This window comes from Salvelinus namaycush, chromosome 41 (genome assembly GCF_016432855.1).
Source record: "Salvelinus namaycush isolate Seneca chromosome 41, SaNama_1.0, whole genome shotgun sequence".
Classification (NCBI taxonomy): Eukaryota; Metazoa; Chordata; class Actinopteri; order Salmoniformes; family Salmonidae; genus Salvelinus; species Salvelinus namaycush.
The window spans coordinates 13208325-13352503 of NC_052347.1; the positions used below are offsets into that span (position 1 = coordinate 13208325).

At 43.1% G+C, this 144179-nt stretch overlaps 1 protein-coding gene across 1 annotated transcript; it reads right to left on the reverse strand.

Moving 5' to 3' along the window:
* Positions 1-28798: 28798 nt before the first annotated feature.
* On the reverse strand, positions 28799-119018 carry LOC120034526 (alpha-1,6-mannosylglycoprotein 6-beta-N-acetylglucosaminyltransferase B-like). Its single transcript, XM_038981118.1, has 18 exons — positions 118543-119018; positions 116775-116887; positions 100841-100988; positions 98241-98350; positions 75416-75489; positions 74920-75087; positions 73710-73874; positions 67199-67368; positions 54483-54614; positions 45752-45885; positions 42952-43082; positions 42140-42145; positions 40712-40867; positions 40467-40613; positions 40160-40276; positions 35723-35797; positions 30066-30334; positions 28799-29763 (listed from the first exon to the last, which is right to left on the reverse strand). The coding sequence occupies exons 1-18, from the start codon at positions 118608-118610 to the stop codon at positions 29565-29567; spliced, it is 2382 nt and encodes a 793-aa protein (XP_038837046.1). The 5' UTR covers positions 118611-119018; the 3' UTR covers positions 28799-29564.
* Between the last annotated feature and the right edge of the window lie 25161 nt (positions 119019-144179).

Here is a 144179-nt window from a genome sequence, read left to right on the forward strand (position 1 = left end):
AAAATTGTTCAATTCACACACTTATCAAGAGAACATCCCTGGTCATCCCTACTGCCTCTGATCTGGCAGACTCACTAAACACAAATCATTTTGAATTGTCATCCAACTCAGAATTCCAAGTTGGAATTTCTGGCCTCTTTCTAGAGCCCACAAAAAGGACCGCCACGCCATCTTCCTGTTCAGGTGAGCACAGCACAACAAGGTGAGTCCAAAATATATTGTATGCTGCTGCATAAATTAAGGAATATGCCAAGGAGAAAGTAATACTAAGTGTATGTTGTGTAGTAAGCTGTTAGTAGCTCATGTGTTCCACCCTAATAATTTGATCCCTTCCCTCCCTCATAACCTACCCTGATGTTCTGACTTGATGGTGCACATGTAGCCTGTTTTAGAGAAATGTAATCATTGAATATTGTAAGAACCTTCATTGTCTGCTTATATGCCCCCTTTATTTATCCCACGGTTCTGACTTGGTAAGTGCTATTGCCACATAAACCAGTTCTTATCTCTGCAGCTGTGTTCTTCCCATAATCTATGCCAAGTTAAGAAGGAAAGAAAATAAAGAAAATAAACCTAACAAAATACAAAATATCACTTTTGGGTCAATCGTCAGTGATATCAACGAAAACTATTGTTACTCTTTAGAGAAAGACAGTACAGAGGTCTTCATAGTCTAGGTACCTTAACTAAGCATACAGATACAGTAAAGATGCCTCTAGCAGTTCTCAATGAACAAGGTTCTCAATGGACATAGCCAGTAAGTGAATGTATTGTCATGAAACAATTGAATTAATAACTGAAGAAAATATTAAATAATAATATAGGTTACATGTTTTGTGACTGGTCGAAAGGTAGATACTAGGGTTTAGTATTGTATTTTGTGTACTGTAGGCTGTCCAATAGGTTTCCATTGACCCAGCAACAAAACAACATTGCGATATAGGATAATTTTTCTAAAGATCGACAACATTTTTATCCGTTCGACAGGGGTGGATTTTTCTTTTGTTGAACTTTCTTTATTGCGAAAAATTATGATGGAAACTGTGTTTTTCAAATAAATGATGATTGTGAATCATTTTGAAGGTACGCGAGGCACGTGGTGATCATGTAACTGTAAGATCCCCTCCACATGTAATTATAAATGCCTACTGCTTGCAAATTAATTTACAACTATAAGAATTGTGTTTCTTTGCAGGACAAGGATTGTCCTGACTTTCAATAATGCCTGAAGTGCTTCGTCTTGTTTTACTGGTTGGCTGGCAAGTTTCTCCATCCAATTATTTCTGATCTTCAGGAGTGCACCTTGGCATGGACCATGGCGATATGCTGGCACATGAGAATTATTAGAATATAACAAATATTAGTCAATTATTGCATTCTATCCATGGTGGTTTTCGCAGGCTACCTGAGCAGTGGCGATTTTTATGTACATCTTGGTGGGGGAAAAAATACACTGCTCAAAAAAATAAAGGGAACACTTAAACAACACAATGTAACTCCAAGTCAATCACACTTCTGTGAAATCAAACTGTCCACTTAGGAAGCAACACTGATTGACAATAAATTTCACATGCTGTTGTGCAAATGGAATAGACAACAGGTGGAAATTATAGGCAATTAGCAAGACACCCCCAATAAAGGAGTGGTTCTGCAGGTGGTGACCACAGACCACTTCTCAGTTCCTATGCTTCCTGGCTGATGTTTTGGTCACTTTTGAATGCTGGCGGTGCTTTCACTCTAGTGGTAGCATAAGACGGAGTCTACAACCCACACAAGTGGCTCAGGTAGTGCAGCTCATCCAGGATGGCACATCAATGCGAGCTGTGGCAAGAAGGTTTGCTGTGTCTGTCAGCGTAGTGTCCAGAGCATGGAGGCGCTACCAGGAAACAGGCCAGTACATCAGGAGACGTGGAGGAGGCCGTAGGAGGGCAACAACCCAGCAGCAGGACCGCTACCTCCGCCTTTGTGCAAGGAGGAGCAGGTGGAGCACTGCCAGAGCCCTGCAAAATGACCTCCAGCAGGCCACAAATGTGCATGTGTCTGCTCAAACGGTCAGAAACAGACTCCATGAGGGTGGTATGAGGGCCCGACGTCCACAGGTGGGGGTTGTGCTTACAGCCCAACACCGTGCAGGACGTTTGGCATTTGCCAGAGAACACCAAGATTGGCAAATTCGCCACTGGCGCCCTGTGCTCTTCATAGATGAAAGCAGGTTCACACGCACATGTGACAGACGTGACAGAGTCTGGAGACGCCGTGGAGAACGTTCTGCTGCCTGCAACATCCTCCAGCATGACCGGTTTGGCGGTGGGTCAGTCTGGGATGGCATTTCTTTGGGGGGCCGCACAGCCCTCCATGTGCTCGCCAGAGGTAGCCTGACTGCCATTAGGTACCGAGATGAGATCCTCAGACCCCTTGTGAGACCATATGCTGGTGCGGTTGGCCCTGGGTTCCTCCTAATGCAAGACAATGCTAGACCTCATGTGGCTGGAGTGTGTCAGCAGTTCCTGCAAGAGGAAGGCATTGATGCTATGGACTGGCCCGCCCGTTCCCCAGACCTGAATCCAATTGAGCACGTCTGGGACATCATGTCTCGCTCCATCCACCAACGCCACGTTGCACCACAGACTGTCCAGGAGTTGGCGGATGCTTTAGTCCAGGTCTGGGAGGAGATCCCTCAGCAGACCATCCGCCACCTCATCAGGAGCATGCCCAGGCGTTGTAGGGAGGTCATACAGGCACGTGGAGGCCACACACACTACTGAGCCTCATTTTGACTTGTTTTAAGGACATTACATCAAAGTTGGATCAGCCTGTAGTGTGGTTTTCCACTTTAATTTTGAGTGTGACTCCAAATCCAGACCTCCATGGGTTGATAAATTTGATTTACATTGATCATTTTTGTGTGATTTTGTTGTCAGCACATTCAACTATGTAAAGAAAAAAGTATTTAATAAGAATATTTCATTCATTCAGATCTAGGATGTGTTATTTTAGTGTTCCCTTTATTTTTTTGAGCAGTGTATATATGTTTTGATGCATGCCATTACAGCCACTACACAACACAGCACTAAACAATACATTAATTGCACTATAACGGTGACAAACGGTGCCCACAAAGTGTTAGGGCCTACATAAGTTCCAACAGCAGTCCCAACACATTACCACTGCTACACCTGGCTATCAGCGGAGCCATGTCTGGCAGCGAAACAGTTCATTCAGCCTAATTTACTGCCTTTTAAAAAAACATACAGTGGCAAGAAAAAGTATGTGAACCCTTTGGAATTACCTGGATTTCTGCATAAATTGGTCATCAAATTTGATCTGATCTTAATCTAAGTCACAATAGACAAACATAAACTAATAAATCATTTTATTTTTCTTGTCTATATTGAATACATAATTTAAACATTCACAGTGTAGGTTGGGAAAAGTATGTGAACCCCTAGGCTAATGACTTCTCCAAAAGCTAATTGGAGTCAGGAGTCGGCTAACCTGGAGTCCAATCAATGAGACGAGATTGGAGATGTTGGTTAGAGCTGCCTTGCCCTATAAAAAACACACAAAATTTGAGTTTGCTATTCACAAGAAGCATTGCCTGATGTGAACCATGCCTCGAACAAAATAGATTTCAGAAGACCTAAGATTAAGAATTGTTGACTTGCATAAAGCTGGAAAGGGTTACAAAAGTATCTCTAAGAGCCTTGATGTTCATCAGTCCACGGTAAGACAAATTCTCTATAAATGGAGAAAGTTCATCACTGTTGCTACTCTCCCTAGAAGTGGCCATCCTGCAAAGATGACTGCAAGAGCACAGCCCAGAATGCTCAATGAGGTTAAGAAGAATCCTCGAGTGTCAGTTAAAGACTTACAGAAATCTCTGGAACATGGTAACATCTCTGTTGATGAGTCTATGACACGTAAAACACTAAACAAGAATGGTGTTCTTTGGAGGATACCACGGAAGAAGCCACTGCTGTCCAAAAAAAACATTGCTGCACGTCTGAAGTTTGCAAAAGTGCAAGGAACAACACTGTGTGTGGAGAAAAAAAGGGAAAGCACATCAACCTCATCCCAACATCATGGTTTGGGGCTGCTTTGCTGCCCCAGGGCCTGGACAGCTTGCTATTATTGTTGGAAAAATGATTTCCCAAGTTAATCAAGACATTTTGCAGGAGAATGTTAGGCTATCTGTCCACCAATTGAAGCTCAACAGAAGTTGACCCAAAACACAGAGGTAAATCAACAACAGATTGGCTTCAACAGAAGAAAATATGCCTTCTGGAGTGGTCCAGTCAGAGTCCTGACCTCAACCCGATTGAGATGCTGTGGCATGACCTCAAGAGAGCAGTTCACACCAGACATCCCAAGAATATTGCTGAACTGAAACAATTTTGTAAAGAGGAATGGTCCAAAATTCCTCCTGACCATTGTGAAGGTCTGATCTGCAACTACAGAAAATGTTTGGTTGAGATTATTGGGTTCACATACTTTTTCCACCTTGCACTGTGAATGTTTACACGGTGTGTTCAATAATGAACGGCAAATAGCCTAGTGGTAAGAGTGTTGGACTTATAACCGAAAGGTTGCTAGATAAAATACTCCGAATTGGCAAGGTAAAAAATCTGTCGTTCCGGCCCTGAACAAGGCAGTTAACCCACTGTTCCTAGGCCGTCATTGAAAATAAGAATATGTTCTTAACTGACTTGCCTAGTAAAATAAAAAAGACATATAATTGTTTATGTTATTAGTTTAAGCAGACTCTTTGTCTAATGTTGTGACCTAGATGAAGATCAGATCAAATTTTAGGACCAATTTATGCAGAAATCCAGGTATTTCCAAAGGGTTCACATACTTTTTTGATTAAGATATGAATGAGCGAGCTATGACGGACGTAGTCAATAACTATTTGTTCAGCACTTTTGAAATGTACAGTTTATATCTCTTAGTGAGGGTAGAGAGAAATACACTTAAAACCTCTGATTTCTGTGTCTTTTCTTTTGCCAAATACACTGACTTAACAGCCTCAAAGATGACATAGGTCAATAGTTCATTGCATACCATTCATTTTGAGATGATCAGGGTTCCTCGTCCATAAATTATCTACCAATGATATCCCGCCTAGCAACCAACCTTATCCAATAATTTGTAAATGAAATAAAAGCCTGGCACAGTTAACCTCTCAGCCTACCAGCCCCGTATACAAGAGCAGAGCTGCAGATCCCAGCACCTTTTCACCATGTTAGTGCTCCACTGTTTCTTCTGTCTCCTGAGCCTTGCTGTAGGTGTTCTGTCTGGCCAGGATGGAAAGCTTTTCCAGGGCTCCTGCTCCATGGGCTGGCACAGCTCTAATGGCCGTTGCTTCAAGTACATTGCCATGCGTGTTGACTGGGCCATTGCAGAGTCACACTGAGTATCTCAGAAAGCTAACCTGGCCTCTGTTCACCACCTGGATAAACACTACATTATAAACAACCTGATCAAGAGCTACGACCCTGCTGAGAGTCCCACCTGGATCGGACTGAGTGACACCCACAAGTGTGTCACTCAGAGAACACTGAACTCTCTGAGTTCTCTGACACTCAGAGAACACTGAAGACTGTGTTCTCACTAACTGGCCCGGTGGAATGCAATGGAATGATCTCACCTGTTCCAACCTGTTTGCCTTTGTCTGTGCCAAGTGACTCAACTAGATGGTCACAGTAGTGGAGGATACTCAGTCAGACTGTGTCTGAAATCTGCTTTGATTTTCAATAATAAACCCCTTTTATTGAACAAATGTTATTTGTGTTGTTTGTCACAATAATGTCTTGAATTATATAACCCATTGTTTAAAATAGTCCTCATCATCACATTGCACTCAGTTGTAAAATGAGAGCTCACCAAAAATGTACATTGTTTTTTTATGGCTATAGTGGCAGCTGTCTTAACTGTGTGTGTCTGGACATCCTTTGCCTCAGCCTGGCTGTGGCCTTGGTTCTGGCTCTAGCCCTGGCCCTGGTTCTGGTTAGTAGTATGGCTCTTAAGGCAGCATCTGCAGAGGGATTCAAAGCTGCTGGATCAAAGATGTTCTGGCAGAAGCAAAAAAATAATTTGCATAGAGCAGGGGCAGGAAGGGGGAATGGAGTTAAGACAGTTAGACTTGAGCTGACTGGAAGAGAGTTTCTAAGTGTATAATGCCATCTTGTGCCACTTTGCCCTCCCAAAGATCTTCTAGACAGAAAGAGACTGCATCATAACATAACACTGTTTTGGCATTGAGGGGCTTTTATCTGATAACACAACCCCTAGTTTTAGATCAATTGAGTAAAATTATGCCATCTTTGGCATCAGTTAAGAATGCTTTAAAATACAAATGGCCAAAACAAAGGCAGAATATTACTTCTCGCCCAGCTAGCACATAACGTTCTGAGAAGCATATGTTTCTTAGCGCTTGGTGAGAGCGTGTTTGTCCTATGGTTCTTTTGCATACAATCTTCCCACAACTTTCTGGGAATGGTGAAGGAAAGTTGTGTGGCTTTGGAACATTCTCAGCACATTTAAAGAACTTGACAAAAAAAGGTTATTTTCTTGGTATTTCATTACTTTAACAGAACGTTTCCTAAAAGTTCAAAGATGGTTACATTTAATTTCAATTTGGAAATGGTCTAGGAAGTTTGTCCAACTAGAATGTTCTAAAATAGTTCAGAGAACATTAAGGAATAATGTTCTTCTGTGGAAGTTTCAGTACTTCAGCATAACGTTTCCTCATGGTTCTATTTAAAGTCATATTCTCAAATTGTTCCTTGAACGTTAAGAAAACTTTCCATAAAAACCACAAACCACTTTTGTAACGTTCTAAGAATGTTATTTATAAAGATACACATTCCATTCTTCTCAGCATCAACAAAACTCTATCCTTTATCTTGTTAAGTGTGTTCAGGTTTGTTGGCTGCGCCCACTAATTGGCCACACCTGATCCTAATGAGTGCTTGATTCCTTTGAAATGGGGTCTGCTTGAATAGACTAAAATGAACAACTTTGTGTGAGTTAAAAAACAAACATATAATGCTAGTTCCATCCTGGAGGCACAGTGGACTAATTCCATGGATAGAGATCAGAATATTATAGGTTCGAATCTACAATAAAAAAATAAACATTTGTTTATTTATTTTGCATGATTAATGCCTAAGCAAATTCATTTCCATGTGTCCTATCTGTGCTTGGAGGTTAATCCAAACTAAGCTAGGAGTTTTAATAAAAGTCTTATTGAAACATGTTCTCAGAAAGTAATTGAATTACCTTCAAGTAACCTATCATTTCTGTTCTCAGCACAAATAAAACCTCTCAGGAAAACTTTCAGGGAACCACAGTAAAATATTCTCACAAACTCCCTGCAACCTAAAAATGTACATTCCCAGAACAGGTGAAATTTTCACTTCCGTTCTCAGAACGTTTAAAAAAACGTTCCGTTTTACTGGTCAGGAACCATATGGCTTCGTTCCAGAACTAAAACTCAAATGTACGTTCCCACAACTTCCAAGAAAGCAAATGTTCTAGCTGGGGCAATATGCCATGGTTTTCAGGAGGATCCTGGTTGGGTTTGTCTGTTGACAAATCTCCCTTTAACATACTGCACAAAATAAATTAATGGAGGTTTATTAACAGCTGGGACAACAGAGGAAATTGCAACAATGTATTTCACAGTCCTGTTTCAGACTCTATTGACCTGGTACTTAGTCACAAAATCACGTGGTACAGTAACAGTTTGTACATTCAGTTATTTACCAAAAGATACAGAGGGCTATTTTCTCCATGAATCCCAAAGAAACCGAAAGGTAATTATAATAATCATAATTTTGACCTAGTCATTTCAAAGAAAATTCCAGGTAAATGGCAGACTGTATATAAAACACCAATGCATAAATGTTATTTTTAAACACCACTGAAATGCACAGCTGGAGCCTGTAATGTGCTGGCCATGCCAATATTTGAAGTATGCTTCCGCATTTTTATGCTATTACTCCCACAACTGCTGTTGCTTGTCAACACGGATAATGATCACTAAAAGACGACAGTCTGAGTAAACATTAAAGCTCTATATCTCTAGAAATGTCATTAAGGTAGCCACAGCACCAAGAGATGTATTCACTTTCTCCAGCCTTCCTGTATTAACCCTTTCATTGCACACAAATGGGTATAGCCCCCATCCCTTGTTCTCTTTTATGTCGGGGTTACTGTTTCCTATCCCCATTTTGAAAGCATCTCAGTGAGCATCTCTGTAGACAGTCCTGTCCAAAGGAAGGTTCCAGACCTGCAGTATTACACTCAGCTCCTCTCTCCTCTCTAACCTGACCTTATCATCCTCATTACAGACACATTATCTCTCCTGTCTGATTAGCTGTAATTCTGCAATTGGCTCTAATTGAATGTTGTCCTCCCCTGTACGCCGCCTCCAGATCTCACACACATCCAGAGCGTCACATCTCTCTCTCTTACACACATTGTGTATTGTATTGTGTAGTTTCTGTTGTCACCATCTTTGTCTGTATCTTTGTTCCGTGTAATTTTCCCTCATCTTTACCATTGCCAACAGAGAGATCATGAACATCTAGGCAATAGCAACCTTAACAAGTGATGTTCATGTCCTGGGTGACACCATCCTGTTTCATCTCCCTTATTCTAGTCTTTAAGTTCCCCTTTTTAATTAGCAGCAGTGAGTCAGTGTGGTAGATAAGGCTTTCCCCTGGTGATTCAGTGTCACCATTGTGCTTTCTTTCAGCTCAGTATAGTTCTCTGTGTTTCTCCTATAGTAGTTTTGGGGAAGATACCCTAAGGGAAGTCAGTTTAAATTATAACTGAAGCCCTCTCAGAAAACGAAAAATACAAAAGGCTTTGAAGGAATTTAACTCACTTCGGAACCAACAGTAAACTTGTTCCAAAAGCCTCACACTGTGGAATGGATCATTCAAAATCCAATTAAAATACCCCCTCACTCACTCTCAACAAACAGCCCAGGAAATCCCCTTATAGAAGAGAATGTGTGTGTGTGTGTGTGTGTGTGTGTGTGTGTGTGTGTGTGTGTGTGTGTGTGTGTGTGTGTGTGTGTGTGTGTGTGTGTGTGTGTGTGTGTGTGTGTGTGTGTGTGTGTGTGTGTGTGTGTGTGTGTGAAGATGAAAAGTACTATTGGCATCAGAGTGAGAGAAGTGTGCCCGAGGCTGAACTGACTCAGGATGATAGCCAGTTGATCTGTATCAATAGCTAATTAAAACAATTCCCGATAGACAGACACACAAACACAAAGTCTAAAATGTTTTTGTCTCATTACAATCCCTTTAATTGTAGAGAGCTCTTTGTCTCAGTATGAAGCTGGAGTCTGTTTGTGTGGAGTGATTGACAGCTCGGTGTAGAAGGCACGGATCTAGTAATTACTTTGGAGAGATTGGGGGTTCTGGTTTGATTGCTTGCCTTGCTTTTAAATTATGTTCAGTCTTCAATCTGGTAATTAACTAGTGCCGCCCTCCCCTTATTTGTTCTGCAGAAACAGCTTCTTCTTCATAGATGTGATTTCTTATCTGAGGTCTTTTTTAGTTCAAATATGAGGGAATTACTATTTAGTGCCAATAGTACTGTAGGTTAAAGCTATGTCCAAGAGCATTTAGAATAATATTTTTACAGTAGTGCGCACTGATGAACTCATAATTGAGGAAAGGCTATCTGATCATAGTAGGTAAAGGTTACACCCAATGCAAATACCCATGAAGAAGAGCGAGATTCTAATGAAAGCAATTTCAGCTGTAATAATGAACACTATACAGTATGTAGGGGCTAGCGCGTCATGAAAATTACACTTCAGTGTGTGTGTGCAGTAAAGTTCAAGATATATGAAGGAATGAGCAGAAGCAATTTATCAGTCCCTTAAACCCGGTCAGCATTTTTCTATGAGTGAGAGGACTGAGAGTTGGGGCTAATCTCTCCATTCAGCAGCTGGTTTGATGGAAGGGAAAGCAGCCTGACCAAACACCAATAGCATGGCTGTCTGTCCTCCATGTCCCCTGTGAGACAGACAGCACACCATAGGTGATCAACTGGTTGATTGACCCAGGGTTAGTTTATTGTACAGTGACTGTAGTTAATCTACAGTCCACTAGAGGTCCTTACACCATAGTCAATTTAGGACTCCCAGACAGGTACTTTGTCAATGACAAAAAAAAACTGCATAGTTACCATCTGGGAGATTTGCTCAGCCACACACACACACTCACACACTCCCAGCAAGCTGGTAAACAAAACTATGATTCTTTCAGACTGGCAGCAGCAGTGTTCAAAGTAATGCACGATGCCAGAGACAGAGGCAGATTGTAGCCTAAGAATTATCTTGTCTGGGTGCAGGAGGTTCAATCTCTCAAGGAATAGTTTTAATGATCTATTATCATTACTATCATTATTATCAAATATATGGTGAAAATGTGTGAAATTGTGGGAGTAATAATTAAATCATTTATCCATTTCATTGTATTCCCATTGTGAATTCATGCAACATATCTTGACAAGCTACAGTATGTAATTTGACTACATCAGTGCATTTGTTATGATAAATTAATATAAAGTACAGTAATTTGTTAAATGACAAGTATGTGTGAAAGTGAAACCATTGTTGAAATACAATAAAAGACTGAGATAATGGAAAATCGAATGAGTTGAGAACTCAAGGGAGGCCTGCATGGTGGAGAAGATGGCGGACAAGGATAAAAGGATGAAAGTGGAACATATTATGAATAAATATGGAGTGGGGATTGCACAAGCCTTCTGGAAGATCTGGTAAAGGAGAAGATAGCGGATAAGGAAAAAAGTGGAATATGTTTTGAGGGAATATGGAATGGAGGATCGCACAGAACTTTTAGAAAAGCTAGAGAAGGAAAGTGAATGTGACGAGTGAGGGTGAATTAATTGTAGTGGCAGGTGCAGTGATGACCTCCGAGAAGGGAAGCGGGCTGAAGGGAAGGTTGGCTTCAAGTGCAAAAAAGTAGGATACCTGCTCTAGTAGCTCAGAGATGGAACCTGAAGAGAGTATGGAGGTAGTATATGCGGTGAGGCCCGCCGAGTTTGGGCCTCATCCCGAAGATGAAAAGGATGATTCTGGCCCAGTGGGAGTGAGATTTGTGGGTCCTTGCGTTTTGGCTGATCCATATTGGGTGGAGAAGAGGTTGGGGACTGTTGAGTGGTGAGTGTAACTCGGGAGTGGACTAGTGATGATTTATTGTGTTTCTTCAGTCCAGAGGGAGCGGGCGCTCCGGATCACGTGATTAGGGAAAATAAATGTGTCTTGGTGTGCTCTTTGGAACACTGCTCCAACTGCTCTTAAACGCAAGTCAAACTAAATGCATGCTATTCAACCGATCACTGCCCGCACCTGCTCGCCCGTCCATCACTACTCTGGACGGCTCTGACTTAGAATACGTGGACCACTACAAATACCTAGGTGTCTGGTTAGATTGTAAACTCTCCTTCCAGACTTAAGCATCTCCAATCCAAAATTAAATCTAGAATCGGCTTCCTATTTCGCAACAAAGCATCCTTCACTCATGCTGCCAAACATACCCTCGTAAAACTGACCATCCTACCGATCCTCGACTTCGGTGATGTCATCTATAAAATAGCCTCCAACACTCTACTCAACAAACTGGATGCAGTCTATCACAGTGCCATCCGTTCTGTCACCAAAGCACCATACACTACCCACCTTTGCGACCTGTACGCTCTCGTTGGTTGGCCCTCGCTTCATACTCGTCGCCAAACCCACTGGCTACAGGTTATCTACAACTCTCTGCTAGGTAAAGCCCCGCCTTATCTCAGCTCACTGGTCACCATAGCAGCACCCACTCGTAGCACGCGCTCTAGCAGGTATATCTCACTGGTCACCCCCAAAGCCAATTCCTCCTTTGGTCGTCTTTCCTTCCAGTTCTCTGCTGCCAATGACTGGAACGAACTGCAAAAATCTCTGAAGCTGGAGACTCATATTTCCCTCACTAGCTTTAAGCACCAGCTGTCAGAGCAGCTCACAGATCACTGCACCTGTACATAGCCCATCTGCAAACAGCCCATCTATCTACCTACCTCATCCCCATACTGTATTTATTTATTTATCTTGCTCCTTTGCACCCCAGTATCTCTACTTGCACATTCATCTTCTGCACATCTACCATTCCAGTGTTTAATTGCTATATTGTAATTACTTTACCACCATGGCCTATTTATTGCCTTAACTCCCTTATCTTACCTCATTTGCACTCACTGTATATAGACTTTTTGTTTTCTTTGTTCTACTGTATTATTGACTGTATGTTTTGTTTCTTCCATGTGTAACTCTGTGTTGTTGTATGTGTTGAACTGCTTTGCTTTATCTTGGCCAGGTCGCAGTTGCAAATGAGAACTTGTTCTCAACTAGCCTACCTGGTTATATAAAGGTGAAATAATAAATAAATAAAAAACGGCGCCATTGAAAGGAGTAATATTGGGGTGGCATTAAGTGTTGAGGAGGATCAGTTGAAATGTAAGAAATTCTTGGTATCTGTGATACCGGCCGTTTGGTGCGACACAGATCCGATGGAGAGTGTGTGAAGAAGACATTGTCTGTCCTGCTGAGTTTTGATGTAGAGTCTTTGCCCAACAATGTCATGTACGTTATCCCGTGAGAGCATTGTTCAAAAAATACTACAGTGTTTTAGGTGTCAAGTTCATGGGCATGTTGCAGCAGTGTGTAGGAGGGAGATTCCTAGATGTGAGAAGTGTGCAGGAGGGCATGAGACGAAGGAATGTGTAGTATTGGTGGAGAAAGTTGTGTGTGTTAGCTGTGGGGGTGCCCATGGGGCTGGACATTGGAGGTGCTTGGTGAGAGAAAGGCAGGCTGAGTTTGCCATAGTTAGAGTTGTACAGAAAGTGTCATATGCCGAAGCAGTGAAGAGAGTGGTAGAGGAAGATGGGTACATGGTGAGGGATACTTAGAGGATTCCTGTGAGTAGGCAGAGACCAAGCAAGAGAGATGGGAAGAATATGTGCTTCAGTAAGGTGGGCTTTTTAGCATTCATAGCCATGGTGGTCAATTGTAATGCAGAAATGGATCAGAAGTCACAGACAATAGAGGTTGTGGTGGAAGAGAAGTACTTGGAATTGTGAGGATTTACTGCAGAATAGTTGCAGGGGGTTTTCAATGGTAGTGTTCTGTCCTCTCAGACCGTTGGTCTCAAGTAGGATTAGAGGGTTAAATAGTGGAATAGGGTGGTGGTTTTTTAGATAGGGCTGGTAGTTGGCAGGGCAATTTTCCTTTTCCCCAATTTTGTATTACCGAATCAAGAATTGAATGTAGGTAGGCCGTGAATGGCCTCACACACCAGTACAGTAGGTGGCGGTGTATGCACCTAAAAGTTGGATGCGATCCGCCAACCAAATCCTAAAGAAGAAATCGAACGAGAGATAGCAGATCTTGCTCTGTTTTAAGATTTGACACACTACATTTATCAGAGAGTGCATTTTTAGAGACAGGTGGGACTTTTTCTGCAAAAAGTACAGATTGTCTCAGCAAATATTCTTTCCAAAAACCAATCTTTAGGATTTTTGCGGAGATTTAAGACAAACACAAAAAAGGCAAACACATGCCATTCTGGTGCACATCCAAGCACTATCCACCCCCAGGTTTTTGTTTTTTGGCAACGGCACTTTCCAGTTGGAACTTGCCGATAGGCATCTCACAGCCTTCGATGAGCCAATGTTTAGGATGCAAACATCAGCAAAGGGAACAGTAACACATACAATTTTCATACACCATCGCACAACAGGTTGGTCAAGAGGGGTTTCTTTGCCATGATGCCATGGGTTCCCAAATACGAACAGAGCAATAGACGGCACCCACACCCAAAACAGAAATACCATCCCAAAACGGTTTCAACTATGTGAACAGAAAAGGTTTCCACGTTTTATGCGCAGGTGATGCGATGTGTAAAATACACTGCTGAATGTGGTGGCAAAGTGGCCCAACTAGTTCTGCAGAACAGCAATGTTGGCCTAAACGCCTACAGGAGGGAGCTGTTGAGGATGGATGGCTTATTGGTGAGTGTTGCCTTCTCATTAAAAGTGTATTTAACAGTCTGCCAAAAGACCAGAGAGAGAGAGATGAGCTCACTCCGTGTCTGTCAGCTCGGCTTTCTCATCACCAGGACATTAATACACTGGGCACCTGAGAGGAGACAGAGAAGAGTCACGTATTGTGACCTTTTCTCAAACAGCGGCTCAAAGACCTCAGTGCCTTTTATAATGGGCCACTCTAGTCTGCTCACCTAGATATCTACAGTAATGGAGAGCCTAGAATATTTAGCCATACTCACCATATTATTCCATTCAATATTTTAGTCTGCATAGTAACCCAATGTAACATGCCGGACCACAGGTAGTCATAAAGAAACAGGCATTGACCATAGCTAGATAGGCTTTCAGATATAAGTGTTTATCAAGTGTTTATCTGTGCTGGCTCTAATTAGCAGGCCCTGACAACCTGGGTGACAGCTGTTTCTGCTGCAGCTAAGGCAGCCTTAACCAGAGCAAATGAGATCAATTAGGCCTGATCAAAGCAGGAGATTACAGCTGTTTGTGAGACGGGCCTGAGTCATGCCATCCTGATTCATTATACAGCCTGCCTCTGCTCTGCCACCCAGGCACAGACGTCCATCATTCAGGCCCTCTACGTCAGCGCAGACAGGGAACGGGTGAAGCATAACATTAACTGTTTTGTTTGTTTTTCAAGTTATTGTGCACTTATTCCCTTTGGGAATAGTTTTTTAGAGTAACCTTATTTACAAACTTGGTGGTGTGGTTTTATATATTTTAATTGTTGGTTATTTCTGGGGCTTTGCTTGGCTTGCTTAAGTGACAATAGCAGATCAAAAACCGTCCACTGGGAATAATTGTGTGATACCAAGCGGCAATATTAATTTTTCTTGGGGCGAAAAGGTGAATTGAATAGAGAGAAAGACAGAGCGAAACAGAGGTGTGTTGCAATGAGGAGAGAGACAATCCATAATCACACGGCTCTCTATGTCTCCCCGGGAGATCCATCCTTAGTGAGATTGCTGCAGTCACTTCTAAAGCTTGGCCATCTCATTTGGAGAGATCAAAGGGGATCAGACACTATCAGAGGCTGGCGGAAGTATCTCCATAATCAGAGCAGATGACTGTGACTACTGATCATTTTTGCTGTGGCTTCAGTCTACAGGAACACTATCATTGTACTGAGGTTCTATCGAGTTCTGGATCAATCCACTACATGCTGAAAATCAAGGATAAATATATGCCGAGCATTTAATTAATCATTTATTAAGGTAAGAGCAGAGAAAAACCTTCCCCCACTCCTAGCTAGCTTCCTTTAACTCTCATAGTTCAGGGGCAGCACGGAGACTGAATGGGACTTTTTTGTTTCACTCTCTCTCTCCTCTCTCTCTTCCCTTTCTCTGAATTGGACCCACAGCTGTGCCCTGTTCCCTGTGGCTGCACCATGTAAAGTGGGAGATACTAGAGTTCTCTTCTGCTGCGTTGCTGTGTCTGAGGATGGCTCTGGGGATATGCCTGCCAGTATGTAGTACAGCATATCCCTTCTCTCTCTCACACACACACCGACTCCCCCTCTCACTCCATCAATCCACAGCATGCTAAATAACTCATGAGAACAAGTGGGTTGGAAACAAGCTGGCTCTGAAATTCACACAGGCTTTGATCTCTACCAAGACTACATCAAGGATCTAATTGGATGGATTTCATTTATGCCATTCTGTGAATCCCGTTTGAGGCTTCTTTCCTTCATATATTCTGGATTTGGATCAGAAAAGATCACTCACCCTGTGCTGTTTTCCTTTGAATGTGAAAGTTATATTGCTTGAAAGGGTTTCATGAGATCATTGTTGGGTATTGAGAGTGTATTTCTGACCGGTCAGTTCAAGACAACCTGGTGTGCTGCCAATGGATCAGTGGTGCTGAGACTGTGAATAAGTCCAGAGCAATAGCAAATACCCACTGGGCACAGACGTCAATTCAATGTCTATTCCACGTTGGTTCAACATCATTTCATTGAAATGATGTGGAAACAACGTTGATTCAACCAGTGTGTACCCAATGGGTAGGAGTGTCTTCAGTTTACCTCTCTCCTGTTCTCTCCCTCACTTATTCAATCTACCTTTCTTCCACTATTCTAAACTCAGCGCACGTCCTCTCACTGTCAACTGCGTTCAAATTCGACCATCACCCCTGGTGAGATAAAACCGCGACTTGTCAGTGAAGAGCACTTTTTGCCAGTCCTGTCTGGTCCAGCAACGGTGGGTTTGTGCCCATAGGCGACATTGTTGCCGGTGATGTCTGGTGAGGACCTGCCTTACAACAAGCCTACAAGCCCTCAGTCCAGCCTCTATCAGCCTATTGCGGACAGTCTGAGCACTGATGGAGGGATTGTGCGTTCCTGGAGTAACTCGGGCAGTTGTTGTTGCCATCCTGTACCTGTCCCGCAGGTGTGATGTTCAGATGTACCGATCCTGTGCAGGTGTTGTTACACGTGGTCTGCCACTGTGAGGATGATCAGCTGTCCGTCCTGTCTCCCTGTAGCGCTGTCTTAGGCTTCTCACAGTACGGACATTGCAATTTATTGCCCTGGCCACATCTGCAGTTCTCATGCCTCCTTGCAGCATGCCTAAGGCACGTTCACACAGATGAGCAGGGAACCTGGGCATCTTTCTTCTGCTGTTTTTCAGAGTCAGTAGAAAGGCCTCTTAAGTGTCCTAAGTCATACTAAGTCATATTAAGGTCATACTGTGACCTTAATTGCCTACCGTCTGTAAGCTGTTAGTGTCTTAACGACCATTCTACAGGTGCATGTTCATTAATTTGTTTATGGTTCATTGAACAAGCATGGGAAACAGTTTTTAAACCCTTTACAATGAAGATCTGTGAAGTTATTTGGATTTTTGCGAATTATCTTTGAAAGACAGGGTCCTGAAAAAGGGACGTTTCTTTTTTTCCTGAGTTTATTTTCCCCATCTAAGTGACTATTTTACTCTCTTTTAATCCCTCACTCTTGAATTCTGTCCCGTTATATGCCATTATTTTCATTCAGCCTCACGTGTCCCTCTTACTGTGTTCCCCTATTCTTTCTCTGCTTGTTTTCCCTTAGCGCTCTCCTTCTTATCTCCTTTCCCATCAATACAAGTGGGCTCAGACAGTTTGGCAGGCCACTCAGACACCAGGATCATGTGAAGGGAATGTCTGGGGGATTAGAAACCTCTTCTCTATCTACCTGTGTCTTCTCGCTCTCTTGTTCTCTCTCTCTGCTCCACCTCTCCAGACAGCCAACAGTCACCCTGCCACTCACCTTTCCTAAAAGCCAAACCACAGATGCTCTTCAGTCCTTCAGCAGCACCTGATTTACCACTGAGAGTGGCTATACCGTCTGTGTGTCATGCTGCTAGATCCCAGTCTATAAACTCTGTAATTGTGTGACCTTTGCAGTGACAGAGTGTCTGCCAGAACAGTGACAGATGCAGCATGAATAGACTGGTCCTGGATCTGCCAGCTGGCCCGAGCTGCACAGACTCACCTGCTGATGGGTATGTCTTCAGTCCTCAGCTCCTCTCCACTGTCGGTTAGCACACACCTTTACGGCTTGAACTCTAGCTATCATTCCACACACCTTTACGGCTTGAGCTCTAGCTATCATTCCACACACCTTTACGGCTTGAGCTCTAGCTATCATTCCACACACCTTTACGGCTTGAGCTCTAGCTATCATTCCACACACCTTTACGGCTTGAGCTCTAGCTATCATTCCACACACCTTTTACGGCTTGAGCTCTAGCTATCATTCCACACACCTTTTACGGCTTGAGCTCTAGCTATCGTTCCACACACAACTACTTTGGGTGGGTAGCATGTGTACAGGATGGCATGCACCACTGAGCTTGCTTGATCGGATAGCATGTACCATAGTATGCGTCAGTGACCAGGCTGAGTGACATCAACCATAGATGACAACAGAAGAGGAGTGAAAGGGCATTTTGAGTGAGTGGGCTGATATTTGACGGCATTTTCCTGGAGAGCCTATTTCCTCAGATCTGTGGAAGACTTTGCTGCCTGTCTGACTTTGGAAAATATGAATGTGTAAATATAATACATAGAGCCCAGAGAGAGGTATCCAAAATGAGAATGATTGGTGAATATCCCCTTCCAGATTAGTTTTAGCCCATCATTTCAGGCCAAGTGAACTTTAACAGTAGTTGTGATTTGAACATCTCTGCACTCGCTACCGAGTCAAACGCCTTGGATATGACCCTGAGCAGGGAAGCAATTAAGTCAGCCAGGATGGAGACTGCATTAGCCAATGTGATTACCACTTTACATATGAAAATAACTCCCATCCGTAGAGGTGAACTGCCCGAGCGTCCAGCGGGGTGACTGACAGATTGCTAATGAGGTGAAGACTCAGAGAGGCAGAGACACGGTCGGGTCCAAACCCAACCTTCCTCTTTTCGGATGCCTCTGGGCAGACTCAGCACCAGTGGCCCAGATCTGGATGATACTACCCAGCTAGCACATTTGATTCCTTGGAAGTTGTGGAAAAGTATGTTTTTGGTTTCATGTTGGTTCTGGGAACAAAGCCATATGTTTCTGACCAGTAAAACTGAACGTTTTTTTATATTCTGAGAACGGAAGTGATCATTTCGGCTGTTCTAGGAACATTTATTTTTAAGTTGCTGGGAGGTTCTGAGAATGTTTTACTCTGGTTTCTTAAGTTTCTTCTGGGAGGTTTATTAACGGAAATTAATGGAAATTATAGATTATTTGGAGGTTCATGAATAACTTTCAATAACACAACTATCTTATTTCCTTATGCATTAATAATGCAAACATTTATTTTTTTGACACGGCATCAGTGAAATTCAAACCTATAATCATCTGTCCTCTATCCATGGAATTAGTCCACTGCACCACCAGGATGTAGCTAGAATGCCATATTTTGTTGCATACAAAGCTGTTCCTTTTAGTCATTAAAACAGACCCCATTTCAAAGGGAAACAAGCATTCATTAAGATCAGGTGTGGCCAATTAGTGGGCGAGGCCAACCAACCTGAACACACTTAACAAAATAGAGGATAGAGAGAGTTTTGTTGATGCTGAAAATGTTATTTACAAATATATACATTCCAATCATAGAACGTTCTCTGAACGTTACTAACATTTTATTGAGGTTTTTATGGAACGTTTTCTTAACATTCTTGGAACAATTTGAGAACATGACTTTGGAGTTGGACCAGTTGGAGAATGTTTCTAGAACATTACCAGAATTGAAATGAAATGTAACCATGTTTGAACCTTTAGGAAACGTTCTCTTAAAGTAATGAAATACCAAGAAAATAATATATTTTTGTTAAGTTCCTTAAATGTGCTGAGAATGTTCCAAAGCCAAGCAACTATCCTGCACCATTCCCAAAAAGTTGTTGGGAGGTTGTATGCAAAATAACCATAGGACAAGCATGCTCTCACCAAGCTCTAAGAAACATATGGTTCTCAGAACGTTATATGCTAGCTGAGTATAGTCTAGAGCTGGTTCCCCCCTGTTTAGACTGCTCTCTCTCTCTACCTACCTGCCTGCCATGTGTCTTGCCTCTGGCCCAATTCAAATTGGACTAGCTTCCCTCAGAGAGACAGGGCAGGCTTATCATGCATGCACAGCACTGTCTGTGTGTCTAAGGGAGGTGCAGGAAGGTTTGAGTCAGGAAGTACAGACGTATACAGGGATTGTGTCTGCATGCTCTGGGTCCTGCACTTTTATACATGCAATTAATGTTTTGGTGAGAATCACATTACTGTATACGTTATGTACATATGTGGGTGTGCATGAATATGCAATATCCTAATTTGCATTTTGGGTATTTTTCTACACACTGACTTTTAATGAGCTCTGCCCCCCCCCACAAAATACCAAATTTGGTTCATCAAGACCGGACCGAATCTGAATCAATCATATATTTCACAAGTTTGGACATCAAAGTACAGCACTGTAGAGCTTAGTAGAGGACAGCACAGCACAAAACAGAGTTGAGTTAAGTTTAATTCAGTACATTATAGTGTACTCAACTCTAGTGTTCTCTACTGTGTACCTTACTGAAATCTACTCTATTCTACTCTACTAAATTCTACTCTACTGTGCTGACCTCTACTGTACTGAACTGTAAGCTACTTCTCTTTACTCTGCTGCACTGTACTGAACTATACTCTACTTTACTGTACTGTTACCGATTTGGTAACGGATTTTAGAGTTTGAAGTGGTTAATAATTGCTAAACAAAATTGATATCAGTACAAACACTAACTAATTGATAGATCTACCTTTACTTGTTACTTCTGTGAACGTTCATTATCCCCCCTCATGAGGGAGAGAAATTTGAAAATATCTTAAAGATGTGAGTTTTTGGTAAAGGAATATCAAGGCACAAGGCAACGTTTCTTAAGCATACAGAAGGCAGAAACATGTATTTAAAATGTAATATAAGTGTTGATATTAGTTGGCAGGGGTACATACTCAAACATTATTGTGTTGGATGTATTTCTAATACCTTTTTAAGACTTTTTCTGGTAGATTTTTCCATCTGTTTGACCAGAAATCAAAGGATTTGCTTATTCCAATTTTTTTGCATGGAAAATGGTTGAAAAATGTATATATACCTTATTTTCCAAAAAATATAGACTCTTAGCTTTCATTTGACACACACACACACACACACACACACGCTGTATATATATATATATTTTTTTGCCTTATTTTTCCAGGTAAGTTGACTGAGAACACATTCTCATTTACAGCAACGACCTGTGGAATAGTTACAGGGAAGGGGGGAGGGGGTGAGTGAATGAGCCAATTGGAAGCTGGGGATGATTAGGTCGTCATGATGGTATGAGGGCCAGGACATCGGGGTCAACACGCCTACTCTTGGATAAGTGCCATGGGATCTTTAGTGATCACAGAGAGTCAGGACACCCGTTTAACGGCCCATCCGAAAGACTGAACCCTACACAGGGCAATATCCCCAATCACTGCCCTGGGGGATTGGGATATTTGTTGGGAGGACCAGAGGAAAGAGTGCCGCCTACTGGCCCTCCAACACCACTTCCAGCAGCATCTGGTCACGCAATTAGGGACCGACCAGGACCAACCATGCTTAGCTCCAGAGGCAAGCCAGCATTGGGATGCAGGGTGGTGTGCTGCTGGCATATGAACTTCACATGTTGGTGTTGGGTCTTTTTACATGGAAATTACCAGCAGCAAACCATAGCATTGCATTAATCAAAAGGGAAGGCTGCTGGTAGGGGACATGAGCAAGCAGCTTTAACCCCACTGTCACGCAAAGAAAAGCACCACAGAAACCAGAGAGAGGAGAAGAGAGTGGGAGGCCTGGCCAGCAGTTTAGATAAAGGTGATCCTAGCCTGTGATCTGTCTCTGTGGGGAAGGTGGCCTCCCTCACTTTGAACCATGCCGTTTCATGGCCACTGTATGGGCTAATTCACTGATGGAGAAAACACATCAACTGGTTGACCGGTGGCTGTCCACTCTACTTTATACTGAGCTTACATATTGTTCCTTACCTACAGGGCAGCCAGTACACTATGTTCTGTATCTCTTTTCATTTCTTTTATATTTCGTACTGAAAGCCTTGGATTAATGGTGACATCCGTGCTACAGTATGCTAAAGGTTATGATTATTATTGATTACTATCACCATTATGTATTATCCTGTTACTAGTCACTTTCTACACCTGTTCACATGTACATAACTATCTCAATTGCTCCAGTCCCCCTGCACATTGTAATAATGGTACTGGCACTGACCTGTATATAACTTCCATTCTCCTGTTTTTTTCCTTCTCTTATTTCTTGATCTATATTATTACTGTATTGTTGGAAAGAGCTGCAAGTAAGCATTTCACTGTGCTGTTATACACCTGCTGTATTCTGTGCGTGTGACAATACAACTTTGAAACTGAAGGCTAGAACTATTGTTTTTTAAGGACGGGACACGGACGCATACAAGAAGTCCTGCTACAACCTCGGTCAAGCCATCAACTTCTGAGCTTCTGAGTTGACCTCTATATATTTTTCTTATGCACACTCACATTCCAACACGCATACAAACTCACTCTAACATTTGCTCTCACACACATAATATGCACATACATTTACACTGACTTTACACACGCCCACTCACATGCCAAGAGAATGCTACCTGCCCTAATGCATAGGGCTAACTCTAAAGTTTGGTGGAGGAGGAATAATGGTCTGGGGCTGTTTTTCATGGTTCGGGCTAGGCTCCTCCTACTATTGAAGGGAAATCTTAACGCTACACCATACAATGACATTCTATACGATTCTGTACTTTTAACTTTGTGGAAACAGTTTGGGGAAGGCCCTTTCCTGTTTCAGCATCACAATGCCCCCGTGCACAAAGCGAGGACCATACAGAAATGGTTTGTCGAGATTGGTCTGTGGAAGAACTTGACTGGCCTGCACAGAGCCCTGACCTCAATCCCATTGAACACCTTTGGGATGAACTGGAACGCCGACTGCGGGCCTAATCACCCAACATCAGTATCCGACTTCACTAATGCTCTTGTGGCTGAATGGAAGCAAGTCCACACAGCAATGTTCCAACATCTAGTGGAAAGCCTTCCCAGAAGAGTGGAGACTGTTGTATCAGCAAAGGTGGGACCAACTCCATATTAATGTCCATAATTTTGGAAGGAGATATTTGACGAGCAGGTGTCCACATAATTTTGGTCATGTAGTGTATCTACCTCTATCACTCCAGTATCCCTGCACATTGTAAATATGGTACTGGAACTGACCCTGTATATGGTCTGCTTACTTACTTTATTGTGTTGTTTTTATTTCTTATTTTTATTTCTTGTGTTTTTGTTCTACCTTGTTATTTTTAGTATTACATTGTTATTGATTACTGCATTGTTGGGGTTAGAGCTAGCAAGAAAGGCATTTGACTTGTGCATGTGACATTGAAACTTGAAAAACACAGCAAAAGGACAATACTGGAACAAAATGGAATCCTACTACAACGGCTCCGACGCTCGTCAGATGTGGCAAGGCTTGCAGACTATTACAGATTACAAAGGAAGACCCACCCGTGAGTTGCCCAATGATGCCTCCCTCTCAGACGAGCTAAATGCCTTCTCTGCTCGTTTAGAGGTAAACAACATGAGCCATGCATGAGGGTTCCCACTGTTCCGGGCGACTATGCCATCTAGCGCTCTATGGCTCAGGTGAGTAAGACTTTTAGAAGGGTTAACATTTGCAAGGCCAGGGACCAGACGCAATACCAGGGCATGTGCTCAGAGCATCCACGCCTCCATCCACATCGACAGGGCTGTAGACATATCTTAGTTAACATGGTCCGTACACACCCACACAGTCGTGAAGAGGGCACAACAGCACCGTTTCTCCCTGCAGAGGCTGAAAAGATTTGTCATCGGCCATCAGATCCCCAAGAGGATTTACAGCTGCACCATCGCAAGGCTCTATAGAGAGTGGAGCGGACGGCCCAGTTCATCACTGGGGCCGAGCTCCCTGCCATCCAGGACCTTTATACCAGGCAGTGTCTGAGGAAGGCCCATAAAATTGCAAAAGACTTCAGCCACCCAAGCCATGGACTGTTCTCTCTGCTACCATCTGGCATGCAAGCAGTAGCATAGCATGTTCCGAGACAGCTTCTGTCTCCAAGCAATAAGACTGCTGAACATCCGGACTATCTGCACAGACTCTATGCGCACACTCACACAATAGCTGTGCAGCAACGCTCCCCATCCAACCTGACAGAGCTTGAGAGGATCTGCAGAGAAGAATATGAGAAACTCCCCAAATACAGGTGTGCCAAGCTTGTAGCGTCATACCCAAGAAGGCTCGAGACTGTAATCGCTGCCAAAGTTGCTTCAGCAAAGTACTAAAGGGTCTCTATACTTATGTAGATGTGATATTTCAGTTTGTCTCATTATAAATTTGCAAACAATTCTATAAACCTGTTTTTGCTTTGTCATTATGGGGTATTGTGTGTAGATTGATGAGGGGGAAAAAACAATTGAATCCATTTTAGAATAAGGCTGAACCTTAAAAAAAGTCGAGGGGTCTGAATACTTTCCGAATGCACTGTACAGTGGCAAGAAAAAGCATGTGAACCCTTTGGAAGTACCTTGATTTCTGCATAAATTGGTCAGCAAATTTGATCTGATCTTCATCTAGGTCACAACAATAGACAACCCTAGTGTGCTTAAACTAATAACACACAAATTATTGTATTTTTCTTGACTATATTGAATACATCATTTAAACATTCACAGTGTAGGTTGGAAAAAGTATGTGAACCCCTAGGCTAATGACTTCTCCAAAAGATAATTGGAGTCAGCTAACCTTGAGTCCAATCAATGAGACGAGATTGGAGATGTTGGTTAGAGCTGACTTGCCCTATAAAAAACACTCACAGAATTTGAGTTTGCTATTCACAAGAAGCATTACCTGACGTGAACCATGCCTCAAACAAAGAGACTTCAGAAGACCTAAGATTAAAAATTGTTGACTTGCATAAAGCTGGAAAGGGTTACTGTTAGGAATTTTGTTGATAATATTTAAAACAATTTCTAGATTTAGATAAAGCTACAACTAATTGAACTCTGCACGCCTGGTGAAAAGAGATTTGTGCTGTGGGTTATAAAGTAAACAGAAAGGGTCGTTAAACTATGGTTGAACTGACCCAACTTAGCCCTGAGATGTTTAGATAAGGCTGTGGGTAACTTTTTAGGTCTTCCATTATCTTGAGTTGTCTGCTGAAGTGGTAATAAATTATAGTGAGCCTTCAGGAGGATAGATTATATTGTGTGTCATGTGTGTGCGCTGGGAAGTTGGAATTAACTTTTGAACCTATTTTATATAGGCCAGGACGAGGAGATTTATTCTGTAACCTATGACGTCATATCTTGTATATAAACTGTTGGTTATGGTCAAATGGTAGCGTTCTCCGAGAATAAATACTATTATCTAATTTTAATAAGACTGTATCCTGTCTATTTTATGTTAATAAGTATCTTACAAATTCGTATAAATAGACAGATTGATTTTAATTAATGAGTACATTAGAGGAATTATTTAATTCCACTAACAGTTACAAAAGTATCTCTAAAAGCCTTGATGTTCATCAGTCCACAGTAAGACAAATTCTCTATGATTGGAGAAAGTTCAGCACTGTTGCTACTCTCCCCAGGAGTGGCCGTCCTGCAAAGATGACTGCAAGAGCACAGCCCAGAATGCTCAATGAGGTTAAGAAGAATCCTAGTGTCAGTTAAAGACTTACAGAAATCTCTGGAACATGCTAACATCTCTGTTGACGAGTCTACGATACGTAAAACCCTAAACAAGAATGGTGTTCACGGTGGACACCACGGAAGAAGCCCCTGCTGTCCAAAAAAACATTGCTGCACGTCTGAAGTTTACAAAAGTGCACCTGGATGTTCCACAACACTACTGGAAAAATATTCTGTGGACAGACGAAACTACAGTTGAGTTGTTTGGAAGGAACACAACATCATGTGTGGAGAAGCTCAATGGAAGTTGGGTGATGCAACAGGATAACGACCCAAAACACAGAAGTAAATCAACAACAGAATGGCTTCAACAGAAGAAAATATGCTTTCTGGAGTGGTCCAGTCCTGACCTCAACCCGATTGAGATGCTGTGGCATGACCTCAAGAGAGCAGTTCACACCAGACATCCCAAGAATTTTGCTGAACTGAAACAGTTTTGTGAAGAGGAATGATCCAAAATTCCTCCTGACCGTTGTGCAGGTCTGATCCGCAACTACAGAAAACTTTTGGTTGAGATTATTGCTGCCAAACGAGGGTCAACCAGTTATTAAATCCAAGGGTTCACATACTCTTTCCACCCTGCACTGTGAATGTTTACACGGTATGTTTTTGTGTGTTATTAGTTTAAGCAGACTGTGTTTGTCTATTGTTGTGACCTAAATGAAGATCAGATAAATTTTTAAGACCAATTTATGCAGAAATCCAGGTATTTCCAAAGGGCTCATATACTTTTTCTTGCCACTGTATGAAGTTTCATTCTTGTGTGTTTAATTTCTCATGTGTTTTTATTTTCTGTATTGTTGAGGAAGAGCTTGTAAGCATTTCACTGTGAGGTCTACCTGTTGTATTCAGAGCATGTGACAAATACAATTTGATTTGATAAGACCTGTACAGTAAGCTGAAGGAGAGAGTTAGGTGAGCCAGAACTACTGCATGGCATTTAAATGACCCTTTCTACGTTTGGTTCTTGACCATGACAGTTGAACACTCTCCAGAAAACAACACACTTATAAAATCAGAAAGCCTCTTGAGAGTCAAGATGCTCCAACCTGTGCTGTTGGCTTTCTACAGTCTAATCCTCTTATCTCAAGACCAGCAGAGATGCACTGAGGCTTATGAGATAATAATACATTATAGACCTCTCTGCTGCTTCAGTCCACTTTCACCTCACAAAGTCACAGTTAGACCGCTGCTTAACGCATGGTGGAGTTACACCAGCTGGGGAATGTGAACTGGCTATTACCTGCAGCATTAGAGAAACATCTATGGTCTGTAATAGAGTTATGTCATTGGCAAAGGTAGTGTGAGGGGATGGGGTTTTTCTTTCAGTAAATGCCATGGGATCTTTAGTGACTACAGAGTCAGGACCTCAGATTAACATCTCAATCAAAAGGACGGTTGGGCGAAGGGAGAGCCTCCCGACAGGGCGCAGACGTCAGTCAGTCTAGTTTTGATTTACATTTGGTTGAATTGTCAACTAACATGAATTCAAAGTGAACTCAACAAAAAATATCACCATGTCATTGAATTTAGGTTCAAAGTTAGTTGGAACAGGAAAAGCTCATCGGCTCCCTCACCCCATTCCCATCTCTCTCCTCCTCCTTGCCATCCTTCAGTTCTCACTCCTGTGCCTGTGCTTTTTCAAGCTGAAGTTCAACTTGAGTTCACAGACAGGAAAATTATGATTAGAATGGTCTTAAATGTGTCTCTCCATTAAACTCAGGTGACAATGGAGTATAAGCACCTTCATTAAGCTGGCAAATTCCAATCATCTTCTCTCTACATATCTCATTAAAACTTCTCTTATCTTGGCTAAGAGTGTTCAGCATTTCTGGAGCAGCTATGATGAGACTGTCTTTCACGTCACCTCAGCCATTTTGTGCATGTCAGGCTAGTGTGGTAGAAAAAGTTGGCGGATTAATTCTGGCACTACAAAATGATGTTGTCATTAAATCCCATATCCCCTCACCTAAATCATGTAACAAAAACATAATGTACAATACGCCACACCAATAGTCAACAAAGCACTGTACTGTAGTTGTGATTCAAGTCAGTAGTAGATATATCTACTGGACAAAACATTAAAGGAAGAAAGACCTAATTTGAAAAAGTTTCTCATTGCAGATTGAAATGCACTTCAGAATGAGACGCCTGTTTGAAGTTGGAGCTTGCAGGTTTGCCTGTAGACATCCTCTCTCTCTTCAGGCATGAAGGTAGGTTCATCTTTCTAATTTCTACCATCTCTATTTTCCCCCTGCAGAGTTTGCGAGGCTCTCTGTTACCTCCAGAGAGGAGTGATACACAACCTGGTAATGGCATCTTAATCAGGACAACCACAGGAGGGAGAAGACCGTGGGAGGACCAACAGGAGTTTGGAACTAAAACTTTGTTTAGTCATCAGCACAGATTGTCTGATGTGTTGGTTAATGTCATTCTCTGAAATGATAGAATCAGTCATGTGTTTCAGAGTGTCTTCCATGTGTTTTATGAAAGAGTAATCTACTTGTGGAAGAATCGTAAAATTCACATCAGATGTTGTAGAAATGTCTCCGTCAGTTTCCTTCACTAAATCCATATTGGTGCCTCTATATCAAAATATATGTAAATGAGTACATTATTGGCAGCCTCAACAAGTAAATGATGACGTTCATTTTACACCCAGGTCAGGGAATGGGAAATGCTGATGAGGGCTATTAACCCTGTTGATTGCAAAGGGATAATTGAATGATTGTCTACAGTATATAGGCTTTCTCAACATCTACCTCCAGCTCAATCTCCCTCATGGACCAGCTCCCCTGCAAACTCACTTTACTGGGTCTCATCATGGTATTGGGGTATGGCAACTGTGGAGTATAAGTTTGTGTTTGACGGTTACTTCAGTAAATCATTGGTGTCTACAAGACAAAATCCTGAAGTCGGACAGACCAAGATAGCAAAGAACTGTAGAGCTGCTGGTTGTGGTGAGATGATTGAGAGGTGGGATCTATTGCATCTAGAGCCATGGATAAGCCAACACTACTCTCCGTCCCAACAGAACTCACTCTGAGATCTGCACCATCTAAATGCAGCCTTCCACCCACTCTGGCAACCTACTCACGAATTGTCTGTGGGTATTTAGGCACCACTCCATGAACTAAATGAGTCCAAGCCAACAGTGCCTGCAGAGAAATCACCAACTCTGAAAGAAGTCATTAGAACATTCTCTTCCATTTGGCTTTGTGAAATTGACCAAAAAAGATGGATGACAGCTTTACACTCAATTGCTTTTCTAAATCTACAGACTCATGCATGTCTCAAGACGTAACCTGACTCTTAAACTTGTTTTAGAGGTGAAGAGTTGTACCAGAGAAGAGTTGTACCAGAATGTTTCAATTGTCTTTTTTATTAATCAACACTTGTATGTACAAATATACTAATGTATGAGACATGGAAAATATTACATCTATTAGTGCATCTACTGTACAAATATCCCAACTGCATTATGATCAAAGTATTTCACAGAACATTACATTCCATACAGTATCTGCATGTCACTTGAAGCAATGCAGATATTAGCAACTATAGCATTGCAATACAATTATCAGGGATATCATTTTGAATCCCCTCATTTCTGTGTTCCTCATAACTCCATCCCCCTAACATTCCTGTTGTTGGACCCAATGTAGTCCATAAAGACTATTGTAAAACTTTCACCTTATAGCAGCGTCATCACTTTAGCAGGGTACAGTACAATCATGCATTTCCCTGAGATGCATTATGTCAGCCACACGTCTTGTTTGGCAGCCATTTTGTGGGTTTGGCGACTGGGTATTCTAGTAATTTCAGAATTGCCACACTGAGCACTCAGCACTGAGCCTCCGATCAGAGCAGCAGGTAGGGAGTCTCCTTTGTCTCACTTTAACATGATCCAGTTCCGTGAAGCATTCCACCCTGTGCTATAATGATACCAGCAGTGATCTTTTGTACAGCTGCTCCTCTACCCCATGGCGACCGACCCTACTGGTTCCTCTGTGTCACCCACAGTGACCTCCAGCAGGGCCATCCTCCTCAGTGTCCCTCCCACCTATAGAAAGGGCCCCTGGGATGGCCAAGGCTGAGGGAGGGGTGGCAGGTCATCTTCCCCCAGGTGCTGGTCACAGTCATAAGCAGTCCCTGCACAGCGCCACCTGGCCCTTACGGTAGTCCCTGCAGGGACAGAGGCGGTGGTACTTGGTGTTGGCCCCGGCACAGCTGAACAGCAGAGGGTCTTTCTGGAGGCCACACTCACTATTCTCCACTGAGAAGGCTGGGAAGATGTGGTTGATCTCAGCCTCCACCCCCTCACACTGCACCTCCAGCCTGGGCGGAGACACCAGAGAGACATTTCTTTATATATCATTATTCATATTAAGTCATGTGATTTACATTATAATCAATGTTTAAAAAAAGGCTTCATAAATGGCTATCAATATCATTACACCAAAGCACATTGGGTAGTGCATTAGAGTGAGGGAGGATATTCAGAAGAATTTAAGATGCTCATATTCATTGTTTGTTTCCTCAGTGATCGTGCTGTATAACAGAATCTGATAAATGTTAAATTACAAGATGTAATGTTGTGTAACAGATGGTGGTGAAGGGAGGCAGCAGCAGCAGCTCACCCGCTGAAGGCCTCTTTGATATTGATGAAGCGGTAGAAGGCGGGCTCACAGATCAGGCCTGCGCTCTGGCACGCATCTATACATGACTGGCCCTCCAGGGAGGCCAGCAGCCTCAGGGCGCTAAGCGGGGGCCAGGAGGGGGGAGTGATGTTGGAGGCCCAGGCCAGGGCACTGGAGTTGGGCAGCAGGACAAAGGGGCTGGGGGGGCTGCCTGGCCAACTGCTGGAGGCATTTGCTGAGGGAAATGGAGCTTCGGGTGCACAGAATTCCTGCCGAGTACAATACAACAGAATAACTACACAATCTGGCTATTCAGCATTACATTCATCAGTCAATTCTACTGTAGCCTACATTCAGCATTGAAGCAGCAGGTAGCCTAGTGGTTAGAGTGTTGAGCCAGTAACCAAAAGGTCGTAACCAAAATACCCAAGCCGACAAGGTGAAAAATCTGTCGGTGCACAAGTAAAATAATAGTGAAGACATTAAAACCAGGAAATAACACATATGGAATCATGCAGTAAACAAATCAAAATATATTTTATATTTGAGATTCTTCAAAGTAGCCACCCTTTGCCTTGACAGCTTCGAACACTATTGGCATTCTCTCAACCAGCTCATGAGGTAGTCACCTGGAATACATTTCAATTAACAGGTGTGCCTTGTTAATTTATGGAATTTCTTTCCTTCTTAATGCGTTTGAGTCAATCAGTTGTGTTGTGACAAGGTAGGAGTGGTATACAAAAGATAGCCCTATTTGGTAAAGGACCAAGTCCATATTATGGCAAGAACAGCTCAAATAAGCAAAGAGAAACGACAGTCCATTATTACTTTAAGACATGAAGGTCAGTCAATACGTAAAATTAATAACTTTTAAAGTTTCTTCAAGTGCAGTCGCAAAAAACATAAAGCGCTATGATAAAACTGGCTCTCATGAGGACTGCCACAGGAAAGGAAGACCCAGAGTTACCTCTGCTGCAGAGGATAAGTTCCTTAGAGTTAACTGCACCTCAGATTGCAGCCCAAATAAATGCTTCAGCGTTCAAGTAACAGACACATCAACATCAACTGTTCAGAGGAGACTGCGTGAATCAGGCCATTGTCGAATTGCTGCAAAGAAACGACTACCAAAGGACACCAATAAGAAAAAGCGGCTTGCTTTGGCCAAGAAACACGAGCAATGGACATTAGACTGGTGCAAATCTGGCCTTTGGTCTGATGAGTCCAAATTTGCGATTTTTGTTTCCAGCCACCATGTCTTTGTGAGGCACAGAGTAGGTGAACGGATGATCTCTGCATGTTTGGTTCCCACCGTGAAGCATGGAGGAGGAGGTGTGATGGTGCTTTGCTGGTGACACTGTCTGTGATTTATTTTGAATTCAAGGCACACTTAACCTGCATGGCTACCATAGCATTCTGCAGCGATATGCCATCCCATCTGGTTTGCGTTGAGGGGGACTATCATTTGTTTTTCAACAGGACAATGACCCAAGACACCTCCAGGCGGTGTAAGGGCTGTTTGACTAAGGTGAGTGATGGAGTGCTGCGTCAGATGACCTGGCTTCCACAATCACCCAACCTCAACCCAATTGGGATGAGTTGGACAACAAAGTGAAAGAAAAGTAGCCAACAAGTTCTCAGCTTATGTGAGAACTCCTTCAAGACTGTTGGAAAAGCATTCCAGGTGAACTTGGTTGAGAGAATGCCAAGAGTATGCAAAGCTGTCATCAAGAATCTAAAATCTAAAATCTATTTGATTTGATTAACACTTTTTGGTTTACTACGTGATTCCATATATGTTATTTCATTATTTTCTACATTGTAAAAACTAAGAAAAACCCATGAATGAGTAGGTGTGTCAGAACTTTGACTGGTACTGTATATATACACACATACCGGTATACATCATTTTGATAGCAGGACACTGTAAAGTCCATTATCCCTCTGAAGAGTATGAATCCTAAGCAACCTGCCAACACATAGTTTGAAGAACAACATAGCTACTGTAGTAGGTCGAAGCTGTGTGCTGGAAACCCTAGGTAGGGCATGGGTGAAATAGGCAATGTGGTGCTCATGGGAATTTCCTTTATTTTTTCAGCATCAGACCAATGCCTATTCTCAATTAAAACCTTGTTTTTAAATTCCAAGGTTTTTACACTGGAAGGTGATTATGCAACATTATTATACAACATAATTAAGCAATAAGGCCCGGGGGGGTGTGGTACATGGCCAATATACAGTGGGGCAAAAAAGTATTTAGTCAGCCACCAATTGTGCAAGTTCTCCCACTTAAAAATAATTTTCATCATAGGTACACTTCAACCATGACAGACAAAATGAGAAAAAATTATCCAGAAAATCACATTGTAGGATTTTTTATGAATTTATTTGCAAATAAGTATTTGGTCACCTACAAACAAGCAAGATTTCTGGCTCTCACAGACCTGTAACTTCTTCTTTAAGAGGCTCCTCTGTCCTCCACTCGTTACCTGTATTAATGGCACCTGTTTGAACTTGTTATCAGTATAAAAGACACCTGTCCACAACCTCAAACAGTCACACTCCAAACTCCACTATGGCCAAGACCAAAGAGCTGTCAAAGGACACCAGAAACAAAATTGTAGACCTGCACCAGGCTGGGAAGACTGAATCTGCAATAGGTAAGCAGCTTGGTTTGAAGAAATCAACTGTGGGAGCAATTATTAGGAAATGGAAGACATACAAGACCACTGATAATCTCCCTCGATCTGGGGCTCCACGCAAGATCTCACCCCGTGGGGTCAAAATGATCACAAGAACGGTGAGCAAAAATCCCAGAACCACACGGGGGGACCTAGTGAATGACCTGCAGAGAGCTGGGACCAAAGTAACAAAGCCTACCATCAGTAACACACTACGCCGCCAGGGACTCAAATCCTGCAGTGCCAGACGTGTCCCCCTGCTTAAGCCAGTACATGTCCAGGCCCGTCTGAAGTTTGCTAGAGAGCATTTGGATGATCCAGAAGAAGATTGGGAGAATGTCATATGGTCAGATGAAACCAAAATAGAACTTTTTGGTAAAAACTCAACTCGTCATGTTTGGAGGACAAAGAATGCTGAGTTGCATCCAAAGAACACCATACCTACTGTGAAGCATGGGGGTGGAAACATCATGCTTTGGGGCTGTTTTTCTGCAAAGGGACCAGGACGACTGATCCGTGTAAAGGAAAGAATGAATGGGGCCATGTATCGTGAGATTTTGAGTGAAAACCTCCTTCCATCAGCAAGGACATTGAAGATGAAACGTGGCTGGGTCTTTCAGCATGACAATGATCCCAAATACACCACCCGGGCAACGAAGGAGTGGCTTCGTAAGAAGCATTTCAAGGTCCTGGAGTGGCCTAGCCAGTCTCCAGATCTCAACCCCATAGAAAATCTTTGGAAGGAGTTGAAAGTCTGTGTTGCCCAGCAACAGCCCCAAAACATCACTGCTCTAGAGGAGATCTGCATGGAGGAATGGGCCAAAATACCAGCAACAGTGTGTGAAAACCTTGTGAAGACTTACAGAAAACGTTTGACCTCTGTCATTGCCAATATAACAAAGTATTGAAAGTATTGAGAAACTTTTGTTATTGACCAAATACTTATTTTCCACCATAATTTGCAAATAAATTCATAAAAAATCCTACAATGTGATTTTCTGGATTTTTCTTCTCATTTTGTCTGTCATAGTTGAAGTGTACCTATGATGAAAATTACAGGCCTCTCATCTTTTTAAGTGGGAGAACTTGCACAATTGGTGGCTGACTAAATACTTTTTTGCCCCACTGTACCACGGCTAAGGGCTGTTCAACATCTCAACCACTATTTGTATCAGTTTGAATCATTTTCAATGGGTGCTTTTAGTTTGAAGGTGAACCGCAAATTCCACTATTGTGGCTAGCTTCACACAGGTGCGCGCGACAGAGTTGAAAAATATCCAACACATGGCAGAGTTGTTAGTTTGGCACTGTGTAAGAGTGTACTGGAATGTATTATGGATATTAAACTGATAGGAGTTTCTCCGATGCTAGCAAGCATGCATTTGCACCGCTTACATATTCTTTCAGAAATGCTACAAAAAGGTAGCATCTTTGGCACTTAACGGACAGAAATGAGCACGTGAGAGGATAAATTATAAATTGACAAAAAACTGTTACACCTACACATTCAGTCAATCTGGCATTTTTAAAATCCCGATGGCCGCTTTAGTCTCGTTTTAATCGACGTCTAGAATTTTAGCTAGGTAGGCACAAGAAATACTCTGCTATGTGGTTCTCAGTAACGGCTCATGACAAGAGGCAGGGAGTGTGTTGAGTACCTCCAATCAAGTTGATTTGCGAATTTTCATTGAGATTGGTGTCATATTGGCTTAGATATGATGGGAGGAAGATTTGAATTTAACACTGAAGTATCGTCATGTCTATAATACAGTTATACCACCAATAATCAAATGAGTTTCAGGCAGGAATCAACCCTGGGAGAGCACCTCCTCCAGTCGGGCCTATTCATAAGGAACAGGTAATAATATTTCTGCGACATCTTCCTCTGACCCCCAGCCCGGTTTATTAAACAGGCTCCCAGCGCCCTGCTGCAATAACCAGGCCTCCTCCACTCCACCACACCACGGCCCCCCAGCCCTGGGCTACTGCTCAACAGGAAAACAGGGCGAGCTGTCACCCACCTCATCCGGAGTCTGTGTGTGTGTGTTTGTGTGTGTGTGTCATGAGAAAGCAGTATAAAAATTCTAAATAAAGAATCCGTGAGGATCATGGGGGTCAGTGCTGCCCACGGAGGAGGATAGAAGGGTTGTCGCTGATTGGGAGTCTGGGCTCGTACATGCCAGGCGGGCAGTCTCAGTCAGTCACAGCCCACTGAGCACACAACTCTGTGTGTGATGGACAGATGGGGGAGTGGATCAGAGCTGGGCATAGGCCACCCTATTTCCCCTTTTCTCCCACTGCCACGGCCTTAACCAGACTGGCAGACAGGCCCCTCTGTGCACCGCACAAATCATCTCAGCATGATGAACGTACTGGAGCATGACAATGTGTGTAATTGTGCAAAGAAATATTAAAAGGCTTTTAGTGTGTGTGTGGTTGTGTGCGTGGACGTGTTTAACTATACTTGTGGGAAGCAGAAGCCCCCACAAGAATAGTAAATGAACAAACCTTTGACCAACTGGGGACATTATGTTAGTCCCCACAAGGTCAAATGCTATTTCTAGGTGGTTTAGGGTTAAGTTTAGAATTAGTGTTAGGATTAGAATTAGGTCCAGGGTTAGTTTTAGGGTTAGGGAAAAGAAGATTTTCAATGGACTGAATTGTGTGTCCCCACAAGGTTAGTTAAACAGGACTGTGTGTGTGTGTGTGTGTGTGTGTGTGTGTGTGTGTGTGTGTGTGTGTGTGTGTGTGTGTGTGTGTGTGTGTGTGTGTGTGTGTGTGTGTGTGTGTGTGTGTGTGTGTGTGTGTGTGTGTGTGTGTGTGTGTGTGTGTGTGTGTGTGTGTGTGTGTGTAAATTAGCTCTTTTATATGTATACAGTACCGTGTGACTTCATCTTGCCTGTGCATAAATAAATGTGGATGAGGTTGGCTGCACCATCTCCAGGGTAATGAAGGCCAGTGTATGCAACACAAACCCACCTGGTTCTGGATGTAAGCATGCACTCTCTCCAGCATCCCCTCACAGGTGTACTCATAGGGCAGATATGGCTCCACCTGCAGAAAGGAAATCATACACCGTCACACACCATCGGCCTCAGACCTCCACCAACACCACAGCTATAATAGTACTGCAACGGTTTACCGTTAATCAAAGCTGACATATTCATTAAGGTAATTGTGAACGGCTTCATTATGAGCTGCTTCATATTATAATCAATGACCTCCTACATCACAGGTGACAGCCTTTGACTTGATTTCATTACTCTATTAACATTGACTACATCAATATGACAAACAATGGATTAAGCTGACAATCGATCACAGGTTATGTACGAGCTGCTAAACCGAATGTGTGAATCTTTTTAACAACTCACTGGAGGATGTGATGACCATCCCACTTTTGACCTTTACCAGATCATGTGAAAACTTTCTCCAGAGCTGGCATATTTCATAGAGTTACAGGTTAGAACGTATGTTACATACACAACAGATGCTGTGACACTGCGGTGAAAACAGCACAGAGAAGGCATTTCTTTTCAATGCAGCAGTAAACACACGTTAGTCATCAGTGTGAAAGGATGAAGTCTGCAGGCCAATGCTTTCTATTTTGCTGTTATCCAAAGCCTATTTGGGTTAGATTACATAAATAATTATGATACATGTTGGAGTGGGAAATGTTCAATCAGTGTGATGGTACTGTAGTCCCATTCCACATCACCTAACCTAAGATGTCTGTGCCATTTAAAAGAGATCTCATTGTTTACCATCAGGCCTCTCAGAGGCACTTGGGCTTTTAAACTGATAAATGGTTCCTTTTAGCATTCACTTCCTTTTAGCGCTCACTTACTTGTTTATTTCATCTGAGTTTAATGAAATGTATCTGGCACCTCATCAGCTATTCCAGAATGCAATTTGCCTTTTGGGCATCTTTATATAATGGAATGAAAAGGAACAGGAAAATAACTGCTCTCCATGGAGTCTGAATTGAATTCAGCTTTAGAATACATGTACATCTCTAAACCAACAGCATCTCCTGCATACATACTCATCATATCTGACCAGTATACCTGATTACAATATCACCAGTGGTGTAAAGTACTTAAGTAAAAATACTAGAAAGTACTACTTAAGTCGTTTTTTGTGGAGTATCTGTACTTTAATTTACTATTTATATTTGACAACTTTTACTTCACTACTTTCCTAAAGAAAATAATGTACTTTTTACTCCATACATTTTCCCTGACACCCAGAAGTACGAGTTACATTTCGAATGCTTAGCAGGTCAGAAAGATTTGCCAATTCACACACTTATCATGAGAACAACCCTGGTTATCCCTACTGCTTCTGCCTCACTAAACACAAATGCTTTGTTAATGAATTATTTCTAAGTGTTGAGGTGTGCCCCTGGCTATCTGTAAAATAATAAAACAAGAAAATCATGCCATCTGGTTTGCTTAACATAAGGAATGTGAAATGATTTATAAGTATAATTAAAACCAAATCCTTTTAGACTTTTACTGGGTGAATTTCACTTTTACTATAGTCATTTTCTATGAAATTATCTTTACTTTTACTCAAGTATGACAATTGGGTTCCTTTTACACCAGTGAATATCACAGGGATTAGTATTGTTGTTCACCCACATTGGATCAAAGAGGGGACATGTTTTTCTTCACCTTCAGTGTGTACTGTATAGTACAGTGCATTTGGAAAGTATACAGACCCCTTGACTTTTTCCTCATCGTGTTACAGCCTTATTCTAAAATGTATTACATTGATTTTCCCCTAATCAATCTAAACACAATACCCCATAATGACAAATCAAAAACAGATTTTTAGACATGTTTGCAAATGTATAAACATTTTTGGGAAATATTACATTTACATAAGTATTCAGACCCTTTTTTACTCAGTACTTTGTTGAAGCACCTTTGGCAGTGATTACAGCCTTCAGTCTTCTTGGGTATGACGCTACAAGCTTGGCACACCTGTATTTGGGGAGTTTCTCCCATTCTTCTCTGCAAATCCTCTCAAGCTCTGTCAGGTTGGATGGGGAGCATCGCTGCACAGCTATTTTCAGGTCTCTCCAGAGATGTTTGATCGGGTTCATGTCCGGTCTCTGGCTGGGCCACTCAAGGACATTCAGACACTTGTCCCGAAGCCACTCCTGCGTTGTCTTGGCTGTGTGCTTAGGGTTGTTGTACTGTTGGAAGGTGAACCTTCGCCCCCAGTCTGAGGTCCTGAGCGCTCTGGAGCAGGTTTTCATCAAGGATCTCTCTGTACTTTTCTCCGTTCATCTTTCCCTCGATCCTGACTAGTCTCCCAGTCCCTGCTGCTGAAAAACATCCCCACATCATGATGCTGCCACCACAATGCTTCACCGTAGGGATGGTGCCAGGTTTCCTCCAGACGTGACGTTTGGAATTCAGGCCAAATAGTTCTATCTTGGTTTCATCAGACCAGATAATCTTGTTTCTCATGGTCTGAGAGTCCTTTAGGTGCCTTTTGGCAAACTCTAAGCGGGCTGTCATGTGCCTTTTACTGAGGAGTGGCTTCCGTCTGGCCACTCTACCGCAAAGGCCTGATTGGTGGAGCGCTCCAGAGATGGTTGACCACTGTGTTCTTGGGGACCTTCAATGCTACATAATTTTTTTGGTATCCTTCCCCAGATCTGTGCCTCGACACAATCCTGTCTCGGAGCTCTACGGACAATTCCTTCGACCTCATGGCTTGATTTTTGCTCTGACTTGCACTGTCAACTGTGGGACCTTACTATATATTAACAGGTTTGTGCCTTTCCAAATCATGTCCAATCAATTTAATTTGCCACAGGTGGACTCCAATCAAGTTGTAGAAACATCTCAAGGATGATCAATGGAAACAGGATGCACCTGAGCTCAATTTCGAGTCTCATAGCAAAGGGTCTGAATACTTATGTGATATGTTTTTATTTGTAATAAACTTGCTAACATAAAAACCTGTTTTCACTTTGTCATTATGGGGTATTGTGTGTAGATTGATGAGGAAACTAATTTATTTTATCATTTTCGAATAAGGCTGTAATGTAACAAAATGTGGAAAAAGTCAAGGGGTCAAGGGGCCTCCCGAGTGGTGCAAAGGTCTAAAGCACTGCATCGCAGTGCTTGCGGCATCACTACAGACCCGGGTTCGATCCTAGCCTGTATCACAACCAGCCGTGAACGGGAGTCCCATAGGGCGGCGCACAATTGTCCCAGCGTCATCCAGGTTAGGGGAGGGGTTTGGCCGGGGGGAGCTTTACATTTACATTTACATTTAAGTCATTTAGCAGACGCTCTTATCCAGAGCGACTTACAAATTGGTGCATTCACCTTACTTTGCACATTGCATTGCACTTTGCACAGTCATCAGTTGAACGGTGTTTCCTCCAACACATTGGTGTGGCTGGCGTCCGGGTTAAGTGGGCGGGTGTTAAGGAGCGTGGTTTGGCAGGTCATGATTCGCCTCTCCCGAGCTCGTTGAGGAGTTGCAGCGATGAGACAAGATCGTAATGGGATATGACGAAAAAAGTGGGCTAAAAAAAATTCTATTACAAAAATTTAAAAATCAAGGGGTCTGAATGCACTGTATATCAACATAATGAGAAGTGCTTGTGTCCTGTATTATTTAGTTGTTTTGTTTTCCTCCTGCCCCTCTCCTCCACTCCTACCCATTACATGCACGTGTTCTACCACAGCATTTCATCAAGTGGATGCTCCGTTTTGGTTCCCTCGGCAGCAAGTCTGGGCTATATTTAACCTGCCATTATTCCCCGCGTGTTGGGGGATCGATTGGCCGTACCTTGCATGTTGGCCTGGCGACAGATTGAGCACAGCATGATAGATTAATATCATCTCCAGTAGACAATGGTTAGTGCCTGGAGAAGACAGTATGGGCCCTCTGGAAGACTGCCATACTAACCCAGGTGTCTGCTGCCCAGTTTACCTACTAAGCAACTCCATCTCTGAGGCAATTAGGACTAAAGTCCTTGGAAGGAGCCAGCTATGCAGTTTGCAGTTACACTGGATCCTGTGATTAACAGCTCAATTAGCAATGTGAGAGAGAAGTGGGTCACAACTGGAAATACAGTCTGTGGGAGAGGAGATTATATACCTACACGGCACCATTAATCATATGAGTAGGTAATGTTAACACTCAAGACTTTCTTTAACATGAGATGCAGTGAAGATAATACATCTGAAAGGTCATTTGTCTCTGAACAGCCACGCTTATCCCTGTGAAATCATGTGGTCCTCTGTAGCCAGGATAGTGGGTTTGATTCCCGGGACCATCCATACTTAAAATGTATGCACACATGACTGTAAGTCGCTTTGGATAAAAGCGTCTGCTAAATGGCATATATTAATTTATCATCTCAAGTGAAATTAGCATACTAACCTTGGTCCTCATGATGTCACGTATGGCAGACTCAAACTCTTGGGAGTTGTTGAAATCCACCGTGATGACATGTGGCCTGCCTATATACTGCTCAGCATAGGGATGCTGTGAGGAGACCTGATGGAGGAATTAACACAATACTATATCAGTCAATACAGTCTCCATCCAGACAATACATGGACACAGCCACGAGCAGAGAAGCACACGAGTCAGGTTGAGGCCTACCTTGCACTAATTCACTGACTAACATTCATTTTCTCGACAGTATGGAGACAGTCCACTGACACCACAGAGACAACCCGCTCACCTGTCTGGAAGTGGGCTTCCCTCTGAAGAACTCATGGTTGAGGGAACTGTGGGACGGCTTAAACTTGGGCTGCAGGAAGATGCAGCCGTTGGCTATGGCCTCTAAAGGGGCTGGCCCTTCGTATGGGAAGCCAAACCCAATGAAGAGCTTGTTTGAGAGAGGAAAAGAAAAAGATGAACCAAACTGCTGCTGTTTACTGGCAACTTGAAGTATATTATATAAGAAGGTATTGAAACCCTCCATACCTTGGCCTTTCTGAGCAGCTGTTGCAGCTCTTGTTGGGGCAGCAGGCCGTGGTTTTTGACAAAAGCAGGCACCTCTGGAGGGCGCTGTGTCTCATAATAGACAGTCCCATGGATATCCATGTAGCGGTGCAGAATGGCCAGGAACCTTTCCTTACCCTATGGGTCAATGGAACAAATGGTTAGGACAGACTGGCCACACAGACTGGCCACACTATCTATCCACCCCAAATATGCAGAATGTTACTCCTTTTTTTAACCAATTCTGTATGAGTTCAAAGTTCTTCTCAAACATAAAGTTATGTTCAGTGTGTTGGTTGCAGGCATAACCAAGACAGGGGCAAACATGTTATTCATGACATTGGCTGTCAGCCTCTTCCACTTAGAGATTCCTCCATATTATCTGTGTCACCCTCCTGGGACTGAAGAGCAAAGGAGAATGTGCTCAACCTAAGAAGACTACAGTAGCATGGAGGTCATCTCTCAGAAGAGTTAAAACCCCTTGACTGATAGGCCTCTCACCCTGGAGAGCTTCTGATTGTTGCAGGGCAGTGTGGACAGAAGCCTGTATGACTGACTGTTACTAGGATTAGTGGGGTGGCTACTGTAGCCTCTGGTGCATACAGACTGGCATAGCCAATTAGAGGGGTGATCTGATTTCCTACACCAAGCAACAGCAGCACCAGGGCAAATGACACGATAATGGCCATAGAGTGTGAAGAGTAAGCATGGGTTTCACCTTGGCTACAGCAGCACACCGCTCACTGATCATAGAGATGTATTGGGTAAGCATGATTTACATATAGTGGTGAGAATGTTGTATTGCTTCAAATCTTCAGTGGCATACTTAGCCTAACATAAAACATTTGTACTGAACACAATATAAATAAATATGTATGAGCTCTCCCTCTGTAGACTAAGAACCCTTCCAGTTGTAAATAGAACCACTGATGTCAGTGTCTCCATATAAAAGAGCACACAAAGTAAAACTATCATTAGTAGAGAGCTGACATTCTGAGTATTGATTAAAACTCCACCTTTTGTATTGTCCTAAACCTGTTATAGGGCAGCAGTTTATTGATCTGACAGGGGGATGACAGATGCAGATAGACCAGGATGAACGCAAACCTCAGGCCTTTTTATAAAAACTCCAGTATCTTTATGGTAGATAAAGATGATTCACCTGAAACGTCTTTCTGTGTCTGAAGAGCTAAAGCTGCTGACTCATTCCAAAATCATTGTAGTTAACTGTCTGGCACATGTAATGGAACATTAACGCATTCATTGTGCATGAACAGTATCAATCTCTATAAAAGGAATCTGCAGAGAAACCAAACACCAGGGACAGTCCGTACTACGGCTCAATGTAAAACAACGTTTCAGAGGGTGTTCAAAACGTCAATCATTGACAGGAAGTGCAGGTATACTTACTTGGAGCTGGAGATGATCCATCAACATGACATGAGAGCAGAATAGGAGGAAACCATGTGGGAAGGAGAAAAGAAAAGAGTGAGTGAGTGGGAGAGATAAAATGATAGTCATTTTGTCTCCTTGTAGACATACAGCTGTAGTACAACACATAGCTGACAAGCATGAGAACCGGAGAGCTGAGGATGATGCCAGAAGCAGTGAGGGGTAGTCAGTGTCGAGGGAGAGCCAGACACAGATGGCATTCATACTCATAAATATTATACCTCGCACGCCGTACCTCAAACTGTTCATAGTGAGGGGGAATTCAATAAGCATAGAGAATGAGAGAATAAATGCAGCTGATTCAACCACGGGGAGGCGGCCAGACACATCAATAAGTGATGCCTTTTTCCTGTAGCTTGGAGGGAGAATTTACGCTAAACAAAAACAATTGCCACTTCCACAACACTCACACCTCCCTGGGCGTACATACATATACCTAGCGGATTGAAGTGTCATGCTTGGCAGATAGGAGAGAATAACTTAGGCATGTTTTAGCTTGTCGCTGGTAGTGGGGTGCACTCCATTTAACACATCATGACAGAATACACTGCAGCGTATAACAGACTGCTGACTGTTGTGTAAATATGTTGAGACGCCACCTCAACTGGACATCTTAGTAGGGAAAAAGTCATTTGTTTGTTGATATCTTGTAAACAGGAGCAGGTGATACGCCCATTGGGGTGTCAGTCAACTCTCAGCAATATGGTTTTCTTTCCTTGATTTGTGACATTAGTGGTGTAGAAATGGAACATTAATATCCATATGATCACCTTCCACATGCTGGCCTCTTTGCCGTACACCACTGCCATGCTGTCCACCTTGTTCCTCTGGATGCTCAGCCTCTCTGTGTCGTTCAGCTCCTCAGCCACAAAACCCATGAAGGAGTTGTCTGGAGTGTGTGCTGTGAGGGACAAACATAGCAAAGGGTCACGCTCAATATCTCAAAGTCAATGTAACGACGTGCTCTGAGAGTCGGGAAGCAAGTTCAGGGAGTGAGTGTTTTAATAAAATAAACGGAACATAATACAAAACAAGAAACACTAACAGCACACATACATGAAATAGAAACAATGACGCCTGGGGAAGGAACCAAAGGGAGTGATATAAAGTTGAAGTCGGAAGTTTACATAAACTTAGGTTGGAGTCATAAAATTCGTTTTTCAACCACTCCACAAATTTCTTGTTAACAAACTATAGTTTTGGCAAGTCAGTTAGGACATCTACTTTGTGCATGACACAAGTAATTCTTCCAACAATTGCTTACAGACACATTATTTCACTTATAATTCATTGTATCACAATTCCACTGGGTCAGAAGTTTACATACACTAAGTTGACTGTGCCTTTAAACAGCTTGGAAAATTCCATAAAATTATGTCATGGCTTTAGAAGCTTCTGATAGGCTAATTGACATCATTTGAGTCAATAGGAGGTGTACCTGTGGATGTATATCAAGGCCTACCTTCAAACTCAGTGCCTCTTTGCTTGACATCATGGGACAATCAAAAGAAATCAGCCCCAAAAAATTGTAGACCTCCACAAGTCTGGTTCATCCTCGGGAGCAATTTCCAAACGCCTGAAGGTACCACGTTCATCTGTGCAAACAATTGTACACAAGTATAAACACCATGGGACGACGCAGCAGTCATACCGCTCAGGAAGGAGACGCGTTCTGTCTCCTAGAGATGAACGTACTTTATTGCGATAAGTGCAAATCAATCCCAGAAAAACAGCAAAGGACCGTGTGAAGATGCTGGAGGAAACAGGTACAAAAGTATCTATATCCACACTAAAACGAGTCCTAAATCGACATTACCTGAAGGCCGCTCAGCAAGGAAGAAGCCACTGCTCCAAAACCGCCATTAAAAAGCCAGACTATGGTTTGCAACTGCACATGGGGACAAAGATCATACCTTTTGGAGAAATGTCCTCTGGTCTGATGAAACAAAAATAGAACTGTTTGGCCATAATGACCATCGTTATGTTTGGAGGAAAAAGAGGGACGCTTGCAAGCCGAAGAACACCATCCCAACCGTGAAGCACAGGGGTGGCAGCATCAATGTCGTGGGGGTGCTTTGCTGCAGGAGGGACTGGTGCACTTCACAAAATAGATGGCATCATGAGGAAGTAAAATTATGTGGATATATTAAAGCAACATCTCAAGACATCAGTCAGGAAGTTAAAGCTTGGTCGCAAATGGGTCTTCCAAATGGACAATGACCCCAAGCATACTTCCAAAGTTGTGGCAAAATGGCTTAAGGACAACAAAGTCAAGGTATTGGAGTGGCCATCACAAAGCCCTGACCTCAATCCTATAGAAAATGTGTGGACAGAACTGAAAAAGCGTACGCGAGCAAGGAGGCCTACAAACCTGACTCAGTTACACCAGCTCTGTCAGGAGGAATGGGCCAAAATTCACCCAACTTATTGTGGGAAGTTTGTGGAAGGCTACCTGAAACGTTTGACCCAAGTTAAACAATTTAAAGGCAATGCTACCAAATACTAATTGAGTGTATGTAAACTTCTGACCCACTGGGAATGTGCTGAAATAAATCACTCTACTATTATTCTGACATTTCACATTCTTTAAATAAAGTTGTGATCCTAACTGACCTAAGACAGGGATTTTTTTAGGATTAAATGTCAGGAATTGTGAAAAAACTGAGTTTAAATGTATTTGGCTAAGGTGTATGTAAACTTCCAACTTCAACTGTATATAGGGCAGGTAATCAAGGAAGTGATGGAGTCCAGGTGAGTCTGAAGACCCGCAGGTGCGCGTAAGGATGGTGACAGGTGTGCGCCATAACGAGCAGCCTGGTGCCCTAGAGGCCGGAAAGGGTGCACACGTGACAGTCAAACACTAAACTAAATATTGACATTCAGTTTCAGATGAGAGTTAGCAGCATGTTGAGTAAGTTGTAGGAATAAAGAGACAGTGGTTAAAGGAATAGATTGGGCGAGCTGGGACTACATCACCTAAGAGAAGGACAGTGGTCACTCCATAAACCAGGAAACAAAGCAAGGCCTGAGTATTCCCAGTACACATGAAAAACAAAAAACCATGAGAATCATATATTCATAACGTGTTCCTATTTCAAACCCAATATGAGTGTGGCTTGCAATTACAATGTGTATTTCCAAAACAGCAGTACTTCCACAGAAGCTATGCACACTGAGTTAATTGGAAGAGCACAAACACAGCTGAAGTCTCCTCTCCTTCCACTGATCCCAGCTGGATGTCTGAGCTCTGCGTGCGTGCCAGTGAGAGCCTATGGTGCTAAGTTCTAGTGTCTAGCTCTAGGCATCTGTTTGGCCACAACTGCTGTTACCCTCCCAGGCTCCTCCTCGTCTCTCTGCCCCTGAGCTTCCACTGTGAGAGGCCAGAGGCCTACCTACACAAGCGCCCCACAACATGTGCCCACACACACTCCATAAGCCAAACCTCCACTAAAATCCATATTACCCTTTCACACTTTCTCTCTTTCTGAGGTTGATACCTGATAAACAAGCGCAACCCCATTCCCCTCACATTAAGTGTCAGAAGAGAGATTATGCTCAGAGTTCACTCACGGAACATGGTCATGTACTGCCTGCAGTTGAGGTTCCAGTAGCCCCAGTTGGTCCTGTAGCCGTGCAAGGTGGCGTAGTCCTCATGGTTGTATGCCGGCTCTGTGCCAAATGTGTCAATCACACGGATGTGGCACCTGAGAGACAGAGGAAAGAGATGGGAGAATGAATGGGTTCTGTATGTCAAAATAGCGGAACATAGATAGACATTGCCTCCTGTTGCGATGATAGAATATTTATCTGGTAAAAGCCCATGTCTAACAAGCAGTGGTATGGGAACCAAGCCCAGGAGACTTGAACCGTAAAGCAGTCAAAGGTGATGGATGTCACCGTGCCTCTCCTCTCCCTCAGTGTGCTGGGCTCAGCCTGCCCTCCAGGTGGGGGGAAATTGACTTTAAATCACACGCTGCTAGGCCACTACACACCACAGGGGAGATAAATGGAGAGCTCTTACTCACAGCAATGTAACCACGTCTAGACACCGCAAGGATACCTCCCTTCTTTGGTGGGTCTCTGACATTGCTGGGGCATAATGTGTGAGGGGCTTCTTCCTAATAGTCAGAAAAGGCTTCCTTTCCTTGTGTATGACCACTTACTGTACCTGACAGGATTGAATAAGAGAGAGAGACATTTTGACAGGAGCACTACTAACATATACTACTTTGATTGTATCCTTTTAGTAGCAACGGTCATCGAAATTGTTAAAAGGTTTTAAAAATAATTATAATAAAATGCAACAGTTGGACATTTACAGTGGAAGCTGCTGAGGAGAGGAGGGCTCATAATAATGGCTGGAACAGAGCAAATGGAATGGCATCAAACACTTTGGAAACCGCTCCAGCCATTACCACGTGGTCATCCTCCCTTATTAAGGTGCCACCAACCTCCTGTGTTGGACAATGGATGAAGATACTCCAAACTTTTAACATTTTTATAATCCATCAGATATTGACTGAATTATAGCACATAATTTTTACGGACAAATAATGAATCGAGTTCAGGGATTTTGGTGGGAATTCAGGTTTTCAATTTACTTTTATACATTTCTTACAATGTACTCATATTTTGAGTTAAATAAAGAAACATATGTGCCTATTTGTATATATATACACTGAACAAAAATATAAACGCAACATGCAACAATTTCAAAGATTTGACTGGGTTACGGTTCATATAAAGAAATCAGTCAATAGAAATAAATTCATTAGGCCCTAATCTATGGATTTCACATGACTGGGAATACAGATATGCATCTGTTGGTCAAATATACCTTAAAAAAGGTAGGGGTGTAGATCAGAAAACCACCATTTGCCTCATGCAGCGTGACACATCTCCTTCACATAGAGTTGATCAGGCTGTTGATTGTGGCCTGTGGAATGTTGTCCCACTCCTCTTCAATGGCTGGGGGAAGTTGCTGGATATTGGCGGGAACTGGAACACGCTGTTGTACACGTTGATCCAGAGCATCCCAAACTGGCTCAATGGGTGACATGTCTGGTGAGTATGCAGACCATGGAAGAACTGGGACATTTTCCAGAAAATGTGTAAAGATCCTTGTGACATGGGGCTGTGCATTATCATGCTGAAACATGAGAGGTGGATGAATGGCATGACAATGGGCCTCAGGATCTCGTCATGGTATCTCTGTCCATTCAAATCGCTATCAATAAAATGCAATTGTGTTCTTTGTACGTAGCTTATGCCTGCCCATACTATAACCCCACCGCCACCATGTTCACCTCTGTTCACAATGTTATCAGCAAACCGCTCGCCCTCATAACGCCATACACGTGGTCTGCGGTTGTGAGGCTGGTTGGATGTTCTGCCAAATTCTCAAAAATTACGTTGGAGGCGGCTTATGGTAGATAAATTAACATAAAAATGTATCTGGCAACAGCTCTGGTGGGTAGTCAGCATGCCAATTGCACTGTCCCTCAAAACTTGAGACACCTATGGCATTGTGTTGTGTGACAAAACTGCACATTTTAGAGTGGCCTTTTATTGTCCCTAGCACAAGTTGCACCTGTGTAATGATCATGATATTTTATCAGCTTCTTAATATACCATACCTGTCAGGTGGATGGAGTATATTTGCAATGGAGAAATGCTAACAAACAGGGATTTAACAAATGTCTGCAAAACATTTCAGAGAAATAAGCTTTTTGTGCGTATGGAAAATGTATGGGATCTTTTATTTCAGCTCATGAAACATTTGACCAACACTTTGCATGTCGTGTTTATATTTTTCTTCAGTGTATGAATACATTAACATAAAGGTGAGGAACAGGGCTGCAACCACCAAACACCTGCTCTGTCTACCCTACCTGCTCTGCCTACCCTACCTGCACTCACCTGCTCTGTCTACCCTACCTGCACTCACCTGCTCTGTCTACCCTACCTGCTCTGTCGACCCTACCTGCTCTGTCTACCCTACCTGCTCTGTCTACCCTACCTGCTCTGTCTACCCTACCTGCTCTGTCGACCCTACCTGCTCTGTCGACCCTACCTGCTCTGTCGACCCTACCTGCTCTGTCTACCCTACCTGCTCTGTCTACCCTACCTGCACTCACCTGCTCTGTCTACCCTACCTGCTCTGTCTACCCTACCTGCTCTGTCTACCCTACCTGCTCTGCCTACCCTACCTGCACTCACCTGCTCTGTCTACCCTACCTGCACTCACCTGCGCTGTCTAGACTGCCTCATTAATAACGGTTGTCACATTCTCTTGCATAATTCAATAAGTGTGTCAATAGCAGGATACCCTCGGATAAAAGGGTATCAACACAATTACATCTATCTAAACATACTTTACATTGTTTGCGAGATCAGACATAATATCACTATAATCCGAGTTCATTTTTGGAAATTGCTTTCATTTCAGAGCATCTAATTTGTAAACATTAAACTGTATTAAATTATAACTTTTTTCAATTCCACAAAAAAATGTACACCCATCAAAATGAAGTTATCTTCTCTCTCTTGTGATGTAAGTGTCGAGACGAAACGTTCAATTCCAGACGAAGCTTTAGTGTTCTTCTCGACTCAACAGCCAATGTATCCCATTGAGCCCATTTCAACCATTACCGGGGTGTGTTTGACATGTCTTTACAAACATTTCCGTTGTCGTAACGTAACGTTAACGGGGAAAAAATTACAGGTGCAAGCAAGAGTATGAAGAGTCACAAAAAGCAATCAGTCCACGGAGATTTAAGTGACAAGTGGATTTTGCACCCATCAAACACAGGAAATAGATGGCTGAAATAAACAGATCCTCAGGTGGGTGGGGCATGTGCTTCGCTACTTTAGATTAGATGAAAAAAAAGAAAATAGGAAGGATAGGGAAAGGAAGAATAGGGAAAGAAAGAGGAAGGACAAGGAAGAGGAAGGACAGGGAAAGGAAAAGTACAGGTAGGGAAAGGAAGAGGACGGATAGGGAAAGGAAGAGGACGGATAGGGAAAGGAACAGGATGGATAGGGAAAGGAAGAGGACGGATAGGGAAAGGAACAGGACGAATAGGGAAATGAAGAGGAAGGATAGGGAAAGGATGAGGACAGATAGGAAAAGGAAGCGGAAGGATAGGGAAAGGAAGAGGAAGGATAAGGAAAGGATAGGGAAAGGAAGAGGAAGGATAGGGAAAGGTTGAGGAAGGATAGGGAAAGAAAGAGGAAGGACAAGGAAAGGAAGAGGATGGATAGGGAAAGAAAGAGGAAGGACAAGGAAAGGAAGAGGACGGACAAGGAAAGGAAGAGGACGGATAGGGAAAGAAAGAGGAAGGACAAGGAAAGGAAGAGGAAGGACAAGGAAAGGAAGAGGAAGGATATGGAAAGGAAGAGGACATATAGGAAAAGGAAGAGGAAGGATAGGAAAAGGAAGAGGAAGGATAGGGAAATGATGAGGACAGATATGAAAAGGAAGAGGAAGGATATGGAAAGGAAGAGGAAGGACAGGGAAAGGAAGAGGAAGGACAGGGAAAGGAAGAGGACGGACAGGGAAAGAAAGAGGAAGGACAAGGAAAGGAAGAGGAAGGATAGGGAAAGGAAGGATAGGGAAAGGAAGGATAGGGAAAGGAAAAGGAAGGATAGGGAAAGGAAAAGGAAGGATAGGGAAAGGAAGAGGAAGCATAGGGTAAGGAAGAGGACGGATAGGGTAAGGAAGAGGACGGATAGGAAAAGGAAGAGGACGGATAGGGAAAGGAAGAGGACGGATAGGGAAAGGAAGAGGAAGGATAGGGAAAGGAAGAGGAAGGATAGGGAATGGAAGAGGAAGGATAGGGAATGGAAGAGGAAGGATAGGGAATGGAAGAGGAAGGATAGGGAAAGGAAGAGGGAGGATAGGGAAAGGAAGAGGGAGGATAGGAAAAGGAAGAGGGAGGATAGGAAAAGGAAGAGGAAGGATAGGAAAAGGAAGAGGAAGGATAGGGAAAGGAAGAGGAAGGATAGGGAAAGGAAGAGGAAGGATAGGGAAAGGAAGAGGAAGGATAGGGAAAGGAAGAGGAAGGATAGGGAAAGGAAGAGGAAGGAGTGGGAAAGGAAGAGGAAGGAGTGGGAAAGGAAGAGGAAGGAGTGGGAAAGGAAGAGGAAGGAGTGGGAAAGGAAGAGGAAGGAGTGGGAAAGGAAGAGGAAGGAGTGGGAAAGGAAGAGGAAGGATAGGGAAAGGAAGAGGAAGGAGTGGGAAAGGAAGAGGGAGGATAGGATAAGTAAGAGGAAGGATAGGGAAAGGAAGAGGAAGGATAGGGAAAGGAAGAGGAAGGATAGGGAAAGGAAGAGGAAGGATAGGGAAAGGAAGAATACTGAGAGGGTGAGTCGAGCATGGAGCATTGTTTTATCTCCCAGCTTCATCAGCTCTGCATATCCAGACTGAAGGAATCAAGGGATCTTATCAGATCTGGTTGATTTATCAGTGTCCTGCATCTCTAAGCAGTATGGGGGCCTGCAGAGGAAATTAAAGTATTAGCCTGCCAGATTGGGACAGTTGATACATATCGGCTAATCAAATGACCTTGGATTGACGCCGATGGGAATCCATGGTGAATTATTTCAGCAGCATGTACTGCCTGGGCCGGGACTGAGGGTCTCGTAAAAGAGTCTTATAGGACCTCAAAGTAATCGCACCGTCGGATTTCTCCTGTGTCATCTATTCAAACATAATTCCATTGCTGCACAGATATCTGCCTGTAATGCAAATGATCCATGAGGCAAACAATCATATTGGCATCTGGTCAGTCATCTTCATTAGGAGCTTCATTGTGTGATCGCAAACAATAGTGTGTGCACTACAAATATTGTGCTGTGTTTGCATGTCTCTATCACAGGAGGCTGCTGAGGGGAGAACGGCTCATAATAATGGCCGGGAAAAGGAGCAGATGGAAAGGCATCATACACCTGCTAACCATGTGTTTGATGTATTTGATACCATTCACTCATTCCGCTCCAGTCATTACCACGAGCCCGTCCTCCACAGTTAAGGTGCCACCAACTTGCGTGCATGCGTGCGTGTATAGAGGGATTTGCTCTGTATCGATGCTGTAACCACAAAGTTTGATCTTGCAGGCTAGCCACTTAGCTAGCAAGTTAGCAAACCAAATGCATAGCTGGAGCCCTGAGCTGGAGAAAATGTATTTGGCTCATCTTAGATAGTTAAAGGTAGACAGTGAAATTATGTTGCCACGAGCAGCATCGCAGATATTGCGATAAGCGAGATGCACGACTTCGCTTTCACACAGTCACACAAAGCATCTGTGCATGTGCACAGGTTCGCCTCACACTTTTGTCATGTGGTAGCCACGGGACAAAAACAGAGGAGAAGTTGAGACTCACGCTTCAAAGCTCTTAGTTGTCGTGGAAATTGACCACTATGCTGTATTCTTTCTGCATCTATGACATATTAATGTCTACCTTTAACTTAGCACCCCCCCTCCCGAACTTTAGGGTGCACATGCAAGTGTGCTGATGTTTGAGTGCATGCATGTGTATAATGAGCTAAATGGGGATTGTGGAACAGGAAATTGAATATGCAGCTAGGGACAAAACAGACTGGAACACTACTCCACAGTAGAGGTCGACCGATTATGATTTTTCTACACCGATACCGATTATTGGAGGACCAAAAAAGCCGATACCGATTAATCGTCCGATTTTATTTATTTATTTGTAATAATGACAATTACAACAATAATGAATGAACACTTATTTTAACTTAATATAATACATCAAAAAAATCAATTTAGCCACAAATAAATAATGAAACATGTTCAATTTGGTTTAAATAATGCAAAAACAAAGTGTTGGAGAAGAAAGTAAAAGTGCAATATGTGCCATGTAAGAAAGCTAATGTTTAAGTTCCTTGCTCAGAACATGAGCACATATGAAAGCTGGTAGTTCCTTTTAACATGAGTCTTCAATATTCCCAGGTAAGAAGTTTTAGGTTGTAGTTATAGGAATATTTCTCTCTATACCATTTGTATTTCATTAACCTTTGACTATTGGATGTTCTTATAGGCACTTTAGTATTGCCAGTGTTCCATCCCTCTCCTCGCTCCTACCTGGGCTCGAACCAGGAACACAACGACAACAGCCACCCTCGAAGCAGCGTTACCCATGCAGAGCAAAGGGAATAACTACTCCAAGTCTCAGAGCAAGTGACGTTTGAAACGCTATTAGCGCGCACCCCGCTAACTAGCTAGCCATTTCACATCGGTTACACCAGCCTAATCTCGGGAGTTGATAGGCTTGAAGCACAGCGAAGAGCTTCTGGCAAAAAAGGAAAGTGCTGTTTGAATGAATGCTTACGAGCCTGCTGCTGCCTACCACCACTCAGACTGCTCTATCAAATCATAGACTTAGTTATAACATAATAACACACAGAAATACAAGCCTTAGGTCATTAATATGGTCGAATCCGGAAACTATCATCTCGAAAACAAGACGTTTATTCTTTCAGTGAAATACGGAACCGTTCCCGTATTTTATCTAACAGGTGGCATTCATAGGTCTAAATATTCCTGCTACATTGCACAACCTTCAATGTTATGACATAATTACGTAAAATTCTGGCAAATTAGGTGGCCCAAACTGTTGCATATACACTGACTCTGCGTGCAATGAACGCAAGAGAAGTGACACAATTTCACCTGGTTAATATTGCCTGCTAACCTGGATTTCTTTTAGCTAAATATGCAGGTTTAAAAATGTATACTTCTGTATATTGATTTTAAGAAAGGCATTGATGTTTATGGTTAGGTACACATTGGAGCAATGATATGCACCGCATCGATTATATGCAACGCAGGACACGCTAGATAAACTAGTAATATCATCAACCATGTGTAGTGATTATGATTGATTGATTGATTGTTTTTTATAAGATAAGTTTAATGCTAGCTAGCAACTTACCTTGGCTTTTACTGCATTCGCGTAACAGGCGGGCTCCTCGTGGAGTGCAATGTAATCAGGTGGTTAGAGGGTTGGACTAGTTAACTAAGGTTGCAAGATTGAATCCCCCGAGCTGCCAACGTAAAAATCTGTCGTTCTGCCCCTGAACGAGGCAGTTAACCCACCGTTCCTAGGCCGTCATTGAAAATAAGAATGTGTTCTTAACTGACTTGCCACGGCCAAATCGGTGTCCAAAAATACCGATTTACGATTGTTATGAAAACTTGAAATCGGCCCTAATTAATCGGCCAATCCGATTAATCGGTCGACCTCTACTCTACAGTATAACGTAATATAACAGAACAGATTTATCACACCCTAGACATATTAGTTTCTCTCCAACCAAGAAATGGAAACATTATCATTTTCACAATCCTATCACTTAAAATTGTCCTGCAATAACTAGGACCAATAATTACATGTTTTATTTGCTTAGTCGACACTTTGCGGGCCTCCGGCAACTTCCTGTATATTGCAAAGTTCAAAATATATACAGAGAATTCAGGGGATTTAAGCGATGCCATTTCTCCACTGTGTTACTTAGCATTTCTATCAGTCAATCTGAGACTCATTATTTACCCAATTGATCGCTGTGTGGGCTGCTCTCATGCAGATTCCCCCTGGAAGCGCTATGGTGACTCACAGGGGACCAACCAGCTGACCAAATACCAGCCAATAAGGGCAGCAGGCCAATAAACCAATGATTAACCAGCACAACAGAAATGCCAGCAACAAAGAAACAGACAGTTAAACTCACATCCTGGACAGGTCTGTTCCTCCTCCAGAAGGGAAGAGAGAAATCCATATCCTGATATGGTGCATAGTACATTCCATGCCTACACACAGTAAGCACACACACACACAAACACACATACAGTTGCGGTCAAATATTTTAGCACCCTTGCACGATTCACTATTTCTTTAAAAATAAGTAGACATTTAAAAAACCTTTGGTGTTCACACATGTATTTATTTGATTTATAACTGCACAGGACCAAGAAAGAAAAAAATATAAACTGAAATTGAGATTTTTCTCTTCAAGTAAAAAAAAAAAAATGGCCTAGACTAAATTATAAAAAATTCTAAATAATTTTGTTGGAGGCAAGTGATTCTCGTTTTTGTGTAATCTATCTCACCTGTGGTAAGTTGCAGGTGCCTACAGGGTAAAAACAAAATGCCATTCAACCAGTTTTGAAAAGAGGAAACAGGACATTCTGCTCCATTGCACTGCATTGTAAAGTGCAAGGGTGCCAATATATTTGACCGCAACTGTATAGAAAAACATATATAAAAACCCACTGACTTGTGCTTCCTCAGCGAGAGACCCATGTGCTGCCTCATCTGCTGCAGGCCATGGTAGTCCGTGTAGATGAGGTCAAAGGGCAGAGGTCCTGTCAGGGGGCAGCTTCCTCTTCCAGGGGGGACCCCAAGAAACCTGCACACACAGGGCACACAGAGAAGCTCGGCTTAGATACAGCAAACACGTCACAACACAACTTCATCACTGTATATACAGTACCAGTCAAAGGTTTGGACACACCTACTCATTCAAGGGTTTTTCTTTATTTTTACTATTTTCAACATTGTAGTATAATAGTGAAGACATCACAACTATGAAATAACACATGTAGTAACCAAAAATGTTTTAAACAAATCAAAATATATTTTATATTGAGGTCCTTCAAAGTAGCCACCCTTGGCCTTGATGACAGCTTTGCACACTCTTGGCATGTGTTATTTCATAGGTTTGATGTCTTCACATTTATTCTACAATGTAGAAAATAGTAAAAAAAAAAAAAAAAAAAAAAAAAACTTGAATAAGTAGGTGTATCCAGACTTTTGACTGGTAATGTATATCCACTGTCAATATGAATGTATATTAACAATCGACACGGAGAATAACAACAGACTTGGAAAATAAATACATTATAGGGAACTGGACAATGTGTAGTAAGACTGTATATCCACACAATGAAGGGAACAAGACACAGTAAAATCAGCTAAAATACTATGTTGCTGTAAAAAGCAGCTAAAATACTATGTTGCTGTAAAAAGCAGCTAAAATACTATGTTGCTGTAAAAAGCAGCTAAAATACTATGTTGCTGTAAAAAGCAGCTAAAATACTATGTTGCTGTAAAAAGCAGCTAAAATACTATGTTGCTGTAAAAAGCAGCTGACATACTCTGTTCCTGTAAAAAGCAGCTAAAATACTATGTTGCTGTAAAAAGCAGCTAAAATACTATGTTGCTGTGAAAAGCAGCTGACATACTCTGTTCCTGTAAAAAGGCAGCTGACATACTCTGTTCCTGTAAAAAGGCAGCTGACATACTATGTTGCTGTAAAAAGCTGAAATGGCTTAAGCGGGGTAATTCTAATGCTCTGAAATGGCCTGGATGTTTCCATAAATGTTGTGTGCCATCTCCCAAGTGGTGTGTGTGAGAGAGAGAGATGGGGAGCCCCAGCCGTCAGAGCTCCCAGCTCTAGTCACATCAACTAGATGTGTCTGGTGTAAGGGCAATGATACCAGAAGTCTGATAGGTGGAGGTGCAGAAATGGGTCAGAGAATGTTCCTAATTCAGCCACTGCTTTGCAACTCGCTCTATGTGCAATTAGTAGGGAAATGAAAGAAAAGGTGTATGTGTTGCCGTGAGCAATAAAACAAGCAATGCATCTCAGCTCACCTCAAGAGGCCTAAGCTTTTTAAACTTTCCGCACTAAAAACGGTATCGTCATGAAAACAATCATTTGCTTGCCAAAATGCAAACAAACACATTTTAATTTATTTCCCTTTGTAAACAATTCTCTACACCAGCCACCTGGCCCTGAAAACACCTGCAGTCTTTGTAAAATGGCCAAAGGTATTGTAAATAAATGTTTCAAAACAGAGGGTGGACCCTGCCTGTTATTCACATATTCTGATGTCTGTCACAACAATATTACCTGCCTCTCTCATATGAGTGACTCACTCTCAATAACCATTGATGTTGTTGATTATTTAGCCATATCAGTGACCCACAATCACCTCAGAGAGATAACGGATAGGCAGGCAGTATGTATAGGGATATCTAAACACTTGATTTACCATCTCATTGCTGTCCGTAATGCATGGCTGAGTAGGGAGAAGCTTCCATATGACACCCTGTGGAAGAGGTAGTGAGGCATTGGAATGAAAATGACAGCTATCTGCCTCCTATCCAGACTTTTATCTCTCTGGCTGTCAGAAATGCACACAGTTCTGCAGCTACCACTTATGCTAATGACCGTAACACCAAGAATTGGAGTCCAGGAAATTGGCCACTCGTTACAATTTCCAGAAATAGCAGGGGGAAAACAATGACAGAGTCTTGGTGTTCTCTGACTGACTGTGAAACAGTCTAAGTTTTGCTATTCAGCTAAGGAGACACAAATCAAACACCACACACACTGACATTAGTCCAGCATACAAGGTAAACATGTAAATTGCAGGCCTTGATTAATTCCTCCGGATTCCACTTTACAGAGTGGCTAGATTTCTAATGTTGGAGTGTTCCTCAGATGCAGTGAGATTGCACTAGTCAGCAGCCAGAGTAATTGCTTCCCTTTGCCAGAGCCAAACTTTCAGGAGGCTGTCAGACACAAAATGGCCCCTGCAATCAAACGGTTTTCAGCTGAATTATGTCTGCCTCTAAATTATAAGATTTTTTTGTGATTGCACAGCAGACGGGAATATTGTCAACACATTGCCTTTTTAAAGGGAGATGGACAGCCTCTGTGGGAGAGGAAATGTAATTGCAGGGGGAGACAGGGAGAGCAGTTCTCTAAATGACATGGTATAAGCAGAGGTAGAGATAATGATAGCTTAAAGATGAGATGTTATCCACCTCAAAATTCAATGTAACTTATTTTTATACTATCAAACTAGTTGAGTTTGTTGAATAGTTGAATATTTCTCACAGCTGTTCTAACGGGGCTTTGCGATAACAGCAGAAAGGCTTAGACTGCTACTGTATAAATAGTGTGAAGAAACAGACACAAACAGTCAACACACACACACACACACACCTGCAAATAAAAGCTATCGATTTTGCTTTTGTTTGCTCAACTGATTTAGTCGGAATTGCAAACGGGTGGAAACAGGCACGGTAGAATGTTTCTGCAGTAGATTTGATAACGAGCAGAGTCTTTGTCAGCCGTCACTGCTTTAAACTAGAGCTTCATCAGTCAATTGTATTAAGGCTTACAAAAACAAAAAAGGGGTCTTCACTCAAGAGTGGATTCAATTCTCTTTGCCTGCACCTCACTCAAGAATACATAGCACTAGTCAAGCCACTTGTATGGAGGTATGCCTGTGTGTGCATCCAAACAGCACCCAAACACAAGCCTTGTACACTTCACCTGACTGAAATTAATCTGATTGCAGTGTGGGCCTGCATAGTAACCCAAAGACCTACAGTAAAATCATACCCTGTGTCTGGCATTCAAATAACTCAACTTGGACAGTTTGCATTTTTGTCGGGTAGTGTCATGTTTTACTATTGGAAATGAACACGTCAGGTTTATTTCAAGCATGACTGCTCCTAAATGGGGTGATTTGCCCCCACTGTGGTCTACTGTGGCAAACTTCCACTCCCAAAATGGCATTGGCATGCCTCACCCTTCTCTGTGTGTGTGTGTGTGTGTGTGTGTATAGAGGGATTTGCTCTGTATTTTATTAAGGACAGATACACTGTAGCAAAGTCAGCATGGTCAATCTAATACACCCCCACAAGGGAAGTGAAGGAGCTGCGAGACATTCCCTCACCTTGAAAAGCTAGAGAAGTAATTTAACCTCACCATGGCTCAAGCAGTGGCATACCTACCTTCCCTGGGGGCAACAGTAGATTTAACAATATACAGCTTTCTATTCTATTTTCTATTATGACACATGTAGTGTATCTGACAGCAACACACTGTTCTAAATACTGTGGCTTCACCTGTGTATAGTGCCTTGTGTCATGTACAAATCTTCCCTGCGTGAAAAAGTTCCCAATCGTTCTGATTGTGACGTCATGTTGTAAAATTCCGTACAGCGTGAAAATGTTCCCAGTTTAAGAATTAAAAGGCTGAGCTCGTTCAGATGTCTCTCTAACACACCCATGACACCTTGCAGCAGTTCAGACAGGTGGAACTCATCTAACCCACTGAAAAGTGGCATTTATAACCTTGAATATCACATTTAATTTAATTGTATTAGTCACATGCTTCGTAAACAAACAGGTGTGGACAACAGTGAAACGCTTACCTTCCCAACAACGCAGAAAGAAAATAGTGAAATAATAGAAAAGTAAAACACGTAATAAAAAAATACACAATGAGTGACAACTTGGCTATATACACAGTACCAGTACCGAGTCGATGTGCAGGGGTACGAGGTAATTGAGGTAGATATTTAAATAGAACTAGGAATAAAAAACAGACAAACAGTAGCAGAAGCATATGTGATAAGTCAAAGTTCAATGCAGATAGTTAAATAGTTAACCAGATTGCTACCCAGACTAACTATTTAGTAGTCTTATGGCTTGGGGGTAGAAGCTATTCAGGGTCCTGTTATTTCCAAACTTGGTGCATTACCACAGCTTGCAGTACGGTAGCAGAGAGAACAGTCTATGACTTGTTTTGAGTCTTTGGTAATTTTTAGGGCTTTCCACTGACACCGCCTGGTATAGTGGTCCTGGATGGCAGCTAGCTCGGGTCCAGTGATGTACTGGCCTGTAAGCACTACCCTCTGTAGCGCCTTATAGTCGGGTGCCAAGCAGTTGCAATACCAAGTGGTGATGCAGCCAGTCAAGATGCTCTCAATGGTGCAGCTCTAGAACTTTCTAAGGATCTGAGGACCCATGCCAAATCTTTTCAGCCTCCTGGGGGGGAAGAGGTATTGTCGTGCCCTCATCACGACTGGGTTGGTGTGTGTGAACCAGGATACATCCATAGCTATGTGGACACCGAGGAACTTGAAGTTCTCCCCTACAAGCCCCGTTGATGTGAATGGGGGCATGCACGGCCCTCCACTTCCTGTAGTCAACAATAAGCTGCTTTGTCTTGCTGACATTGAGGGAGAGGTTGTTCTCCTGGCACCACACTGCCAAGTCTCTGACCTCCTCCCTATAGGTTCTCATCATTGTCAGTGATCAGGCCTACCACCGTTGTGTCACCAAAAACATAATGATGGTGTTGGAGTCGTGTGCAGCCACACAGTCGTGGGTGAACAGGGAGTACAGGAGTGGACTAAGCATGCATCCCTGAGGGGCCCCCGTGTTGAGGGTCAGCGTGGTGGATGTGTTGTTGCTTACCCTCACCGCCTGGGGAGGCCTGTCAGGAAGTCCAGGATCCAGTTGCAGAGAGAGGTGTTCAATCCCATGGTCCTTAGCAATGAGCTTGGAGGGCACTTTGGTCTTGAATGCTAAGCTGTAGTCAATGAACAGCATTCTCACATAGGTGTTCCTCTTGCACAGGTGTGAAAGGGCAGTGTGGAGTGCAATAGAGATTCCGTCATCTGTGGATCTGTTGGGGCGTTATGCAAATTAGAGTAGATCCAAGGTGTCTGGGATGATGGTGTTGATGTGAGCCATGACCAGCCAAGCATTTCATGGCTACAGATGTGAGTGCTAAGGGCGATAGTCATTTAGACAGGTTACCTTGGGGTTCTTGGGCACAGGTATGGTGGTGCTTGAAACATGTATGTATTACAGACTGGGTCAGAGAGTGTCAGTGAAAATGTCAGTGAAGACACTTGCCAACTGGTCAGCACCTGCTCTGAGTATGCATCCTGGTAATCCATTTGGCCCTGCGGCCTTGTGAATGTTAACCTGTTTAAAAGGTCTTACTCACATTGGCTACGGAGAGAGTGATCACACAGTCGTCCGGAACAGCTGGTGCTCTCATGCATGGTTCAGTGTTACTTGCCTCGAAGCAAGCATAGGCATTTAGCTCGTCTGGTAGGCTCGTGTCACAGAGCAGCGGGCTGGGTTTCCCTTTGTACTCCGTTATAGTTTGCAAGCCCTGCCACATCCGACAAGCATCAGAGCCTATTTGATCTGTTGTATTGACGCATTTCCTGTTTGATGGTTCATCGGAGTCCGGATTAGTGTCCTGTTCCTTGAAAGCGGCAGCTCTAGCTTTTAGCTCATTGTGGATATTGCCTTTAATCCCTCTTCTGGTTGGGATATGTCTACGTAGATATGGTCACTGTGGGGACGTCGTTGTGCACTTATTAATGAAACCGGTGACTGATGTGGTAAACTTCTCAATGCCATCGGATAAATCCCGGAACATATTCTAGTCTGTGCTAGCAAAACAGTCCTGTAGCTTAGCAGCCGCTTCACCGACCACTTCCGTATTGAGCGCATCACTGGTACTTCCTGTTTGAGTTTTTATTTAAAGCATGAATCAGGAGGATTGATTTATGGTCAGATTAGCCAAATGGGGGGGGGGGGGGGGGGGGGAGCTTTGTATGTGTTTCTGTGTGTGGAGTAAAGGTGATGTAGAGTTTTTTTGCCTCTAGTTGCACAAGTGACATGCTGGTAGAAATGAGGTAAGAGGGATTTCAGTTTTCCTGCATTAAAATCACTGGCCACTAGGAGCACTGCTTCTGGATGAGCATTGTCTTGTTTGCTTATGGCCCTATACAGCTTGTTAAGTGTGGTCTTAATGCCAGCATTGGTTTGATGTGGTAAATAGACAGCTACGAAAAATATAGGTGAAAACTCTTGCTAAATAGAGTTTACAGCTTATCATGAGGTATTCTTACTCAGGCGAGCAGAATCCTTAATATTGCAGATCGCCAACTGTTGTTAACGAAGAGACACGCGCCTCCCGCTTTGAGCTTACCCAACACTGCCGTTCTGTCCTGCCGATGCCTAGAAAAAACAGCTAGATGTATATTGTCCATGTCCTAGTTCAGCCACAACTCAGAGAACGACCGTATATTACAGTTCTTCAGGTCCCGTTGATAGTATAGTCTCGAACGGAACTCATCCAGTTTGTTCTCCAATAGAACAGAGGTACTGTATTTATTAGAACGTATAAAACAATGATTTAAGGGATAGATCAGATAAAATATGTGGTGTGATAATGTGAGAACAAATGTTTAATAATTACAAAGTGCATTATGTGACTCCATGAGGCAGTATTGAACACAAATGCACTAAATCTGCTGTGTTCAGAGCTTTAATTGGATATATGCAAATCCCTGCAAACTTGGAGAGAACAGGGGGATTACATTTGCAGTTATGGAGCTGAAATTGAGCAGCAGTTGAATAAAAAGCAACACATGCACGCACGTGCACACGAACAAACACACACACACACCGAGTCTGACGCACACACTAGAGGAAAGACATCTGGGGCGGACTGTCCTGCTGTGAGTTCGGCAGGAGTGGGAGAGAGTAGGTGAAGAAAGGAGGAGGGAGGGAGAGAGAAGGAGCGGAAGAAGAGAGGAGGGAGGATGGATTGGCACCCCATAAGAAAAGAACCAGCTACATGCACCAGGCCATCTTGGTGTATCCCACTGAGTGGACTGGCCACCTGCACCGTGCTGCCAGATATCAGAGAGAGAACCTTATACTGTAGCTGAGCAGAAGTCTATCTCACAGAGAGGAGGAAGTCAGACGGTGAGGAGAATTGGCCGTGGCAGATGCCGTGCCACATTCACAGGAAGGAGGCCGGGGTGGGGCCATGGGGTGCAGAGGGCTCAGTGTGGAAGAAAAGAAACGGGCAGAGAGAGGGTAGTGGCAGAGGGTAGCGGAGACCTGCTTGGCAGAGCAGAGCCAGGCATAGTAATGAGCCAGTTGAGAGAGTTGGGCATAAGAGACTGAGACGCTGCCTCCGTCTACAACAAAAGCACAGCTTCCTCTTAATGTGGAACACCCACTTGTTATGCTATTTCCGCACTTTTATTCACTGATTGCTTATTGTTCGTGTTGAATGTCGATCGCCCACTTTTTGGCTCTGTACAGTCAGTCCTGTGAGTCAAAACCTCAATGTGGAGAAGATTGAGTGGAGCTAGCAGACACCTCTGCAGCTACTGTGAACTGTGTTTGGGATCTCCTGCTCCATGTCTACTGCAGGATATATACAGTATATAACGGGTGTTCATATTTGGTCCTATTTTTCAAAATACAGGGTGTGTCCAATTAAATGTCACAATGTTCAAGTGGAACAAATCAAAGAGCAATGTTACAATGTAAACTCAACAAAAAAAAGAAATGTCCTCTCACTGTCAACTGCGTTCATTTTCAGCAAACGTAACATGTGTAAATATTTTTATGAACATAACAAGATTCAACAACTGAGACATAAACTGAACAAGTTCTACAGACATGTGACTACCAGAAATGGTAAAATGTGTCCCTGAACAAAGGGGGGGTCAAAATCAAAAGTAACAGTCAGTATCTGGTGTGGACACCAGCTGCATTAAGTACTGCTGTGCATCTCCTCCTCATGGACTGCACCAGATTTGCCAGTTCTTGCTGTGAGATGTTACCCCACTCTTCCACCAAGGCACCTGCAAGTTCCCAGACATTTCTGGGGGGAATGGCCCTAGCCCTCACCCTCCGATCCAACATGTCCCAGACGTGCTCAATGGGATTGAGATCCGGGCTCTTTGCTGGCCATGGTAGAACACTGATATTCCTGTCTTGCAGGAAATCACGTACAGGACGAGCAGTATGGCTGGTGGCATTGTCATGCTGGAGGGTCATGACAGGATGAGCCTGCAGGAAGAGTACCACATGAGGGAGGAGGATATCTTCCCTGTAACGCACATCGTTGAGATTGCCTGAAATGACAACAAGCTCAGTCTGATGATGCTGTGACACACCACTCCAGACCATGACGGACCCTCCACCTCCAAATCAATCCCGCTCCAGAGTACAGGCCTCGGTGTAATGCCTCCTTGCAGCATGCCTAAGGCGCGTTCACGCAGATGAGCAGGGACCATGGGCATCTTTCTTTTGGTGTTTTTCAGAGTCAGTAGAAAGGCCTCTTTAGTGTCCTATGTTTTCATAACTGTGACCTTATTTGCCTACCGTCTGTATGCTGTTAGTGTCTTAACGACCGTTCCACAGGTGCATGTTGATTAATTCTTTATGGTTCATTGAACAAGCATGGGAAACAGTGTTTAAACCCTTTACAATTAATATCTGTGAAGTTATTTGGATTTATACGAATTATCTTTGAAAGACAGGGTCCTGAAAAAGGGACGTTTCTTTTTTTGCCGAGTTTACAATACAGCATATAGTAGAGGAAACTAGCAGCGATTGCAATATCTTGCATCCATATGTTGTTTACTGTAGCGACTCAAACTGGATGAAAACTGACATGCAACACTGTCAAAAACGCACCATGCAGTCCTTTGGTCTCAATCTCATTTAGGCATCACGCTACGACTCTTGGATGAAGTTGAATCCCTCTCGCTACAGCTAAATCATGTCACATGATTCTATCATGTTATCGTGCCGTGACCCAAATGCTTTGATCACTGCAAGCGATAAAAATCTGCTCTCAACTCTGATTCTGTAAAAGTGCTGCGCACTGCTACATATTGTAAACACACAGCAGTCTATTTTTAACAGGGCTGCTTTAGTTTAGCTTTTCAAAGCCGAGAAACAAAAGCACATCGTTGGAAAGGCTGGAGGGTGAGAGAGCGCAGTAGCACTTGCAGGCACACACAGCAGCCCCCATTCTGGAAGCCTAATGGGGGCCTAAATCAGCCTAAAAGGGTGATTTGATAGGGGTAAAACGACAGGGAGAGTTATGTTTCTTAGTGCCTCCTTCCCATACACATAGTGGCTGTGCTCTTGTCAATGCTATCTCTGATTCCAGATCAGTTTGAACCCACTCGTTATTTATTGCACGGTTCTATGATGCTTCTGACTGGACTCGTGCTGAGGGTTCAAATGATGGATGTTCCTCATATTGTGGAATCACCCCCTCCCTCTCTCTCCTACTGGTCTCAGAGGGTGGAGGACAGAGTCTGTGTGGGTGGAGACATACAGAGCTGCTGTAGCAGGGGAGTTCCCAGTATTCTCCTGGCCCTGTCGTCACTGCAGAGCCAACCAGCCAGCTCTGTCAGGCTGTTATCCCCTCCCTCTCTCCTCTCTCCTCCTCAGGTGTTGATAAGCCATGCTCTGGTGCTGGCTAATTACTCACGTCGCACAGGGAGGAACAGGGGGGAGATCCCCTAGAGGAAGTGACAGCTGTCTGAAACTGCTCGGCTAACCGCCGCCGTGCACCTTTTAGCACATGTGATGCTGTTCCCGACAAATATGATGTCACAACCACTGAGGCTCCCCCTTCAATTGACAGAGACTGGAGCCTCATCACTTCCTCCCATCCCCACTCTCAGCCTAGTGACTCATCTGCCCGTCAAGGCAACACAGCAGAGGAAGAGGGTGACCAATAATGGGATGCTTCCATTTTTTAAATGTTAGTCATTTAGCAGACGCTCTTATCCAGAGTGACTTACAGTGGTGAGGGCATACAGTATATTTTCAGACTTTTTTTCTCCATACTGTGACATAGAAAAACACACTGCACCGTCCCCAACTACTACCACAACTTGACCAACCGCAACAGAATAATGGGCTTACATTAATCATGAACATTTACAGATGAAACAGTCCTTGGAGAATGTCTTTACAAGCTGTTTTTCTGTGCGAAGGCGGACTTGATGAATCTGGATGCATGCAGAGGAGCGTCCTCCTCTCTGTCCAAAATATCACTAAAAATATACCAAAGTAGCTTAGTTAAGCATCTGCAAGCGATGTGAGCCAGAAGCTTATACCGAGAAAAAGACTCTCAGCTAAAGTAGCAAGTGGAACGGAGACGTCTGAATAAAAAAAGATTGTATGAAAAAAAGAGAGCCCGAGGACTAGTCCATAAAGCTGGCAGGGGAAGTGACAAATGAGAAATAATTACAACCACTCAAGCAAACTGCTTGGTTTCATCCAAACCACCAGGTACTGTAGCTACTACTAATCTATATCTAACTTCGAGTGTTAGTAGCTACAGTACCTGGTGGTTTGGATGAAACCAAGCAACCCATGATCTGCAAAACAACAATATCAACCATCGTCCTCTCATAACAGCCGCTGCAGACCATGGGATATTAGGATGACATGTTTCCCAGGCTGAGTGGGGGAGATAGGAGGATGAAATCTAAATAGATACAACCCCGGGGGAATCTGTGGGAACGCAACCCATATAGCAATCTGTCAACTTAATAGTGAGTGAGTGAGTGAGTGAGTGAGTGAGTGAGTGAGTGAGTGAGTGAGTGAGTGAGTGAGTGAGAGAGAGAGAGAGAGAGGGGGGGGGGGGGGTAGAGATGGAGAGAAATGTCCGATTTTCCTATTCATTAATGGTCCTGGAAAGGAATTTATTGGACATTCAGCATCTCTTTTATTGGCCAATTTGAGAAGATGGGATCATAAAAAGAGTGGGAAATGTACTGCGGCTCTTTTCTCTGTGAGAAAAAGGGGGAAATGGTCTGTCTGATAAATCCAATAGGCTCCAATTTCAACCTTCTATTATATTTTCTCTAAGGCTGCACATTCCATTTCCTGACAAATAGAGAGCTGCATGGGCCTTACAGTAGACCATCACATATACCAATAAACAAACACACTAGAACACATGAACACACACACACACACACACACACACACACACACACACACACACACACACACACACACACACACACACACACACACACACACACACACACACACACACACACAGAGCTATTTCAACCTTTGGAAACAGAGCCTAACTTGGCTTTAGCACAGCTCCAATTTGTTTCTGATTGACAATTACTGTCAGCCTCATGCGGTTTCATCAACATTCACAAGACACTTTCCCTGTGGTGACTGAATGCAGTAATTCAATACTCCATGACACCAATTAGTGAGGTAAATAATAGCGTGGGCAGAAGAGGCAGAATCCCATCCGCTCTCACTGATCTCCAGTCTACCCTTATCAAAGCCGCTTTCTTCAAAACTCCAATTTGAGATCACAGGGAAGCTCTAAGTCATCAGTGCAGCTCTAACTCTGACGCTTCCCCACAGTGAGGAATATGTGTTCAATAACAGAAGCCACACCATATGCTGCTGCCTGTCCAATTTCTCTCAGCCTCACGTCTGCACTGGCAGGAATCGACAATATCCGATATCTCCACTCCAACTTAAACACTGCAATTTTGACCAGGCCGGGTGAAACTGGGAAAGGGTAAAAGATAAAAGGAGAGGAAAGGACTGGGTCCTCCAAGACGTTTATGGCATTTGCTCCCAGATTGAACCATCTGCTCTCTTAACTCCAGCAGTCACACCTGGCCGATTTGAAAATCAATAGCGTTATCTTTTCAGATGGATAAATAAAGCCTTGGTTAGACCGGATGTTGCTCTGTGGCCCAGCCAGCCACTGCTATCTGTCTGGGGTCAGTGAGCTGGGAGAGGAACACATAAACGCTGTCTGTCTGGCTGGAACTCCAGTCCACAGGGAGACAGGAGGCTTATCAGGGTGAGACCAAATGTAACAAACACACTGTGTGGGAATGAACCCTGAGATTGGCTGCCTTATACATGGTTACACATCACCTAAAAAGGTAAGACGGTATAAATAGAGATGTGTTTATAAGATATGTATGACATGAGTGCCAGAGAAATAAGCTTGTTTGTTCATCCAAATGTGTGTGCAAAAAACATCTCAAAGTGGGAAAAATATCATGATGTCACAACAAGTCACATGACTCTCAATGAATATATGTCACAGGACTAGAGCATTCATGAGGGGATTAAGAATTGACAGAACAGTTAGAATGGCCACAGTACTGTTCTCCCTGGAGCTATCCATGGTGCTGAAAAAGTCCTCTCTCATGCATGACTTTATATACTCTGAGCCAGAGGAAGAAGTTATAACCACTAGACTCAGTCTGAATACTGTGATAGGTCCCATCCTTACATATAGATATAGACATAGATAGAACATGACATCATCTGACTCACCCCTGCAGCTCCTTGAGCGAGACAGAGATCTTGAGGTTGTGTCCCAGGACGTGCAGGGCTGTGAGGATGTCGGCCCACTGGACCATCTCCCCCAGAGGACCTCCCTTCAGGACCTTGGGGCTGAACACGTCCCCTGACTCCTCTGTCAGGAAGCCTACGTGCACCAGGATCTGAGGAAAAAACAGAGGTTTGAGGGGTTGGAAGCATAGGATTGAACCGTTTCCAGTCTCATTCTGATGAGCTCCCAACTAATAGGACTGATCCATGGTTCTTATCCATAGCTATCTCTATTAGCTTCATTCATGTCTGTACATCTCAGATCACCTCAAACCACTGGTCTTGGAATAGAGATGAATGGAGATAAGAGAGATGAATTGCAACAAACTGAATATTTATGCTAAAAGACAGGAAGAGTAGTAATGCAAGCCATGAAACATTCGTTCCCAAGCAAATCTTGGAAAACACAATTTCTGAATCTGGAATCTGAATAGTGATTGACCTGAAGATAATTAATATGCCTAATGGTACAAGACTGTTTTAATTGCTGATGGGAGAGGATGGGACTTCCAGCTTGTTAACTGTGTAATGAAATCAGACTGTGTGATTTCTCAGCAGATGGCAGCCTTTAATTCTTCCCCAGTTACTTTTGACTCACAAAAGTTTCTCATCTTACTTCTAAAGAGTAAAGTAACTAACCACTCTGGGGTTCGTGCTCAAAACTAGTTTTACCATTCTCACTAAAGACGGGAGAAAACGAAGGACACAGTGAAGGCAGCCAACATAGACCCATTGAATATTGCACAATGCAGGGAAATTGCTAGAGGACAAGATGACTGCACAGTGCACACAATACAAAGAGGGAAATCGATGACAATCAATTGCGATTTATTGCTCTGCTTTCGTTAAGAGTGGACGCAACATATGTCATCACAAATGCCTCGCCATGACCAGGCAGACGTACCTCAACAGGCCCCCTGCATCTATGATGCCAGTGAATCCTCATGTCACTGCAGTGCCAGGGTACTCATGCCAGCCACACAATACTTGTCACATCACCATAAACTACATGAAATAATTCATTTTCAAATGACTACAAAAGGAATTGGAAGTTTATAAAAGTGTTCTACAGCAATTTTGCCTTTATTAAAGTACAGTTTAGTGCAATGTAGAGAGAAAAAGACAGAAAAATCAAGGTTGCAGACAGAGAGGAGAGAGACAGGTGGGGTAGACGGCTGCTGTCTAGTTCCACTCCTCCGTGAAGTCTCCCTTCAATGAGTCTATTTCCATCGGCAGATTATCGTTCTCTCATCTGCGTTTTCACAGCAGCACAGCAGTTCCTCCTCGTCTGTTTTCTAAACACTGTTCTGTCAGAGCCGCTGCAGCCAAGCCCAGAGGGGCCAGTTAATGGACAGTAACTATTACTGTTGAACACACCGTTAAAAAAGAACAAAGAGACTCTTCTTTTTGGAGGCTGATCAAGGAACAGGCTAGGGAAGGATGCTGTGTGTTGACAACGCTGGTGCTGGCTTATCCAAGCTAATAGTTCTCTAAAGAGAGACTGATGAAAAGAAGAATCCTATTTATATACGTTCTGAAAGCATCTCTTGGCCAAAGACCAGACGGGCCTGCTTTCCCAAAGCAAAGCAAACACCTATCAATCACTGTGTCTCATGTTCACTCAGGCTTTTGAAGTTTTGAGCCTCTTTTTAACTAGAGAAGGATTAAAGGAGTGGGGTTTGCACAAAGAGAATGCTCGGAGTGGTAAACTCAAAGAATACTGCAGTCAATCTATACCTTTCCCAGCCTTGGTTTTGTGAATAATTCAAGCTTCAAGTTTTTAACGCCGTGTGCACAAGTACAGTGAAATGCCTTTCTTGCAGCTCCAAATCCAACAATGTAGTAATCAATATCAATGTAGCACTAAAAATAACAAGGTAGAACAGAAACCCATGAGAAATAGAAATAGGAAGAACACAGTTTATAAAGGGTCAGTTCCAATACCATATTTCCGATGTGCAGGGATACAGGAGTGATACAGGTAGATATAGAGGTAAGGTGACTAGACATCAGGATGATAGACAGAGTAGCAGCAGCGCAAATTATGATTGTATGTAAGTGTGTGTGCTTGTTGTGTGTGTGTTGGAGTATCCGTGTGCGCGAGTGTGTAGAGTCCTGAGTGTGTGCATAGGTGTCAGTCTTGATGCCCCGGTACCGCTTGCCGTGCAGAAGCAGAGAGAACAGTCTATGGCTTGGGTGGCTGGAGTCTTTAAATGATATTCCGAGCCTTCTTTTCATACTGCCTGATATAGAGGTTCTGGATGGCAGGGAGCTCGGCCACAGTGATGTACTGGGCTATCCGAATCACCCTCTGTAGCGCCATGGCATAGAGGGCGGTGCTGTTTCCATACCACCTTACCTCTGATGCAGCTAGTCAAGATGCTCTCAATGGTGCAGCTGTAGAATGTTTTGAGGATCTATCATGAGGGCCCATGCCAAACCTTTTCAACCTCCTCCCTTCTCTCAGCACATATCCAAGCTGCAGGCTAAGGTTAAATCTAGACTTGGTTTCCTCTATCGTTATCGCTCCTCTTTCACCCCAGCTGCCAAACTAACCCTGATTCAGATGACCATGCCACCCATGCTAGATTACGGAGATGTAATTTATAGATCGGCAGGTAAGGGTGTTCGAGCGGCTAGATGTTCTTCGGCCATCAGATTTGCCACCAATGCTCCTTATAGGACACATCACTGCACTCTATACTCCTCTGTAAACTGCTCATCTCTGTATACCTGTCGCAAGACCCACTGGTTGAAGCTTATTTATAAAACCCTGTTAGACCTCAGTCCCCCCTATCTGAGATACCTACTGCAACCCTCATCCTCCACATACAACACCCGTTCTGCCAGTCACATTCTGTTAAAGGTCCCCAAAGCACACACATCCCTGGGTCGCTCTTCTTTTCAGTTCGCTGCAGCTAGCGACTGGAAAGAGCTGCAACAAACACTCAAACTGGACAGTTTTATCTCAATCTCTACATTCAAAGACTCAATCATGGACACTCTTACTGACACTTGTGGCTGCTTTGTCTTCTATGCCTAACACATTTTGTGCTGCTACTATGTTGTGCTGCTGCAATGTTGTTGCTATGTTGTGTTGTCATGTGTTTTTTAACCTTTATTTAACTAGGCAAGTCAGTTAAGAAAAAAATCTTATTTACAATGACAGTCTACCGGGGAACAGTGGGTTAACTACCTTGTTCAGGGGCAGAACAACATATTTTTACCTTGTCAGCTCGGGGATTTGATCCAGCAACCTTTTGGGTACTGGCCCAACGCTCTAACCACTAGGCCACCTGCCTCCCCTGCTGTGTTGTTACCATGTTGTTACCATGTTGTGTTGTCATGTTGTGTTGTCACCATGTTGTGTTGCTACCATGTTGTGTTGCTACCATGTGTTGTCATGTCGTGTTGCTACCATGTGTTGTCATGTTGTGTTGTCACCATGTTGTGTTGTTGTGTTACCATGTTGTGTTGTGTTGTTACCATGTTGTGTTGTCATGTTGTGTTGTCACCATATTGTGTTGTGTTGTGTTGTTACCATGTTGTGTTGTGTTGTTACCATGTTGTGTTGTCATGTTGTGTTGTCACCATGTTGTGTTGTTGTGTTACCATGTTGTGTTGTGTTGTTACCATGTTGTGTTGTCATGTTGTGTTGTCACCATATTGTGTTGTGTTGTTACCATGTTGTGTTGTGTTGTCACCATGTTGTGTTGTGTTGTCACCATGTTGTGTTGTTGTGTTACCATGTTGTGTTGTCACCATGTTGTGTTGTCACCATGTTGTGTTGTCACCATGTTGTGTTGTTACCATGTTGTGTTGTCATGTTGTGTTGTTACCATGTTGTGTTGTTACCATGTTGTGTTGTCATGTTGTCATGTTGTGTTGTTACCATGTTGTGTTGTCATGTGTTGTTACCATGTTGTGTTGTCATGTGTTGCTACCATGTTGTGTTGTCATGTTCTGTTGCTGCCATGTTGTGTTGCTGCCATGTTGTGTTGTCTTAGGTTTCTCTTTATGTAGTGTTGTGGTGTCTCTCTTGTCATGATGTGTGTTTTGTCCCCGCAGGAGGCCTTTTGCCTCTTGGTAATCCGTCATTGTAAATAAGAATTTGTTCTTAATTGACTTGCCTAGTTAAATAAAGATTCAATAAAAATATGTAAATAAAAGGTGAAAGAGGCAATGTTGCCTCTCGACCCGCTCCACTGCAGCCCCATCGATGTTGATCAGCTCCTTGGTCTTACTGTCGTTGAGGGAGAGATTGTTGTCCCGGCACCACACTGCCAGGTCACTGACCTCCTCCCTGTAATCTGTCTCATCGTCGCCAGTGATCAGGCCTACCAGCGTTGTGTCGTCAGCAAACTTGATGATGGTGTTGGAGTCGTGCATGGCCACGCAGTCGTGGGTGAACAGGTAGTACAGGAGGGGACTAAGCACACACCCGTGTGGGGCCCCATGTTGACGGTCAGCATGGCAGAGGTGATGTTGCCTACCCTCAACACCTGGGGGCGGCCCGTCAGGAAGTTCAGGATCCAGGGGCAGAGGGAGGTGTTCAGTCCCAGGGTCCTTAGCTTGGTGACAAACTTTTAGTGGACAATGTTGAACGCTGAGCTGTAGTCAGTGAACAGCATTCTCACATAGGTGTGGAGTGCAATTGAGATTAAGTTGTCTTTGGATCTGTTGGGGCAGTATGCAAATTGGGGTGGGTCTAGGGTGTCTGGGATGATGGAGTTGATGTGTGCCATAACTAGCCTTTCAAAGCACTTCAGGGCGGTAGTCACTATGGCTTGAAGCTTTAGAGTTCTTGGGAACAGGAACGATGATAGTGAATATGTCTGCCAGCTGATCTGCGCATGCTCTGAGAACATGCCCTTGAATACTGTCTGGCCCCGCGTCCTTAAGAGTGTTGACCTGATTAAAGATCTTACTCACGTTGGCCTCGGAGAGCGAGAATACCCAGTTGTCTGGGTTGGTGGGGGCCCTCACGCATGAAACGGTGTTGTTACGGTGGAAGCGTGCATAAAATGCATTGAGTTCGTCTGGAAGAGAGGCATCGTTGGACAGAGCACGTCTTCCTTTGTTATCCGTAATGGACTGTAGCCCCGGGTGTCGGAGCCTGTATAGTATTATTCCACCTTATACCTTATTGTCCTTTTGATATTTTGCGTAGCGGGACTTCTTGTACTTGTTCCTTTCCTCAGCCGTAGCCTCAGGGTTGTAGCCGTAGCCTCTGCGATAGCCCTGTGTGATAGTCCTGTGTCCCCTATCCTTTCTCTTAGCGCCAACCTCAGTGTTAATCCAGGGCTTTTGTTTGGGGAAGCAGCGACCCTTCACTATGGGGACAACATCGCCGATACAATTCCTTATGAAGCCGGTGACGGAGGTGGTTATTCACGTCACTGTGAAAGTAAAATCAGCACAGCTACTGTTTAATCCATCTAGTGCACTGCAGACAAGCACAGGTACTGTTTAATCCATCTAGTGCACTGCAGACAAGCACAGGTACTGTTTAATCCATCTAGTGCACTGCAGACAAGCACAGGTACTGTTTAATCCATCTAGTGCACTGCAGACAAGCACAGGTACTGTTTAATCCATCTAGTGCACTGCAGACAAGCACAGGTACTGTTTAATCCATCTAGTGCACTTCAGACAAGCACAGGTACTGTTTAATCCATCTAGTGCACTGCAGACAAGCACAGGTACTGTTTAATCCATCTAGTGCACTACAGACAAGCACAGGTACTGTTTAATCCATCTAGTGCACTGCAGACAAGCACAGGTACTGTTTAATCCATCTAGTGCACTGCAGACAAGCACAGGTACTGTTTAATCCATCTAGTGCACTGCAGACAAGCACAGGCATGTAAACACACATGCCAATATTATTCTGAGGTTGATTTATAACCGTTTATGACATTACGAAAAGGTTTTCAACACAAAGGACAGGCTTGGGGAGATTCTACAGTCATTGTCATTTCATCAGTGATGGTAAAGCAGTGTTCCTGTATTCAGGCTCCTCCACCACTCTTTGAAAATGTCCCTGTAAATGTTAGGCTGATTAAAGAGCACTAAAGACAATACATCCCAGGCCTGCTCTCCTGATAACGGCTGGTCAGTCTCCTCCTTACAAATCTACTTCTCTCTGCCATTCACAGTAACACCACTCACAGCAAATGGGTCCGTAATCGCTAGTGGAGAAAAATGTCACCACTGTAATGTTCATGAAGGCCACCTCGTCTTGATCCATCTTTTGACAACCTTCCATCTTTTTGTCAGTGTATGTGCCTATTGTTTCGGGAATCAAATATAGCAAACCAAAATGGGCACCTACCTGTACAGCATATTACTGGCCTGCACTGTCATGGGAAGAGATATGAGTGAACTGTCAACCTTTTGACTCATAGCAGAGACACAGAAACTCTCTCTCCCTCCACAGTCACCGCACACTCACCCTCTTCTGCTCCCTCCATTGACTCCTCAGACTGTCATGTAGCCTGCGTGCAGCCGAGGCCCACTGTGCAGCCAGCCTGCGCATCCTTCTCTTCATGAAACTCAGAGACTCCTTCCCCGTTCCCACCTGCTCCAGGAGGGCCCCGATGTCTGACCGGAATGCCGCCTGGAGGACAGGAAAAGGATCATCTACATTTTTTTTCTCCCCTTACTATGTTAATCACTTTGAGCACCTAGAAAAAGCTATATAAGTCCAATACATTAAACAATTAATTAATACATTAAACACCTCCCCAAGCCTGTACAAAACAGCCACATGGTAACCACCAATATCCAGCAGCCCTACTTGGAGTTGAGTGGAGATGGGTGTTATATGAGTACAGCTCTCCATGTCATACCCATTCCCCCTGGAGGCAGGGCTCTCAGATAGTGTTGCCTGAGGGACTCCTGCCTCATGCTCATAAACAGGCTGCCTTCATTTCACTCCGCATGTTTCCCAGCCCTTTTTAATCGCTGGATCACAGCGCAATCCGAGCAGCCAAGTGCTAATCAATGTTGTAACTGCATAAGGGAGCACAGAGGACTTATAAAAATGGCACACATAGACAGTCACACAAACCTCTCTGTCTCTCTCTCACACACACAGTGGGGACACACAGTCCCTCTTTCCTTCCACACACATGCTCTTGCTTATGCACACATACAAAATCAATATGAGAGGCATTACTTTCGCACTACAAGTTAATTATTGTTTGGAAAGCAACTTGTAGGTGCTTCTGTGAACGCAGAGGAACACCTGAGAGAAGTCACAGGATTAGTCCAGCTGGATCCAGGCAGGCAATTAGAATCCATGATTAAGCTGCACAGATCATTCAAATGAGCAGCCGACCCATTGGTGTGTAGTGTACAGCGCTCCGGGGAGCAGCAAGGGGGCTGTAACTAGAACACCTGGCCCTGGTGGACCCATAAATAACTGGAATGCTGCTCTCACAAGAAAAACAGCAACAGCCATGATTCAAGGCAGAGGGAGAATAGACTGTCTGTGAGTGACTGTATATCCACACTCCCCTCCCAGGAGACTGTGTGGCAGTCGGATACAGGGAAATTAGAGTGGAGATGAAATACAAAGACTAGAATCATAGACACAAACTCTGTACACACACACATAGTAGCAGCCCTGTAAACAGCCCATGCCAACCCAGCTATCCCACCTGTCTCTTGGGGAAAGGTTTGTGCGTGGGTGTGGAGGTCTGGTTCCTCCAGGTCAGAGGGGGGCAGAACCACTCCACCTCACTCAGGTAGATGAGGAAGGAACAGTCGGAGCCGTCCACCCCATAGAAGGCATAGCAGGGGTCTGAGGTCCAGCGGGCACGCATCCACTGAGGGAAAAGGTCAAGGCAGACTCAAGTAATAATAAATATATACAGTATCTCTATGGATCAAAGGAGGTCAAAGGAGGTCAAATGTCAGTGTAGAAATGAATGTATTATAGCTAAGGAACCCATGAAATCTAACTTGGACTTGGTCAAGGTCCTTTCATTGATCTGAACACAGCACTAGACATTGATCCTTGTGAAACAAGGCAGGGTTGATTGAAGCTGATCGTAAAGCTGGAGTTGGAGGGTAATGAACAGTCCAAGAGCAAAAGGACATAGGGACTGTGGGATCAGGAAAACCACTGTGAAATTGTATGACATGCAGACTTACATCCACCTTGCTGGGGCAGTCTGGGTAGTGAGGGTCTTTGGGCACCTCACACTGTCCTGTTGTGCCATCCTTACCTGTGGGACAAAAACACATGTATTAACAACAAACACCTCCCTATGGGCAGAATCCTTAAAATACCTGCTCATAACTTTGCTATTCAGCCCTATGGAGCAGTTGAGGCAGAAACCAGACAAGCTTTTCAACAGGTCATGCCTAAAAGGGAGCATATCTTGGCTTTAGCACTAGTCTCTTAAATTAGAGCAGAACTCTCCTGGCCATGGGGGTAGAACAGAGTGTTAGACAGACTGTTGGGTTAGTTAACTCTACTGGCCATGGGGGTAGAACAGAGTGTTAGACAGACTGTTGGGTTAGTTAACTCTACTGGCCATGGGGGTAGAACAGAGTGTTAGACAGACTGTTGGGTTAGTTAACTCTACTGGCCATGGGGATAGAACAGAGTGTTAGACAGACTGTTGGGTTAGTTAACTCTACTGGCCATGGGGATAGAACAGAGTGTTAGACAGGCTGTTGGGTTAGTTAACTCTACTGGCCATGGGGGTAGAACAGAGTGTTAGACAGACTGTTGGGTTAGTTAACTCTACTGGCCATGGGGATAGAACAGAGTGTTAGACAGACTGTTGGGTTAGTTAACTCTACTGGTCATGGGGGTAGAACAGAGCATTAGACAGACTGTTGGGTTAGTTAACTCTACTGGCCATGGGGATAGAACAGAGTGTTAGACAGACTGTTGGGTTAGTTAACTCTACTGGCCATGGGGATAGAACAGAGTGTTAGACAGACTGTTGGGTTAGTTAACTCTACTGGCCATGGGGATAGAACAGAGTGTTAGACAGGCTGTTGGGTTAGTTAACTCTACTGGCCATGGGGATAGAACAGAGTGTTAGACAGGCTGTTGGGTTAGTTAACTCTAGTGGCCATGGGGGTAGAACAGAGTGTTAGACAGACTGTTGGGTTAGTTAACTCTACTGGCCATGGGGATAGAACAGAGTGTTAGACAGACTGTTGGGTTAGTTAACTCTACTGGCCATGGGGATAGAACAGAGCGTTAGACAGACTGTTGGGTTAGTTAACTCTACTGGTCATGGGGATAGAACAGAGTGTTAGACAGACTGTTGGGTTAGTTAACTCTACTGGCCATGGGGGTAGAACAGAGCATTAGACAGACTGTTGGGTTAGTTAACTCTACTGGCCATGGGGGTAGAACAGAGTGTTAGACAGACTGTTGGGTTAGTTAACTCTACTGGCCATGGGGATAAAACAGAGTGTTAGACAGACTGTTGGGTTAGTTAACTCTAGTGGCCATGGGGATAGAACAGAGTGTTAGACAGACTGTTGGGTTAGTTAACTCTACTGGCCATGGGGATAGAACAGAGTGTTAGACAGACTGTTGGGTTAGTTAACTCTACTGGCCATGGGGATAGAACAGTGTTAGACAGACTGTTGGGTTAGTTAACTCTACTGGCCATGGGGATAGAACAGTGTTAGACAGACTGTTGGGTTAGTTAACTCTACTGGCCATGGGGATAGAACAGAGCATTAGACAGACTGTTGGGTTAGTTAACTCTACTGGCCATGGGGATAGAACAGTGTTAGACAGACTGTTGGGTTAGTTAACTCTACTGGCCATGGGGATAGAACAGTGTTAGACAGACTGTTGGGTTAGTTAACTCTAGTGGCCATGGGGATAGCACAGAGCATTAGACAGACTGTTGGGTTAGTTAACTCTACTGGCCATGGGGATAGAACAGAGCATTAGACAGACTGTTGGGTTAGTTAACTCTACTGGTCATGGGGATAGAACAGAGTGTTAGACAGACTGTTGGGTTAGTTAACTCTACTGGCCATGGGGATAAAACAGAGTGTTAGACAGACTGTTGGGTTAGTTAACTCTAGTGGCCATGGGGATAGAACAGAGTGTTAGACAGGCTGTTGGGTTAGTTAACTCTACTGGCCATGGGGGTAGAACAGAGTGTTAGACAGACTGTTGGGTTAGTTAACTCTACTGGCCATGGGGATAAAACAGAGTGTTAGACAGACTGTTGGGTTAGTTAACTCTAGTGGCCATGGGGGTAGAACAGTGTTAGACAGACTGTTGGGTTAGTTAACTCTACTGGCCATGGGGATAGAACAGAGTGTTAGACAGGCTGTTGGGTTAGTTAACTCTACTGGCCATGGGGATAGAACAGAGCATTAGACAGACTGTTGGGTTAGTTAACTCTACTGGCCATGGGGATAGAACAGAGCATTAGACAGACTGTTGGGTTAGTTAACTCTACTGGCCATGGGGATAGAACAGAGTGTTAGACAGACTGTTGGGTTAGTTAACTCTACTGGCCATGGGGGTAGAACAGAGTGTTAGACAGGCTGTTGGGTTAGTTAACTCTACTGGTCATGGGGATAGAACAGAGCGTTAGACAGACTGTTGGGTTAGTTAACTCTACTGGCCATGGGGATAGAACAGAGCGTTAGACAGGCTGTTGGGTTAGTTAACTCTACTGGCCATGGGGGTAGAACAGAGTGTTAGACAGACTGTTGGGTTAGTTAACTCTACTGGCCATGGGGATAGAACAGAGTGTTAGACAGACTGTTGGGTTAGTTAACTCTAGTGGCCATGGGGATAAAACAGAGTGTTAGACAGGCTGTTGGGTTAGTTATTTCTACTGGCCATGGGGATAGAACAGAGCATTAGACAGACTGTTGGGTTAGTTAACTCTAGTGGCCATGGGGGTAGAACAGTGTTAGACAGACTGTTGGGTTAGTTAACTCTACAGGCCATGGGGATAGAACAGAGTGTTAGACAGGCTGTTGGGTTAGTTAACTCTACTGGCCATGGGGATAGAACAGAGCATTAGACAGACTGTTGGGTTAGTTAACTCTACTGGCCATGGGGATAGAACAGAGCATTAGACAGACTGTTGGGTTAGTTAACTCTACTGGCCATGGGGATAGAACAGAGTGTTAGACAGACTGTTGGGTTAGTTAACTCTACTGGCCATGGGGGTAGAACAGAGTGTTAGACAGGCTGTTGGGTTAGTTAACTCTACTGGTCATGGGGATAGAACAGAGCGTTAGACAGACTGTTGGGTTAGTTAACTCTACTGGCCATGGGGATAGAACAGAGCGTTAGACAGGCTGTTGGGTTAGTTAACTCTACTGGCCATGGGGGTAGAACAGAGTGTTAGACAGACTGTTGGGTTAGTTAACTCTACTGGCCATGGGGATAGAACAGAGTGTTAGACAGACTGTTGGGTTAGTTAACTCTAGTGGCCATGGGGATAAAACAGAGTGTTAGACAGACTGTTGGGTTAGTTAACTCTACTGGCCATGGGGATAGAACAGAGTGTTAGACAGACTGTTGGGTTAGTTAACTCTACTGGCCATGGGGATAGAACAGAGCATTAGACAGACTGTTGGGTTAGTTAACTCTAGTGGCCATGGGGATAGAACAGAGTGTTAGACAGACTGTTGGGTTAGTTAACTCTACTGGCCATGGGGATAGAACAGAGTGTTAGACAGACTGTTGGGTTAGTTAACTCTACTGGCCATGGGGATAGAACAGTGTTAGACAGACTGTTGGGTTAGTTAACTCTACTGGCCATGGGGATAGAACAGAGCATTAGACAGACTGTTGGGTTAGTTAACTCTACTGGCCATGGGGATAGAACAGTGTTAGACAGACTGTTGGGTTAGTTAACTCTACTGGCCATGGGGATAGAACAGTGTTAGACAGACTGTTGGGTTAGTTAACTCTACTGGCCATGGGGATAAAACAGAGTGTTAGACAGACTGTTGGGTTAGTTAACTCTACTGGCCATGGGGATAGAACAGAGCCTTAGACAGACTGTTGGGTTAGTTAACTCTACTGGCCATGGGGATAGAACAGAGCGTTAGACAGACTGTTGGGTTAGTTAACTCTACTGGCCATGGGGATAGAACAGAGCGTTAGACAGACTGTTGGGTTAGTTAACTCTACTGGTCATGGGGATAGAACAGAGCATTAGACAGACTGTTGGGTTAGTTAACTCTACTGGTCATGGGGGTAGAACAGAGCGTTAGACAGGCTGTTGGGTTAGTTAACTCTACTGGTCATGGGGGTAGAACAGAGCGTTAGACAGACTGTTGGGTTAGTTAACTCTACTGGCCATGGGGGTAGAACAGAGTGTTAGACAGACTGTTGGGTTAGTTAACTCTACTGGCCATGGGGGTAGAACAGAGCGTTAGACAGACTGTTGGGTTAGTTAACTCTACTGGCCATGGGGGTAGAACAGAGCTTTAGACAGACTGTTGGGTTAGTTAACTCTACTGGCCATGGGGATAAAACAGAGTGTTAGACAGACTGTTGGGTTAGTTAACTCTAGTGGCCATGGGGATAGAACAGAGCGTTAGACAGACTGTTGGGTTAGTTAACTCTACTGGCCATGGGGATAAAACAGAGTGTTAGACAGACTGTTGGGTTAGTTAACTCTACTGGCCATGGGGATAAAACAGAGTGTTAGACAGACTGTTGGGTTAGTTAACTCTACTGGCCATGGGGATAAAACAGAGTGTTAGACAGACTGTTGGGTTAGTTAACTCTACTGGCCATGGGGATAGAACAGAGCATTAGACAGACTGTTGGGTTAGTTAACTCTACTGGCCATGGGGATAGAACAGAGCATTAGACAGACTGTTGGGTTAGTTAACTCTACTGGCCATGGGGATAAAACAGAGTGTTAGACAGACTGTTGGGTTAGTTAACTCTACTGGCCATGGGGATAGAACAGAGCATTAGACAGACTGTTGGGTTAGTTAACTCTACTGGCCATGGGGATAGAACAGAGCATTAGACAGACTGTTGGGTTAGTTAACTCTACTGGCCATGGGGATAGAACAGAGTGTTAGACAGACTGTTGGGTTAGTTAACTCTACTGGCCATGGGGGTAGAACAGAGTGTTAGACAGACTGTTGGGTTAGTTAACTCTACTGGCCATGGGGATAGAACAGAGCGTTAGACAGACTGTTGGGTTAGTTAACTCTACTGGCCATGGGGATAGAACAGAGTGTTAGACAGGCTGTTGGGTTAGTTAACTCTACTGGCCATGGGGATAGAACAGAGTGTTAGACAGACTGTTGGGTTAGTTAACTCTACTGGCCATGGGGATAGAACAGATCGTTAGACAGACTGTTGGGTTAGTTAACTCTACTGGCCATGGGGGTAGAACAGAGTGTTAGACAGACTGTTGGGTTAGTTAACTCTAGTGGCCATGGGGATAGAACAGAGTGTTAGACAGACTGTTGGGTTAGTTAACTCTACTGGCCATGGGGATAGAACAGAGTGTTAGACAGACTGTTGGGTTAGTTAACTCTACTGGCCATGGGGATAGAACAGAGCGTTAGACAGACTGTTGGGTTAGTTAACTCTACTGGCCATGGGGATAAAACAAAGCGTTAGACAGGCTGTTGGGTTAGTTAACTCTACTGGCCATGGGGATAAAACAGAGTGTTAGACAGACTGTTGGGTTAGTTAACTCTACTGGCCATGGGGATAGAACAGAGCATTAGACAGACTGTTGGGTTAGTTAACTCTACTGGTCATGGGGATAGAACAGAGCATTAGACAGACTGTTGGGTTAGTTAACTCTACTGGTCATGGGGGTAGAACAGAGCGTTAGACAGGCTGTTGGGTTAGTTAACTCTACTGGTCATGGGGATAGAACAGAGTGTTAGACAGACTGTTGGGTTAGTTAACTCTACTGGCCATGGGGATAGAACAGAGCGTTAGACAGACTGTTGGGTTAGTTAACTCTACTGGCCATGGGGGTAGAACAGAGTGTTAGACAGACTGTTGGGTTAGTTAACTCTACTGGTCATGGGGATAGAACAGAGCATTAGACAGACTGTTGGGTTAGTTAACTCTACTGGCCATGGGGATAGAACAGAGCATTAGACAGACTGTTGGGTTAGTTAACTCTACTGGCCATGGGGATAGAACAGAGCATTAGACAGACTGTTGGGTTAGTTAACTCTACTGGCCATGGGGGTAGAACAGATCGTTAGACAGGCTGTTGGGTTAGTTAACTCTACTGGCCATGGGGATAGAACAGTGTTAGACAGACTGTTGGGTTAGTTAACTCTACTGGCCATGGGGATAGAACAGTGTTAGACAGACTGTTGGGTTAGTTAACTCTACTGGTCATGGGGGTAGAACAGAGCGTTAGACAGACTGTTGGGTTAGTTAACTCTACTGGTCATGGGGGTAGAACAGAGCGTTAGACAGGCTGTTGGGTTAGTTAACTCTACTGGCCATGGGGATAGAACAGAGTGTTAGACAGACTGTTGGGTTAGTTAACTCTACTGGCCATGGGGATAGAACAGTGTTAGACAGACTGTTGGGTTAGTTAACTCTACTGGTCATGGGGGTAGAACAGAGCGTTAGACAGACTGTTGGGTTAGTTAACTCTACTGGTCATGGGGGTAGAACAGAGCGTTAGACAGGCTGTTGGGTTAGTTAACTCTACTGGCCATGGGGATAGAACAGTGTTAGACAGACTGTTGGGTTAGTTAACTCTACTGGTCATGGGGATAGAACAGAGCGTTAGACAGACTGTTGGGTTAGTTAACTCTACTGGTCATGGGGGTAGAACAGAGTGTTAGACAGACTGTTGGGTTAGTTAACTCTACTGGCCATGGGGATAAAACAGAGTGTTAGACAGACTGTTGGGTTAGTTAACTCTACTGGCCATGGGGATAAAACAGAGTGTTAGACAGACTGTTGGGTTAGTTAACTCTACTGGCCATGGGGATAGAACAGAGCATTAGACAGACTGTTGGGTTAGTTAACTCTACTGGCCATGGGGATAGAACAGAGCGTTAGACAGGCTGTTGGGTTAGTTAACTCTACTGGCCATGGGGATAAAACAGAGTGTTAGACAGACTGTTGGGTTAGTTAACTCTACTGGCCATGGGGATAGAACAGAGCATTAGACAGACTGTTAGGTTAGTTAACTCTACTGGCCATGGGGATAGAACAGAGTGTTAGACAGACTGTTGGGTTAGTTAACTCTAGTGGCCATGGGGATAGAACAGAGTGTTAGACAGACTGTTAGGTTAGTTAACTCTACTGGCCATGGGGATAGAACAGAGCGTTAGACAGACTGTTGGGTTAGTTAACTCTAGTGGCCATGGGGATAGAACAGAGTGTTAGACAGACTGTTGGGTTAGTTAACTCTACTGGTCATGGGGATAAAACAGAGTGTTAGACAGACTGTTGGGTTAGTTAACTCTACTGGCCATGGGGGTAGAACAGAGCGTTAGACAGGCTGTTGGGTTAGTTAACTCTACTGGCCATGGGGATAGAACAGAGTGTTAGACAGACTGTTGGGTTAGTTAACTCTACTGGCCATGGGGATAGAACAGAGCATTAGACAGACTGTTGGGTTAGTTAACTCTACTGGCCATGGGGGTAGAACAGAGCATTAGACAGACTGTTGGGTTAGTTAACTCTACTGGTCATGGGGGTAGAACAGAGCGTTAGACAGACTGTTGGGTTAGTTAACTCTACTGGTCATGGGGATAGAACAGAGTGTTAGACAGACTGTTGGGTTAGTTAACTCTACTGGTCATGGGGGTAGAACAGAGCGTTAGACAGACTGTTGGGTTAGTTAACTCTACTGGCCATGGGGATAGAACAGTGTTAGACAGACTGTTGGGTTAGTTAACTCTACTGGCCATGGGGATAGAACAGAGTGTTAGACAGACTGTTGGGTTAGTTAACTCTACTGGCCATGGGGATAGAACAGAGCATTAGACAGACTGTTGGGTTAGTTAACTCTACTGGCCATGGGGATAGAACAGAGTGTTAGACAGACTGTTGGGTTAGTTAACTCTACTGGCCATGGGGATAAAACAGAGTGTTAGACAGACTGTTGGGTTAGTTAACTCTACTGGCCATGGGGATAGAACAGAGCATTAGACAGACTGTTGGGTTAGTTAACTCTACTGGCCATGGGGATAGAACAGAGTGTTAGACAGGCTGTTGGGTTAGTTAACTCTACTGGCCATGGGGATAGAACAGAGCATTAGACAGACTGTTGGGTTAGTTAACTCTACTGGCCATGGGGGTAGAACAGATCGTTAGACAGGCTGTTGGGTTAGTTAACTCTACTGGCCATGGGGATAGAACAGAGCGTTAGACAGACTGTTGGGTTAGTTAACTCTACTGGCCATGGGGATAGAACAGAGCATTAGACAGACTGTTGGGTTAGTTAACTCTACTGGCCATGGGGGTAGAACAGAGTGTTAGACAGACTGTTGGGTTAGTTAACTCTACTGGCCATGGGGATAAAACAGAGTGTTAGACAGACTGTTGGGTTAGTTAACTCTACTGGCCATGGGGATAAAACAGAGTGTTAGACAGACTGTTGGGTTAGTTAACTCTACTGGCCATGGGGATAGAACAGAGCATTAGACAGACTGTTGGGTTAGTTAACTCTACTGGCCATGGGGATAGAACAGAGCGTTAGACAGGCTGTTGGGTTAGTTAACTCTACTGGCCATGGGGATAAAACAGAGTGTTAGACAGACTGTTGGGTTAGTTAACTCTACTGGCCATGGGGATAGAACAGAGCATTAGACAGACTGTTAGGTTAGTTAACTCTACTGGCCATGGGGATAGAACAGAGTGTTAGACAGACTGTTGGGTTAGTTAACTCTAGTGGCCATGGGGATAGAACAGAGTGTTAGACAGACTGTTAGGTTAGTTAACTCTACTGGCCATGGGGATAGAACAGAGCGTTAGACAGACTGTTGGGTTAGTTAACTCTAGTGGCCATGGGGATAGAACAGAGTGTTAGACAGACTGTTGGGTTAGTTAACTCTACTGGTCATGGGGATAAAACAGAGTGTTAGACAGACTGTTGGGTTAGTTAACTCTACTGGCCATGGGGGTAGAACAGAGCGTTAGACAGGCTGTTGGGTTAGTTAACTCTACTGGCCATGGGGATAGAACAGAGTGTTAGACAGACTGTTGGGTTAGTTAACTCTACTGGCCATGGGGATAGAACAGAGCATTAGACAGACTGTTGGGTTAGTTAACTCTACTGGCCATGGGGGTAGAACAGAGTGTTAGACAGGCTGTTGGGTTAGTTAACTCTACTGGCCATGGGGATAGAACAGAGCGTTAGACAGACTGTTGGGTTAGTTAACTCTACTGGTCATGGGGATAGAACAGAGTGTTAGACAGACTGTTGGGTTAGTTAACTCTACTGGCCATGGGGATAAAACAGAGTGTTAGACAGGCTGTTGGGTTAGTTAACTCTACTGGCCATGGGGATAGAACAGAGCGTTAGACAGGCTGTTGGGTTAGTTAACTCTAGTGGCCATGGGGGTAGAACAGAGTGTTAGACAGACTGTTGGGTTAGTTAACTCTACTGGCCATGGGGATAGAACAGAGTGTTAGACAGGCTGTTGGGTTAGTTAACTCTACTGGCCATGGGGGTAGAACAGAGCATTAGACAGACTGTTGGGTTAGTTAACTCTACTGGTCATGGGGGTAGAACAGAGCGTTAGACAGACTGTTGGGTTAGTTAACTCTACTGGTCATGGGGATAGAACAGAGTGTTAGACAGACTGTTGGGTTAGTTAACTCTACTGGTCATGGGGGTAGAACAGAGCGTTAGACAGACTGTTGGGTTAGTTAACTCTACTGGCCATGGGGATAGAACAGTGTTAGACAGACTGTTGGGTTAGTTAACTCTACTGGCCATGGGGATAGAACAGAGTGTTAGACAGACTGTTGGGTTAGTTAACTCTACTGGCCATGGGGATAGAACAGAGCATTAGACAGACTGTTGGGTTAGTTAACTCTACTGGCCATGGGGATAGAACAGAGTGTTAGACAGACTGTTGGGTTAGTTAACTCTACTGGCCATGGGGATAAAACAGAGTGTTAGACAGACTGTTGGGTTAGTTAACTCTACTGGCCATGGGGATAGAACAGAGCATTAGACAGACTGTTGGGTTAGTTAACTCTACTGGCCATGGGGATAGAACAGAGTGTTAGACAGGCTGTTGGGTTAGTTAACTCTACTGGCCATGGGGATAGAACAGAGCATTAGACAGACTGTTGGGTTAGTTAACTCTACTGGCCATGGGGGTAGAACAGATCGTTAGACAGGCTGTTGGGTTAGTTAACTCTACTGGCCATGGGGATAGAACAGAGCGTTAGACAGACTGTTGGGTTAGTTAACTCTACTGGCCATGGGGATAGAACAGAGCATTAGACAGACTGTTGGGTTAGTTAACTCTACTGGCCATGGGGGTAGAACAGAGCGTTAGACAGGCTGTTGGGTTAGTTAACTCTACTGGCCATGGGGATAAAACAGAGCATTAGACAGACTGTTGGGTTAGTTAACTCTACTGGCCATGGGGATAGAACAGAGCATTAGACAGGCTGTTGGGTTAGTTAACTCTAGTGGCCATGGGGGTAGAACAGAGCATTAGACAGACTGTTGGGTTAGTTAACTCTACTGGCCATGGGGGTAGAACAGAGTGTTAGACAGACTGTTGGGTTAGTTAACTCTACTGGCCATGGGGATAGAACAGAGTGTTAGACAGGCTGTTGGGTTAGTTAACTCTACTGGCCATGGGGATAGAACAGATCGTTAGACAGGCTGTTGGGTTAGTTAACTCTACTGGCCATGGGGATAGAACAGAGCATTAGACAGACTGTTGGGTTAGTTAACTCTACTGGTCATGGGGGTAGAACAGAGCATTAGACAGACTGTTGGGTTAGTTAACTCTACTGGTCATGGGGATAAAACAGAGTGTTAGACAGGCTGTTGGGTTAGTTAACTCTACTGGCCATGGGGATAGAACAGAGCATTAGACAGACTGTTGGGTTAGTTAACTCTAGTGGCCATGGGGATAGAACAGAGTGTTAGACAGACTGTTGGGTTAGTTAACTCTAGTGGCCATGGGGATAGAACAGAGTGTTAGACAGACTGTTGGGTTAGTTAACTCTACTGGCCATGGGGGTAGAACAGAGTGTTAGACAGACTGTTGGGTTAGTTAACTCTACTGGCCATGGGGATAGAACAGAGCATTAGACAGGCTGTTGGGTTAGTTAACTCTACTGGCCATGGGGGTAGAACAGAGCATTAGACAGACTGTTGGGTTAGTTAACTCTACTGGCCATGGGGATAGAACAGAGTGTTAGACAGACTGTTGGGTTAGTTAACTCTACTGGTCATGGGGATAGAACAGTGTTAGACAGACTGTTGGGTTAGTTAACTCTACTGGCCATGGGGATAGAACAGAGCATTAGACAGGCTGTTGGGTTAGTTAACTCTACTGGCCATGGGGATAGAACAGAGCATTAGACAGGCTGTTGGGTTAGTTAACTCTACTGGCCATGGGGATAGAACAGAGTGTTAGACAGACTGTTGGGTTAGTTAACTCTACTGGCCATGGGGATAGAACAGAGTGTTAGACAGGCTGTTGGGTTAGTTAACTCTACTGGCCATGGGGATAGAACAGTGTTAGACAGACTGTTGGGTTAGTTAACTCTACTGGCCATGGGGATAGAACAGAGTGTTAGACAGACTGTTGGGTTAGTTAACTCTACTGGCCATGGGGGTAGAACAGAGTGTTAGACAGGCTGTTGGGTTAGTTAACTCTACTGGCCATGGGGATAGAACAGAGTGTTAGACAGGCTGTTGGGTTAGTTAACTCTACTGGCCATGGGGATAGAACAGAGTGTTAGACAGACTGTTGGGTTAGTTAACTCTACTGGTCATGGGGATAGAACAGTGTTAGACAGACTGTTGGGTTAGTTAACTCTACTGGCCATGGGGATAGAACAGAGCATTAGACAGGCTGTTGGGTTAGTTAACTCTACTGGCCATGGGGATAGAACAGAGCATTAGACAGGCTGTTGGGTTAGTTAACTCTACTGGCCATGGGGATAGAACAGAGTGTTAGACAGACTGTTGGGTTAGTTAACTCTACTGGCCATGGGGGTAGAACAGAGCATTAGACAGACTGTTGGGTTAGTTAACTCTACTGGCCATGGGGATAGAACAGAGCATTAGACAGACTGTTGGGTTAGTTAACTCTAGTGGCCATGGGGATAGAACAGAGCGTTAGACAGACTGTTGGGTTAGTTAACTCTACTGGTCATGGGGATAGAACAGAGCATTAGACAGACTGTTGGGTTAGTTAACTCTACTGGCCATGGGGATAGAACAGAGTGTTAGACAGACTGTTGGGTTAGTTAACTCTACTGGCCATGGGGGTAGAACAGAGTGTTAGACAGGCTGTTGGGTTAGTTAACTCTACTGGCCATGGGGATCGAACAGAGCATTAGACAGACTGTTGGGTTAGTTAACTCTACTGGCCATGGGGATAGAACAGAGCGTTAGACAGACTGTTGGGTTAGTTAACTCTACTGGCCATGGGGATAGAACAGAGCATTAGACAGACTGTTGGGTTAGTTAACTCTACTGGCCATGGGGATAGAACAGAGCGTTAGACAGACTGTTGGGTTAGTTAACTCTACTGGCCATGGGGATAGAACAGAGTGTTAGACAGACTGTTGGGTTAGTTAACTCTACTGGCCATGGGGATAGAACAGAGCGTTAGACAGGCTGTTGGGTTAGTTAACTCTACTGGCCATGGGGGTAGAACAGTGTTAGACAGACTGTTGGGTTAGTTAACTCTAGTGGCCATGGGGATAGAACAGAGTGTTAGACAGGCTGTTGGGTTAGTTAACTCTACTGGCCATGGGGGTAGAACAGAGCATTAGACAGACTGTTGGGTTAGTTAACTCTACTGGCCATGGGGATAGAACAGAGCATTAGACAGACTGTTGGGTTAGTTAACTCTACTGGCCATGGGGGTAGAACAGAGCGTTAGACAGGCTGTTGGGTTAGTTAACTCTACTGGCCATGGGGATAAAACAGAGCATTAGACAGACTGTTGGGTTAGTTAACTCTACTGGCCATGGGGATAGAACAGAGCATTAGACAGGCTGTTGGGTTAGTTAACTCTAGTGGCCATGGGGGTAGAACAGAGCATTAGACAGACTGTTGGGTTAGTTAACTCTACTGGCCATGGGGGTAGAACAGAGTGTTAGACAGACTGTTGGGTTAGTTAACTCTACTGGCCATGGGGATAGAACAGAGTGTTAGACAGGCTGTTGGGTTAGTTAACTCTACTGGCCATGGGGATAGAACAGATCGTTAGACAGGCTGTTGGGTTAGTTAACTCTACTGGTCATGGGGATAAAACAGAGTGTTAGACAGGCTGTTGGGTTAGTTAACTCTACTGGCCATGGGGATAGAACAGAGCATTAGACAGACTGTTGGGTTAGTTAACTCTAGTGGCCATGGGGATAGAACAGAGTGTTAGACAGACTGTTGGGTTAGTTAACTCTAGTGGCCATGGGGATAGAACAGAGTGTTAGACAGACTGTTGGGTTAGTTAACTCTACTGGCCATGGGGGTAGAACAGAGTGTTAGACAGACTGTTGGGTTAGTTAACTCTACTGGCCATGGGGATAGAACAGAGCATTAGACAGGCTGTTGGGTTAGTTAACTCTACTGGCCATGGGGGTAGAACAGAGCATTAGACAGACTGTTGGGTTAGTTAACTCTACTGGCCATGGGGATAGAACAGAGTGTTAGACAGACTGTTGGGTTAGTTAACTCTACTGGTCATGGGGATAGAACAGTGTTAGACAGACTGTTGGGTTAGTTAACTCTACTGGCCATGGGGATAGAACAGAGCATTAGACAGGCTGTTGGGTTAGTTAACTCTACTGGCCATGGGGATAGAACAGAGCATTAGACAGGCTGTTGGGTTAGTTAACTCTACTGGCCATGGGGATAGAACAGAGTGTTAGACAGACTGTTGGGTTAGTTAACTCTACTGGCCATGGGGATAGAACAGAGTGTTAGACAGGCTGTTGGGTTAGTTAACTCTACTGGCCATGGGGATAGAACAGTGTTAGACAGACTGTTGGGTTAGTTAACTCTACTGGCCATGGGGATAGAACAGAGTGTTAGACAGACTGTTGGGTTAGTTAACTCTACTGGCCATGGGGGTAGAACAGAGTGTTAGACAGGCTGTTGGGTTAGTTAACTCTACTGGCCATGGGGATAGAACAGAGTGTTAGACAGGCTGTTGGGTTAGTTAACTCTACTGGCCATGGGGATAGAACAGAGTGTTAGACAGACTGTTGGGTTAGTTAACTCTACTGGTCATGGGGATAGAACAGTGTTAGACAGACTGTTGGGTTAGTTAACTCTACTGGCCATGGGGATAGAACAGAGCATTAGACAGGCTGTTGGGTTAGTTAACTCTACTGGCCATGGGGATAGAACAGAGCATTAGACAGGCTGTTGGGTTAGTTAACTCTACTGGCCATGGGGATAGAACAGAGCATTAGACAGACTGTTGGGTTAGTTAACTCTACTGGCCATGGGGGTAGAACAGTGTTAGACAGACTGTTGGGTTAGTTAACTCTAGTGGCCATGGGGATAGAACAGAGTGTTAGACAGGCTGTTGGGTTAGTTAACTCTACTGGCCATGGGGGTAGAACAGAGCATTAGACAGACTGTTGGGTTAGTTAACTCTACTGGCCATGGGGATAGAACAGAGCATTAGACAGACTGTTGGGTTAGTTAACTCTAGTGGCCATGGGGATAGAACAGAGCGTTAGACAGACTGTTGGGTTAGTGTGATGGGATTTTTATGAATAATGACTAAATGATGTATACATTTAACGTAGAATTATAACTAACAGAATTATATAATGTCTGATGAAGAATGTTCGTCCATAAGAAAGAGGGACTGTTAGCAGGCAAGGAACTGTCAGACATCTTGTGACCACTGTGGAACTGATAATAGGGAAGGAAGTCTCCCCACCCAGGGAGGGGCGAAACCTTGGGCTTGTAGTAGATTGTACAACAGGTGGCAGGCAATATATGAGAAGGACTTGTAAACTATATTATCATTGTCATTAGAGGAGGAGGGACATTTATGACGAAATGAGAGGTACATAAACCAATGTACATGTAATGATTGGCAGAACGTTCCCGTAAATAAACATTTAACTTTTGTAGACTGGGCCTCTGTCTGTTTTTATTTCTATCAGTATCCTACAAATCCTTATATAGCAGACTGAGTCATATAATTGAATTGGTTAAAGAATGAGAACTTAATTCTCCTAAGAATTGGTCCTTCGAGCCTGATCTCAATATCTGTCCCTGCCGTCTGACGGTACCACGCCGTAATATCGTGCACGGGCGGGTCATTGACCCATAAATTAAAGACCTGTCCCCTGACATTGGGGTTCCATAACAGGCCGGTATATACCTAAGGTCGGCAGAGACGGTGACGGGATCCAACCTACATTGCTTTTCCCAGTCTACAAGACAGGTCAGTAAATCTTTATTTACGAATTTGGGGGGAAATATTTAAGATATCTTGGATTGGATGTTCTAAAAATGCTTAGAATTAATCAATAATAGGTGCTTGATTATTCTAAACAGATTCACTAGGTTTACTTTGTGTTGTAACCAAAATCGATAGGAGACAGGTCCGCGATGACCTGAGGTAAGGTGCACTACCACAGATAAAACTAACTTAATAATAGATCCGGCCACCTTTGTGACGGCCTGCAAGGTTTGTTAAGTAGGGAAATTAAATAAGTGTTGTTAGATAGGACGGTCGTTTTGTACAAATAGGATAACTTATGGTTAACTGGCATAAATTAGCCATAGACCCCATTCAAAAGACATACCTAAATAAAGTCATAATACCTAGTAGTCTATCTGTATATGGGAAGTAGTCTGAGACTATGAAAAGTAGCGATAGATATATTAAAACAGGTGTGGATATAAACTAGGCTTGGTGAGAAAGGAAGGTGATTCTATGCGAACAAGATAACCTATTCAATACTGAAATAAAGTCCAAAAATGGAGAAAGGAAGGGAAGCCTAATATAGCAGAGTGAAGATACGAGATATTAACTTTAAAAGTCCTATGACACGACAGAATGGGATGTTAACTAGGGGTTTACGGCCCCTGGGTAATGGCTTACAGTTGTACGGGTGAGACCTAATGTCCGATCGACATTCAACTCTATAGATAAAGTTTCCAGAAAGGAGAAACACACATCAAACATCACATACACATAGAGTGTGTAAATATACCCTAGAATAGAAATAAGAGATACACATAGATTGTGAGCATAAAGAGACACACACATAGTCAGGAGAGCAACTATAGGAATAGGATAACGGGAAAAAGAGCACACACATAGATCATAGAGACCTAATATAGACATACACAGGTCAAAAAAATACACATAGGGCCTCCCGGGTGGCGCAGTGGTCTAGGGCACTGCATCGCAGTGCTAACTGCGCCACCAGAGTCTCTGGGTTCGCGCCGTGGGGCGACGCACAATTGGCATAGCGTCGTCCGGGTTAGGGAGGGTTTGGCCGGTAGGGATATCCTTGTCTCATCGCGCTCCAGCGACTCCTGTGGCGGGCCGGGCGCAGTGCGCGCAAACCAAGGGGGCCAGGTACACGGTGTTTCCTCCGACACATTGGTGCGGCTGGCTTCCGGGTTGGAGGCGCGCTGTGTTAAGAAGCAGTGCGGCTTGGTTGGGTTGTGCTTCGGAGGACGCATGGCTTTCGACCTTCGTCTCTCCCGAGCCCGTACGGGAGTTGTAGCGATGAGACAAGATAGTAATTACTAGCGATTGGATACCACAAAAATTGGGGAGAAAATGGGATAAAATTTAAAAAAAAGATACACATAGATTATGAGCATAATATAGACCCACACACATAGGGAGTAGTGACATACACATCCAGTGTGAGATACATAGAGATAATGTTCTACTAACAATGGGCGGTAAATCCTCAAAGGAGGTTCCGGATTTAACGGGAGACAAGCGTTATATGAAGTTAAAAGTTTAAAGAAATATTGATTTCGGTCAAAAATGTAGAAAGAAGTATGAATTTGATGGACGTCTAGATGTAAAAAAGCTAGAATCGCTTATAAAGCAGATACATAAGAGATATGGAGATGAGACAGAAAAAGGTCAGACAGGTAGTAGGAAAGGTTTGTGCGGTTGTAAAAGGAGACGGGACCCCAGGACAGGGGGCAGCGGTAGTTTTACAGTGGGCTGTAGATACAGAGACAACGAGAGAGAGAGAGTAAGGAAGATCCTTGCTGGGGAAAAGCTTGGACCTTTAAATTAGGGCTATTTTCTGGAAAATTGTCTCGGTGCCGGAGTTTGCGACTACAGACAATTCTAATAATAGGGTTGTTGGCGGGGAGGCTCCGTCATTCCAATAGTGATGGTGGTCGAGGGGTGGAACTCTTGCCTTACAACGCGAGAGACTCGGGTTCGTATCTCAGCCTATGCACCGATAGACTAAAATTCATTATGATTGTAATTCAACTATTTATAGCTTTTGCCCGGGAGAGATACGGTTAGTCAGTGTTTGTTTAAGATATAAACTGAATGTTTTAAAAGCTTGTTTAGGTTCAATTGAAAGACTAAGCCATTCAGAAAAATAGGGAGGCGATTTCGATGTAATACGTTATGTTGCCTAAATGATCTGATGGAATAATGTTTTGAGACCGGAGTCGTATTTAAAATGCTGAATCATAGAAGAGACAGTTACCTAAATCTAATGAATTCTAAATAATAACGGAGAGATAATTACGATAGTTGTGCCCATCGAATGTTTTTATTCTTATGGATTAACTGACATACGTTATAAATTTAGCGAAGTACCTGGTACTTTTACATTTTGGAGTGGAGAAAGTTGGAAAGTTGTATTTCGCTCTTGCGATAGACTTAAAGCGGAGCTCGGTTTGAGTAGGGGGTATGTGTAACGGTGCTCTTCCTCTTCGTCTGAGGAGGAGTAGGAAATATCGGACCAATGTGCAGCGTGGTAAGTGTCCATAATTAGATTTTTAATAAATCAAATGAACACAAAACACGAACAAACAACCGAAACAGTTCCGTATGGTGAAACACAGACACAGAAAATAACTACCCACAACCCATAGTGGGAAAACTGGCTACCTAAGTATGATTCTCAATCAGAGACAACGATCGACACCTGCCTCTGATTGAGACCCATACTAGGCCAAACACATAGAAATATAACACACAGAACAAAACATAGAATAACAACATAGAATGCCCACCCCAACTCACGCCCTGACCAACCTAAAATAAAGACATAAAAAAGGAACTAAGGTCAGAACGTGACAGTATGTTTGCGTAATAGCGTAAAACTGTGTCATTACGTAGAATGCACAATAACGTTACTCAAATTGATTTGACAGTTGTTGGGATACAGACTCCCACTCTTTTCTGTACTGCTGGCAGTACAATTTTGATTGAGAGATATTGATTGATGTTGTAAGTTCTGTTCAAGATCAAACATTCGTGACCAACTATATTCCTTGGGTTTGGCTTGTCGAACCCATACTATTGCTGTTGCAGTCAGCCAACAATAATTTGCAATTCGCTGAAATTGCTGCTGCCTGGGCACGGGCTGCTTCTGACGTCACTCACAATGCACTTTTGCAGCCAGGCAATGAGGTTGTGACTGAGGGTGGGACAGAGAAAATTGTTTGTGTCATTGAGAGGGAAAATACGTGCATTATAGCTTTGAGTCACTTTTCAAAAGTTGCGAAAATTTCCAAATACATTTTCAAAAAGTAGCTAAATTTGTCAGGGTAGTCTGAAAATATGCTAAATCTAGCAACAAAATTACTAGGTGGGCATCACTGGTTGGTGGGGCTCACTGGGCTATATTTGGCTGTAAGAGAGGGAGGTCTGAATAGTTGAATCGTAAAAGTTTTGTGATAGTTCCCGGTTATTGATTTTTGGTTTGATTGTTTAGGTAACACCAGTGAATTTGAACAAGAAGTAAACATTATAATCTGTTTCCATTAAGTGGAACCATGTCCGGTCGGTAAAGGGGATTGCAGGTTAGTTAATTTTCTTTTAAAGGGACAGTGCACGCTAATCACAGTTGTGGGTATCTAATGGCAGGATATTCCTATTAAGAATTTTGGGAGACTGTCCGCAGACGGACTGTAATCTTGAAGGGAGCGAGTGAGTGAGATAGAGGCATGTTTCTACCAAAATTGAAAAGGCCTGGATATGTTGTGTTTGTTTTTAGCCTTTGGGTTTGAGGAAATTTCCATTTTCCTATAGACACGAAATCTTAAAGGGGTACACACATGTGGAATATGAGAAGTTTTATTTTCTGAGTTTTAATTAAACACGTTAATTCTTTTGATAAGGGAATGTTCTGGGAATATATAAATTGAGTAACACGACTGTAAAAGGGTGGTATGAGTCTTGACCTCGATCATGGCTTTTTCCTTTGGGGTCTGATCAGCCTCAGGGGAGGGCCATTTCCTATGTAATTACTTTGGAGATGGCCACCATAGACAGGTCATTTGTCCAAAATCTATCAGTTCAGACAGTGAGACACTTAGTCAAGATTTGGCAACAACCCATATAATTGACAGACTGTTATGAGAAAGTGCGACAGACAGATAGGAGGAAGGGCAGACGGAGGAGTCCTCCCCGCACTGCTGAGACCTTGAAGGTTTGGGTTTAGAGAGGAGAAGGTGGGGAAGGGGGGCCAGGAAATCAGCAAGATAGGAGTGACACAGACTGGGTCACGGTTACTGAGGGGAGACAAAAGGGGGAATGAAAACTTAGTTGGTTTCTGGAACTAAGGTGTTAAACAAGGAAACATTGCCCAGAAATTATTCGACACAGCAGGCCGAAATAGTAGCATTGACCAGTGCCTGTGAAATAAGAAAGGAGAGAAAGGTTACTGTTTACATAGACAAGCACATATATATCTAAGACCATACAAAGCAGCCCAGATAACTCTTAAAGTAGATAAGACACTTGACAGAGAATTGATACAGGATAGACATGAATGAACGCCCCTCAGGGAGAATTGGACATAAAGAGAATGAAAGGGGCACTCCTACATGATAAGGTCAGACATAAGGATAATTTACTAATATTACCTAAGTCAATGTTTAGATAATGCAACATATATAAAATTATTGATGAGACTGATTTAAGATTATTCCATGTTATTGTTAGATAAAATACAATGGACTACCGAAGGAGAGATTTCATTAGTACAGAAAACATATGCTATGTTTAGCATTCGTTTTGGCTTTATTTAATCATTAGAATATTTTTATTTAAATAAGTAGAAAGTTGACAGGGATATATGGCATCTGTGGTGATCCAGAATCATTGAGTTTTCTGAGAACGATAAACTATTGTAGGGCGTGGGTCCCACACTTCGCATTACATACAGGGATACTTAGTGATTTGATCTATGGTAGGACTATGGCAGCAAAAGACAAAATTATATGGACAAGGGAGGCGGAGAATCAGTTTATGACTATGTTGCAGGGACGGAGAAAGTAGTTCTCCCCAGACCAGATCTAACTGATTGCCTTTGCCAGATGCTGAAATTACTATGTTTGTTGATGGGTCTTCTAGAAAGAACCCAGATGGCTCAAATGCCACTGGTTATGCAATAGTGACTCTTACTGAGGTGTTGGAAGCTGGAGCATTACCAAAAAATTACTCTGCTCAACAAGCTGAAATTGTTGCCCTTACCAGGGCTTGGGAATTGGGGAAGGGTAAATGCATTACGATACATACTGATAGTGCTTAGGCTTTTAACACCGTCCATATATTTGCAGCTCAGTGGAGAAACAGGGGTATGATCACTACGGCAGGTAAACCCATTACACATGCAAAGCTAATTTTGAATTTGCTAGAAGCAGTCTTATTACCAGAAAAGGTAGCGATTTGTAAATGCGAAGCACATACGAAAGGCACTGACTACGTCAGCATTGGGAACAGAAAGGCAGAAGAGGAAGCAAAAAGGGCTGGCGGAAAGCCACACCCACACACACAGATTCTCACAAGTTAGTATACACACAGAATTACTGAAGGAAAGTCAGCTTCGAGCCCCAGTTAAGGAATTTACTAGATGGGTTAAGATGGGGGCCGTTGACAAAAGAGGAATTTGGCACAAAGGGAACCTCTCTATTTTACCTAAGTCATTGCTTAGATGCAGCAAGATTGATACATGGGCGGAGCCAGGTATCAACCGGAGGGATGAGGGCCTAGTGGCCTATTGATGGCCCAGTGGCCTAGGCAGGATAGGAAAGATGTCGTGGCCTAGTGGCCTATGTGATAATGAACTACTCATTTAAAAAAATTATTGTAATAAATAAGCTAAAATATTAGGTCAAGATATTATCCCTAGAGTTGGTTTACTAGGATATATGTCCCAATTCCCATGCTTCTACACCTGCATTGCTTGCTGTTTGGGGTTTTAGGCTGGGTTTCTGTATAGCACTTTGAGATATCAGCTGATGTACGAAGGGCTATATAAATAAATTTGATTTGATTTATATAAATCCACATACTCAGTATGGACGAAGGTGGAGTATAGTGAAGGTGAGGGCTTTTGACTGCAATCCGGAGCGAGATAAGTATTGCATAAAGGTAATGAAAGAGGATCTAGGGTTATGGTATGTTGGATTTGACCAGGTTTCGGTTGATAACAGAGTGTTAGACAGACTGTTGGGTTAGTTAACTCTCCTGGCCATGGGGATAGAACAGAGCGTTAGACAGACTGTTGGGTTAGTTATCAGCCACTTTTGAAAGCCTGGCTTCCCTTGCTGATCTCTGATGCCTACTGAGAACAGTGGATAGACAACACTGCGTGGGCTTGATTAATAACATCCCCTATCTCCCCCACGTTCCTCTCTCCCCAGTCTCACTCCTTCATTCCCTCTCTCCCTAGTCTCACTTCTTCTTTCCCCCTCTCCCTAGTCTCACTTCTTCTTTCCCCCTCTCCCTAGTCTCACTCCTTCATTCCCTCTCTCCCCAGTCTCACTCCTTCATTCCCTCTCTCCCCAGTCTCACTCCTTCATTCCCTCTCTCCCCAGTCTCACTCCTTCATTCCCTCTCTCCCCAGTCTCACTCCTTCATTCCCTCTCTCCCCAGTATCACTCCTTCATTCCCTCTCTCCCCGGCCTCCCTCCCTCCCTCCCTCCTCGTCGGCAGCCAGCTCCAATTAGCCTAATTAAAGAGAGCGGAAGCTGTTCCTCTACCAGTGTGCCGCCAAGCCTGGGTGAGCGCAATCACAGACAAAGGATTAGCAGCCATTCTGTTTGATTACCATTATAACTACAGCAGTCACAGTGTGGAGCGCTATCACTAGCGGTGTCACTAAATTAGCCAGGGGATTAGGTTCTGGTAGTAAAAACAGTCTCTACAGAATAGGACATGTCTGCTTTACTCAATGACAAGGCAAATAATGACAATATGTAAAGTCTATAATTGGCTTTCTAATGTGTCGGCTAGTGGAGTTAGTCTCGCTTTGCATGTAAGTAGCTGTATCTCTTGCTCAAAGAGAACAGGAGCACAATGAACTGAGCAGAGGACAGCTAATAGAAGAAATCTGACAGTCTCAGATCTTCTTAACTAGAGGGGAATTCATCAGCATACACTGAACATCATGTAGCGTTATTTATAATTATGCTGAGACAGGGAGATAGAGCCCTCCTGCAGCGTAGCTCTCTTTACAAAGACATGAATGGAGACTCATCATCTGAAGTACTGTCATAAATGTTGCCTGTCATGTTCAATAGGGTCTTACAGTGTGGCAGACATATACAACTACCTTTCAAATGTGAAGAGTGGTCAGATGTGTGTGTGTCTCTTGTACCTCTGTTGGTGGCCATGCTGCGCTGTAGGATCTGCTCCACCCTCACAGCCATGTCAGACATGTTCTGGGCAATAGCCTGGATCCTCTCCACCAGACCAATCGGCTGGATCCTGCCAACACACACACACACACACAGGGGAATGATCATCAATAGGGCACATGCAGGCACAGGTGAATTAAGTGTTAGGCATGTCTTCTCTTTCTTACTGATCATTTCTGCCATCTCTTTCCCCATGACAACCCACCGGGCACACACTGGTTGAATTATTTTTTTTTTTCTAGTCATTTCAATGAAATTATGTTGAACCAACGTGGAATAAATGTTGAATTGATGTCTGTGCCCAGTGGGAATGCACATTCAATCTTTATCCTTTATCTCAATCCTTAAACTCCCTGGAAACATCTAGAAAAAGAAACATAGAAGCCTTCTTCTTTCATCTAAGTCCACCCTCCTACAGTATACGCTTACTGTTTCCTCCCAAAAGAGAAGAGCTTCAACAAGTAGAGGAAATGATAATTGTGTGGAACTTGGTTGGAGCGTGAAATAAAAAAGCTTTTAAACTCTGACACAATTTATTTGTTGAGGTGAAAAAGTGACTCAGCACATTAAAGCAGGTCCCTGGGAGACTGAGAACAGAGCGCAATTAGGTTGTTAGCAAATGCCTTTTATGGCAGCTGACTGCCATGGCTTGTTGTTGCCATGTTAGTGTTGGCAAAACAATCAGAAAAAAAGAGAGAGAGTGAGAAAGAAAGAGAAAAGGAGACAGCAATAAAAAGAGGGAGATAGCTGTGAGTTCAGGGCTATCTCAGGCACTAGCAGTGAAAACTGGAAGGTGCCCAGGGAACTCCAAGCTGAAGCATTATGGCAGTGTGAACATTTTGAACTTGCTTTGGCTCCCTTCCGATAAAGACAGAAATCTCAGCCCTAGCTGATGTATCATAAAGGTCCAAAGAGGCACAGAGATTTCCAGCTGTCTTTATGGAGCCATGATGATTGTGTATAATCTCAACGCAGTCAGTCAGCCACCTGGGCCCCACAGTATAAAAGAACAGTGCTCCTGTGTGTGCTGTAGAGAACGGAGGACTAAATGTTCTCACGGGCATAGCCAAGGTTAAGCAAGGCCTCCGAGACAGAATTATCACCAGTCCATTCAGCCTCTATCTGTTACTTCTATACGGGGTCTTCCCAAGGCTGCTGTGACCTGGTCAGGGAAGCTGAGGACCCTCCAATATAATTGATGCTGGTCTTAAGGAGTACTACTGTACTATAGATGGACTCTGCAGAGCTGAAGACACTGTTTATCAGGGAGTATCAACCAGAGCCAAATCAATACCTGGGGTCTAACAGCCCTGTCATATCAATGACGCTTACTGTACAGTGTTCAACACTGGCCTTTTGCTTTTGTTCAAACTGTACAGCTTTATCTAACATATGCATTTAAATGAATGGTTGGGAGGTTTTGTTTTGGAAGAAATGGGCAATGGTCTAGACCAGTGCTTTTGGTATACGTGTATGAGCATAGGTGTGGTATGTGTGTCTAAAATGCTGCATTACTTTGTGTAAAATCCCCCTCTAATATCACTTGACCATGTACTACCCTACGGGCAAGTGTTAGCCATCACTTCCTATTCCCTCCTATGAGGCAGCATGTCAGAACAGATGAGAGCCAGACACAGACAGAGCTGTCCTCTACACAGCACCAGACTGCAGCACAGACTGATCAGTATAGGAAACATTCCTGTGGCCAGACATATAATCCTGTCCTCCCTCTATAGAACACCACTAATACATTTACAATGGGTGTCTGGCCCTGGAGAACCATATACAGCATTAAAGAGAGAGAGACGGCTGATTCCTTTTTAAATACCTAACAGTTGACTCTGAATGGCTCTGGGTTCTTTGTTTGTATCTGTTAAACTGCACCTTGGCTGAATTCTGAGCAGGTCACCAAGCAAACTAGACTTTATTACCAAAGGCAAACTGCTGAGGCCTAGAGATGCTCCCCCTTTTTCATAATCGCTTACAGTTAGGCTGACTTAAACAGCAATGAATGGCCTCTTTCCGACAACATTTAGGAACAAAATCCTCATCATTTCTATAGTACCTCCCAAAGAAGCCAATTAGATGCCTGTACATGATAGAATGTGAATAGTGGGAGTTATTTATGTTCTAACAATACTGTCTATTCTGGTGGTTAGAATACATATCAAACATCCACAACTCTGCATCCTGGCAGTTAGCTTAACTCTCAGGCATAGTTTGAGCCGGGATTATTTTCCTGGTGTGAGACAGTGAGTGTAGGAGCAGGGATGTCCAGAAGGGATGGCCAGAGTGTCAGACATGGGCAAACCTCGGCAGGAGGGAGCCTCTCAACCCCATGTATGAGAGAGGTCCGTTGCCATGGAGACAGAAGAGCAAACTCCAGGTTGTTAGCCTCTGCATGTCTGGTAGCGCAGCATCCCTGTCTGACTGTCCATGTCCACCCAATAACAGGGCAAATAGATAGGAAAACGTTGAGACTAACGAGACAACGTCTAGTTTAAATATCCTCCAATTATTTGTTTATATGCAGGCCTGCTACCAAACCCCAGAACCCTACCTGTCCAGTGCTGAGCTGAGCTCATCCAGTCTGTGGGAGTCTGTGGTGGTGTTGCCCAGTTTGGACAAAGTATCCATCCTCTTCATGATGACCTCCAGCATATCACTGATCTTCCTCAGCCCCCCTCGAGACTCTGGACCTCCCAGCACTGCCAACACACAGACACATACAGTAGGTCAGATAAGAGCACAAGGGCTGGGGTCAATTCAATTAGAAGGCTGTCAATTCAGGAAGTAAACTTAAATAACAATTCAAAATGTGGAAAAACTTCTCAAACTGAGGACTATTAAAAACTGAGGACTCGAAGCTACTTTTTTTTTAATGTTTCAATGTTTATTTAAAAAAAATAAAAATAAAAATCTGAATTGACTGCCTTCAATTCATCCCTGAAGAGCAAAATACAGTTAAATCGAGTACAGGCATAACTGAATGACAATAGAGACTGAATACAATATGTAATTTTATTGAATATTTTTGAGTAGGATAGTTGGGGTAGTAGGCCTCGTCTCAGAGGAATGTTCCTCAGAGCCAGATGCTGATGACAGGTTGCCCTATGCTGGGCAGCTGGCATCAAACCCCCTCACCCACTGGGAGAACGGGGATCCGATGACGGGCCTTCAGTTGGTGGTGGTGGGGAGGTCGTTGGAAGACTTGCTGCAAAACAGCAAGTGGGAGACGCAAGGTTTGAGATTCATGCCCATAGACCCTTTTCTAGTACACGACACACTGACTTCACGCATAGACGCACGAGACGCTTGGCTGCAGTCAGAAAGCCATCGCCATCTGCGCCTATTCAACGTAGATTTGTTTTTATTACTTCTGAACAACAACAAAAAACATTTTGGGGTTCTCATATGCCTTCAATTATGTTTTGATTCTTGCTTGAACAGTCGCTAAGATTATATTTGGTTGTGATCTTTGCAAAATAACTATTTTGGATGCAGCAGTTGTTAGCTAGAATGCTAACACTCATTGATATAGTCTGTAGCAAAAGCTAACCAATACTGGTTAAGGTTGAAGTGTTTTCTAAGTATAATGCAGTTGGTTTGCGATGATGACACAAACATTATATTAAACAGGACATTCATACAAGCCTTAAAATCCAATTATAATCCAAAAGTAGTGTGAAATGCACTCATAAGCAACATGTAAAGAGAGGCTTTTTTTTGCTGGCATTCTATAAGAACCCCATGTTCTGCAAACAACTTGCGCACATGACCACCGTGCGGCAACGTTTGCAAACACAGAAAGGGGTCTACTGGTTGAAAGAGATTAAAGTAATTATTGCACAAGTGAGTCCATAGGTTAATCAGCAACCGTGGTGGAATTGCCTTAGTGTGCCATGATCATAGGGTGAAGTTAATAGGTGAATGACATTCCACACGCTTGCTAATAGTAAAGGAAGAGGAGAGACCTGACGCTATGCTGATGAGGTAAAATTATGACACTACCCTATAAATACGGGCTATACTGATGAGGTAATGTTATAGGCACTACCCTATAAATACCGGCTATACTGATGAGGTAATGTTATAGGCACTACCCTATAAATACCGGCTATACTGATGAGGTAATGTTATAGGCACTACCCTATAAATACCGGCTATCCAGTTCTCGGGGGCCTGATTGGCGTCAAAGTTTCCCCCCACCCCGAACAAACACACCTGATTTAAACGAACTGCATTTTTAACTGAAGTTCATGATTAGTTGATTATTGGAGTCAGGTGTGTTAGCTGGGGCAAAAGTGTGACACCAATCAGGCCCCCGAGGACTGGAGTTGCCCTGGGCTATGCTGATGAGTGAGATAGTGATGTGAATTATATGAGTTGACTAGATGAATGAAAAGTGACAATCCATTCAGTCCAGCCTTACTGATTGAATGTTCGTAAACGACATTACCAGACAGACAGACAAACAGACAGACAGACAGTGATAGAGATCTGTTGTGTGGCTAACTGCTATATTGACAAAGAGAACTGCCCGTTAAATCAGACATGTTGGAAGTACAAGCACCATTGCCTCTCTGATCCATACTGTCAGCATATCAGCATCATCCAAAATGTGTTAATCTAACTAAACAATCAATCCCTGGGCTAAGTACAACACAGAACCTAGGGGACAATCCTACTGCTTCCCCACTCCCACGGCCTATCCATTCTACAATATGAAGAATAAATTAAATCTAGAATCGGCTTCCTATTTCGCAACAAAGCCTCCTTCACTCATGCTGCCAAACATATCCTCGTAAAACTGACTATCCTACAGATCCTCGACTTCAGCAATGTCATTTACAAAATAGCCTCCAACACTCTACTCAACTAATTGGATGCAGTCTATCACAGTGCCATCTGTTTTGTCACCAAAGCCCCATATACTACCCACCACTGCGACCTGTACGCTCTCGTTGGCTGGCCCTCGCTTCACACTATTCACCAAATCCACTGGCTCCAGGTCATCTACAAGTCTTAGCTAGGTGAAGCTCACTGGTCACCATAGCAGCACCCACCCTTAGCACGCGCTCCAGCAGGTATATTCAAAGCCAATTCCTCCTTTGGCCGCCTTTCCTTCCAGTTCTCTGCTGCCAATGACTGGAACGAACTGCAAAAATCACTGAAGCTGAAGACTCAGATCTCCCTCACTAACTTTAAGAACCAGCTGTCAGAGCAGCTCACAGATCACAGCACCTGTACATTGCCCATCTGTAAACAGCCCATCCACCTACCTCATCCCCATACTGTATTTATTGATTTTGCTCCTGTGCACCCAAGTATGTCTACTTGCACATTCATCTTCTGCACATCTATCACTCCAGTGTTTAATTGCTATATTGTAATTACTTCGCAAGTATGGCCTATTTATTGCCTTACCTCCCTTATCTTACCTCATTTGCACACACTTTATATAGACTTTTTCTACTATTATTGACTGTATGTTTGTTTATTCCATGTGTAACTCTGTGTTGTCGTATGTGTCGAACTGCTTTGCTTTATCTTGGCCAGGTCGCAGTTGTAAATGAGAACTTGTTCTCAACTAGCCTACCATTAAATAAAGGTGAAATAAAAATAAATAAAACTTAATGTATTTACAAAGGCTGCGTCACAATACAGATTCACTCAAGATTGCATTTGAAATGCAATGCATTGCAGACTGTCACGATCGTCGTCCTCCTTATCTGAGGAGGAGTAGTAAGAAGGATCGGGGGACCAAAATGCAGCGTGATGATTATCCATTTTAATTAGAAAACAAAGAACAAAACAATAAACGGACAAACGAACGAAAACGCAACAGTCCCGTATGGTGACACACAAAGACAAAGACACAGAAACAGGAACAATCACCCACAACCCACAATACAAAACAGGCTACCTAAATATGGTTCCCAATCAGAGACACTGACTAACACCTGCCTCTGATTGAGAACCAGGCCAAACACATAGAAATAGACAAACTAGACATACAACATAGAATTCCCACTCAGATCACACCCTGACCAAACAAAACATAGAAACATACAAAGCAAACTATGGTCAGGGCGTGACACAGACAGATGTTCCATGAATATCTCAGCCAGGCCCTGTGGTATTTTCGGTGCACCTTGACAAAACAACATCCAGGAGTTTCTCTATTTTATTTATTTAACTAGGCAAGTCAGTAAGAACAAATTCTTATTTACGATGACGGTCTACCAAAAGGCCTCCTGCGGGGATGGGGGCTGGGATAAAAAATAAAAAAAACACCTTCATTTGACCTTCATTACTGAGGCAGAGAACACAGGGACAAACAGGAAGGGAACAAATTAGGCTGACATTTTTGTTTTTCCCCTTCTTTCTCGGCTCCAATTACCCATGACCCAGAGAGAGCAAGGGAACCAGAATGATGCTGTTAGCCCTCACCTGGTCAATGAAAGAGTCCGTAGCTATTAGACCAGGGTCAACTCAGTTCTCCACCACACCACACTCACATGTCACAGCCATGCTCTCCCTTATGTTTACCTAATTACTCTGCTCTAACTCCACAACGGAGATTTTATTAACTAAAGAGCACACCCAAGTCAAACAGAATGTTGAATCAATATAACCAGCTCTGCAGTTAAATGAGAATAGTACAGCTTCTGGTTAACAAGCTGTTAAAAGAGGACTGTTCCTTTTAGGTCATTGTACCAAAAGTCTATATACAAAACTAAATAATAACCTTATCCTTACCTATGTCTGACAGTCTGAGTTGTTGAGAACACTGACCGACAACAGCCCCAAAATGTTGTGATTGTGGTGTGAATGAAATAGAGCTTCACCTTTATGTCATCAAGCGTATTAGGCTCTTAAAAATGCATTGTGTGCAGACTCACTTGCTTTCACTGTCAGACTTCATTTGTCACCGTCTAACAGAAAGTCACCTTTGTCAGAAAAAACTAAACAGTTTTAAATTAAACCACACAACAAAACAAACTCAGGAGTAAGTACTTAATCAGGGGGGAAAAACTGATTAGAATGGAATTGATCTTCCTGCACTGGAGATTCACGGTGTGTGTGTGCGCACAAGTGTGCCCGTGTGACATGTGTCAAATATACAGACACACTTTTGTCTAAAATGTCTTCCTTTCATCCTGTCATGGTTACATCTTCCATACCTGTCTTGAGCGAATAATTAAAAACAGGCTAGATAGGCTTCTCTTCATTCACTAAGGCTGACAGCAGTGGCTGTTCATACAGTTGAAGTCGGAAGTTTACATACACCTTAGCCAAATACATTTAAACTCAGTTTTTCACAATTCCTGACATTTATTCCTAGTAAAAATTCCCTGTCTTAGGTCAGTTAGGATCACCACTTTATTTTAAGAAAGTGAAATGTCAGAATAATAGGAGAGAATGATTTATTTCAGCTTTTATTTATTTCATCACATTCCCAGTGGGTCAGAAGTTGACATACTCACTTAGTATTTGGTAGCATTGCCTTTAAATTGTTTAACTTGGGTCAAATGTTTCAGGTAGCCTTCCACAAGCTTCCTGCAATAAGTTGGGTAAATTTTGGCCCATTCCTCCTGACAGAGCTGGTATAACTGAGTCAGGTTTGTAGGCCTCCTTGCTCGCGTACGCTTTTTCAGTTCTGCCCACACATTTTCTATAGGATTGAGGTCAGGGCTTTGTGATGGCCACTCCAATACCTTGACTTTGTTGTCCTTAAGCCATTTTGCCACAACTTTGGAAGTATGCTTGGGGTTATTGTCCATTTGGAAGACCCACTTGCGACCAAGCTTTAACTTCCTGACTGACGTCTTGAGATGTTGCTTCAATAAATCCACATAATTTTACTTCCTCATGATGCCATCTATTTTGTGAAGTGCACCAGTCCCTCCTGCAGCAAAGCACCCCCACAAAATGATGCTGCCACCCCGTGCTTCACGGTTGGGATGGTGTTCTTCATCTTGCAAGACCCCTTTTTCCTCCAAACATAACGATGGTCATTATGGCCAAACCGTTATATTTTTGTTTCATCAGACCAGAGGACATTTCTCCATAAAGTATGATCTTTGTCCCCATGTGCAGTTGCAAACCATAGTCTGGCTTTTTAATGGCGGTTTTGGAGCATGGCTTCTTCCTTGCTGAGCGGCCTTTCAGGTGATGTCGATATAGGACTCGTTTTACTGTGGATATAGATACTTTTGTACCCGTTTCCTCCAGCACCTTCACAAGGTCCTTTGCTGTTGTTCTGGGATTGATTTGCACTTTTCGCACCAAGGTACGTTCATCTCTAGGAGACAGAACGCGTCTCGTTCCTGAGCGGTATGACGGCTGCGTGGTCCCATGGTGTTTATACTTGCGTACAATTGTTTGTACAGATGAATGTGGTACCTTCAGGAGTTTGGAAATTGCTCCCAGGGATGAACCAAAATTGTGGAGGTCTACAATTTTTTTTCTGAGGTCTTGGCTGATTTATTTTGATTGTCCCATGATGTCAAGCAAAGAGGCACTGAGTTTGAAGGTAAGCCTTGAAATACATCCACAGGTACACCTCCAATTCAGTCAAATTATGTCAATTAGCCTATCAGAAGCTTCTAAAGCCATGCCATCATTTTATGGAATTTTCCAAGCTGTTTAAAGGCACAGTCAACTTAGTGTATGTAAACTTCTGACCCAGTGGAATTGTGATACAGGGAATTATAAGTGAAATAATTTGTCTGTAAACAATTGTTGGAAAAATTACTTGTGTCATGCACAAAGTAGATGACCTAACCGACTTGCCAAAACTATAGTTTGTTAACAAGAAATTTGAGGAGTGTTTGAAAAACGAGTATTAATGACTCCAACCTAAGTGTATGTAAACTTCCGACTTCAACTGTACATACATAGATTGCACATCCATTTAAATGAAATCCCCAGACTGGACCAGTTTGGCAACAACATGACTCAAAGGAGAGGGAGGGAGATCTGTAATGTACAGAAACACTTCAAAGAACATCTCCCTTATTTTCCTGGTAATAACTGTTATAGAATGCTGAAAGACAGCATATGCTCGCCCTACAGTAATGCTAGGGATTGAAATAATTCAACAACAGCAAAAAAAGTATGTAGAAGTCACTCATAGTTTTCAATATCAAGAGTAATTCTATTGATGCATTTGTTCAACGGGAGCATGAGGCTTACAGAGACGGTATCTCAACCAGAGTAGAGGCTATAAAGCAGGTGCCAAGTTCCAGGGAGGCTCTCCCTGCCGCTGGGCTTTGAGTCTAGGGGGAACTGGAACGTAGCTTCACAATAACGACGTTTCTCACACGTTTCGCCCATAAATCATCATTATGGAAACTAACACCCCTCCCACACAGTACATTTTAGAATTATTTTATATATGTTCGCAATCTATTGTTCATCAGCTACCTCTATTTATTGCTCCAGCGACTAGCCTATCCCCTGGAGGTGAACGGGCTAATGTGTTTTCACCAAGTCCTGCGCTGTTAGTGGTTTCAGCAGCCAGTTTGCCGATAGTATCTGTGTGCTAATATGGGCCGTTGCCATGTCATTCCTCATCTACTGGTTAATAAAGGGCCCATTTAACAAGAACTAATCTCCTTTAATGACTCCATTTCGTAAGTGCCACAACACAATCGATTTTATGAACAAATTCTAATTAGATAGCCATACCGTAGCAAGCTGAGGGCGGAGCACTAGTCGGCTCGTCTCATTTCACAGTCACTGTGCCTCCACCCCCGTTTTGAACTAGCTCGCCCCAAATGGGACTGGTCACATAGATGGACAGCAAACAGACTTTCACTCTATTTTCTTTTTTTATGGTTCGCTGTGCTATGGGTTGTTAGAAACGGAAAAAAGAATTAGCTTACATTCACCACTTTTTTCATAACACTTATGTTTCTTGCCAGCTAGGATGAGAAACATCTGTTCATAGGAAGAATGAATTAGATCAGTGTAGTACTTTTCCGAGCAGCTTTGCATGAACAGTTACTAATTGTCTGCTCTCTCATTGACTTTTAGTAGGGACACATATTAACATTATAGGTCCTGAGAGTCTGGCGTCTGAACTACAACGGTTTCCTGCAGCCCGTCATCAGAGCCTCTGAGGTGAGGACAGATAATACGTTCAGGAACCAGAGGGGCTCCTAGAGGGTTAATAAGGCATGTATGACTCAATGGTGTGAAGTGAATATTGCCCTGGTTGGCAATATAATGCCATAGTACTAATCAAATTCCAACTTGGTTTATTGATCACTCCAGCTAAGATTAATTTAGCTGAGAGCTCTTACTGCCTGGAGACTGTTAGATCTGAATCTGAGCCGCATGTAATTTAGATTGAAATACAAGTGTTCAGATAGATGAAAGCCTTGCCAAAGGGCACTCCCACATAAGTTATTATTTTGCGTTTCATCCAGACCTTTCCAGAAAAGAACATGTCCCTCTCTGCGAAGCACTGTAAGAGCCTGTGTTCTTCATTCTGAAAATAATATTAACCTTTTACTGTAGTGGGCTAAATCAGGGTCACACCGAGTTTCTTGGTAGTCTTAAACAAATCTACTTTGAAACAAACGTATACACCTCACACACATGGTTATGGGCTTAAAAAAAGAAGACACCTGTATGTACCATGTCAGATATAGAGTTGAAATGTATTACATTTTGAGTTTGCCTCCCAATATTACACTTTATATACATCACAGAAGACTGAAATATAGCAACACTTTTTGTTTTTTAATAATGTTTATTAATTATGGAATTATGACAAATATTAATAACATTCCACTTATGAAGCCACTAGAGGGCGATTTGGTCATTTGACTGCAGGAAACTACAATAGCATGAGACATGATATGCGTCATTGCGAGCTAACATAACAATCGTGAGCAGTCATCTTCCTAGTTTTTGGGCAGTAATGCTCATCAAAATGTTTGTGGCATGGATCATGAAATCTAGTCAATTTAAACAAATCTATCAACGGAAAATTGGCAAAAGATAGAAAAACATGGCCACCATTGTGGCGTAGACAACAGCAAAGCATCATCCATACCCTGTGTGTGCATACAGTACGCTGTAATCCAGTAAGGCTTCAGACACACAAACATGATACAGTTTAATGCTTGTGTTTGCCATGCCATGCTTTGCCTAATGTCAACCTCTGTGTTGCCTTTGCTACTGTGGCTGTCTGTGGGCATCATTTCCTCAGCCTCCTGTGGTGGGTGTGGCTTTGGGCTGACACTCCAGCAGCATCACAGAGGGATGGCTCTGTATTGTGTCTCATCACACTGCGCTAATCCTGCAGACACACTCGCTCCAACATCCGGATGATGTATTTATTAGCCTTGTGAAAATCCCTCATTTGTTATTTAAACAGTGCGTATATGTTTGGACTGATTAAGTAAATTCATGACTTAATCGTGAGACGAAATCAATACCTGCCAAGTATGTGTACTAGATGACTAAGTGTGTGTGTGTGTATGCCAGGTGAGGGGGGAGTAGAGGAAAAAGGACTGCTGCTGAAGAGAGAGAGAGTAGGATGAGATAAAGAAAGTGCTATAGTCTAGGGTTGGGAATTGCCAGGGACTTCATGGTACGATATTATCACCATACTTAGGTGCCGATACGATATGTATTGCAATTCTCACGATTCTACAGTATATGTACTGTGTGAGAGCAAAATTACAAGATTATAATACTGTTATTGCATCAAATGGTTGTTTTATGCAACAGAATAGAGTTCTTAGTACTCTATTGTGTCTGTGAACTGAGAGTGGGCCTCTGGGGCTTAGTGCTGACAGTAGATTTAGGTGATAAACCTAACAAGCCACATTCCACTCATGTGAGCGAGAATACTCTGGTCTGACTGGAAGGTACCATGGAGAGATGGCGCCGGTATGGATAATGATGAGGGGAACCTTGTTTTGGGGGCAAGATCCTGGTTTCCACACAATGAGAACAGTCTTTACAGCAGATCCTGTCTGCTGTGAATTATTAATTTATTTCATACGAATCCTAACCTTGTGACCCATTCCACACATCTTTTGTCATGTAGACTAAGGGGGAGTACCTTTACTATAGAAGATAGTTGTATCCTTTGTGTCGGGGCTCTCAACAAATCATCTAGGGGTGGTTCGTCGACCAGCCATCGTTATTGCAGATCACTCACATCATTCACGTGTGTGACCTGCTCTCCTTATTAATAAGTTAATAAAGTCTAAGTATAACTCTGACTTGTGTGATAAGTTTGTCTCTCCTCATTTGATAATAAAGAAAACCACCACAATTGTGATTTGATACTTGCGATTTTATTGCGATTTGATGTTCCAAACATAATGCCCATTATATGTCTGCTGCAGAGGAGGCTGGTGGGAGTAGCTTTAGGAGGACGGGCTCATTGTAATGGCTGGAATGGAACAAAGGGAACAGAGTCCAACGTTGTTTCCAGATGTTTTATGTTTGATACCATTCCAATAATTCCATCCTAGTCTTTACAATGAGCCTGTCCTCCTATAGCTCCTCCCACCAGCCTCCTCTGGTCTGCTGCAAAGAGACAAGAGAGAGCATGAGAAAATTAGTTTTGATCAGTCAGGGAAATAAAAGTGCTGAAGGCAAGTTGGCTCACTATTTAAAAAGATGGAGAACAAGCTGTAGGATGAAAAATACAGGTTTTAGCACAGGTACAGCCGACTAATGCTACCCACAGTAGCAAAAAAAAGAGACAAATATCGATAAAATCTATTCAATGTCTTGGCTATAACATGCACAGACAGCCACACATACCTGACCCTGTATTGAATTGTTGGTGGTTTCCACATTAAACATTACATTTATGCATATCCCTATTGACAATTCAGTTTTTCAAAGGGTATTGTACAAGATTGTGAACAACTGAGAAATGTTGGTACATATAACTCGAGAGTACTGTGTGTGTGTGTGGTGTGTGGTTTTCCTGGTTGAGGACCCTTGGGGTGTCAGTCCCTCCCCCCTCTCCCCTCTCACCTGCTAGATTGGTAGATTCACACTCCCCCTTGCCCTGCTGCTCTCACTCCTCATACGAATATTCATTAACAGGAAGACTGATTGAGATTGAGTTGCTCTAGTGTACCCGGCAGCCATGGGGGAGCTGACCGAACCAGAACCTATTAGAGCCGACAACCTCTGTCACTTATCCTCTCTCTCCTCATTTCACCTGACAGCCCAGAAAGAGGAAGCTATCTGCACTAATGTATCTGTCTATGCTTCTCCACGGCTTCAATTAAAAACCTGCCTCTTCCTCCTATTAACCCTACAGACAATATACACAGACACAAACAAACCCAAAACACATTTTAGGAGAACCACAAGCAAGTTGAAGGCCATTCTTCTTCATTGGTATGAATGGCATACATAAGGTGGAACTAGATGGGGAGCTTTTATGTAGATACTAACAATGTTTACATTCAGCATTCAGTTCACATTTGACCTCCCACCACCACCATTCTTATGTTCTGATAGAACGTGTGGCCCAGTATTTTCAGGGTAAATAAGAAATCGGACCCCACCAACAACACAAAGAGGGGAACTGCTGAGTCAGGGACTCTGCACAAGGACCGCTGATAGGCTTCTGATTCAATGTAATGCACACACACATCCAGTTCTCACACACACACACTCCTTCAAACTATACATACTGACTACTGTGTTCAGCATTAGGCATTCATGTTGCCATTCAGAGGGTGAATGGGCAAAACAAAAGATTTAAGTGCCTTTGAACGGGATATGGTAGTAGGTGCCAGGCGCACTGGTTTGAGTGTGCCAAGAACTGCAACGCTGCTGGGTTTTCACACTTAACAGTTTCCCCTGTGTGTAGCAACAATGGTCCACCACCCAAAGGACATCCAGCCAACTTGACACAACTGTGGGAAGCATTGGAGTCAACATGGGCCAGCATACCTGTGAAATGATTTCAACACCTTGTAGAGTCCATGCCCTAACAAATTGAGGCTGTTCAGAGGTCAAAAGGGATGCAACTCAATATTAGGAAGGTGTTCATAGTATTTTGTACACTCATTGTATACTTGAACACTCCAGGGAACTAATTCACAACATTTAAATTTGACATTTTAGTCATTTAGCAGGCGCTCTTATCCAGATTGACTTCCAGTTTGTTATACAACTCTAAAAAGGTTTGCACTGTAATTTTACATATTCGTTTCTCTTCTAGAAATAATTTTGTGAGAACGCAAGGAAAATCCCTTCATGACTGTGACAGTGTTTTCACTGGATGAAGGTTTGATCAATCAACACAGAATCAAGATGACTGTAAATCTTTTCAGCTGCTCAAGATGAGGAATCTTTGAGGTTTCTCCCTTCTCCTCTCTTCTCTGCAGAACCCCATGCCTTCTTACCCTGGTGGATGCCATCAGATCTGCTAAGAATCAAAAACATTTGTGCAGCCGCCCTACCCGTAGAACCATGGTATTTTTCTTCAGCAAAATGTCACTGCCTATCATGGAAAATAGAGTGAGAAAGATCTGTACAACATGGCTGTCGTGAGCTTTTCAAAATCCAACAGAAAAGCATCTGTCTCTTTGTCTGGCCACCCTGATGGAAACTCATGTCTTCTTTAGTCACAGCAGCTCACCTCAGTACAGCATGCTGGATCTCCTGTAATGTCTCTCTGTCCATGGGGACTATACATGCATGCTGTAACAAAGGCCAATTATTAACTTTTTTTCAAAACCACTTCTGAGAAGACCACCCTCTGTTTCAAGCATGCCATTTTTCTTTCACTGAGGCAATGTATGTTTTTTTAGAGACCTGTACTGTAAAAAGCCACTGAGAATTCAGTTAATTGCTCTATTTTAGGTAGTGATGACTGCTGAGCTACACAATACATGGTCTATCGTTGTCATGAACGCGTCACTGAACATAGCTGCAGTGGAAGTCTTAACACGATGGATTTAACTGTATTATTAGCATTTCAATGAACATGTGAACACATTGTGACAAGATAGCCATGACATTGAATGAAGGTCAAATTAGATGTCCCGTGTGGCTCAGTTGGTAGAGCATGGCGCTTGCAACGCCAGGGTTGTGGGTTCATTTCCCACGGGGGGACCAGGATGAATATGTATGAACTTTCCAATTTGTAAGTCGCTCTGGATAAGAGCGTCTGCTAAATGACTTAAATGTAATGTCATTTTCACTCTTGTACATCCTGCAAAATAGTTCATCTGCTCTCTCTGTTTCATCCTCACCTTAGTGGCTCCTGCCCAACCACTATGTTTTCTGGCGCAATACGTGACCTACTATGTGTTACAAAATGTAGGGGAAAACAACGGGTGAGAGTTCATGAGTTATTACCCCTCACTTGGCCTCCGGGCCTAATACGTGTGTGAGCCAGTCTACTTCCCTGGCCCCATATTAGCGCCAGACTCCTCCTGTTAATTAGATGTGTACCAACATCCATCAGTGGCATTTTGCTGAGAGAGCACCTTAGGCCTAGTACACAAACACACTGTGCACACAGCTACAGTGCATTAATTGAGTGACTGAGTGAATAGACACACAGAAGCTTCATAATGGGTGGTTCCTTAAAGGATGCTACAGTACTGTACCTAGCTCTGATTGAGTGTGTATAGCTAGTCTGATAGAAAAGCTACTCAGATTGAGTCTATAGAACAGCACAATGGAGCTTCTGCCTCTCATCTCTCAGCAGTACAAGGGGGATAGACAAAATATGTTTACATCCAAACTACTGTATATCAACCATTTAAACAGCATCAGCCTACCAAGGGCAAATCTTGGAGCTAATGAACTTTACCCTTTCTCCATCTACCCAACAGCCAGGCAGGGCCACGTTAATAGCCCTTATGGAAAAAGGGGTCTCTGTGAGGGAGGGCTTCAAAGACATTATTAGAAGCCCCTGGAAACCCTCTGCAGCCTTTAAGATAGAGAGGATCAAATGTTTCCCTCTTTCATAGCTTCGTCCTTTCCAGGAAATAGTCCCCCACCACATTAGTTTCACGTTCCATGAAAGACCACCTGCATAATGCAGGTTAGCATTTATTGGGATGACTCATGTGCTGGAGGCAGCTCTGCTCAGTGGTCACTAGCTGGCCCAGCCACAAAGTCATACAACCCCAACCACACTGATAACCCTAAAGCCTAACACTAACCTACATTTTGTTTTCATTCATTTTTACAATATAGCTAATTTTGACTTTGCAGCTGGCACATCTAGTGGATATCACTCAGTTCTGCATCACGGACAAGACTCACCCCCAAAAATGTTAACCTGCACCAATAATGGGGTAAACGTTTGTACAGACACATTATTTCAGTGGCCTACTGGGTGTCGCCAGGTAAAGCAACGGGACAGAAAAAGCAAATAGTACAATATTGTACTATCAATAAGAATTGAGCAACAGCAGTCACTAAGAATAGGCTACAATATATTGATTGGTATTGATGTTGACTCAGACAGGTCTGAATTGATACATATATCAATAAGTGGAGGTAACTGAAATGTAAGATTCAAACTGTCTGTATGAAACCTTAGGAATCTATTCTATTTCATTGTTGGGTATCAATTCTGTATAACATTGTGTATATCCCCAGTGTGGTCACTAATCCGACCAGGGAGAATCCTACAACAGAGCCTGTATGCCTGCTAATTCTCTCCCTGTCCACACAACAAGCCAATAAAGCCCTAGACACACAGATCATCCAATGTAAATAGCATCAAAGCTTGCATGGCTGGATACTATACAGACAGGATCTGGGCAGAATCTACAAACGATTCATTGATTTGTAGTCCTCCCACTAGCCTACAGCAGCATCATTTATTGTATAGTAGTATACCGTATCTACTCAAATTTAATTTAGACTTCTCTGAAAGAACATTATGGACAAGATGTAATGATAGGCTCAGGCTGCCTCTAATGACTGTATTGTCTATAATGAACAGAAAACAGTAGACTGTCCTAACACAGTTTTGTTGAGGCTTTATCTTGTGGTTGCATTGTAAGTGAGTTCCATTATAAAAACAAACTGCTGAGGGAGAGTGAACTGTTCACTGGGGAACGCCTTTCATCAAGCAACCTTCTCTTCCCTACGTTAGAAACCAGTCTGTTGGGTTTCCTCATTTTTATACTTCCTCTCCCGTCCATCTACATCTAAACTCCTCCTCTATCAACTACGGGTCCGTTCATGAGCTCTACTAAAAGGCTTATTACCGTCACAGTCAATCTGGGATATATTTCTATGCTCAGTTGGTCTAATGCGTAAAAATGTCCCCCATTTACTTGATCCCTATCCTTTTTCCTTCCTCTTGCAAAACACAAATTGTGGGTGTGCACTAAAATATCCTTATCACTAAAGCAGATTACACAGTCAACAGGCTCTCTGTGTCACTCCTGGGGCCAGAAGTAGCTGATGTGGTGTGTACTATCCTGGTGCTGCTCCAATGAACACTGACCTCCATCCTTCCCATTCAATACACACACACACACACAGACACACACAGACAGAAGCTCAGAGTTTACTTAGCAATGCTTTCCCTGGCTGGGTAGCAGGCAGTGTTTAATGAGCTGAGGGCCAAATGCCTTCCCTAGACTGCAGCCTGTGAGTGGTTAATTTATCAGGCAGCGTTCCAGCCTTCCTCTGCCTGCCCACATCCCTCTCCCAATCTCTCTCTCTCTGCTGGGGTTGGCGTGCAGCACGGCGGATTACATTATATGAAGATTATCCATCACTTATGGATTTTATCCACAGTGTGGAGGACAGAGAGTGATTCTGCTTTAGATCAGGCTTTCACACAGACAAACAAGCTGTCACTAGAGATTCCTACTGTACTGTATTATCACTGCACTGCAGCAGCATTTAGGTCTACAAGCATGCATCACTGCTGAACAAACCATAAAGCAAATAATCTGTAAAACAACAGGAATAATTCTGAGTTCTCTTGACTTTCTATTGTTCTGTTGGGTGGTTATGTCACCTGATAATGCCCACATTGCCCTATGAGGATGACACAGTGTCAGAGTGCCAGGCTGTAATAAAGCTGAGAGGCAACAGTGCCCAAGCTAACATTGACTCTTCTAAATGATCTGTGCACTGTGATATAAATGCAGGGGCACATAGCACAAACACAGATAACGTGCTCCGAAATTTAAGAGCCTGCTTTCCCAGAGCACGGAACACTGACTAGGGTGAATACTAAAGACCTGGAGGGGGTGACATCTTAGCAAGACTACAGGGAGGTGAGGGGAGGATAACAAGACCCACATCACCATCTCCCCAGCCCCCCTAACCCCCACCTGGTGAACAGCAGACTGATGAGGTCTGTCAGCCGGCTGCCTGCAATCAAGGGCTTCTGCTGCACTGAGCATGTTCATCCGTGTTTATTGTGTGCAGAGAACGTATGTAGTCAGAGGCTGCCAGGCTTTACCGAGAGAGAGACGCTGTAATGTCTGTTTTCTGGAGCTTACCTTCGGCCCGCATTGTGAAGGGAGTGTCTCCGGGTCGCTTGGCCGAGAACTGCCCCCCCAGGGAGGTCATTAGGAAGCACAGGCTGAAGAAGCCGATCCCCGCCACAAAGATCCTGCAGGGACAGAGAGCAAGACTCAGGGTTAGAACTCAGGGGGAACAATAAGAGAAAAATTAGGGAGTTAAGGCAGGGGAGAAGAGAAGAGGGGGGGTCAACTGTCAGAATGAAAGCAAAAGAGCTGTACAGTACAAAAGGAATGGTGCACAAGAAGATGATGCAAAATAACAAAGAAACTTAAAGATGACAAGTTTGAATTCGATGCCCATTGGTCTAACGCGTTGCAATTCTTTTCATGTGGTTAGTCATGGGCATCTCACATAGCTCGGCAAACGGGAGCTGATGGCATCATGAAAACAAATTATTTTACTTTGTTTTTTTGAGTCCACTTCGGTTTCACTTAGTGTTTTGATCCTATCACTGCATTTCTTGCCATTTAACAGAGTGCAGAGAATCCAATTGTCGAGACTAGAGATGGATGAATTATCAATCAATCATCATTCTTAACTAATCTACCTACGGCAATGCTGGGGATCTGGTTGTGGACAAAGGTAAATGGCATATTACATACAGTACATGGGTCTTGTGTACTACACAATGCATGAAAAGTCAACTTAAATTATAACATTAAGGATTACAGTTGCATATTTGTGACTGCAACCACAATCACTGTAGACATTTTCAAATGTTCAGAATGGTGGGTGGAAATGAATGCTCATAACAGATGCCTTTCAAACTGTAGATGACATCCTTGCGTGAGAAAAGTGTTCCACTGAGAAATGCTCATGCAAATGTTGAAATATTTGAAACCCTTCCCGTCCATTCCTCCAGAGGAGAGCTAGATTTACATATTACACACCACAGCTCACATCACTTGCTGCTCATTTAACACGGGTTATGATATTGCTTTCTTTCTTCTCATCCTAAGGGTAGCCCTTTAAAAGAGAGCTTTATTTAATTCAGAGGAAATATTATACTCTTACTGCCTAAGAGCGATGTCATACTCCATCACTGTCCAATATTTGGGCTAATGGTGAAGAGCTGAGTATTGCGCTCATTAAAGTTAAAACCAGTGTGAGCAGAAATACACATAACTAGTTGATATCACCTACTGTACGCTGATGATCTGCTCCTTTGTGTGTTTGCATGCCACTGAACACATTCTACACACCAATGAACTCATTCACAGTAGACACTAGGCACAAGCCTAACTGCTTTTACAGTGCTGGCAGAGTTCAGGTTTACTATAGCGATCAGAGTATGCCCAAGAGCTCAAACAATGCAGTGATCCATATTGACTCAAGTATCAAGTGCATAGGCCTACTGTATAGGTACATGCATGTCATTATGTACAGGGGAAAATACAGGCAAACTACTGTAGAAATATGTAGTTCAAATGTTGTCTTGTTGTGCACTATCTGCAATGCACCTTGATCTGTTATGCCGTTAGCCTACTCCTTGCTTTTATGAGGTTGTCATAACATGTTTCTGACATGACAGATCCATTTTCACACCTCTATGACATCACAGGTGTGTACTCCTGTCAAGGCAACCTGACCACTGTGAGTTTGTTGTAGTCTACTCATGACGTTCCCATTTTCATAAGGTTAACAAAAAAAAATCCAACTCAATTTCAGACTTAGGCCACACAGAGAGAGAACACTGCCTGTACATCGAGACCACAGAACAGTAGCCTACATGTAAATGCTTACCTGAATGGTTTGAACGTCAGAAGACATCTTCTCACCATAGTTGAATAGTCTGTGTTCACAGCACTCATTTTCCGGAGAAGGAGAAAACGCAAAGAGCCCCCAACATTGTGTATATTTCACAAAGTGTCCTAAGCGCAAACATAAACATAGTAATTCTTAACTAATAGAGCTTTAAAAATATCGATACATCGACTTCGGAATCGGATAACCAATACTGCACGTGCTTGGTTCAGTAAAGTTCGGCAGGAATACACTCCGCTTACCCAGCTGCATACAATAGTTTGCTTCCGCTGAGTTTAAATTAGTCCGTAAATTAAGCCTGACTCCGGAGTCCTAGCCGTTCTGTTGGAAAAACACAAGTAATATTGTTCACTCCTCTCCTTGTTAACATGGTAAACGTGTATGTGTTTCAAGTTGGGAAAAGGGTAGCAGAGTTATCGAGCGTAAAGGTCCATTGCTCACCGGTGAGCACACAATGTGTGCTAGACTCCATTCGCTTTCTGGCGGTGTATTTCCAGATTGTGCAAGTAGCCTAGTCTTCAGTACAGCGCCATCTAACGAGTGATGCATACAATCAAAAGTTTCAGTATTGCAGGACAAATGACTCCTGTTTTCATAAAAATGTCCTAGTCAGCCCTGCACAGAAGCCTAAATGAAAATAGCAGTGAATTAGTCTCTAGAATAGAAAGCCAACATCATAGATAGCCTAGTTCCTACAGTTTTCATTTAAAAGCACACAAGCTATTCAAAAAAAATACATGTTTAGTCTTTGGACAGTATAATTTACTTTAAACTTACATACCAGCTTTTTTCACATCCGTTGACGCTGTGGCCTACTTTTTTACTTTCAGCACCATGGCCAGTTCCCTTTGCCGTCAGCAGCTGAGCAGACATAAACTCAGCAAAAAAAGAAACGTCCCTTTTTCAGGACCCTGTCTTTCAAAGATAATTCGTAAAACTCCAAATAACTTCACAGATCTTCATTGTAATTAACGCAGTTGACAGTGAGAGGGCATTTCTTTTTTTGCTGAGTTTATCAACAGCAGCACTCAATGGTCTGAATGGGAGGACACTCAAACCAAGTCTCTTATCGACAGCTGCAGTGTGACTGGTAGGACTAGGACCTGACGCATTTGCATCAGTGAAGAGTTTGCACCTGTTAGATTAGCCTGCTTTGGCCCATTCTATGAATCCAATTGCTAAGAATCTACTCTACTATTCTAATATATAGCTAGGTAACTATGGGCAGAAGTTACTCACAAAGTTGAATGATCTCACCTTTCCACAATGTATCCTCTATCCTCCCTCTGGCTTTTTGTAACCTAGTGAAAATGTTTTATATAAAATATGATAACTAATGATATGAGACCTGAAAACTGGAGGAGAGATAGATGAAACCGATTGTCACAATCCCTAGATTTCATTCAGACACCCATGAAAATCAACATGTCTGTGACCAGCCTGACCACTTGTGCTCCTGCAGGACTAGTCAGAGAGGAGAGAGAGAAGAGTTTGTCATTGGGTTAAGGCAATAAATCACAGAGAAGAGACAGAAAGACAGAGAGGAGGCGGCCATTCTTGAGGTCACCCAGGGCCATCACTACTATGACAGAGAGCAATCTACATCCCTGCTGCTATGGCAACCATTTTCATGCAGCCCTATGAGCCCTGAATCAGACTGACACTGGCAGGTCTGGTACGGTCATGGTGTGGAGAATGGCATTATACCCAAGCTCTGGCTTCAAAGGCATTGACAGTCAGCTCACATTCATTTAAAATGACAAGTTCAACCCTTCACATTATTTTGTAGAAAAAAGGAGGAAGGTAAGTGCTGCTACGGTACACAATAGTAGGTTTTAGTAGACAGAAGCTGCTAAGGTACACAATAGTAGGTTTTGATAGACAGAAGCTGCTAACGTACACAATAGTAGGTTTTGATAGACAGAAGCTGCTAACGTACACAATAGTAGGTTTTGATAGACAGAAGCTGCTAAGGTACACAATAGTAGGTTTTAGTAGACAGAAGCTGCTACGGTACACAATAGTAGGTTTTGGTAGACAGAAGCTGCTAAGGTACACAATAGTAGGTTTTGATAGACAGAAGCTGCTCCGGTACACAATAGTAGGTTTTGGTAGACAGAAGCTGCTCCGGTACACAATAGTAGGTTTTGATAGACAGAAGCTGCTAACGTACACAATAGTAGGTTTTGATAGACAGAAGCTGCTAACGTACACAATAGTAGGTTTTGATAGACAGAAGCTGCTAAGGTACACAATAGTAGGTTTTGGTAGACAGAAGGTGCTACGGTACACAATAGTAGGTTTTGGTAGACAGAAGCTGCTAAGGTACACAATAGTATGTTTTGGTAGACAGAAGGTGCTACGGTACACAATAGTAGGTTTTGGTAGACAGAAGCTGCTAAGGTACACAATAGTAGGTTTTGGTAGACAGAAGCTGCTCCGGTACACAATAGTAGGTTTTAGTAGACAGAAGCTGCTAAGGTACACAATAGTAGGTTTTGGTAGACAGAAGGTGCTACGGTACACAATAGTAGGTTTTGGTAGACAGAAGCTGCTAAGGTACACAATAGTAGGTTTTGATTGACAGAAGCTGCTAAGGTACACAATAGTAGGTTTTGATTGACAGAAGCTGCTACGGTACACAATAGTAGGTTTTGGTAGACAGAAGCTGCTCCGGTACACAATAGTAGGTTTTGGTAGACAGAAGCTGCTACGGTACACAATAGTAGGTTTTGGTAGACAGAAACTGCTCCGGTACACAATAGTAGGTTTTGGTAGACAGAAGCTGCTACGGTACACAATAGTAGGTTTTGGTAGACAGAAGCTGCTACGGTACACAATAGTAGGTTTTGGTAGACAGAAGCTGCTCCGGTACACAATAGTAGGTTTTGGTAGACAGAAGCTGCTAAGGTACACAATAGTAGGTTTTGGAAGACAGAAGCTGCTCCGGTACACAATAGTAGGTTTTGGTAGACAGAAGCTGCTAAGGTACACAATAGTAGGTTTTGGAAGACAGAAGCTGCTCCGGTACACAATAGTAGGTTTTGGTAGACAGAAGGTACTAAGGTACACAATAGTAGGTTTTGGTAGACAGAAGGTACTAAGGTACACAATAGTAGGTTTTGGTAGACAGAAGCTGCTACGGTACACAATAGTAGGTTTTGGTAGACAGAAGGTACTAAGGTACACAATAGTAGGTTTTGGTAGACAGAAGCTGCTACGGTACACAATAGTAGGTTTTGGTAGACAGAAGCTGCTACGGTACACAATAGTAGGTTTTGGTAGACAGAAGCTGCTAAGGTACACAATAGTAGGTTTTGGTAGACAGAAGGTGCTAAGGTACACAATAGTAGGTTTTGATTGACAGAAGCTGCTACGGTACACAATAGTAGGTTTTGGTAGACAGAAGCTGCTACGGTACACAATAGTAGGTTTTGGTAGACAGAAGCTGCTAAGGTACACAATAGTAGGTTTTGGTAGACAGAAGGTGCTACGGTACACAATAGTAGGTTTTAGTAGACAGAAGCTGCTAAGGTACACAATAGTATGTTTTGGTAGACAGAAGCTGCTAAGGTACACAATAGTAGGTTTTGATTGACAGAAGCTGCTACGGTACACAATAGTAGGTTTTGGTAGACAGAAGCTGCTACGGTACACAATAGTAGGTTTTGGTAGACAGAAGCTGCTAAGGTACACAATAGTAGGTTTTGGTAGACAGAAGGTGCTACGGTACACAATAGTAGGTTTTGGTAGACAGAAGCTGCTAAGGTACACAATAGTATGTTTTGGTAGACAGAAGCTGCTACGGTACACAATAGTAGGTTTTGGTAGACAGAAGCTGCTAAGGTACACAATAGTAGGTTTTGGTAGACAGAAGCTGCTAAGGTACACAATAGTAGGTTTTGGTAGACAGAAGCTGCTAAGGTACACAATAGTAGGTTTTGGTAGACAGAAGGATAACATTCATTTTCTCGACCTTGACATCAGTAAAAATGACAACGTTTGTTTGCACACATCAATCTTAAGGAAGTCTACCGATGGGAATAACATTCTGAGGGGAGACAGCTACCACCCCAAAAGGCTAAAAGAGAACATTCCATATGGCCAATTCCAAAGAGTCCGCAGAATCAGGAAAAAGACTACAGCTGAATTGGAGAATCACTTCTTGAACCAGGGTTACAGCGCTCAGGTCCTGAAAGATCCAGGTTTAATGGCCGGACGACTTGATAGGGAGAACTTGTTGCAAAGGGGAGTGCCTCGTGATGCACCAGAGAGTGTACTTTGGTACAAAATATAGCACTGAAGCAGAGAACATTAAAAAAAAAACATTAAAAATCATTGGGGAATCATCCAAAGTGATACGCTACTATGCGAAGTCTTCCCAGAGCCACCAGTCATAAGCTTTAAGAGATGTCCTACCCTAAATAACAAATTAGTCTTCCTGGTAACTCTCAAAAGACTTGGCTAGACCACAAACCCAGCAGCTCTTTTAAATGCAACCAGTGCAACCATCGCAGAAATATTGCACAGAAAAAGTATTTTGTTGACACAGCTTCTAAAACAGAGTATCAAGTCAAGCATTTCGTTAACTGCAATACTACTCATGTAATCTACAGATTCGAATATCCATTACAAGGTATTCTACATTGGATGGACAAAGAGACGCCTTCAAAACCGCCTAGCGAAACACAAGTGCACCATACGGGGAGCCAATGAAGACTACCCCATGGCAAGGCACTACAAGTCCTTACACCATGGCAACCCTGCCTCCCTACAAGCTACGGGTATTGATCCTGTTCCCCTCAATTAGAAAATGGGACCGTCTTAAACAGCTAAACCAAAAGGAAAGTCTTTGGATTTACAACTACAGGCCATTAAGTACCCTGGTTTAAATGAAGATATGGATTTACAACTACAGGCCACTAAGTACCCTGGTTTAAATTAAGATATGGATTTACAAACTACAGGCCGCTAAGTACCCTGGTTTAAATTAAGATATGGATTTCTCACCTTTCCTGTAGGGTCGTAGGAGGTCCCTTTGCTGTCATCTAGTGGACATATTGCTCTATTGCCCTCGGCTATGTTTAGACTGCGGTGGTCCATGTTTGCTGTGATCTAGTGTACTATAAAATAGATGTCTCTCCTATTCTTACCACTTTGCCCAGTCATATTCAAGGTTAGAACTACTTTTCTAGAGGTTCTGATGCTTCTAGCTGTGATTTGCATGTTGATACATATCTACAGTACCTCACTTTTTAATGTGTATGGTATTGCTTACTAGGTGTTGTCCCATGAATTCTGTAACCACTCCCTCTTTAAATCAGGGTTTATTGGAAAAAGCTGTTCAAAAAAGGACATTGTATTATCATATCTTTGTACTCCCTGATGAAGGCCATGCAGCCAAAACATGTCAGAGTTTTTCATCTTTGTTTTCATTGAACATGCCATACACATAAAGGCATTTTAATTAATTACATGAGCAGTGCCTTGGTCCTACTTTCTTTTTGATGACCTTCACATTATTTGTTTGGACAGGAAGGAAACTCATTGCAGAGCAGACTGACATTTGTAGCAAGATATGTCAGGACGAGATACTGTGTGTGCATGCGTGTGTGCATGCGTGTGTGCATGCGTGCGTGCGTGTGTGCGTGCGGTTGCATCAAAATTGGCTTTAAGGCATAACATGTTAGTACTGCACAACCTTCAGGACCTGGTGTGCTCAGTCACAGCGCTCAGCACAAACCATATAGTAGAAACAATAGAGCCCTAGCTAACTCTCTTTGTTCTATCTGCTGCTGTCGCTCACTACTCTGTAGTTTTATCTCAGTCTGCTTTTCATGCGAGTTCAAAACCCCTCTGGGAGGGAAATAGAACTCTTAAAAGTGCTTACTTTATATTGAGCTGTGACTGTGTTAACTAGAAAAGATACCCCTATGTTTGTGTTGTTTCACAGTCCCCGATCATGTATCATGAAACTCCTTAGTTTCACTGTCATTAACAAAGATGAAAAATCAATAGCTCTCTTTCACTGAGACTTTCTAGCTCTGATCAGAATGGAATAAAGCACAGTTTAGTGGTGAGTGGCCTACATAGACTGTAGCTCTGATCAGAATGGAATAAAACACAGTTTAGTGGTGAGTGGCCTACATACAGACTGTAGCTCTGATCAGAATGGAATAAAACACAGTTTAGTGGTGAGTGGCCTACATACAGACTGTAGCTCTGATCAGAATGGAATAAAACACAGTCTAGTGGTGAGTGGCCTAGATACACATTATCTGGCCTCTGTCCAGCTTTTTCCCCCACAGCTCTTCTGCCAGACATCTGGGAGAAGAGGGGAGCAAGATTGGAGAGTTGCAGGGCATCCTGTCCTATAGGGAAACAAAAGCTGTGACTAACCACTGTGACACAAGAGGGAACCAAACCTCAACAGACTCAGCCTTATTAGGAGTAGAATTTTATATTGAGAAAGGCTGGGTCTTTTTGACAAGGTTTGTTGTTTCACTATAGTGTAGTTCATTTCACCCCTCCGCTGTGAATAATTCTCGGATAAATGTCTGGTATAGTATGAGACCCTCATTCAATATTAATTTTCCAAACATATTTCCACTTGTCTCAAAAGCTATTCAAGTTAACTTTCTTTGTGACCTACACTAAAACCAATTGATTGAAATGACAAAACTGCTAAACCACTTCTGAAATGGGCCAGCAAATCATCTCTCTGGTTCTCAAGTGCCATCCTCAGGGGGTTTCCATTTCCTGGTGATTCTATACTTTTGAAGTCAAATTACACCCCCTGACTTGATATCTCAGACAATTACATTTCCTCAGTGGGAGAGTTGAGAGTAACAGAGCGTGACAAGGAACTATGATGTTCTAGGTGCAATGACAACAGAAGTGGCAGTCAGACATTTGCATATGGTATAAACACCCTGGGACAGGCTGAAGCTAATTCAACTGACAGACAGATTGGAAGAAAAATACCTCTGATGTCCTAATGGCATCATAATGATGACTAACCTAGCTGGTGAGGGCATATGATGACAATTACATCTCCTGTCAACAAATAGTCAACACCAAATATATAATTTCACCAATAACAATTAGGCTATAGAAAGACCATCACAGCTAATGGTTGTGACGTACTTCCATTAAAGTGGGAAAATAAGTAGAAATTATGAGATGAAGTGAAGAGTCAACACATTGACCTACTGTAATTCATTCTGGGGTTGATTGCTTATCAGGTGAAGTTACTAATACAGGCTAATGACACTGATAGACAGACAATACAGTGATGTGCTGCCAGTGGCATGATGACTCATGCTGACAGTCAGAGGGAGGCCTTTATTCTTAGGGGCTCTATCGCCTCCATCACCTCTATGGGCTAATGCACCATGTACACAGTGATCGATATGGCCACAAGCAACTGGACAGAGATCACTCTGTCTGCAGTGGCTCAATGAAGACAATATGTTTCAGTGTAACATCCCACTGAGCACACTACGTCATTTCTGTTCAAATATTTTTTATTGAAGACACACAAGAATGGTGTGTAGGTATAAAAGACAGGTATACAATTCTTATCTAAACATAAAAGAGCAGACAGAAACAACAAGACCCAGAGTTCTGGATACAAAACAAATATTACAAAACAAGACATACAGAACAAGGACAGGTAGAAAGAAAGAGGGTAGGTGTCACCCCCCACTTATTCCCCCCCTTTATCCCCCCCCCACTTCTTCCCCCCCTTTATCCCTTCCCCTTATTCCCCTCCCGACTGCTCGGGTGGCGGTGCCAGCACATGCTGCCCAAAGGTGGATTAAAATATTACAATTGAGAGTGCGTTAAAAAGTACAAATTCACAGCGCCGAACGGTCCAAGTAAGAGAGGAAAGGCTGCCAGATTTGATCAAATGTTGATAATTTATTGTTCAGAATATATCTAATTCTTTCTAAGTGTACAGTGTTTGCCAATTCGCTGAGCCATAATTTGGTAGTGGGCGCTTCCCTCTTTTTCCAGAACAACAAGATTAGTTTTTTTGCCGAAATGAGACTGTAAGAGATGAGTTGTTTTTGAGGGTTGGTTAATCCGTTTAGGGAATCAGACACTCCCAGGATTATCAGAAGCGGGTCTGGGTCAGTTGAAGTCTCCAGAACTTCAGAGAGGATCCTAAAAATTCCACACCAGTAACCATACAAGCTAGAGCATAGGGCAAAGCAGTGGAGTAGTGTACCCTGTGCAGCCTGACATTTATCACACATAGGGGATGTATCAGGAAATATCCTATGCAGTTTGGTTTTGGAATAGTGTAATCTGTGTAGTACCTTGAATTGTATGAGACGATGTCTGGAGTGAATGGAGCAGGTGTGGATATACTCCAAGCTATTTTCCCAGTCTGCCACCGAAATGTCAGTCCCTAGTTCTTCCTCCCATTTTGCCTTAATGGCATCTGTAGAAGGTGTGCTAACAGATTGAAAAGCATCATATAAACGAGATATCAGTTTGTCTGAGGTGGGGGATGTTTTTATGCATCCGTCAAACATGGAAGGCTTAGCGTTCCCAAATGTTGGGAGGTGTTTTCTAACATAGTCTCTGATTTGTAGGTATCTGAAAAAGTTACTTCTGGGAAGTTTCCCTCGGCTACTCAAAGGAAGCAAAGGTCCCTTCTATATATAAATCCCCTATGGTATTTATTGAAAAGTGAAAGACTAAAGTTACATACATGGGATGCTTTAGTGAATTTCAGAATGTCTGGAATAGAAAAGGCAGAAATAAAACAATTCAATAAGCATTCGCAGCCAGTCATCCAAAACATAGTCCTATGCAGTCGTTAAATTCCTATAGAAGGCTGAGGATGTGTGTTCAACAGGCAGACAAGTTTCAAACCATTTAAATGCATTCAAATCAATTTTGTGAAGAACTTTAGTGTTCATTTCAACGTGGATAATTAATTGGGTCATATTTGGTTGAGACGTTGATAAATGAGATTACAAACTATTTTCAACCACTAAAAAAAGACAGACAAAAGTTAGTTGAATTTCCAATGTGTTATCACTATGCTTTCAACCCTCTTAAAGCACAGCAAAGTTCAAATGGGAATACAATGTCAGATATTTTGTTTATTTATCTAATAGCAGAACCAAATGACCTGGGCCCAGTTTCCCAAAAGCATCTTAAGGCTAAGTTAGAACCTTCGTAGGAGCATCGTCCCAATACCATCGTTACTAAAGTTGCAATTGAAAACGCTATTTATTTACCAACTGCCTCAGACCACTCCTAGAACAGCTAAGTCTGTCGTTAGATGCATTTTTCCCTACCTTGTCACTTTATACACAGAAGATCTCCGCTAAACATATAAACCAAGATGTTTATCTGAAGCTCTGTGACCACTGATAACTTCACAACGAAGTTGACTACAAGTATAGAGTTGCCAAAGTCTTTGCAATTGTTACAAACAAGGGAAGGGAAAAAATTCAGCTTAAAATGAAAACCGAGATGACTGCATTAAAATAAAAACAGCCTACTTACTGTAGGCTACATAGACCCAGTGACGTGTATTCATGGTTGCCAAGGAAAGCCAGGCTTCCCCCAAACATTTACAACAACAAAAAAACATACAAAATCATGTATCTTTCGTCTATCTGTGATTCATACATTTCCTTCAATTCGCAAGAGGCTGTACGTATTTCACCGGAGAAAGCATCCAAACGAACTAAACAGCACCCCTCTGTCTCAGTATGTGTAGGTTATCTATCTGATGCTGTCTGGTCAGAAAGGGTATGACATTGTTGCTGCCAGTAGCATTGAATGCAAGAGAAGCCAGCGAGCATTTGTCATCCCTTGATAATAAACAAATAAAATAATAACCAATCAGCATTGAGCTAAACTGAGTCAGCTCAGCTGTGTATAGTGCTGGCGCACAAAAAAACATGTCAAGGGAAGCCATTTTGGATTTGCCCAATCCAAACTTCATTATTGAAGCCAAACTTCATTATTGACAGAAAACAATGTATGGTTATGTTGTTTTCCTCTGGTGGCTAGCTAGCTAAAATCGTCCCTTTCTAAATTAGCCATCGATGGAGATTTGGATTTGGACTTGTGGTTTTACTTAATTCTCCGTACTGACCAATGATTAGAAAGGCGATTCTGATCTAACCTTAAATTTAAACCTTGTGACCCTGTCCTGAGAGGATGGAAGTTCAATATGTAGCTAGATGTAGATTGCTGGTGTTAACAAGCAGGCCTGGCGCATCATTGCCCATGAAAGGAAGTTAGGCTAGCAAGCAAGTAGAGTTGCATACAAAAGTACACCCCTTCAAATTAGTGGATTCAGCTATTTCAGCCACACATGTTGCTGACAGGTGCATAAAATCGAGTACACAGCCATGCAATCTCCATACACTAACATTGGCAGTAGAATGGCCTTACTTGTTACATCTGCTCCTGCCACACCCTCTATTGCTCATCCTGTGTCTCCTTGACCTGCCACCACTCCCCCAGTGCCCTCTCCCTCTCTGTTTGTGTGTGATTGTGTGGGCGGAGACAGGTGTGCTGGAGTCAGAGCAGATCCCCACCAGCTGCAACCTGTTCCATAATCAAGACCTCTACAAAGACTCAGTCCTGCCACTTCCACACTGCCAGATCGTAATCTCTGCTCAGTCAGTCTACGGTTCTAGCCGTTTGTTACTATTTAGATCCTGTTGTGCCTGGTTTCCTTGCCTGACTTGGTTTTCCTCTGCGCTACAGTTCTGCCCGCTCTGACTCTGGTCCCTGTCTCCTCATCCTGCTACTCTGTCCTGGATTCCCCACTCTACTGCTCCTTGGATTCCCCTCCGGACCTGCTTGCCCTGTCCCAACCCCTGTCGCTCCAGCCTCAGCCTCCGCACCTGGTTTCCTGCAACCCGCTCGAGCTTCCCCTGGCCTGCACTCCATCTTCCCCGTGTTTCAATAAATACCTTGGTTACTTCATCCCAGTCTCCTCGTCTGAGTCTGCTTTTGGGTTTCCCTGTTCCACTCCACGTAACATTACTGAAGAGCTCAGTGACTTTCAACGTGGCACCGTCATAGGATGCCACCTTTCCAACAAGTCAGTTCATAAAATTTCTACCCTACTAGAGCTGCCCCGGTCAGCTGTAAGTGCTGTTATTGTGAAGTGGAAAAGAAAAGTCTAGGAGCAACAACGGCTCAGCTGCGAAGTGGTAGGACACACAATCGCACAGAATGGGACCGCTGAAGCATGTAGCTCGTAAAAAAATTGTCTCTCCTCGGATGCAACACTCACTAAAGTTCCAAACTGCCTCTGGAAGCAACATCAGCACAAGAACTGTGCGTCAGGAGCTTCATGAAATGGGTTTCTATGACGAGCAGCCGCACACAAGCCTAAAATCACCATGCGCAAACCAAGAGTGGGCTGGAGTGGTGTAAAGCTCGCTACCATTGGACTCTGGGGCAGTGGAAACGGGTTATCTGGAGTGACACTTCACCATCTGCCAGTCCGACGAACAAATCTGGGAACCCTACCTGCCCCAATGCATAGTGCCAAATGTAAAGTTTGTTGGAGGATAAATAATGGTCTGGGGCTGTTAATGGTTTGGGCTAGGCCCGTTAGTTCCAGTGAAGGGAAATCTCAACTCAACAGGATACAATGACATTCTAGACGATTCTGTGCTTCCAACTTTGTGGCAACAGTTCAGGGAAGGCCCTTTCCTGTTTAAGCATGACAATGTCCCTGCGCACAAAGCGTGGTTCATGCAGAAATGGTTTGTCGAGATCGTTGTGGAAGAATTTGACTGGCCTGCACAGAGCCCTGACCTCAACCCCATATTTGTTTTCAGTGTACATCTTTGGCCATTGTAAGAAATATGTATAGTTTAAACACCCGTAAGCCTAAATTCCATCGCTATCGGGAAACCAGGCCCTGGATTGCAGTTGAGATTACATTAAAAGTACATGGTGCAAGTGATCAATGCCGTTTGAGATTCTGCACAGATTATTACGGCAATTGTGAAGATCTCCACATACCTGCAATGACCTATGCATGCTATCTTGAACATGCACGCTTTATATGATTACATAAGAAATGTATAGTTACAGTAAATTCAAAATGTGGCCATGGATGTGTTACTAATTTTAAGGGTGAATGTTACATTAGTTTCTAATATAGCCTTAACTTTAGGCTATTTGCTGTAATACGAAAGTAATATTGTATTTGGTTGACAATTCACCCAAATATCAACATTTACAGTAGATTTATCTACTGCTTGGAGAGTTCCATCTGAGCCACTGGCTTAATCCCATTCTTGTCACTTTTTTATTTTGGTTGAGTTGGAGACATGAATCCAACATATCATTTGTTAACCCCCTAGAGTTTATTGATGCACCAGTGCGTCCATCTAAGTAACATAATAAAAAAATCCCCATCAAAATCCGTAAAATTTAAGGTAGAGATACATTGCATGGGCTGCGTCTTAATCCATCGCATCTGCCTATGGCGGCCTTATGTGGTGGAAGGTGGCCAAGCTACAGCGGTGTTTGTCAGACCATGAAACACTCAAAAAATTGGTCTTCTCGCGAAAACGTCTGTAGCGTCCGAACGGTTTGGCCTACAAGCTAATATGGAAAGATGAGACTCTCACGATGGTGGTCTTCGTTTTTCTCTACAAAGTCGATACCGTCGATGTGCCAACTTCTGTTTGTAGCGTCCGAACCATTTGGGCTACAAACGAATGTGACCCCCACTGCGGAAAGGGGAGATTCCCACGAACAGGATGGTGTTCTCGGTTTTGCTCTATGACCTCCACAAGTGTCACGGGACTCGTCTGAAGGTAACCAGTAGTGGTTAAAAACATGAATGGAAGTATGGAGGTAATTTTGTGCCTACCACAAAAAAAGGGGTTAAAAAAGTGTAAAAATATATACATTTCCTGAGCTTTCTTATATCACCTAGATATACACGTAGGACAGACACTTCAAAACCTTATTCTATATGATTTACTTTTTGACTGTCATTTTTGCCATTTATTCAATGCGTTTCTATGGGCTGTAGTAGTGAAGGCCAAATTCATATTTTTTTTTACCTAAATGGGTCTTAAAATTCTAAATTAAATAGCTAAAATGATCCATGGTATGACCATCTTAAAACAATTCCATATGTCAGCTTAGACCCCCAAGGTTTTAACTTGCAAATGCTATATAGGCGTAAATAGCATCCTTGATGATTGATTAAGTATGGTCACATTTCATTTTCTCTGTTAAACCTTCCCTGTGGAATAACTTCAATAGCAACAATAGTGAATCTATTTAGTTTTTAAGTAGAGATCTCTCAACAATCATTCTCACGATAGCACATTTGTAATAGTCTGTGAAACATATCATAGCTGGGCTTGGGTATAACCTTGGATGGTAGACCAAAAGGTAGCTGTAGATACATTCATTCTCCAGCAGGAGGTGCTGCCCAGCCTACCTGCCCAGGTACAAATTCAACATATTTTATACATGGTATGTTTGTTTAAATTTGGTTACCATGATAACATAATCCTGTGGTTGAAATTTCACCCTCAAAACAGTTTGTTGATTTTTTAAAATTAATCCAACGCATTTTCCACATAGATTCCACGTCACACCCCACTGACAAATTATGTTGAAAGAATCAAATCAAATTGTATTAGTCACATGCGCCGAATACAACAGGTGTAGACCTTACAGTGAAATGCTTACTTACAAGCCCCTAACCAACAATGTAGTTTAAAAAGATACGGATAAAAAATAAAAGTAACAAGTAATTGAAGAGTAGCAATAAAATAACAATAGCGAGACTATACACAGGGGGGTGCCGGTACAGAGTCAATGTGCGGGGGCACCGGTTAGTTGAGGTAATATGTACATGTGCAGTAGGTAGAGTTATTAAAGTGACTATGCATAGATGATAACAGAGAGTAGCAGCAGTATAAAAGGGGGGGGGGGGGCAATGCAAATAGTCTGGGTAGCCATTTAATGAGGTGTTCAGGAGTCTTATTGCTTCGGGGTAGAAGCTGTTTAGAAGCCTATTGGACCTAGACTTGGCGCTCTGGTACCGCTTGCCGTGTAGTAGCAGAGAGAACAGTCTATGACTAGTGTGGCTGAAGTCGTTGACAATTATTAGGGCCTTCCTCTGACATCGCCTGGTATAGAGGTCCTGGATGGCAGGAAGCTTGGCCCCAGTGATGTACTGGAATGTTCGCACTACCCTCTGTAGTGCCTTCTGGTCAGAGGCCTAGCAGTTGCCATACCAGGCAGTGATGCAACCAGTCAGGATGCTCTCGATGGTACAGCTGTAGAACCTTTTGAGGATCTGAAGACCCATGCCAAATCTTTTCAGTCTCCTGAGGGGGAATAGGTTTTGTTGTGCCCTCTTCACGACTGTCTTGGTGTGCTTGGACCATGTTAGTTTGTTGGTGATGTGGACACCAAGGTACTTGAAGCTCTCAACCTGCTCCACTGCAGCCCCATCGATGAGAATGGGAGCGTGCTAGGTCCTCTTTTCCTGTAGTCCACAATCATCTCCTTTGTCTTGATCACGTTGAGGGAGAGGTTGTTGTCCTGGCACCACACGGCCAGGTCTCTGACCTCCTCCCTATAGGCTGTCTCGTTGTTGTCGGTGATCAGGCATACCACTGTTGTGTCAACGGCAAACTTAATGATGGTGTTGAAGTTGTGCCTGGCCCTGCAGTCATGAGTGAACAGGGAGTACAGGAGGGGACTGAGCATGCACCCCTGAGGGACCCCCGTGTTGAGGAACAGTGTGGCCGATGTGTTGTTACCTGCCCTTACCACCTGGGGGCGGCCCGTTAGGAAGTCCAGGATCCAGTTGCAGAGGGAGGTGTTTAGTCCCAGGGTCCTTAGCTTTTTGATGAGCTTTGAGAGCACTATGGTGTTGAACGCTGAGCTGTAGTCAATGAATAGCATTCTCACATAGGTATTCCTTTTGTCCAGGTGGGAAAGGGCAGTGTGGAGTCCAATAGAGATTGCATCATCTGTGGATCTGTTGGGGCGGTATGCAAATTGGAGGGGTCTAGGGTTTCTGGGATAATGGTGTTGATGTGAGCCATGACCAGCCTTTCGAAGCACTTCATGGCTACAGACGTGAGTGCTACGGGTCGGTAGTCGTTTAGGCAGGTTACCTTAGTGTTCTTGGGCACAGCCACTATGGTGGTCTGCTTAAAACATGTTGGTATTACAGACTCGGACAGGGAGAGGTTGAAAATGTCAGTGAAGACACTTGCCAGTTGGTCAGCGCATGCTCGCAGTACACGTTCTGGTAATCCGTCTGGCCCTGCGGCCTTGTGAACGTTGACCTGTTTAAAGGTCTTACTTACATTGGCTGAGGAGAGCGTGATCACAGTCTTCCAGAACAGCTGGTGCTCTCATGCATGTTTCAGTGTTATTTGCCTGGAAGCGAGCATAGAAGTAGTTTAGTTCGTCTGGGAGGCTTGTGTCACTGGGCAGCTCTTGGCTGTGCTTCCCTTTGTAGGCTGTAATGGTTTGCAAGCCCTGCCACATCCGAGGAGCATCAGAGCCGGTGTAGTACAGTTCGATCTTAGTCCTGTATTGATTCTTTGCCTGTTTGATGGCTCGTCGGAGGGCATAGCGGGATTTCTTATAAGCTTCCGGGTTAGAGTCCTGCTCCTTGAAAGCGGCAGCTCTAGCCTTTAGCTCAGTGCGGATGCTGCCTGTAATCCATGGCTTCTGGTTGAGGTATGTACGTACTGTCACTGTGGGGATGACGTCATCGATGCACTTATTGATGAAACCACTGACTGATGTGGTGTAGTCCTCAATGCCATCGGAGGAACCCAGGAACATATTCCAGTCTGCAAAACAGTCCTGTAGGTTAGCATCTGCTTCATCTGACCACTTTTTTATTTATCTAGTCACTGGTGCTTCCTGCTTGAATTTTTGCTTGTAAGCAGGAATCAGGAGGATAGAATTATGGTCAGATTTATCAAATGGAGGGCGAGGGAGAGCTTTGTATGCGTCTCTGTGTGTGGAGTAAAGGTGGTCCAGAGATTTTTTCCTCTGGTTGCACATTTAACATGCTGATAGAAATGTGGTATAACGGATTTAAGTTTCCCTGCATTAAAGTCCCCGGCCACTAGGAGTGCCGCCTCTGGGTGAGCGTTTTCTTGTTTGCTTATGGCGGAATACAGCTCATTCAATGCTGTCTTAGTGCCAGCCTCTGACTGTGGTGGTATGTAAACAGCTATGAAAAATACAGAACCTCTCTAGGTAGGTAGTGTGGTCTACAGTTTATCATGAGATACTCTACCTCAGGCAAGCAATAGCTCGAAGACTTCCTTAGATATTGTGCACCAGCTGTTATTTACAAAAATACATAGTCCGCCACCCCTTGTCTTACCAGATGTCGCTGTTCTATCCTGCCGGTACAGCGTATCCGTGAAGCATAAGATATTACAGTTGTGAATATCCCGTTGGTAGTTGACGTAGTAAGAACGTTGATTCAGCCAGTTTGTGCCCAGTGGCATGCTGCTTATCCCAGTTGATGTAGGATCTTCACAATGTCTAAAGCAATAAATAATACCAAATGCTTGATGGAGCTTTTAGCTGCTTCTTTTTTTTTTTACCTAATTATCTTCAACCTAACAGGCCACTTGCTAGTTAGTTGCATAGGGTAAGCCTACACTTAAATAATGGGATTCAATTTAGTATTAATCTAATTACCATACCAGATAGGTAATTTTATGCTCTGAATGGGATATCAATATCAGGGTAATACCCCTGCTATACGAAGAGAGGTTAATCAAAAAGTAAATATTGTTGAGAAAATCTAATTGTCTCCATCTCCCTAAGAGCTCAATGAACATCATGGTCAGTGTAGACAGCAGCACAGTAACCTTGACTCCCCTTTTGTATCAGTCATCTACTATTAATACAGCATGTTGTCAGGGAGAAAACCTGCTTGTACTCTGCTTTCATCATTGTAATTAACTGCCAATCCCACGGCATGCCATATAGATTTTTGACATTGACTCTGACTCCAATCCCAGTTTCTAACAGGAAGTATTTCTTTATTTCCCTCCTCCTGTCATAGCCCATACTGGCTGACATCTTCAAGAGATCCAGTCATTGGATATCTGACTAGTCTAAAGATAAATTGTTCACTTTACATTAACAATAGCTGTTAATGCACAGATGTTAATGCAAATATAAAAAAATGTGCATGAAGAAAATATAAACATTTTCCCACCAGTGTTTCCAACAAACTGACTTAGTGCAGATAAAAATCAGTGCGTGATAACGTAGTGCACACAAAATGTACTTTTTTGTTTAAGTTTTCCATGTACCAAATAAAAATCTAATGTTCAATGTGTTTCCATCACATTTTCAGAGAGAGAGAGAGATAATTCCACAATTCCAGTGGGTCAGAAGTTTACATACACTAAGTTGACTGTGCCTTTAAACAGCTTGGAAAATTCCAGAAAATTATGTCATGGCTTTAGAAGCTTCTGATAGGCTAATTGACATCATTTGAGTCAATTGGAGGTGTACCTGTGGATGTATTTCAAGGCCTACCTTCAAACTCAGTGATTCTTTACTTGACATCGTGGGACAATCAAAAGAAATCAGCCAAGACCTCAGAAAAGAAATTGTAGACCTCCACGGGTCTGGTTCATCCTTGGAAACAATTTCCAAACGCCTGAAGGTACCACGTTCATCTCTACAACAATAGTACGCAAGTATAAACACCATGGGACCACGCAGCCGTCATACCTCTCAGGAAGGAGATGCGTTATGTCTCCTAGAGATGAACGTACTTTGGTGCAAAAGTGCAAATCAATCCCAGAACAACAGCAAAGGACCTTGTGAATATGCTGGAGGAAACGGGTACAAAAGTATCTATATCCACAGTAAAACGAGTCCTATATCGACATCACCTGAAAGGCCGCTCAGCAAGGAAGAAGCCACCACTCCAAAACCGCCATTAAAAAACCAGACTATGGTTTGCAACTGCACATGGGGACAAAGATCATACTTTTTGGGAGAAATGTCCTCTGGTCTGATGAAACAAAAATAGAACTGTTTGGGCATAATGACCATCGTTATGTTTGGAGGAAAAGGGGGGAGGCTTGCAAGCCGAAAAACACCATCCCAACCGTGAAGCACGGGGTGGCAGCAGCATGTTGTGGGGGTGTTTCGCTGCAGGAGGAACTGGTGCACTTCACAAAATAGATGGCATCATGAGGTAGGAAAATGATGTGGATATATTGAAGCAACATCTCAAGACATCAGTCAGGAAGTTAAAGCTTGGCCGCAAATGTGTCTTCCAAATGGACAATGACCCCAAGCATACTTCAAAAGTGGTGGCAAAAGTGGTGGCAAAACAAAGTCAAGGTATTGGAGTGGCCATCACAAAGCCCTGACCTCAATCCTATAGAAAATGTGTGGGCAGAGCTGAAAAAGCGTGTGCGAGCAAAGAGGCCTACAAACCTGACTCAGTTTCACCAGTTCTGTCAGGAGGAATGGACCAAAATTCACCCAACTTATAGTGGGGAAGCTTGTGGAAGGATACCTGAAACGTTTGATCCAAGTTAAACAATTTAAAGGCAATGCTACCAAATACTAATTGAGTGTATGTAAACTTCTGACCCACTGGGAATGTGGTGAAAGAAATAAACGCTGAATTAAATCATTCTCTCTACTATTATTCTGACATTTCACTTTCTTAAAATAAAGTGGTGATCCTGACCTAAGACAGGGAATTTTTACTAGGAATAAATGTCAGGAATTGTGAAAAACTGAGTTTAAATGTATTTGGCTAAGGTGTATGTAAACTTCCGACTTCAACTGTGTGTATATATATATATATGTTTGGCCTGAGGGTTTCTTTTGTCAAGCCTCCCCACTGATAAGAAAAGGGCATCTTTCTGCACCTCAGCACTGTTTGCTGCTTTACTGTCGCTCCAGGCGAAGGGGGGGAGATGAACAAAGCCGTTTCCAGAGATGGAATGCTCTTCCTCCCCTTAGACCAGGTTAATGGGACCCAGGAACACTTCTACCCATCAGCGTTAATACCTGCAGGCAGGGAGAGAAGAAACTCACTGAACTGTGTACTCAAAATGCCAACCCTCATTTTCAAGTTTGATCTCAATTCTATAGTTAGTTCAAACCAAGGAGGAAAGGTTGCTTCTTCATTCTGTAATAGTATGATGGTGCTGTGATTTGCTGCACCAAAAATATTAGCATGCAATATGGTATGAGTATTCTTTATGTTGTTGATCAAATTACTCAATGGTTATTGGCATTACAATACATTTCTGACCAAAACGTAATGATGATGTTATTCCTAGGTCATACTGTAAGTATCATACTTCTGCCTTCCTAGAATATATTCTACTGTGCTATATAGGAATCCCTGTATAAAGGAAATGCAGATAAATCAGCCAGGCTTCTGCTTCATCTGTCATGCTTTGGACTATGACTGGTGGATGGGGATTTGTTCACTACCCAGGTACAGATGTAGGATCTTAATTTGAGCCAGTTAGCTAGAGAAGGAAAATAATCCTGCAGCAACAGTTATGTGAATTGTTATGTGGATTATATTGACATTTTTGTAGGGGTTGATACATTATTCATTAGGGCAAATTAAGTCTGACATTTTAAAGTGGAAATATGAAATTTAGAAACATTTTTAAAACTCAAACACACTACAAATTCTCAGCAACAAAAAAGTGATCCAATTAAGATCCTACATCTGTACACTGCTCGGCACAGTGACACATCAAAGGGAAATGGCTCTGAAGGTTTGGAGTCTCTTTCCTTCCTCTTTTTCCTTTGTATTCCACCTGTGAGGAACAGGCTGGTTTATAACCCAGAAGAATACCTGCTGAATGCGGTGCTGATGTCTGTATAGACTACACTGAATAAGAAGCACTGTGCTGTAACTCTGTCACATATATTGAAAAACAGAGATGTCTGAGATCTGACAGCACTACTTTAACACAAGCAACTTCTTTATTTACACCAACTTGTCTCTCAAGAGAGTGTAGGACTGGATGGAAATGTTATTTACACCAACTTGTCTCTCAAGAGAGTGTAGGACTGGATGGAAAGTGACCTCGCTATCTGAACCTCTCCCCTCCTCCTCACCAAAAACACTCCTCCAAGTGTAAGCTTCCTCAATATTCAACCAATGCGCACTTGTCCTCATTTGCACCTGGTTCTGGTTCCTCTGGTGTGGCTATGTTGCATTGATTCACACCAGTCTAGAGATGTCAGTTTGCTGTGATAGAGCCTGTGCCAGGACCAAGCTGTTAACCCTAGTCTAGTCTTAACATGCTGTATACTCCCCTTGTCCTAAGTGTAAAAAATGACCTGCCTTCACTAAACCCCTAAAATAAAGCAGCTTAATTGAATTTTAAACCCTAAATCTATTTTGCATGAAGAAACAACCTGTCATTCATCTCAAACTTTGTGAATATGTGGGTGTTCCCTCTTCACAATGCAGAAAGACTGCATTTAATCAGTGGACACCACTCGTTTTTTATTATAACACACCTGTCATAATTGTTTTCTTTACTAAAGTAGAGGTTTATTATTATTATTATTGCTAAAGGTACTGCATAGGTGTAAACATACATTTTTTAGCAAGAGACAGCACTTGTTTAGCCTAAGAAAGTAGCAGAAATGTGAAGAAAGTAGTTTTGAATGCATTTTATTGAAGGGAAACAATAAGTCAGTGATATATATATTCTTATATACTGTAAAATTAGGAATTCAACTACAAAATACTAGTCTTCTCCCATTTTCTAAACCATTGCCCCCACCCACAAGGTGTATAAACAACAACAAATACGAATAAAATAAGATAATAGATACAAAACAAAAACGTGAAGAACATTAATCAATCAACTCTAATTAGCACATGTAGGACAGTATGCAAGTGTGTGTGCATGGACTTGGCAAATGTCTTTCTAACATGTGCAGCACATAGTATTTGTTTTACAGTCTTCCTTTGGGGGGAAGAATTGACATCTCCTCCTCTTGCCTGCCCCAGCTGGAGCCTCAGGTGGATCAGGACAAGATTCAGCCCCCTAAACAGCTTTCACAAGTACTGCAGAGGCTGCTGTGTGGGGAAGGCACTCCCTTCTTTGAATGTGTGGGGTGTGGGGTTACAAGTGCCTTTCCCAGCTGCTCCAGGAACACCCTCCTCTTGTTCCGCTTATCCGGCATCCAGGTAGGGTTGATCTTGTTCCATATCACGAAGGCATTGTATGAGGACACATCAATTATGTTATTTATGGAAGATGACCAGGGGCCAGCAGGCAGTCATCCTCCTGCAGCTGTAAGTTCCAATCACCTTGTCCAGGTAGTCCACGCCTCCTTTGTTGTGGTTGTGGTCAAGGATGATGGCTGGCTTCCTGTCCTCACGATCACTGATCTCAGCTGTTTTGTGCAGTGTGCTCAGGAGGACCACATTCTTGTTCGTCTTTGGGAGGTAAGAAACTAGAGTGGTGGTGGGGGTGAAGGCAAACATTGATGAGAAGGCCTGTCTCCCCCTTGTTGCGAGGAGTGCTCAGGCTTGTTCTTTCTAACTGTGCCAACCATGGTGATCTTCCTCTTCAGGAGCTGCTGGCTGAGTTCAACCAGTAGCACATATCATCTTAATTTCTCATTGTGTGTATGTGTGTGACTGTGGTTTGTGTGGTGTGTAAATGATTTTAAAAATGACCCTAAGACAATCTTTGTACACCGCCAGGGTGGAAATAGGCAATGTTTAACTTTTTCTAATGTTGGGGTCACTCTAGGAAATTTAAAATTTCAAGTTGAAAAAATATCATTTAGGGGGTTTTCTCTGCTGTTAAACATAGTGGCGGGTCATTTTTTACCCTTAAGACAAGGGTTAGGACAGATTCGGTTTGTCTGTTATCTTAGCTAGAATTCAGAACCAACTTCACAGTACGCTGACTGACAAACATTGTGTGTTTCACAAGACAACTAAAAGGCAGATGAGATTTGCTGGCTGTGTACAGACACTGCCGAAATATATTTGTTAAAGAAGGTTGCTGTGGTGTTAAAACTCCAAAATCCAAGACATGCTGCCACCCACTGCCCATTATGTTAATTCAGATGTTGACAGATATGTTATATAATATCCCGTCTGTATCCAGTTGGCAAGTATGGAAATATGCCCAGGTAGCTGTGGTCAACCTGTTATGGCTGCAAGGGGCAGTATTGAGTAGCCAGTTAAATCGTGCCCATTTCAAACGGCCTCGTACTCAATTCTTGCTCGTACAATATGCATATTATTATTACTATTGGATAGAAAACACTCTCTAGTTTCTAAAACCGTTTGAATTATTTCTCTGAGTGAAACAGAAGTCATTCTGCAGCACACTTCCTGACCAGGAAGTGGAATGTCAGAAATCGATGCTCTGTTCAACTTCCTGCCTATACATGGGCATGATACGTAAGAGTCTACATACACTTCATACACCTTCCCCTGGTTGTCAAGAGGCGGTGAGAGAAAAAATTTCGTGTTTATCTTGGTCTGAGGTGGAATTAAAGCTCTTTGTTTGACGTGACCGTCCACTTCCTGTTTCTGGAGCGCGCGAAAGAGGACATGGATTTGCCTTCTGTTTTGCTCTCGTTATGGACGACTAACATCTCCGTCTTAGATTTTATTTGATACATGTGACCATATCATCGTAAAGTATGTTTTTTCAATATAGTTTAATCAGATTATTTAAATTTTTTCGGGAGTTTTGCCGTGTTCCGTTCTCTGACTTTGTTGACGTTGGAGAGATCCGTAGCACTTGGCAAGTGCCCATGCTAAATGAAGAGGGAAATTTGCCGTTCCAGATCCAAACAACGACTGTTCTGGACAAAGGACACCTTGTCCAACATTCTGACGGAAGATCACCAAAAGTAAGAAACATTTTATGATGCTATTTCTAATATCTGTCGTGCATGTGAACTGGTCGTCGGCGCCCAAGTGTTTCTGGCTATTGTGGCTATGCTAATATAACGCTACATTTTGTTTTCGCTGTAAAACATTTAATAAATCGGAAATATTGTCTGGAATCACAAGATGCCTGTCTTTCAATTGCTGTACACTATGTATTTTTCAGAAATGTTTTATGATGAGTAATTAGGTATTTGACGTTGGTGTCTGTAAATATTATGGCTGCTTTCGGTGCAATTTCTGATTGTAGCTGAAATGTAAACTATGATTTATACCTGAAATATGCACATTTTTCGAACAAAACATATGCTATACAATAAATATGTTATCAGACTGTCATCTGATGAAGTTGTTTCTTGGTTAGTGGCTATTTATATCTTTATTTGGTCGAATTTGTGATAGCTACTGATGGAGTAAAAAACTGATGGAGTAAGAAAAGTGGTGTCTTTTGCTAACGTGGTTAGCTAATAGATTTACATATTTTGTCTTCCCTGTAAAACATTTTAAAAATCGGACATGTTGGCTTGATTCACAAGATGTGTACCTTTCATATGCTGTATTGGACTTGTTAATGTGTGAAAGTTAAATATTTTAAAAATATATCTTTTGAATTTCGCACCCTGCACTTGAGCTGGATGTTGTCATAAGTGTACCGGTGTCAGGCTGCACCCCAAACAGGTTAAGCAATCATCAGTTCTAGAATTTTATTTGACAATCGTAGTACATTCTTGGGCAAGTTATGACACTGCAGACAGGTTACTGGTAGACTCCTGTTGCAATTACATATAACTGAGTTTTTAATTTAATGTATACATTTCTCCATATTGATGTTCACTAATTTTGACAAAGGCAACGGATAACTACTACCACTGTGATGTCACATGGTCAAGGTGTCATGTATAACTCCCAGATGAATGAGTCAGGGAGTGGGTAATTAAGGGGTGGGCCATGTGAATCTCCCTCAGGGCACTGACAAGGCTCTACAAGCCCTCCTTATTGCGATTAAGGCCCTAGTTCCCTCCTCACACAGGTAGGAAAGAGGACAGTGTTTCACAACCCTGACCTGTGATAATCACTATGAAATCTGAGCACATTAATGATTATCTTCCCCATAGGGATTCTCATTGACAGAGTCACTACCACAGTCAATAACATTTATGAGGAAGGCCATGTTCTAATTCCCTCCCAAATCACTAAAGGGCCATCATGATGATTTTGGCCCATCTTTTTTGAAAGGTAATACTTTTATTAGTGCTGCTATCAATGAAGTTAAAGATTTGAATGCAGCCACTAAGTGGAAGTTGACTTTCTGCCTTTCATACACCAGCAGGCCAATTGTAATGCTGCGAGGATTTGACATAGTCTATAATTACCGCTGAAAGCCTATATGAGTGTTGGAGGTCGATGCGTTCTCTGGCAAGACCCAGGAGACATTTGATTATATCTGTGTCATTAAACAGCAAAGTGCTTAAAAATAAATAAACATGGCAATAAAAGCTGTTGGGGTTTCTTTTAGATTATTTTTTCGAGTTTCATGAAACAAAAGGAAGTATGATAGCTGTGAAAGAATTCAATGTGAAGGTAAACTTGAGACTCCAGAAGACGTAAAACTCTCAATCTGAGGGGGATACAGTATGTAATTCAACTGTAGGAATAGATTGTTGCTCAATCGCTCTTCTCTCTGACAACAGCATGTCTTTCAGTGAGTCAAGGACAATTAAAATACCCTTAGTTTGTCAAGATGTGTCAGGGGAACTACATTTCAATCTATTTTCAATACAAGTGGGTGGACAGATGCTATAGAATCTATTTCTCTGAGAGGGGGTGTATTGCATAGTGACAGAAAAGCCAGAGACAAGAAGAAATGATGGATAAGTGAGAGTTAAGCAACTTTGACCTTCAAGACTTCAACTAACATTGTTTTTGTCTGGTCAAAACTCAGTATCCTATAATTCCATATGAGGATACTAGGGGAATTTGAGGAAAATGTTTACGGGGAAATAAAAGGCAAGCTTGAGGATACGTGGGTGTTCTAGTATCTCACTCCAGATGTTATTCTTGGACGAAAGGAAAGTCTCAAGAAATATTCAAGAGATGGAAGATAGTAGAAGCAAGGTTATAAAACACACAAAAGTATGAAATGTATGGACTTCAAGGGCAACATTTTACAATAAGATGCCCTTTATGTTTAATTTTTTTAGTTCACCTTTATTTAACCAGGTAGGCTAGTTGAGAACAAGTTCTCATTTGCAACTGCGACCTGGCCAAGATAAAGCATAGCAGCGTGAACAGACAACACAGAGTTACACATGGAGTAAACAATAAACAAGTCAATAACACGGTAGAAAAAAAGAGAATCTATATACAATGTGTGCAAAAGGCATGAGGAGGTAGGCAATAAATCGAATAATTACAATTTAGCAGATTAACACTAGAGTGATAAATCATCAGATGATCATGTGCAAGAAGAGATACTGGTGTGCAAAAGAGCAGAAAAGTAAATAAATAAAAGCAGTATGGGGGTGAGGTAGGTAAATTGGGTGGGCTATATACCGATGGACTATGTACAGCTGCAGCGATCGGTTAGCTGCTCAGATAGTAGATGTTTAAAGTTGTTGAGGGTGATAAAAGTCTCCAACTTCAGAGATTTTTGCAATTC

Excerpts from the sequence above, each read along its gene's own strand:
- LOC120034526 (XM_038981118.1), bottom strand. The coding sequence starts at position 118,610 with ATGAGTGCTGTGAACACAGACTATTCAACTATGGTGAGAAGATGTCTT. Across the intron at positions 98,351-100,840 it reads CTCAGCTCAGCACTGGACAG|GATCCAGCCGATTGGTCTGG; the intron begins GTAGGGTTCTGG and ends GTGTGTTGGCAG. Across the intron at positions 29,764-30,065 it reads ATCAAAGAGGCCTTCAGCGG|GCTGGAGGTGCAGTGTGAGG; the intron begins GTGAGCTGCTGC and ends GTCTCCGCCCAG.